General features: G+C 41.1%; 1 protein-coding gene across 1 annotated transcript; it reads right to left on the reverse strand.

The window, feature by feature from the left end:
• Positions 1–32,745: 32,745 nt before the first annotated feature.
• On the reverse strand, positions 32,746–116,642 carry LOC124606728 (UDP-glucosyltransferase 2-like). The gene is made up of 7 exons (XM_047138760.1): positions 116,567–116,642; positions 96,479–96,667; positions 93,377–93,555; positions 45,616–46,072; positions 45,315–45,537; positions 37,789–38,008; positions 32,746–34,532 (listed from the first exon to the last, which is right to left on the reverse strand). Exons 1-7 carry the CDS (start codon positions 116,570–116,572, stop codon positions 34,256–34,258), a joined length of 1,551 nt encoding a protein of 516 aa, XP_046994716.1. The 5' UTR covers positions 116,573–116,642; the 3' UTR covers positions 32,746–34,255.
• Between the last annotated feature and the right edge of the window lie 27,537 nt (positions 116,643–144,179).

Consider the following 144,179-nt stretch of genomic DNA (forward strand, 5'->3'; position numbering starts at 1 on the left):
AGCCTTCTGCTTGCATGAGCAGCGGCGTCTGTTTACGTCTGGCGGTGTGTATCTCGTGTCGCCGTTTCTCCCAGTTGACTGGAGACGCGCATCGTGCTGTGGCCCATTCAATTGTTGAGAACGAAGTCGTGAATCGGATGGTGATACCTTGGATGTGGCGTCCCAGTGTTGCTCTCTCTATGCGGCCACGTGTGAGAGTGTTGTGCGTCGGCCAGCGGAGCGGCGCGTCAGGGCAAGGCCAGTGTCCCAGACTCGAACAACGGACTGCAGCTTGTTAGTCTTCTGCTGTCAGATCTTCATCCCAGCTCACAGGTGACTGCTGATGTGAGGCCGTCTCCTTCCCGTCCTCACGAGTCGCACGGGTACGTAAAAATCTGTCTTCAAATACCTTCTAACTTCTGTCTTCTGATGAAAAGGCTGCTGCTTGCTATTCCATTACAGCGGCGGACTTGGTGCTTCTGTGTACAATGTAGTCTCTTCCTGCATGACGGTCTTCAGCACCGAAACTGAACTGAAAACTACTCCTGTCAGGCCCACTGCATCTCACGTATTTATTCACTTCAGTTCACTGGAGGTGAACTACTTCATGGTCATTGCCTCTTGTGTCACATTGAAAAGCTTCTCGAAGAATCTTCTTAACGTCGGTCATTGGCTCTTGGAATGTAGGCGAGGGCCTTTGATCACATGTGTCAACTGAGAAACACGTGTGCCGGTTCGGCGATGCCCTGACGGCTGAATCGACAGCTTCCGCTTATGTAGGGAGGGCGATGGCTTCTCTTGAACGTGCTGACTTGCAAGCGCCATAAGTTGCCAATGCTGCTCTGTCCGCTGTTTGCCAGTGTGTAATTCTTTTAAACTAAACTAAGTTTTTCATTTATTTTCTAATTTCTACTTCACTTCATATTGATTTCATTAATTTATTTACCTATCTTAAGTACCACTCAACAATTCCGAGAGTTCTGGAACCTGTACAGAAACTGTAATAGAGATCAACGCAAACATCATTTCCACTCATTTTATTGGTGTAAAGACAACACATTGCATATTGTACCACCATACAGCGAGACCTTCAGAGGTGGCAGTCCACATTGCTGTACACGCTGGTACCTGTAATACTCAGTAGCACGTCTTCTTGCATTGATGCATGCCTGTATTCGTCGTGGTGTACTATCCAAAAGTTCATCAAGGCACTGTTGGTCCAGATTGTCCCACTTCTCAATGGCGACTCGGCGTAAATCCCTCAGAGTGGTTAGTGGGTCAAGTCATCCATAAACAGCCCATTTCAATCTATCAGAGGCATGTTCGATAGGATTCATGTCTGGAGAACATGCTGGCCACTCCAGTCGAGTAATGTCGTTATCGTGAAGGAAGTCATTCACAAGATGCGCACGAAGGGGCCGTCCATGAAGACGAATGCCTCGCCAATATTCTGCCGATACGGTTGCGCTAGTGGTCAGAGGATGGCATTCACGTATCATACAGCCAACACGGCGCCTTCCATGACCACCAGCGGCGTACGTCGGCCCCACATAATGCCACCCCAAACCAGCAGGGAACCTCCACCTTGCTGCATTCACTGGACAGTGTGTCTAAGGCATTCACTCTGACTGGGTTGCCTCCAAACACGTCTCCGACGATTGTCTGGTTGAAGGCACGTACGACATTCATCGGTGAAGAGAACGTGTTGCCAATCCTGAGCGGTCCATTCGGCATGATGTTGGGCCCGTCTGTACTGCGCTGCATGGTGTCGTGGTTGCAAAGATGGATCTTGCCATGGACGCCAGGACTGAAGTTGTGCATCGTGTAACCTACTGAGCACAGTTTTGAGGCGTAACAGTACGTCCTGTGACTGCACGAAAAGCATTATTGAACACGGTGGCGCTGCTGTCAGGGTTCCTCGGAGGTAGCGGTCGTCTACTACAGTAATAGCTCTTGGGCGGCCTGAGCGAGGCATGTCATCGACAGTTCCTGCCTCTCTGTATCTCCTCCATGTCTGAACAACATCGCTTTTGTTCACTCCTAGATGCCTGGACACTTTCCTTGTTGAGAGCCCTTCCTGGCAAAAAGTAACAATGCGGACGCGATCGAACAGCGATATTGACTGTCTAGGCATGGTCGAACTACGTACAACACGAGCCATGTACCTCCTACCTGGTGGAAAGACTGGAACTTATCGGCTGTCGGACCCCCTCCGTCTAATAGGCGTTGAACATGCATGATTGTTTACGTCTTTGGGCGGGTTTAGTGACATCTCTGAATAGCCAAAGGGACTGTGTCTGTGATACGATATCCACAATCAACGTCTATCTTCAGGAGTTCTGGGAACTGTGGTGATGCAAAACTTTTTTTGACGTTTGTAATATTAAATCACTTGTATTCTGGATTTTACGCTTACCATCATACACAAAGATCCGTCAGTCTAAGTGGTTTACATGCATTAGGCGTCCAATGATAGTGATTCTATGCCCATGCTAATCTTTACCCCATTGACATGCCATGAGCAGAGGTACCTGTTCGGGACATGTATCCCATATTGTGGAAGTGGAGTTAGGCGGTGTTACTGCTGGCCAGTTGTTGTTACCTCGGATTATGATTTGCTTCACACTGACCAACTTATCAGGGGTTTCAATTCACAGTATGCGACGGAAAATATTGTTATCAGTACGCTGTTGCCCATTATGGTTATCTATTGTGGCAGGAGTTTTCCCCAAATCGGCTGAAGTGGCACTACTGCACAGGAAAATTCCATTCCTAGGCCGAGGTAGAACTTAGGTTTCCCAACTTGAGACGCTTTCCCACCAGAGAGCACAATTATTATAGTGTAAACAATTGCACCCACTAAAATTCTCACTATATTCTGGCTGATTCCCATGTCAGTCCCACTCGTTCGGTGATCACTTGCCCCCACCCGTTCTTTCACCCTGTGTTCCTTCTCAAAGCTGTGCTTCGCCAATGGCGGCTTGTAACACAAAGCACAATCCATCTTGTCAACAAAATTAATAAAAATCTTCCTTAAAATCTGCGGGTCTGTGAATCAATTCCCACTGAACAGTCTCTAGTAATTCCGACTCCTCCGTTAGTACGCCCAGAGACCCATTCAAGTGCACCAACCGACTCATCTCTGATAGGGACAGTCTTTTCATGTCACCAATTTCGCATCGATATTGAGACCGGTTGAATAATTCATTTTTCAGCTCCTGCCTACTCCACATACAAACTTTATCAAATATCATTCTCTCGGACATGTTGAAGTCACCAACTGCACTCACATTTTGGTTTGTCCGTATTTGGGTATACCGTTCTAAATTACATCTTACATATTTAATTTTTGAAGCATCAGCTATTCCCTCAACAATCAACTACATGGTATTTTCCTTCCCCGGAAAAGCACTGTACACTCCGAAGCTGAGCAACCGGGTTTCCCAACTGTATTCCTGCACATATTGCCACATTGTTTACCACGCTGCACGGCTGTGAAATTTGTTGCATGCGATCCAACTCCTCTCCCACTATTTTTTTAGAGTACATTACACCACTCCATTGCATTCGGGAAACCAATCTTTACATTTTTCTTTCAAACTTTAATCCTGTCAACCACATATGCCACAACAGATTTCACTCCTGTACGTCATCTCGCATTTCATGTTTTGCACCCCAATGCGTTTAGCCAGACCTCTCTCTCTCTCTCTCTCTCTCTCTCTCTCTCTCTCTCTCTCTCTCTCTCTCTACTGCTTCAGTTTTAACTATTAAGCTAGATCCACTCAAGCCATTTTCTATTATCTGCAAGCTCCTTTATGAATTTAATTTCATCCCAGCAATATCGTTGCTCATACCACTTTTCATGCGCCCGATTTCTTTACTTAATCCTGTGAAAGAGCTCATGACTGCTCTTGAATGTGAACAGAAGATCCTTTTCAGAACCAGCCTTAAAAAAGACTTTACTCAACTCTGAAAATTTATCAGCAGATAAAGAACTTTTACTCCCTGACATTTGCAGTGAATGCAGAAGTTATATTTAAATCTTGCAGGAAACTCATAGAGGACTCACTAGCCACAGACAAAAATCCAAAGGCATGATATTAGCTTCAAAAAGACCCCGTGAACAATACGGGAGAATGGCATGAAGAGCAGCTATGACGCATGTAGATAATACAGAAATTTTAACAATCGAATTGGGTTATTTGGGGAAAGAGACCAAACAGCGAGGTCATCGGTCTCATTGGATTATGTAAGGATGGGGAAGGAAGTCGGCCATGCCCTTTCAAAGGAACCATCCCGGCATTTGCCTGGAGCGATTCAGGGAAATCACGGAAAACCTACATTAGGATGGCTGGACGCGGGATTGAACCGTCGTCCTCCCGAACGCGAGTCCAGTGTGCTAACCACTGCGCCACCTCGCTCGGTAACAATCGAATTGAGGACCTACACAGTGACCTCCAGCTACAAGCCACCTGGGACAGATTTCATGTTTAGGGAACCAAGTACCTTTCAAAACCAGTCAGTCGAGTTTATAACCGGAGATTTCGAAATTAACAGTACAACTTGGGGCTGCCAAGGGATAGATTCCAGTGGAGAAGAATAATCCATCACATAAAGCCCTATAGTCACTCAGTTTGAATATCGTCTATCATCCACCTTACTCTGCCGAGCACGGAGCGGCCGTAGTTTTTTACCGTTGCACGCATCACCGGTCATAGCGGTGTCCCTCTGACGTCACTACTATTGTTCGAGCAGACCTTGCCCGCCGGTCGCAGACACCCGCTACCCGGCTGTTCCTTTGCGCCAGCTTCTAACGTACGAGAATTCACCTCATTTGCACAGAAAATCCGCCAACTTACAATCGTATAATAATAAAAAAAAACGCTGTGACTAAATTGAATTGAAAAACATAGGGAATTCACGTTCTGGGAAAGAGATTAAATAACGTGAGATTTTCTGATGATATTGTTCTATTAGCAAATACTACAGAAGAACTTCAGCGAATCTGCATTAGTCTGCCCTGCCACAGTCTAAAAATGAACTACGATTAAACCAAGATCATAGTGAATGAATGAAATCGGGGGGGAATATAGGTGTTGGAAACACACAATTGCAAAGAGTCATGGAGTATGTATATTTGGTTCAACTCTTAATTATAGAAGGCAACTTAAAACTTGGAATATTTCGACTTATTAAAGTGAACCGTAAGTACACGGAAGATACTCTTCAGTTTTCTAGTCTGAGATGGCGGTTGAGCTGAAGAAATCAATTTCGACCAACGTATACCATCAGTAAACGTGTGGCTGTGCGACCGACGTGGACATTAAATGTTTTCAAAGTTACTAAACCTATAGTAGCTCTATTAGCAATGGGAGATCAATGTTGGGCTACACAAAGAAAGACAGAATGGAGGCTGACATCCAATTACATCAATGATATAATGGAAGGAATAAATACCTCGAAATGGCAGTGAACAGCTCATATCTCTAGAAAAGAGGATGGTAGGTGGTCAAAACACATACTAGATTGTATTTAAAAGTACCAAACATACCGACGGGCAGAGACGGCCTCAGTTGGCAACGGGAAGCTAAGATCGGCTGAAATGGAAGAACCTGCTGGGACCCTATGTTGCGCTCCTGCTCAAAGAGCCCACATCACCATGTGACTGAACAGGTTCAAGGCGATAATGATGATGACGACGATGATACCACGATCATTATGATGATGATGATTTGTATAAAATCATAACAGAAATTCTCCTATTAAAAGAACAAAGTGGATTCTGGAAAGTCCCTTCAGGCAATGATAATGTATTTACTACGTAAAGAATTTTCGAAAACTGACGAGAGGTCAAAGCAGAGACGAATGTAGCTTTCATTCACTTAGAAAAACTTTTGAAAATGCTAACAGAAAGAACCTATGGGACGTAATGACTAATGCCGGATATCCTCTCATTGAAGCTACAACATGTTTATACAAGAATACAAAAGTTATAATAAAAGTTGGCAATAATAAATTAACGAGAAGCAAGGTTGTAGCCTGTTACCAGCGTCATTTAATGTGATTATAAATGATTTAATTAAGAACTGCTGGCAGGAATTAAATCTTACTATACAGATTAATAGATATAAATACATTAATATTCTTATCCATCCATATAATGCAACAATTTTGGAAGAATGAAGATGAACTACAAAAATCAATATTAAAGTAAACACATCAGATGAAAAATAATATAACCTTCATATATCAATAAAAATCGTAGCTCGTCATAAGAAATCCCAGACTCATCCAGTTCCCCCCCCCCCCCCAAAAGTTAATAATAGGTAATACTCCCTCCCCCGCCCCCGCTTTTGAGAACAAATGTCAAAGCATATGAATAACGATAAATAAAACATTCCAAAACAAGATACAGAATGACAAAAAAATTAAAATTTTACGAAACATTGACTACACCTGTATTGGTATATGGAAGTGATTCATGGATCACTGAGAAACGTGATGAACATAAACGACAACAGAGCAATGAGATTTCTGTGTAAATCTACGTGTGTTAACAGAGAAATCCATACAAGAAATGAAGGAGTATTAGGAATCAAGTACGTAATGATAACGTTAATGAAAAGATTGAAGAAAATAGAACATTATGGAGACATCACCTACGAAGAATGATTATAGACAGGATCTCAGGAGTAACTATGCATCCAAAAGAAAAATCATACATGAAAAAACCAGAACGAGGTGGCAGTGGAAAGTGAAGATGAAACAGGCACAAGTCCCTTAACCTTGAAGCGCAGAATAATGAGCAGCATCGTAGTCGCTGGATGAGCTGTATTTCTGGGGAAGTAGCAGGTTTTCCGGGTGGCATTGAATGTGAACTCTTTTAATATCACTTCCGATACCCAGCGCTTTTCCTGCTGCCCTTCCCACTGCAGTCTCTTGAGCTCCACCACACACTTACGATGGCTAAACAAACCCGTATCAGTCGTGTTTGGACTTCTGTATCTCTTCTCTATCACTTTCTTGGAAGCAACCTCTTCCACGCATGCAATGAACTCCCTTTATACTCTATCGTAAACCAGTGTCAGGTAACAGGTTTCCCATTCCGAGATTTTTATGTTTTATTTCGTATCAGAAGCAAACTAACACAGTATTGTATACATTACTTCATTACATTTCTTCACACACTATGGTTTATAAATTAAACCAGTCAAAGAATAAAAATGGCCACGCGGCGTAGCCGCGTGGTCTGCGCGCCTTGCCAATGTTCGCGCGGCTCCCCCCGGCGGAGGTTCGATTCCTCCCTCGGGCGTGGGTATATGTGTTGTCTTTAGCGTAAGTTCGTTTAAGTTAGATTAACTAGTGTGTAAGCCTAGGGACCGATGACCTTAGGAGTTTGGTCCCATAGAAACTTACCACAAATTTCCAAAAGAATATTATACACTCCTGGAAATGGAAAAAAGAACACATTGACACCGGTGTGTCAGACCCACCATACTTGCTCCGGACACTGCGAGAGGGCTGTACAAGCAATGATCACACACACGGCACAGCGGACACACCAGGAACCGCGGTGTTGGCCGTCGAATGGCGCTAGCTGCGCAGCATTTGTACACCGCCGCCGTCAGTGTCAGCCAGTTTGCCGTGGCATACGGAGCTCCATCGCAGTCTTTAACACTGGTAGCATGCCGCGACAGCGTGGACGTGAACCGTATGTGCAGTTGACGGACTTTGAGCGAGGGCGTATAGTGGGCATGCGGGAGGCCGGGTGGACGTACCGCCGAATTGCTCAACACGTGGGGCGTGAGGTCTCCACAGTACATCGATGTTGTCGCCAGTGGTCGGCGGAAGGTGCACGTGCCCGTCGACCTGGGACCGGACCGCAGCGACGCACGGATGCACGCCAAGACCGTAGGATCCTACGCAGTGCCGTAGGGGACCGCACCGCCACTTCCCAGCAAATTAGGGACACTGTTGCTCCTGGGTTCACGCCCCAACATCGTGCAGCTCGCCTCCAGTGGTGTCGCGACAGGCGTGAATGGAGGGACGAATGGAGACGTGTCGTCTTCAGCGATGAGAGTCGCTTCTGCCTTGGTGCCAATGATGGTCGTATGCGTGTTTGGCGCCGTGCAGGTGAGCGCCACAATCAGGACTGCATACGACCGAGGCACACAGGGCCAACACCCGGCATCATGGTGTGGGGAGCGATCTCCTACACTGGCTGTACACCACTGGTGATCGTCGAGGGGACACTGAATAGTGCACGGTACATCCAAACCGTCATCGAACCCATCGTTCTACCATTCCTAGACCGGCAAGGGAACTTGCTGTTCCAACAGGACAATGGACGTCCGCATGTATACCGTGCCGCCCAACGTGCTCTAGAAGGTGTAAGTCAACTACCCTGGCCAGCAAGATCTCCGGATCTGTCCCCCATTGAGCATGTTTGGGACTGGATGAAGCGTCGTCTCACGCGGTCTGCACGTCCAGCATGAACGCTGGTCCAACTGAGGCGCCAGGTGGAAATGGCATGGCAAGCCGTTCCACAGGACTACATCCAGCATCTCTACGATTGTCTCCATGGGAGAATAGCAGCCTGCATTGCTGCGAAAGGTGGATATACACTGTACTAGTGCCGACATTGTGCATGCTCTGTTGCCTGTGTCTATGTGCCTGTGGTTCTGTCAGTGTGATCATGTGATGTATCTGACCCCAGGAATGTGTCAATAAAGTTTCCCCTTCCTGGGACAATGAATTCACGGTGTTCTTATTTCAATTTCCAGGAGTGTATATATATATATATACTTAGATTATGTTTACAAACATTATGCCCAAAAATTAGCAACGTCCAGTGCAATTTGTGTAACATTTACAAGATCTTCCATAGTGCACACAGTTGGACGTAATGTACATTGTAGCAGATGTGATGATGTCTGCACTGCAGCTCCACAATCCCTCTTGAAAAAGTCCACCTGGAAGCCCCACCGCTGCATATTGCTCTTCGATCTAGTGACACAGGAACGCAGACGAGTAAGTGATTTCCATATGGACCATTCTTTTCTCTGTGTGGTCTGGGGGAAGAGCTTCTCGTAGAATCAGTCACTCCTCCAGATGCTGGCATCTGGCCTACCATCTCTTCTCCTGGTGTTGGTATGCAGTGCCAGCGAGTGCTTCTTTGCTGCAAAGAAAGCTCTTTCTAGTCAGAAATCTTTGATGTGCCGGTTGATGGCTGTGTAGTGGATGGGCTTTGGATGTTAATGCCTTTTTTCATTTCATTTTATGCTGCTGTATCCCGTCGTATGTCCGGAGGAGCTATGCCAGCTAAGCAGAGCAGTTTTTCCACGGGTGTGGCTCTCAGACAACTCATGAGGATAGTACATGTCTCTTTCAGAACAAGATAAACTTCCCTGGTGTGTGTGGGTCTGCACCATATTGGGCAAGTGTACTCCGCTGCAGAGTAGCATAGGGCTAATGCTGATGTCTGCACTGTATTTCGCCGTACTCCCCATGTTGTTCGTGTCAGCTTTCTAACAACATTCTTCCTGGCAGCACTTTTTGCTTTGTTTGAAGCAGTGCTCCTTTTATGTGAGATAACGGTCCAGAGTGACCCCGAGGTATTTTGGTATCTTGCAGTGTTCTAGAGATGTTCGTTCCCAATCTATCTGTAAGGTTCTGCTAGCCTGTTTGTATCTACGGTGGAAAGCGCAGGCGATTGTCCCTGTAACAGACACACAATTTTTTCAAAGCATCGGTTAGCTTCTGCTCCACACTCTCAGAGTTATATCTTTGAGCTGTGATTACACAGTCATCTGCATATATGAAGCTTTGTGTTCCTTCTGGTATCGGCTGGTCGTTAGTGTATGTATTTAACAGAGAGGGTGCCAGCACACTGCGCTGTGGCAACCCGATTTTATGCTGCCCCAATCTGCTTCTTTGTCCTTGATATTCCACAAAATATCTTCGATTCTGCAGTAGATTTCTAATCATAGAGGTTAATTGGTAATTCTCCGTGAGTTTTTATAACTTCAGGAACAAGAGTCTATGGTTGACAGTGCTGTAGGCTGTTGAGAGACCTACAAACACAGCTCCTGTGATCTACCGCCTTTCGAAGCTGTTCTTTATATGCTGTGTCAGCTTCAACACCTTTCCCGTGCAGGTCTTCCCTCGTCTAAATCCTGCTTGTTAGGGGATCAGTAATTGGTCTATCATATGTGTTACTCTTTGGAGGATCAGCATTTCCAACACCTTATACAGGTGGCGTAGAAGGGAGATAGGCCTATAGCTTTTGGGATGATTCCGGTCTTTTCCTGGCTTATGTATAGCTACGATTTTTGCTTTCCTCCAGGGTTTAGGTATCTTGCAGCTCTTGATACAATTGTTCGATAGTTCGAGCAGCCAGCACTTTGCGCCGGGACTGTTCAGTTCTTATATCACCTACCAATGATACTTTCCCGACTTTGCACTTGTTTAGAGCCGAGTCGAGTTCATTCAGACTGAAAGATCGAGACAGAAAGTTACCTTCTTGCTTGGGATCCCTTTCCAGGGTTCGTCTCCCGATTTTACTGGAACGGTCAAGTTTACCATTTTTCAAGAGCTGGTATGCAATCTGGTCTGCCTTCACATTTGTATGTGTATTAGATTGGGAGAAATCGTTGTTGAGACGTCTTAATACACTCCAGGCCTTTTGGCTGCTTCCACTCATCTCACATTCTGTCACTAGTTTAATGCACTTTTCTCTTTTCGCCTCAGAGATTGAAGAGAGAGTACTCTGTGCAGCCAGACAAGTTTCCTCGCTATAAGGATTTTCTTCATATAGCCGGTAACATTGGTCCAGCAGAGCAGGTGTTTCGAGTGTCAAGCCCTGCAGATACATTGACCTACACCCTCTCGAAATAAATTCCAGGTTGCAGTATTTCACAGTTTGAACAAAGCTTTCATACTCTTCACATATGGATGGCACAGACCTAATCTCCTTATCCAGCATGTTAGAAAATTTCGTCCAATCAGCTTTCTTGAAGTTGTATCTCCGTTTGAAACTCACCTCCTGTGGCCTTATTGCTGGGAGAACTTGACGCAGCAGTGATCTGTGTGGCGTCTTCGGTATGGGCGAGCACACTGGTTTTGAGCACAGCTGTGCGGTGTTTTCACTCACAAAGAGGTAGTCAAGGTTAAATCCAAGCTGCCACCTGCCACTGTTGAAGGAAGGGGGTAGCTTGCTGCCGTGTATAAGAGGCGAGGACTGTTTCGCCGGCCGCTGTGGTCGAGCGGCTCTAGGCGGAACCACGCGGCTGCTACGGTCGCAGGTTCGAATCCTGCCTCGGGCATGGATGTGTGTGATGTCTTTCAATTAGTTAGGTTTGAGTAGTTATAAGTCTAGGGGACTGATGACCTCAGATGTTAAGTCCCATAGTGCTTAGAGCCATCTGAACCATTTGAGGACTGCTTCCTCATTTTCATTATCTTCAGCACATCCCCACACGCGACTATGACTGTCGTTATAGACGTCTTGCTGTTGTGGACGTTCTTAGGTGGCGTAAAGGAAAATGCACAGAAGGGGGCTTATATACAGAGGTAACCACACAGTTACTCAACTCCACTGAAATAACTTCGATATTATTTTCTTCAGTGCGGTTGGCACTCATTATCTGACACCCTGGTATTACAAATATGGCGCTTCCGCACTGAGAGTGCGGTATTTCTGCAGTTAATTTGATGCCCGGTATTTTTGGTGGTCTCTGTCGCCCTTCTCTGTGGGTCTCTTGTATGCACAGGATGTCGAATTTTTTTGCCATGGCATAGGCTGGATAACAAATGTTCTTTGGCTGATCATACGCCTTCAATATTTATAGAAATCCTGATAAAGACCGTTTGTCTGCTCGCGTGTTTGCTTCTGGTGTGAGAGAACTAGCCCGCTAGGTAATACCTAAACGCCCATGAGACGGCCGGATGTGTTGAAATTAGTAGTCGGTACACACCCTTCGTGGAGGCTTCTCTCGTGTTCCCCATTCCAAGACTTATGGGTTCGTTTTTTCTTAAGCTGCTCTGGTCTGAAATTCCTAGACAGTTGGGACTGAATGCTGAATGCGTAGTCAAAGGACACTGACTCATTTTTTCTCTCTCTGTGCTGATTATTTTATATTTATTAAGGTTTAAGATTATTCACAAATCTTTGCATTCGGTGCTAATCATAAGAACGAATCATCTGCCTCATAACTTTTAATTTTCTTAAAATAAAACCATCGCTGTTAACATTCTACGTCTTTATTCTTCGTGCCTACATATTTGCAGCCGTAGAGGGCTCCTAATTCCGGCGTGTATCGTAGCGGTGTGTAATGTACTCGTAACTATGTCGGCATGTGGGAAAGAGCGTGCTGCAATCGATTTTCGAATTCGAAGAGTTTGACCACAAATGGAGCACCATCTCCTTCAGGAAGACAATGTCAGACCACACACGATCGCTTCGATATCTGCAGTAATCCAACGTCTTGGGTTCAAAGCCATCGACCATCGTCTATATAGCCCTGAGTTGGCCCCATTCGATTTTCGTCTGTTTCGAAAACTTGAAGGACACCTTCGAGAACTGATACTGATGAAAACGTGCTAGCAAACGTGAGGTTGTAGCTGCTTCAACAAAACCAGACTTTCTACAGTGACGGTATAAACAAACTGGTCTCTCGTTGGGAGAAACGTATTCGTCACTAGGGTGACTATTTTGAGAATGAAGACGTAAAACGTTAATAGTGCTTGTTTTATTGAAAAATGTGTAAGAATTTCGGCACAAGAAATTCGATGCCTTTACTTTGCAGCAAGTCCTCTGTCAGCTCCTCCGCCCTCTTTGACAAGGCCGTTGGCTGAATGAGGACGACTTCTTATGTCAGAAATCTTCGGCTGCCACTACCGACGCTTTTTTTTAAATTTTTTTTTTTTAATGTTGAGCGGTGGCCGTCTTACGAACCCGAAAACGAGGATGCTTTGGTTACTAATCGAAGACGGTACCCCTTTACCCCGCGGGTTAAGGATTGTTTTGATGAGCATTAAGACGAAATAACGTTTCCCCGGTGTTTGCTTGAATTCTGGGGAACCTTGTATGTAGGCTGTTTAGGTTTTTATGTTGGTAACGCCACGTAGCGCTCTGTATGAAAATCACTGATTGTGCTGTGTGCAATCTATGGCTGGTTTGCATTGTTGGAACATTTGCTATTATAGTGTTGGGCAGTTGGATGTGAACAGCGCGTAGCGTTGCGCAGTTGGAGGAGAGAGACAGCAGTGGTGGATGTGGGGAGAGAGATGGCAGAAGTTTGAAAGCGGACGGTCTGGACGTGTGTCCGTCAGAAAATGGAAATTCGTAAGACTGGATGTCATGAACTGATATATATATTATGACTTTTGAACACTATTAAGGTAAATACATTGTTTGTTCCCTGACAAAGTCTTTTATTTGCTAACTATGCCTATCAGTAGTTAGTTCCTTCAGTGGTTAGAATCTTTTATTTAGCTGGCAGTATTGGCGCTCGCTGTATTGCAGTAGTTCGAGTAACGAAGATTTTTGTGAGGTAAGTGATTCATAAAAGGTGTAGGTTATTGTTAGTCAGGGCCATTCTTTTGTAGGGATTATTGAAAATCAGATTTCGTTGCGCTAAAAAAAATATTGTGTGTCCGTTTAGTGATGATCAGAATAAGTAAAGAGAAAAATTTTTGAGTTCGTTCAATTTTGCTCAGCTGTTTGAAAATCAAATAACGTAAGAGGTTTATCAGCACAGTCATTCATAAATTTTTCTCAGGGGACGTTTCAACCTTTGTAGTCTCTATGGAGAAAAGAACTGTTAGAGCCCGCACTATATATTAATTAGGGTACTGACTGTCAAAGTAGAGCGTAAAATCCCGTCACTATCGTTCAGAAGTAACATGCCTGTTTCCTCATTAGGATACATTGAAGATACTATTTCCGATATCTGTAACTGAACACGATATTATACGAATTTCATATTTTGTTCTGACTTCTGCCGCTGCTACAGCCTAAGTTTCGGCTTAACGGTTCATTAAACTATATAAGTTGAGAATGAGTCACTTAATGGAAATATTGAGCTGCAAAATGACACAGTGATCATTCGGCTCAAATCCTCGCTCTGTCGCCCCATCAACCAGGTATAGACTCATCGTACAAATCAGTTGAGTCAGACAATGGATTGATTCCTTAAGTGTAACAAGTCTCCTTTATTCCCCCATCGTTCTCGAACTAACTTAGTAATTTACCAAAAATTGCCGCGACGTTGTCGGAACGTTAGTGCTTAGTTTTTCCTCATCTGCATTTTGGAAAGAAAATATTTTATTTAACGACAGTTTCAGCAGCTGTCTATACGTCGTCTGTTTCAACATGTATGCTTCTTCTCCGCACCATTTCTGTATTGCCGGTGACATTCCAAGCTTTTACATAGTAGGTTTGATAAAACGTCTTGCGATGATGTGGTCGGATGTACACCTGTGATCAGGCTTAATTAATCTACACCTCCTTTTTAGTAGTTAAATTAACGTCACTAGTTTATTTATTACGGACGAACAGGGTTAAGATTGATAGAATTGGAATTACACTCACAGAAGAAAGCCACCAAGAAATTGTATAGTAACAGCGGATTCAGTTTTTACCAACCGCCTTACGATACCTCTTTTGTCTCTCGGTATTAACAAGCCCTTTTATAGACCACACAAAACAAAAGGAATATGTGATCGTTCCCAGGCGAGACAATTGTGTATGCTGTTTCGGGTGTCCAAACGGGTGCAGTCGTTTTCGTAACGCGGTATTTCGACAGTGCACCTGACCGTAATCTTTAGGTGATACCTGTAGCATGAGCGACACAGCTACGTCCAGCCTCCTTCATACTCTTATCGTTTAACGTGCCTGAAAGCTGCGCCCCAACCTTTGCTGAGAGTGAACACAGCACTCAACCAACTAAAATTACAATCAGTCGAGAGCGACTTCCGCATCTGACACAGGCCACAGGACTCCTGATGGGGCCACAGTTCGCGCCCAGCGTACTCCGTAACCCCCCCCCCCCCCCCCGACCGTCACCACCCCACCACGCCTCACCTGTGGTGAGGGGTGGGGGGTGATAAGCGTATAAAACAGGTGAGAGGTAGCGAAGACGCTCATTCTGCAGCCATGACCTAATGGTGACGGCAAAGTACGCAGACGAAACATAGCCGGCCGGAGTGGCCGAGCGGTTCTAGGCGCTACAGTCTGGAACCGCGCGACCGCTACGGTCGCAGTTTCGAATCCTACCTCGGGCATGGATGTGTGTGATGTCCTTAGGTTAGTTAGCTTTAAGTAGTTCTAAGTTCTAGCGGACTGATGACCACAGCAGTTAAGTCCCGTAGTGCTCAGAGCCATTTGAACCATTTGAACGACACATAGTGTTACGAAAACGACTACACGCAGCTGGACACCTGGCAATAGTAGAAACTAAAGAAATATGGATTAAGCTTATTTTGGTAGCCAAAGAATCTGTAACTCCAGTTCAGGAATAAACAACAGTATTCCGTTTCATTTACATGGTTTAGAAACAACATTAACTTGTCTAAAGATAACGAAGTCTCTGGGAACGACGGAAATAAAACAATAAAAGCTGACTTTTACTCACAGGTCCAGGCTAACTTAGGACACAGATAATTTTAAAAATAGTAAATACACTGCAGGCCATTAAAATTGAAGTACTGGAAGATGGTATACAAGAAACCTTAAAGTGTCATGAAGCGTACTACATGCGGGGACAGCCAAAAGATTAGCTTGTAACGCTACTACACGAAGCAGGTAAAGTAACGCCGTCTACGTTTAGTAAACAGGGGAGCTTCTTATCTTCAAACAGCTAAATATCTCAAAAGCTGCGATACCAGTGTTGATACCCTCCCCCACTCCCAGCGACTGGGGTGGAAGGACAACTTTGAAATCTTAAATAACATCCGACTTTTATTGTATATTCAGATTCTACGGAAAAATATATAAATGTTGTATGTAACACTTTTTCCGTTGCGAGATGGATGGCGCTGTAGCGGACAAAAAGCTAAATTGAGTTCAAAAATTGTATTAGCTCGAGAAAAATTCTTTGGCTGATAAAAAACAAAATAAATGCCTGTTCAATAATTTTTAAATACGCTTGTTTTTGAGGAGGAGGAGAGCACTCCCATTTTTCTTTCATTTTTTGAGCCAATGCATCTTTCTCGAGAGAATATCGTTTCCGAACTCAAATATTTTGCCAATTACAATGCTATATACCACACAAAGAAAAAATTGTTACATACGGAAGTTACGTATTTTTATGTGTAAAATCCGAATCTAAAATAAAAATCGGATGTTCCTTTCTAAGATTTCAAAGTTGCTTCTCGCAGCATCCTCTTGGGGTGAGGCAGGGAGTCAACATTGGTATCACCAGATTGCATTTTTAAAACTACTCAACTCCTATTTTTTCCTTGTTTTAATGTGACGTGTAGTTTTTGATGTATTTCGTTGTTCCGAGATAAAAAAAAAGTCATCATCAAACATTATTTACCACGTACTCCACAGTACTCTGTGCCAACTGCTTCCATGTAGTGTGAATTAATGAATAACTTATATATAACAGTCGCCGTGTGGTGTTTACTGTTTATATACTGATGTACTGATAGGCTATGAACTGTATTCTATCTGCATACGGCTTTAATAAGCTATTCTACCCTGAGAAATATGACGCAGAAGTGTTTTGTGAAAACAGGAGAAACATTGATGTCCACAATACCACCAGCGGCACAGTCTGTCTGTCACAATTTGGCACTCTGTCACATACGAAACACGGAATTCACCGTTAAATTATTCCGCTACGTTTTCATTCGCCGCCTTTTTGTAGAATATACCACGGTTCTTCAGCGCCATGCAGCATTCATAGGAAACGGCGTGCTTTGGAAGTTCTGTATAGTTTCCTGGTGGATTGTAATGCTCGACTGAAGGTGACATCTCGCATATAATACATGTCTAGGATCATACTCGATGATAAGTCACCGGGTTGACTGTTCAACTCGTATGACCTCGAACTGTAGAGTAAAACTTGTATAATATACAGGCTGTGATGGGTGTAAGTGCAGAGATTTCTGTTGTTAATTGACGACAGTCTACTGAACAACATTACAGCAGTATTTACATCATTTACAGCCTAATAATTATAACCATTAGAAATAGTATGTTTTAGGTTGTGCCGTACATCCGGACACATGCGGCAAGAGTAAGTCATTACTGCTTATTTTCCCCTGGGCAGCAGGTCAGGTGTTAAAATGTGGACGTATGGAAGCAAAACGGTTAGTCTGTACTGACAGGTGTAGTCCACTTAGTGGTGCAAGTGTTTTCTGTTGCATCGCTGAATCACCTGCTTGGCGTCCATAGTAAGACATTGCAATACATATACTATTTCGTAATAAGTACGGAATCGATCGTAGTTAGTATGTTACACTTGAGAATCTGTATGTGTTCTTGTTCGCAAAGGGTGTCATATAAAATAGCGCTATATATTACGGTTCCTGTCCGTGTAGGCGAGGGCTTTTATGTTTTCCAATTGGAGCCTCGGTGATGCAGATGTATCGAAGTACACGAGCGCTTCATTACACACTGCCACATCGTGGCCGGAATCCAGTCGAAACGTCAAAGAGGGTTGTCAGTGAAATACAACATTTCCCACTGAAAGCACGTTTATTTCAAACTCTAATTCAGCAGTCAAAACATTTCTGAGCTGCAGGACGGAGAGTGCAGCTACTTAAATAAAAATAGAATATCCCAGAATGCTGCGAATTATGCAAGCATTGTGCATTTCAGAATGGAAAGACATTACAAACATGAGATATTTCAAGAACCTCCCAGAAATGAAAAATACTAAGCAACAATCAATTGCTGTTGATCGCATTTGAACTGACGTCCCGCAGGACACAGTCTGCTATGCTAGCCACTACGTCACTCTGTCTGCACATCACTGCGTCGCCGTATGTAAATGTTATCAGAGGTACTGTTTGCGTATGCACACACACGTGTGATGCAGGAACTGAAGATGAGGACAGCAAAGAAGTAAACATAATGAAGACTGTTTTTCAGTTAGTGTACCCATTTCTATGGGAGGAAAAGATGGACTGCACCACTTTACCTCTTGTATCACTGTAAAAATGATTGATACGGAGCCGGCCGGGGTGGCCGAGCGGTTCTAGGCGCTACAGTCTGGAACCGTGCGACCGCTACGGTCGCAGGTTCGAATCCTGCCTCGGGCATGGGTGTGTGTGATGTCCTTAGGTTAGTTAGGTTTAAGTAGTTCTAAGTTCTAGGGGACTGATGACCTCAAAAGTTAAGTCCCATAGTGCTCAGAGCCATTTGAACCATTTGAACGGATAAAGATATTACTGTGTGGCGCTCAAAAACATGTAACATCTCTAGAACTAAACACAGCCCCTATATAATATTTTCAGGTCCCATTTTAACTACAAAATAACAATGTTCTCAACAAAACACTGCGCACAGTGATTGGAGAAAAGCATAGGTCACATCTGAAAATATGGACGACGACAGAAGTGATGCACGACACTATTCTCCAATCTCATTGATATTCGTCTGCTAAAGAATCCTGGGACTTGTAGTCAGCTGCAATATAACGAATAATCTGTCTTCTCTGTGCCAGCTAGCAAGGACTCCGGGAACATCGATCATGAGAAACCCAGCCTGCGCCATCTAACTTCAGACGAGCACCTAAGCCATCTTCACCCGCTGGAGTGAAGGCCTCACAAAGAAAGTGAAGTATCCAGAAGACGCGGTCAGGTGACTCTGTAACTTCGTACACATACACACCGTCGATAGGAATATAAAAGGAAAAGAAATGATCGTGTGGCATTGTTGGCCGGGAGGTCCCACGCAGGGAAGTTCGGCAGCCGAGTTGCAAGTCTCGTTTCATGTGATGCCACATTGAGCGACTTGTACCTCGGTGATGCTGAGAACAACAGAATACCCAATCAACGAGAGGAGAAAAATCTCCAACGAGGTCGGAAATGGAACCCAGGCCCATTAAATGATAGGCAAATACGTTACCACTCCGCTAACCAGGCTGTCTGATTGATATGTAAATGATTAAAATTGCTATTCGCTGTTACATGTAGAATGACCACCAGAGTGCATTTATTTTCTTTACGTTTAGTTTTGTTAGCCAGTTCTAATATTTTCTATGGGCATAAGAGGAGTACACAGCGTCAGACGTTGATTGATCACTGTGAAGGACACGGAGATGTCGAGTACTTGCACGAGACAGTGGTATCAGCACCTGACAGAGTTTGGAAAAAAAAATTGATTTCATTGCGAGTCCCATTTGCTCAGATCGGGCAAAATCCAGTTCTCAGAGGAATTTGGATATGACAGTGCCTTAACGATGGACAGCATAGGAACGTGAGGACAGGCACATTAATCGTCAGTGCTGCAGTCGACCACGTCTGACCACAACAAAAGAGAATCGCTGTATTGTTCACCAAGACACACTGCAATGTCCACGTCTGCGCCTGCCATCCGAGAACGAGTAAAGGGCCCCATGCAACATTCTGGGTCATTCTGCACGACTGGTTGGTGACTAGCAGTAGGCAGACTAACCAGTTGCCTTTCCATGCGTACATTGTCGTTAAAACCACGACAAAGACAGCTACATTTGGAGTGATTCTATAACTTGGATGCAAGGACTGCTGATGAATGGCATTGTATTGTGTTCATCGATGAAATGCGGTTCTGCACTACCCTGGATGAACATCGTCAGCAAGCAGGCAGCCATCTGTGGAGATGTCCAATCCTTCCAGTGTTTTGAAGCAGCGCAGCGGTGATATTCCTGGCGGCTTGGTGTGGTGAGCCGTCGGGTACGATTCAGGTCACCGATGGAGCTCTACTGGCACATCGGTGTGTTACAGACATCCTGCGTCTTCAACAGTATAATATCCATCCACACATGACATGTGTTTCTATGAACCGTCTGCGTGATGTTAAGATACTCCTGTGGCCAGCAAGGTAACCAGATCTGCCGCTGACAGAACGTGTACGGCACCAGCTGTACTGTTAATGTCACCCCAGTGTCAGTATCGAGGATATCAAGGACCAGTTATAACAGTTGTGGTGGGCCAGTTTGCCTCAGGAGGGGATACAGCCGAAAATGTTCATGCATCCGGGCTAGAGTGGGTGCACAACGTCGTAGTGATAAGCAGGCTCGCACTGCCACGTCCATTGTAAATTTGAATAGATTTTGTAATAAGCTAAATAACATCACATACCCTCTCAGCCCATATAGTTTCATTTCGTTTCCTTCTCCCGATCTCGGTGATTCACTTCGTCAGGCAGTGTACGTTGTCCGTCCAAAAGGTTCCAAGAGTGATTTTATTCATCGTGTACAAGCGACATTAGCGCAGTAACTACGGCGGTTGCTTTAACTAAGAACTGTGAACAGCAGATGAGCATTAGACCATTCAGTCGTGAGTAGTGTACTAAGTAGTGGACGTCAGCCATAATGTGTTAAAGCTGTTGTGTCGCACATCGTAATGGTACAGTGAACTGAAAACCACTACTTCGTATTCAAGACATTTGACACAGGTCTAGGAAATGCTGTAATTTTTATGGTAGATTTAAAGAAAACACAGCATTATTGAAAATATTATTTAAATGAGGTGTATAGATGAGAAATGTCGCTCACATCAAATTACATGTATCATTGTAGTAAATAAATAACCAACTGCACAAACGTTGTTAAAAAAATGAAAGCAAAAGAAACTATGCTACTTTGTCACTACATAATGCATAATTGAAACAGGTTTTATTTTCCATTTCCTTGCTTTTAGTGTAGCAAACTCATTAATTATGTCATTGACATCAAATTTAGGAGCTATGTCGTATACTCAAAATTGAGTATTTTTCTATCATCATTAGTCTGCTGAAACTGCACTGAAAAGATGGAGCAGTCACTAGATTTGTTATAATTATTATCAAAATTATTGCTTTGTTTAGCTAAGCATCTCGTCACCCACTCCTGGGAAAAAGTTCAATATATCGAGGTAAGAACTAACTGAATGCTATTATTAATGGAACCCAAAGATCCATGCTACCACAAAACTGCTATAGTTAAAAAAAGGGTAACTATTGTTGCACTCGTGCTAGAATTATTATTAAGCATATTCCATAGGAATAGTACGTAACTACGAGGTACTTGCTGTTACAGACTGACAGAACTTCTAAGAGCGTATAGTGTTGTTGATTCTCTTCGCTAGTATCTCTCTGTGATTATTTCACCAGACAATCAATAACCGTCGCAAGAGATGCTGTGTTTGTTAAGCAGTCTGTGGTAGAGTCATCTACATTAAATTTAACAGTATTACTTTCTCCCCTGTGCACTTCATTTGCCGTCACTGGCAAGAGTTCTGCGTTTTTATCTATAATTTCATTGTTATCATTTCGCATGAGAACTTTTATCCTCTCCTGAGAGTGCTTGATAAGACATGCACGTACTGGTATGTCAACAATAATGTCCCTAACACACTGTTTTGAAGAATAAATTCCTGTAATATTGTATTTATTTGTATTTTGGATCTGATGAATAGATTTCTAAGAAAGTCAACTCATTTAACGTCTTTACTATAGTATTATGGATCTCTGTTTCCATTCAGTATCAAGGACACTTTGTTTGTATCAGCTGAATGTAGTGAAATCATCAGTCTTATCAGTGACATTACCATCCTTACCAACCACAACTCCTTCCAATCCCTCTCCCCTCTATCTCCAACCAATCAAAAGAAGTATGACAAATGAAAGAACCGATAAAAATTTCAAGATCCAGTTGTGTAAGTGAGAAATTAAGAACTTCCCCTGGATGCACTCAAACGAAAAATCTAAGATGGAGGATCTAGCACAACTATACTTTATGTCCTGCTCTCCTTCTCTTTCCAACCAATCACTGTCCAGTATCAAAAGTGAAAGAGCCTATCAAAAATTCTAGATATAGGAATTATTTTTATTTTATGCCCTACTATCTTACACTTCATTCTGAATGGCACATCCAATCAGAATGAAGTTTCCATGAAGATATACAAAAAGGTAAATCTAACTAGCCTAGTTGTGCCATGTGCCCCTACTCTATCTCTCACTCTTCAATCAGTCGGAGTGTAGTATAGAAATGAGTCATGAAAATAACACTAAGTCTCATTATTTACTTGCTATTTATGTAGAATGCGTAATGTACCATCTCCCTCCCCCCTTCTCTAATCAGAGCCTAGTATTTTATCAGTTATTTAAATGAAATTTCAAATTACAGAGTAACTACACTGTGCTAAAAAATGTATGAATGGCCTGAATTATTTATTTAAAAAATGTGTCCCATACTTACCAAAGTACCTGAATTGTGTAAAATGATGAAAATGTTGTCATCTATGTTTGTTATAGTAATTTCAAAAAATCACTTATTGACTGACTCACCAATCAGATTGGTAACTTCCATCAGAAGCTGTATCTCAGTCACTACGGAATGTTGGAACTCTTATGTGGGCAAACTCTCCATAAACAATTAAAATTCAGCATCTGCTCATAGGACGTAATTCGCAAATTAGTAATCTGTAGTTGCTGAATATGAGTTTTCCTTTAAATACTATTCTACAAACCCTCAAAAATGTGAAATAAAATATACTACTGATTAATACCAAGTTACTTTCTGTAAAATGTTGAAAGTTCGATCTCTGTACTACAGTTGGTGTAAGACTCAACATAGTTTCGAATTAATTATTTACCACATCTACAATGATTGTCAAATGTCATGACAGCCTAAGCTGTCTGCAAAAACGCATCAGCAAGGTAAAAAGTTCTGAAGTTAACATTAAGTGTCACAATGTTTACATGACGTTATTTTCCAAATGTATCTGTGAAGTTGGTGTTATAAAACATGACTGTGAACTCTAAAGTGTGTGTCAGCGGCAAGAGAGCGAAGACAATGTATCACTGGAAAACATAAACAGTCATAATTATTGCAAATGATAGACTCTTAGTTGAGGTTAAGTACGAATGTTGTTCCGTATTATAAAGCTCAAATTAAATGTATCACCCCTTCTATGATGGTTGTCAGATGTCACAATATTCTAAAATATCTGCAACAAAGCGTCAGCAATGCAGGAAAGTGTAATCTTTATGTTAAAACAATATCTAAATATGTAAAGTGTATTCATTGTGATGATGTGTACCGTTAGCACCCAACGTTATTAGTCAACAGTTTAGGAGACTGAAGAAAATGAGTGTTTAAAAAAAATACAATTCATGTGAATTATTACAAATGACTGAACAGACTGCAAAAATTGGTACTATGGCTCTCTAAAAAACTGTAGTCAATAACACCAACATCTAATAGACACACACAACATAAATTTAGGATGGAAAAAGATGTTTCTGTTAATTCGATATTAGGAAGGAACAAATTATTTTATTGCGATATATAGCTAAAACTGCAAGACGAGGTTCTTTGTTTATGCACACTCATGAGACAACCGCAGAAAGTCAGAGAGAGATGTGACATCTCCTTATCATTTATTGTATTACATATAAGGTTTTGTGTACTCTATATGCTCATTTAAGTTGAAAAATAAATATTCCAATACTTAAATTATCTCCAATATCGCAACTTGTATATCGGGACTATCGATAAAAAAAACACTCGTTTAAGACGAAAGTTCGATACGAGTATCACATTTTCAGAGTCCATGGAGCTTAAAATTAAACATTTCTGCTTCTAAATTGTCTTTATTATTAAAATACACGCAGCTTGCACGATTATTGTAATATGCAGGACGTCTATGAAAATTCGAGCAAAATAGAATCGTGTTATATGTAAGCTTTCACACACTTTACAAGCACAGTTGATCGTCAGATTAAATACTTTGACACCTACATTGTCTGCATTTTTTTTCGATTTTTGAGATGAGCACATTGACGTACAGGTTTTTTCAGTGACTACACGATATAATAGGTTTCAGGGTGCAAAACCCGCTATAAACAGTCGAAAATGGCTGTAGAAAATCATGATCTTTTTGCAATAGCCGCTAACTGTTAGTCCTCTTCGGGTGCAAAGTCCACTAAATGTCCAACATTTACAAAACCCACCAAGTTTAACAGACACGGAGGTCGCTGTGCTCTGTCCGGATGCAAAGCAAGCCAGCTGACATCAGACTTACCAATGTAGACATTCAAAGCTATATTTCAGTTCGTTAGAATAGTAAGGGATATTTTTCTTATTCAGACTTAGGTTGGCAGCGCTGTAGCGAACGCGTACGGAACAGTGAAGCTTTCGCTGCCAATGCGTTGTCGAAATATATGCAAGTGAGCACAGTTCAGCGGATCAGCAAGATATGTGCTGACGTATTTGCGTGAGTGTTTTGAAGAAAATGAGTGATTTTCAGACGGTTTAAATGCGAAAGATAGTAAAAAACCAAGTGGGAGTAATTGAAATAACAGGAATTCTGCAAGAAATCGAACCCGTAGCAACAGTTGAGAAATGACCAGAACGAGACCGAAGATGACGGTCCCTCCCGGAAAAGTAAGCGGGAACCTGATCGGTAAAAAAGAAATGTTTCGAAAACAGAAAAATGAATATGAAAAGCCTCAGTAAAGCAATGCTACGCAATGCAAACTATGTTGACACTAATCGTTGTGACATGCGCGGAAGGCTAAGTGGAAGTGACTGACAGCTGGCATTTCCAGATTCAAAAAACCCAAAAAAACATTTTCACAAAAAGAAAACACAAAAAGATTTGTCTGGTTCATAGAGAGCCCCTCTACAATTTTGAAGCTGGAGAGGGGAAGAGCATACAGAAGAGGGGAAAAAAATTCAGCAAAGGAAGTGGCCCAACACCAATCACAGCAAGTGTACAACTTTCAGAAGCAAAACTCGAAAATATCAAGCAGATTTTGGAACTTCACTTTGGTGAAACGTGGGTGAGCAATGACAAACTTGGAGGAGCAGAAAGGCACTCCTAGAGTCGTACCTGCCGCTACTTTGTATAATTTTTTGTCACTGTTTTAACTAAGATGCAACTTTTCGCCAATTTTATCATTTTCTAAAATTTTATCGATGTTTTACTAAGACGCAATTTGGAGATTATTTTATTTTCTTCAACATCCTGTGATGTAGAGATCACGATGGGTTAAAAAAAAGTAATGATGATCATTCATTTCTATTCTCTTTTTGATGTTAAATAAGTGAGTTTCTCCTACTAAAATAATGCCACCCTCGTGTTCTTATATGCCGAATTTGTAGAATTTCCAGATTTCTCTTTGAAAAAGGTGTTTTGTTTAAAGTCGCAATAATTAAATCCTGTCCTTCTGTCATACCTAAAATATCACTGAATAGCAGGTTTAGCAACGAAATGTTTGTTTCGTAATTGGGTCGATACGTTTTCAAAAACTGCTAACTGCATAAATCGGGTACAAAAAACGCTAAATCAGTATTTCAATAACTGCGGATTTCATCCATTAATACGGAGTAATTAATTATTTGTTTACTTAATTTTGGAGAAAGAAATCCAGTCTTCAAATTCAGTAGTTTTGATGGGATGAGTTTTTCGTGATTATCCCAGTTTCGCTTATCACGCAGTTAGCGGCTTTTGTATCTGGGCTACTCATGTGTGGGATAGATATATCGAACCTTAGTCATAAATGAATGCTGCTTAACCTAAAGTTTTCATCACTAGTGCCAACATGCAAGTTGCGTGCATTTTAATTTGTAACAGAGACAATTTATGTGCTGCAATATCTAATTCGAATCTTCACGTTGCATGCAAACTGAGCAAGATCTTACGTATAACAAAACTATAGACAAATAATTTAATCAAAAATTTTTATTTTCGAGATGACGACCCTGTTATCGTCTTTTATGATGTCACGTCTTGCAGTTACCGACTTCTGTCACCTCGTAAGTGTATGTAAGGAAAAAACGTCGTTCTGCAGTTTAAGTGATACATCGTAACGATACGCTTTCTTCCTTCCTTGAACTCGAAATGATAAGAAGGCATTTTCCTTCCTAGAATCGTATTGTGTGTGTCTATTACAGATTATTATAGTTTATTACAGTTTGTTAGAGGACCATAATTCCAATTGTTCGAACTTTTCAGTCTTTCGTAACAACTGACATCCTTCGTATTTCTTCCACTGGTGCTTTATATTTGCTCCCTCCTAAATTGCTGATAAAAAATTAGATGATGACATTGAACATCATCAGACCAACTACACTCCACGTATTTATATATTGTTGAAATGTAAATAGTGTACATTCTTCCACTGTTGACGTTTCTTGCAGACATTTTAGAATATTGTGAAATTTGATAATCATCATAGACGAGAGACAATAATTATCTTGAGCTTTAACTATGGTACACCCCTTTGTGCTTAACGTCAACAAGGTCTGAGTCATTTGCAGTAATTGTCCTGGATGATATTTTCTTAGTGATAGCTTCTCTTTGCTCTCTCTCTCTCTAGCACGTACTTCAGAGTCCACAATCAGTTTTTATAGGCACCAATTTGACAAATATGTGTGTAAAGTAACATCATGCTATTTGACATAAACATTGTAATACTTAAACGTAAATTCTGCGTTTTTTTTTCTTTGCAGCCTTGCTGATGCATTATTGCTGATATGTTAGATTATTGTTACCTTTGACAAATATTATAGATAAGCTAAACAGTTAATTCGAACTTGTCTTACACCAGGTTTGGTACCGAGATCGAACTTTTAACATTTTAGCCATTGTAGACATCTGTTGGTGGCAGTAAGTAACTGGGGCATAAATCAACAGTTGACTTTATTTCGTGTTTTCAGGGTTTGCAGAATATTATTTAAAGTAAAACTCATCTTCAACAATTCGTTAATTACATTTTGTACACCATAGTTAGTTTTTAAAAATTTATCAAGGGCGCGTTATGCACTCATTCCAATACTCCACACCTAATGGTTTATTGCTTCTGCTGAAATTGTCCAATGCGATTAGTGAGCCAGTCCATAAGCCAGTAGCACAAACGTAGTTGACAACATTTTCGTCATTTTACGCAACTCAAATACTTCGATAATTGTGGATCGTATTTTCTTTAATCAATAACCCAGGTCATTCAGATACTTTTGAGCACAGACCAATTGTTTACAAAGTGTGTCAGAATTCCCAATGTAAACAAAGCGTACCAGCGTGCTCGTAGTTACAGTATTTAGCAGATCTGCCTTCTGCAACGTGTTTGTTAGACTTGTTAAGAACCGTTTATGTGCTGCACCACTTATTCATGATGTTTATAGATCCTTTAGCGGGACTATTTGGTCAATGGTGTCAAATTCTTGTGTGCATCATGATTTGCATTTTGGACATTCGTTGGACGGCACCTTAAGTCCATAACAGGAATGTGTTTCTCTAATAGTAACTTTCCTTCTAGGACTTCAGAATTTCCCCAACTCGTTCGTGCTCCTCAATTTCATAAAGATGCTTAAACCACTTACATCTCTCGTATGAGCCCAGTTGTGAATAGCAGGTCACTTAATGCAAGATACTAGGAGGATTGAAAGACAAATATTCCACTCGTGTCACCACTCCTTGTAAAAATTGCAACGTCTTGCAGTGTTATAGGTGACATTTAAGTGATTGTAACACTTATACGTAGCGGTTGGAAATGAAATCACCGCGATGAATGCTTGAAAACAGACTCCAGCAAGCCAGCAGGTTGGACTGTTGTAGCTGACCACGAACGACAGCTGCGCTATATCATCCATAAGTGTCAAATGTCAGTCATGATCAGAACAGTGTTCTGCGTAGCAGCTCGCAGGTAAGTCGATTCGAACGTGGGGAAACTGCTGGTGTTTGTACTCTGTATGTAGCCAGAGCCTATGGTGTTTCAAAAGGTATCATATCGAAGAGTTACACAGCACACAGGAAATGCTGGAAACCATATACGCTAAGTCACAAGCTACGTCAAAATGTGTGTTGCGTGATAGTGGCAGACGGTCATTAAACAAGATGGTGACGACAATATGGGGACAACAGCTGCAAAAGTCACTGCAGAACTGAATGTCGCACTCCGAACTCTGTCAACATCAAAACGACACGAAGGCAGCTCCATAAGCTGGGAATTCCAGGGCGAGATGAAATTCAAAAACTAGTCACCAGCGACCAAACTGCTTAGTTCATCGGTCCCTAAGCTTACACACTACTTAATCTAACTTAAACTAACTTACGCTAAGGACAACACACACACCCATGCCCGAGGGAGGATTCGAACCTCCTTCGAAACTCCGACGGGGGGAGCCATGCGAACTATGATAAGGCTCCTAAGACAGCGCGGCTACTCCACGCGGCAATGCAAATGCCGGTAACAGGAAAATCTGCTGCTGAAGCCGTAAATCCTGGACTATTGAGCAATGGACGAAAGTCATTTGGTCAGATGAGTCTTGTTTCCAACATCTGGCCGAGCTTACGTCACAAGAGTGAAACATGGTGGGGGTTCGGTGACGATTTAGACACACATATCGTGATATTCCATTAGCCCAAAGGATACTTTGCAAGGTCATGTTCCTGCCAAGAATTACGTGTCCATTTCGTCGCTGAGGTCTTCCATCTTCCATGGACTGGTTTTGTGACCATGAAGTTAAATTGTCGCATCTCTCCAGGCCATATCAGTAACCAGATATCAATGTTATTGAGCCTTTATGGTCTACTTTGGAGCGAAAGGTGTGTCATTACCATCCACTTGCATCATCGTTTCATGAAATTCCCCACCGTCTTGCCGGGATAACGAAAGCTGCTTCCAATGTCAATGATTTTCGTACACCGTGTTAGGCATAGTAATGTGTTGCGTTTTTGTTGTTTCCACATTTATGTCCACTCCGTGTATATCTGAATCCCTATTCCCACTGAGAGCTTCTGTAACATTCTGTGGATTGTCAAGCGATATTCTTCTATCTGCGTATTCCATAATATGTACTCGATGGAAGTTATCGTATAAATCGAAAATTGTGTACTAGTGTAAGACAATTATTATCCGCAATTTAGTTATACTTTTGTTTATTTTGGTACTAGTGTCGTTTTATGTTGGTGACGCATGCTTTATTTATTTGTTGTTATATCTTTGCAATTTTCAAGGTGCTAGCTTAGTTTTGTTATGCTACCGTGCTGTTAATCATTGCTTTTCCGCTCTCTATTTGCACCAAAGAAGAGCAACGTTCAGTGATCCGTTTTTTGTGGTCGGAAGCAGTATCAGGGGCCGAAATTCATCGAAGACTTACAGTACAGTACGGGAACAGTGTTTTGCCAAAACGGAGTGTCTACGAATGGATTGAAAAATTCCTAAATGGTCGCACAAGTGTTACGTACGACGAAGGAGCCGGACAACCGTTTACCGCCACAAATGAAGAATCCATTGAGTGTTCAAGTGAAATGATACTCTTAAACAGACGATTAACTATTGACGAAGTGGCACATCGTCTGCAAATCAGTCAAGGTTCTGTCTACGAAATCATCCACAACAGACTTGGGTTCCATAACAGTTTGTGCAAGATGGGTCCTAAAACAACTCACACAGTTGCATAAACAAACGCGCTTAGATGTCTGCTAAAAACATTTGGATCGCTATGGTAACGAAGGGGACAACTTCTTAGACAGGATGATTACTGGTGACGAAACATGGATCCATCATTACGAGCCGGAGAGTAAACGGCAGAGTATGGAACGGAAACATCCAAATTCAGCGTGTAAGAAAAAGTTCAAGACCCAACGGTCCGCAGGAAAACTGATGCTTACGGCTTTTAGGGACGCACAAGGTCCAGTACTGGAACATTATGGGGAAGGAGGGACAACAATATACTGTGTACGTTACACTGAGAAGCTTACTGGCAGGGTAATGCCTGCAATTCGAAGCAAACACCGAGGTTTGCTGTCAAAAGGTGTTGTGCTGTTGCACGAGAATGCCTGGCCGCATACTGGCGCCCACACTGCTGAAACGCTCCAGAAACTCAAATCTGAAGTACTGGATCATCCTGCACATAGCCCCGATCTTGCCCCTTCTGACTATCACTTGTTTGTTCCGCTCAAACAGATATTAAGGGACCGTCGATTTGCCTTGGACGAAGCAGTAAAAGAAGCGGTGCATTCCTGGATCGCAGCTCAACCGAGAACCTTCTTTTATGATGGCATCAGGAAGTACAACGATGGACCAAGTGCGTTGAAACGCAAGGACACTATGTCGAAAAATGATGTTCTTTTAAGTTTCCTATTTGATTACAATAAAGTTTTATAACTACTTTGCGGATGATGATTGATTTACCCTCGTATTAATATCACTTCGAAATATAGTACTGTATTTCTAATATTCTTTACGTCGTTATCTTCTATAATCTAAGACTTAAGTTTCATTGTCAATGGCAAGGAGGTATTATTTTGATCTATCATCAGCTATTATTTGTTCAGTATTGATGCACATAAATTGTTTTTATTATCAGACGTGCTAGTCATCTAATAATAGGCTTGATGTGCGGCGTAAGCTTCTAACGCTAATTAAAAGTAATAAGTACATTTTCCGCAGCTACTGCTATTTTCGTGTAATTTATGGAAACCAATCTAGAATCGAATGACTATGAGATCAAGAAGAAAAAGGCAGCTTTTGATTTATATATAGCCAGTGTAACTGCCCCTTCCTATTTTAATTGTTTTTTTCGGCAATCGGATTATTTATTTGCTAACTCGACGAGTAGAATAGGATGGTGATTAAATTCAGAAATTGAAAGGACTTTTGAGTTCTCTCGTGTGCCTGTACCAACCTACTCACTCCTTCCTATACTTATAGGGATCTATATTTACCGATGTTTCTGGGATGATAACAAGTTATTCAATTGAAACGCAGATTATTAACCCTCGAGATAAGTAAAATCTTAAAGTATAAGTTCTCTCTAGCCACAGCTAAAAGGTATACGCTCAGAAAGATTAAACTGTATCACTAACGATGCGACTTCTTCCTGTGTCCAATTATGTCGACAGTCACTTTAATGATATTCAGACTTCCACTTGGCATCATGGCCTTTCACGTAATATTCCACGCTCAATTTTCCACTTGTAACTTTCGATGCTACATCTTCCAATTCACAAACCTTCTTACGCGTTTACGGAAATACTTCCTCTACTCAGGTAACGTCTCAAAATCTAAATCAAACAATTTCTTCAGCGGCATAAACTTTGACCCACACTTGAGCCGAATCCCGATCGTCACCATCCGTCGCTCTTTTAATTCTCAACTGTCTCTCCCACATCTGCCCGAGAGCGGGGTCTGATAGAGGCGCCCCACCTGTTGGCGCGAAACTGCTCCGTCTCGAAACCTGTTACACGACCAAAAATATAGTACCGCTGGTTATCATCAATTATTATTAATAACGGTATCCATATCGCCATCCTTGTACTAAACTACGACTGACATGTACTAAAAGACATGTGTTTATCCTTGACATTTGGCCCTTTGTATGATAGCCCTCGGAATGAATGGCAAATCGGAAAATCTTAGAAAATGATGTGTGCGTTCCGTGACGAGTGTCTTTTAGGCAATGCCTTCACACTTACACGTCCACTCGACAGATATAGTAAATCGCGTGCAAACCTACTGAAAAAATTCGAGATCCCGTCATCACAGATGAAGTTAAAACACGTTCCTCCCACCTACTGACGTGTCATACGGTACGGCATCACAATGGAGAAGTTGCAAGCCATATTACTCCAACTGTGTAATATGGATCATTTTTCAGATCTACGACCGTCAATGTGAAAGCGAGAATATCGTGCAGTATACAGCCCGCAAGTTGTCCATTAATACACTTGGCTGTTTCGTGTTACAGTGCACAATGCACAGGTACGTAGATTGCTCCAAAATTCTGCGATGGAAAGAAATGAGATGCAATAGTGATTAAAATGTCATACATGGCGGCACGTCTAAGTCTGTAGTTTATTTGTGAATGTAGGAGGGAGGGTGGGGTGGGGGGGGGTCTCAGCTGCCAGAGACTTTGGTCATGTGTGTGTGGGTTGCTGGGTTGCGTGAGTGTGTTTGTGTGTTTGACAAAGGCCTTGTTGGCTGAAAGCTTATCTTGTAACAATCTTTTTGTTGTGACTATCTGTGACTAAGCGTCTCTGCTATACAGTGAGTAGCAACTATCCTTTTCATTTATATATATATATATATATATATATATAGATGAAAAGGATAGTTGCTATTCACTATATATATATATATATATATATATATATATATATATATATATATATATATATATATATATATATATATAGAACTGTTCCCCCTAGTTTGGTATACAGACATCCACAAGAGTAATGTAAGAGGAAAGTGACACTAGGGAAAAGAAATTCGTGTTCTGGTCTCACATATACATAATATAAAGGACAAAAATTCTTAAATTTTCTGAGTTACTAGTTTTGTTAGGTCTTTACACACTGAAATAAGCATGTTCATGATGTTTCACTATGATGGAGCATGTGTCAACTGATTTTAAAAATGTGGTTGTATCATGGAAAATATATACTCATTCTGATCATCAACACTAACAGTTACATTAAAGCTGCTGCTTTATGGTAACTAGACCAGGGTACATTGAATATCATGACATTCTCCACTTTTTAACTCCGTTATTTAATCGTATTACGTTAGAATATAGTGAACTTAGAATATCGTTAATCTTTTCTAGGCTTCGCTTTATTCATTTAAACACAAGCATACATTTAAAAAATCTTACTCCATTATTAAAGTTTCATGTCAAACAGAGCATTCACTTTATCGACACAAACAGTTCAAAATTTTTATAGCTGATGAACTTGATGTTTTCTTTGACAGAGTAATATTAAGCCTTGAATAGTGGAGGCTAGATTTATTTGTTTTTTATGCTCATTATGGTAATGTCGTTTACAGATTTCAACAAATTATTCATGAACGGTGTCGTTAGGAAATCAGCATACTGTAATACCCTTTTTAGCCCTAACAGTTAAGTCTAAATACAGATCTTTCACCTGTTCACATCTTTATTTTAGACTAAAAAATAGATTTCAATAAATAAACAAGTGAGGTAAAATTCATAGGAACTAAAAAAAATGGCAAATACCTCACTTTTCAATTGAATACTTCATGTAATCTCAATGTAAGGCCACGATGTGGGTATAGAGTGTATTGGCTGGTAGAAAACTGAAGAAAGAGATTAACTCAGTTGGCGGTTTCACAGAAAAATCTGAAGAACAAACAGATCTTGTGGCGTATAACATGTATTACTTAAGTAATAAAACAAAACGATAGGGATTAACCCATTAGTTTCATGGGTTCCTGTTTATTATCACTGCTGCTTAAATGATGTATTGAAGAGGGAATGTAATAAATAATGAGAGTATTGAGAAGTGCAGAAGAGGATATAATACTAGTACTAACATTGACAAATTATACTGTCCATATGACAGATAACCAGACAGATTCTGGTGAGCAGAAGAAAAAAATAGAAAGGACCGGCTACTTAATTCAGACCTTAGAAACGAAATAAAGTAACTGAGACCAACAGAGAAGAATTAAGACAATCATAATAGCGATAATAACGAAGATTCAGTAAGGAATATAGACTATGTCAGTAATTTCAGTAATGATGGTGTAAAAAAAGAGAAAAGAAAGTAGTATATGTTTGCCAGTGTAGTGTAGTTGAAAAATTATTTTTGAAATAACAAATATATTGATGTCAAACGCAGTCCTTTAATTTCATAAACAGGCTGGAGAACTACAAGACTGTGCTGGTGTGAAACTCGAAAATTGAAAATAGTCAGATATTAAGAAACTGGAAGTATTTAAAAATGATGTTTGGTAGCACATTAAAAAGCGAGTGGAAATACACAATGTAGGATGGAAAGACAGTCAGAGCAGCCTGCAGAAAACCTTGATAAGAAAATAATGCTTACATTTCGTAACTTCAGTGAAGGCAACAAGTAGCGTAATAGGATGGTTGGATGCTGAGAAACTGGGCTGCAAAGAAGACAGTATTTTCGACAGTCAATGTTAAGGTATAGAGTATAATTTTTTTTTCAGTTTCACCTTTTGCTTCATGGAAATTACATGTCTTTATGCCAGATGTACAACAAAAAATTTGGAAATAGATTTAGGCGTGGCTGCCGAATCCCATCTACTGCACTGTGAGAGGTAACTGGCAAATTGTGGGCACATTATGCATTCATAATCTCAGTGTTTCTTTAATTTTCTGGCTGGCGTCAACAGAGATCGTAGCCACAGAGTCAGTTTGTACAGGATAAACGCAGCCACAGCCGCTACAGCCAGTATGAAGCCTATGACGTCGAGCAGCAGCAGCTGCCACCAGTGCAGGTCGAGGGCTGCGCTGCGCAGGTGAGGGGCCCCCTGGTGGCGGATCACGTACTCCACCCACCACACCGCCCTCTCCAGGGACGTGCTCTGGTGCTCCCGGTAGATGGCAGAGAAGCGCTTCATGTTCTCCTGGTAGCTGCAACAGAAAAAGAAAGTTTCACCCAGTGAAGCTGTGGGAGAAGTGTTTCTGTAATACGAGAGACAGTCCAGTTGTTATAGAAACACTGCCCATGTCAACAGCTTCTACCATTCAGGCAAGCAAACAGTACGCAAATGTGCTATGCCTTAAAAATTGACTGTTTTCCGGTAGAAGGATCTGTAGGTGCCCTTTTCAAGGAAATCGTTTATAATTGGTCAGCTGGTTATGAGTAATATTCTTCCGAGGTTTTGTTTCATTATCTCGTTGGTACAGGCAACGACCGCGTTGTAGATACATGTGGGTGCGGCATTTCACATTGAGTTTAAGGTAGCGACTGCTCATGTACAGCGCAGATCAACTAACTTAGCGCAAAGGGCCAGTGTGTAAAATTCCGAAGTATCTTGTTGAGAAATACAAAGCAGTGGTTCAGTACTTGGTTCTTAACATTCAAAGGTCCACTCGCACGTCATTCCGACTTTGAAAAGAGAAATACAATAAAGAAGTATGAAAAATATGAGGCTATCAAGAGTGGCGTTTAATTCAACGATGCTAGAAAAAGAAAATTATATCATGGATTTATTTAATTACAGGAATGGTGAAAGTACACTCATGCTCATAAATTAAGGATAATTGCAGAATGTGGTGCCACACAACGTGGCACTACACAAAACTGGCGCTAATAGCATAGGCTAATAGGGAACACACACGACACAGATCTGTAAGTCCATGGAATTGGTGATTTTGAGGAAACCGTCCCGAAACACTTGTGCTACAAATGGGTCTGAGCACCATGGGACTTAACATCTATGGTCATCAGTCCGTGTGCTGCAAAACACCACTGTTTGCTGCGCATGTATCCTGACTTCAATAGGGGATGTGATCACTATGCACTCGTACGCAGGCCGCATAATGGGTTGGCATACTCTGAATCAGGTGGTCGAGCAGCTGCTGGGGTGTAGCCTCCCATTCTTGCACCCGTGTCTGTCGGAGCTCCTGAAGTGTCGCAGGGGTTTGAAGACGAGCATAGATACGTCGACCAAGAGCATCCCAGAAGTGATCGATGGGGTTTAGGTCTGGAGAACAGGCAGGCCACTCCTTTCGCCTGTTATCTTCTGTTTCAAGGTACTCCTCCACGATAGCAGCTCTATGGGGCCGTGCGTTATCATCCATCAGGAGGAAGGTGGGACCCGCTGCCCACCTGAAAAGGCGGACATACTGGTGCAAAATGACGTCCCGATACACCTGACTTGTTACAGTTCCTCTGTCAAAGACATGCAGGGGTGTACATGCACCAATCATAATCTCACCCCACACCATCAAACCACGACCACCATACAGGTCCCTTTCAAGGACATTAAGGGGTTGGTAACTGGTTCCTGTTCACGCCAGGGGAAAACCAGGCGAGAATCACTGTTCAGACTATACCTGGACTCGTCAGTGAAAATAACCTGGGACTTCTGTTCCAATGACAATGCACTGTGTTCTTGACACAAGGCTTTATGGGCTCTCCTGTGACCAGGGGTCAGTGGAATGCACCTTGCAGGTCTCCGGGCAAATAAACCATGTCTGTTCAGTCGTCTGTAGACTGTGTGCCTGGAGACAACTGTTCCAGTGGCTGTAGTAAGGTCCCGAGCAAGGCTGCCTGCAGTACTCCATGGCCGTCTACGGGCACTGATGGTGGGATATCGGTCTCCTTGTGGTGTTTTACAATGTGGATGTCCCGTTCTGTAGCGCCTTGGCACGTTTCCTGTCTGCTGGAATCGTTGCCATAATCTTGAGATCACACTTTGTGGCACACAGAGGGCCCGTGCTACAAGCTGCTATGTTTGACCAGCCTCCAGTCGCCCTAGTATTCTGCCCTTCATAACGTCGTAAATATATGTTACTTGAGTAATTTTCAACTCACAATCACCATTAGCACGTCTGAAAACGTCTGCACACTTACTCGCTGCACTGTACTCTGACATGCACCAGCACACCTCTGCGTATGTGCACTGCTGCCTGCACCACCGTGCAACGACAGCAGGTCAAATGCACCGCATGGTCATATCCTGAGGTGATTTAAACCCCAAAACCGCCCACCAGAGCGTTGTTTCACCATTTATCAGCATTATCCTTAATTTATGAGCATGTGTGTAGTTCATCGTCAATCAATATGCTTCAAGTTAGTCACCAGCAATCAGACGTAGTTTAGAAAAAAGACATCCATGCAGGACAGGATGAAGAAGACAAACAAAACGTCCTTTGGTAACTAGAAACTATATCAGAGAAACTGTCCGTCATAACGAATAGACCACCGGACATAAGACTGGTATTTTATTTGTACAGTTATATTTTGTTATCAAATTACATTCTGTTATTTAATTTTTTTTACCTTTATGACGGTTCCCTCATTGTAGATATCATTAAGAATGACGTTACTGTTATGTTTTAATGTGTTCAGGAGTCTGAAATAAAATTTGGTGAAAGAAATATTTACTCATTCTAACCTTGGAGAATGGCCTATAAATATTTATCAATGACCTATAAATGTTTATCAGAAGTATTACTTTTCACATTAAAAACATAGGTTAAAATACCTAGTATTATGGAAACATTTACTTAATAGTAGCATACATACTATTAAAATATACTTCCATGTTTGAATCAAGTAGTTAAAATATGTTAAAAGTAATTATTTTATCTCAAATAACCATACTGTCCTATGAGCCTTTCATCAGGAGAATGCCTTTTTTTGTATCAGAAAAAAACCCAAACTCTTCAGTTCTAGCCAAGTTTTTATTTAACAATAAAACCCTGAGGCAATCAAATTCTGGATTTTCTAATGTTATATTTAGGTTTCCCTTGAGAAACTTGCTGGAACTGGATCAATCAACAATAATCAAATGAGCACTCGTGTCTGCTCCACTGCTGGCTTACCTGGTATTAGGTTGAAGACAACTAGGCTCAACAGTGGATTTGTTCCTCAGAATAGAGAAATGTCTACAAATTCAAAGGAAATAACATGCTACGTTACATGTCTCTATCAACGTTGCTCTTGATGACACATTTAACACTACATGGGACAAATTGCGTTGTTTATACCGAATCTCCTTGCTACAAGAGTGCTCAATGCTTGGTGTACATACATTATGTTGCAGCACTTCATCTAAAATTAATTACACAGCTTGTTCAATGCACAAACAAATGGAAAATATATAAAACAGAAGTAATATCACAATTTTCTTTCAGAAAAATTCATTTTGTGATTTACCTAGGATTGTCCAGAACTGTCTGCACAGCGTTCAGAACCTTCTCTTTTGTGATTGTATTGAAGTCCAATTTCACACCAATTCCTGCTTCTATCATTTTTCCTACGTTGTGTCCCTGGTCACCAAAGAAGGGTATCCCAACAAGAGGCACACCATAATAGGACGCCTCGTTGAAGCTCTGAAGACCACCTTGAGTCATGAAGAGCTGCACATTCTTGTGAGCTGCAACAAGGTCGTGATGTTAGTCACACAGACTGTACCAAATGGTGTAGGGTTTGCAGGTAATGAGTGGTATGTACTGTTGTTTTCACAGTAATAGACTTGATAAGTGGTCATTCAGCATGACATTTTTATCGCACACAGTTCATTTACGAAAATACTACTCATCAAAACTTGATTTCCTTCCTTTCCTTATAAAAATTAATCTCAGCCACTGCATACTGCTGTGAATGAGAAAATGTACAACCAAAATAATTTAACACATTAGTACTCATCGACTTCTTTATATCGTTTGAAGTGAACTTAGGATTCAACAATACTGACTGACTTTGCTTGGCAAAAATTTTTATTTACAGTTTCGTATTACTATTATTGAGGATTATTTCAGTTTTCTGTGACGTGTTAGTGGAAGTTAAGAAAAGTTAAGAACTGAAATTTCATGAAATGATTCCAGAGGAGTAGCAAAATTATGAGAATTGTACAGTAGTTATATAAAAATATCTATACTGTATATATATAACATCTTACATACATGTGATTCATCATACTTCACCAAGCATACAACAGTCTGTACAGTTTTGTAGAAATTTAGAACCAAATAAATTGGTTAGTATTGTCATTTGCTTTCAGAGTACTTGTGTTTGCACATAAAAATGTGGAAATTCAGGTCAGCGAACTATTACTCTTTTCAATGCTCAAACATGTTTAGGTGAAAAGTCAAAGAATTCTAAATAATAAAAAAGTTGTATATAATATCCAAGAACTCAAATACGTTGTAGTATCATAAAAACTAAAAATAATACAGAGACCAACATATACACAGAAGAAAAGCATGTGAAATCAAGAAAGATGCGCCATTGTTACACACTACAGCACTTATGTTTTTACACATGTTCATTTAAGCAAATTTTTGTGATATATCTGTATCTCAAACATCATAATTACATGATGATATTACAGTACGCTCTATTTGTTCTGTATGCAAAGATTACTGGCTCCTGAGACATTTTAGTTTGTACACTAGTGCTATATTTTTGTTATACTTGAATGTTAAATATCACTTTCATTGCCTAACAAAAAAGGAGGAGGAAACAAAATTAAACTTCATGCGTTCCTAATAAAGACATGAAGTTCGGCTTGGAGGTAAGTAATATCATTCCCAAACATAACATTTCCGTTGTTTTCGTGCGGTATTTTTAACTCAAGATATACTTTGACTTTTTACTTGATTACTCCTGACCAGTAGTTACATCATTTTCAGTCTAATAATTATAGTTGTTACAAATCGTATGTGTTCAGTTTTGTAATACCTTCACATATGCAAACAGAAGCAGGCCATTAATGGTTTTTCTCCATGATCAGTAGTGTTGAAGTATGGTCCCATTAATGTAAAACAGTCAATACTGAAAAGTGTAGTCCACTTAGAGGTGCAGATAAGACTGTGCAAGAAACATCAGGTCATGAAGTTTGTGAACGGTTTGTGGGAAGACTGTTTGACACAGCGAAAAAACAAAACATGTGAGTGCATGTTAAGGTACTACATATAAAAGAATCTGCACTTATATCTGTTACACCCTTTATATGATACAGTAATATACATAATGAAATCAAAAACTGAATTATTTGATGATACCCCATCAGGGAGAGTTGGATTTAGTTGCGGATGACTCTAGCGCTACAGATAATGTGGTAAGAGAGAAAGTAACAGAAGAAGTGTACAACAATTTTTAAAACAATTATTAGATGGTTTCTAAAATGAATACCCTATTCAGTAGATTTGTAAATCGTACAGAAGAACATCAGCAGTTGCTGAGCTCATGACGATGAGTTAAGAACAATGTACAATGCTCCAAATTATTTCTGCTGAGCACATACATTCTGGTTTGGAAATCGAACACATGTACATGTTAAAATATTTTGCGTAGCTCCAATGGCTATTTGCTTATGGCTTAATTTTGTAACTTGATATGTCCACAGCAACTACACTAGACAAGACAGTGATACTCAGTACTCACTATTAACATTATCAGTGACTCAAAAATGAAATGAGACTATATGATTCTTTTCAAGTCTCAGATATCTCTAATGTATATGTGTAGACTGAAGCGACAAATGAAAATTTGTACTGAAGCCTAGATTCAAACTAAGGCCTCCTGCAAATAATGTGGATGTGCTAACCACTACGACACCCCAGCACAGTGGCTCTGCAGAGCTGCATGGACAACCTTAGCACACCTCCCACCTGAATCCAAATCCCTATCCATTCCTCGGCGCACTTGGTATTCCTGTTGTTCGAATTTAGGAGAAACACCAAGTGGACTGAGGTGTGAATAGGAATTTGGATTGAAGAGGGAAGTTTCCTAGAACAGTCTGTGCAGTTGTGCAAAGCCACTGTGTCAGAGTGTTGTAGTGGTTACAGCATCTGCCTAGTGAGTAGGAGACCTGGGCTCGAATCCTGGCCTTGGTACACATTTTCATTCGTCACTTCACACGGCTTATACATCACTAGAAAGCGAATTAAATATGCTCCCAAAAATCTCTGATTATTTGTCAAGCATATTAAACGAAAAAGAGGAGTATTCCAACGAAGGCAAGAAACCATATGAAAATGGTGATAGGGAAACCAAAAAATTTCTCAGGAGAAAAAAGAGAAAATCTGTGGAAACTCTAATCAAAAGAGCAGAAGAGGATAAAACTTCAGGGTATGTAAGTGACTTTTAAAGGTCTGTTAGGTTCTTCAGAAGAGGATATATACCAATCACATATGACATTAAAGACAAAAGTGGCGGTATAATTTTGAAAAGAACAAAATATATGGAAAGTTTGGTGGAATATGTTGAAGAGGTATTGTAAAAGTCGAGGATGGAAATACATAAATGAAGAAACAACATAAATATCAGATGAGAATGAAAGATACAGCAGACACAACCATGGTACTAAAACACATCTACAGAGAATCATGAAATATCAGTTTAACTACTTCTAGGTAGGAGAAACAATTGCAAAACAAATAAGTCGTGATCAATATTTGGAATGAAGAAAGAAAGGCAGCTGAGTGGCCTGGAGCCAGTTTCTCAGTTGCACTCAACTGCAGTGACTCGCATGTCCCTGGGCTAATACATCTGATGTTCCCAGGTGGCCACGCATCCAAGTAGTCACCTGGACCGACGATGATTAAGTACAACAGTTGAGAGAGATATCACATGAGAAATGAGAAGGATACGTATTGACTCGAGCCACCACTAATATGAAATTTCTATTAAAAGAAGTCAGATGAAAATATTGGAAATAAAACAAAACATTGGCAATACTGTCTGTTGATTTTAAGGATTCCAACGGTAGCATAAACAGATGAAATTTGTGGGAGAAAATGCAGAAATTCAGAATACCAAAGAAGATTACAAATCTTATAAAAGTTATGTGGGAAGGCTTGAAGCGGTTAGTGTAAAGGGAACACCAATACTACACAGTTTTCGACATAAAAACAGGAACAATGAATTTATTTGCCTTTCCAGAAGATGCAGCATTAATCGCTGAAAATTTAGATCACGCGAAAGTACTGGCGAGAAAGATATTTTAAAAAGCAAGGGAAGGCACATTAGAGGTAAATTACGAGAAAACAACATTCACGAAGGAAGAAAGAAAGAAGGCAAAATGGTACGAAATCCTGCGGATGGATAACAAGGTGTTGGAAGCACATGAGTTTAAATACCTGAGTCTGGTAGTAAATAAGAGAAATGACAAAAAACAAGAAATGGATGTGAGACTCAAAACGACATCCAGAGCATTATCAACAATTAATGTCATCCAATTTTTTCAGGAGGAATCAAAACGACGTTTCCGAAAATAAAACCCTTCAGAAGATACTTTGGCCTATTTTTAAGGGAGGAGAATGGCGAAGAAGAAAGGAGATACGTAATGAACCAGAATTGTCTCGGAAGCCAAGAAAATGTGGCAGATCGGCCTGTTACATGTATGTTGGAAAGGGGGGATCAAAATTGAAAGAAATGCCAGAGTGAAACCCGAAAAACGGTACCTTTAGGTAGACCGGAAATAATTTAAAGACGCCAAGTGGCCAACGGTCTTCACATATTTGTTGGGGGAGGGGCGGGGGGGGGGGGGGGGGAAAGAAGATGCCAAGGACAGATCGCTGTGAATGCGAGTGCTTGAGGAAACCGAAAACCTACAGCAGTTTGTGGGGCCAGGAAAGTAAGAGTAAGAGTATTTGGCAGTTGCATGAAATGACAATAAAACATTTTTAAAACATTTGCTTTCTACAACTCCTTCTATTTCACAGGCAAATATTTCATAAAATGTCGATAGAAGGTGTAATATAGTAGAAATAAATATTTACTTGTGTTTCGCTTGTAACATTAGTAACGTGGAAAAGAATAATGTATTCATTTCTATTAAATTCTAGCAATTGTGGAACTTAGCATTCTGCAAATGGCCAGTATGCAGTCATACGTAAGTCACGTTCTCTAAGTCGTTATACTGACTCATTCTACATAATGTTCATCGGGGATAATGCTAAAGACAGGTACTGAATTTGAAATGTTGTCTACGAATGTGTTTTTTATTGGGATTGTCATACAGGTTTCTTGTTTGCTTTTTTGCAGCTTTAGTTAAGGATTTCGTCAGAGATAATTTCCTTCTTTTCAGTTTATTGCAACGGAGAGCGGTATCACGTAGAGACTGTGTTGTGATGTTGAACCTTGATAGTTAAGGGAAACATATTTTATCTTTTCCACCTATAGTGTTAAATGCCATCTCTGTTTTCCTGACTCGTTGTGAGGGACTCTTTATCTGATCCAGCAGTCCAGATCAACTTATTTAAATGTGACCAACCGTTTTACTTTTATTATTATTATTATTATTATTGGCATTCAATTTCCATTTCTTATGATTGGATTCAGTAGCCTTATGGGTGTGTATAAATCTGTTTGTCTTCCTTCTCCGAGGTGACAAAAGTCGTGGGACAGCGATATGTACATATACAGATGGAGATAGTATCGCGTACACAAGGTATAAAAGAGCATTTCACTGGTAGAGCTGTGGTCTGTACTCAGGTGATTCATGTGAGGTTTCCGACGTGGTTAGGGTCGAACGTCGGGAATCAACATACTTTGAACGTGCATTGGTAATTGGAGCTAGACACATGGAACCTTCCATTTCGGATATCGTTAACGAATCCAATGTTCTGCAATCCTCACAGTCAAGTGCGTGCCGAGAACACCAAATTTCAGGCACTATCTCTCTCCACGGACGACCCAGTGGCCGATGACCTTCATTTAATGACCGAGAGCAGCAGCGTTTGCATAGAGCTGATAGTACTAGCAGACAAGCAACACAAGCAACATTGCGTGAAATAACCGCAGAAACCAATGTCGGACGTTCAACGCACTTATGCGTTAGTACAGTGAAGCGAAATTCGGCATCAGTGGGCTACAGCAGCAGACGGCCCAAGCGAGTGCGTTTGCTAACGGCACGACATCGTCTGCAGCGCCTCTCCTGGGCTCGTGACCACATCAGTTGGATCGTAGACGAGTGGAAAACCGTGGTCTGATTAGATGAGTCCAGATTTCAATTGGTAAGAGCTGATGGTGGGGTTCGGGCATGGTGCGCAAACCCCAAGAAACCATGGACTGAAGTTGTCAACATGGCACTGTGCAAGGTGTTGGTGGCTACGTAATGGTGTTGGCTGTGTTTACGAGGAATGGACTGGGCCCTCTGATCAAAATGAACCGATCATTGACTATAAATGGCTATGTTCGGCTACTTGGAAACCAGTTGCTGCCATTCACAGAATTTCTGTTCCCAAACAACGATGCAAATTTTATAGATGGTAACGCAACATGTCACTGGGCCACATTTGTTCACGAGTGGTTTGAAGAACATTCTGGGCAAATAGAATTCTTTCTATTGGCCACCGAGATTGACCAGCTAAATTCCATCGAACATTTGTGGGACGAAATCGAGTGATCATTTCCTGAACAAATTCCTGCATCGGTGACACTTTCACAATGATGGACCGCTATAGATCGTATGTAACTAACTAGCGGGGTATGAAAAATATTCTTCCTATGTTCTGTTGCATTATCTCATTCTCAGAGGTCAGGGCAGCGTTACTGATGAGTAGGCACGCAGCATTTGTCGCTCACTGTAGCGTACCGGGTGCTCATGTCAAGGCAGCTTCAAATAATCATCGCCAAGGTACTGTGTTTGAAATTCAGAAATATTTTGTTACGAAATACAAAGCAGATGGTTCAGTACTACACCCCTAACATACAAAGGTCTATATACATCATTCCGATTTTGGAAACAGAAATACAGTACAAGAGTGCTGAAAAACCTGAGTCTATCAACAGTGGCGTTTAATCCAGTGAAGCCAGAGAAAGAAAATTTTGTCATGGATTTATTTAATTACAGGGATGATGAAAGGATGAAAGTAGCTCATGGTCACACAATATACTTCAAGTTAGTCATCTACAACAGAAATTATTTAGAAAATAGACATCCACGCAGGACAGGAAGAAGAAGAGGGACAAAAGTTTCTTCGGTAACTAGACACTATACCAGAGAAACTGTCCATCGTAATGTAAAAACTACTGAACAAAACATTACTACTTCATTTGTATAATTATATTTTGCTATCAATTTACTTTCCGTTATTTAATTTTTGTACCTTTCTAAGGGCTCTCTGGTTGAAAGTATTATTAAGACTGACATTATTCCTATGTTTTAATGTGTAGTGAAGGCCAAAGTAAAATTTGGTGGAAGAAATGTTTGCTCAGTATAACCTACTGCCACAGATTTATGGGAAAAGGGATTGTAAATGTTTATCAGAAATAGCTCAGTATTTCTCCAGCGTATTTCCAACAATCTGTCGAGTCCATTTGTCGTCTAGTTGCTGCGCTACGCGGGGCAAAAAGAAGTCCGATACGATATTAGCAGCAATCTCGTGAATTTCGTCACCTCATTATATAATTAGTGTTAAGTTGTTTGTATACTATTCACATTTTATGAAGGATGCGTGGCTGGACATTAGGCACCACATCATTGTCTTAATCTCAAATGTAAAATAAGCGCATAAATAAAACTACATAAAGGAACTTATTGTCATTGTGGAAGAGCTCGTTTTCATTGGAAATTACGCCAAATTTTAGGTGGCGTACAGCAAACGGATCTGACATAAGTCAAGTATTCCCTGATTCGTAATTTAAATAATGTAAACAGCGAAAATTATCTTACAATAATTGAACACTACAGAGGTTAAAAATTAATAATCAGCAAATAAATTAAACGTTACCTAAAACGTCCTGTTGAGGAAGCCACTTCGCAATCATGACGTTGCTCGGTTTCCCTGGAAGGTCATCATCCTCAAACTTCCAGAGCACCCTCTGAGGGAGTTCCGAGAAAGCATCCATTAGACTTTGCCTTATATTCTTTGGAAGACTGTTGCTCTTCATATTAGACCCAAGACTGAAGTATATGGCCCCTTGTTCCGCATCATCCAGGAAAGACTGTATCTCCTATTATGACAGTCACATCATTAAACGGTGATTAGCGTGTTGTGTCATCACTAAACAGAATGTTACAGCGTGACCTACCTTTGGCAGGGGATTCGGCTTTCCCTTAACATGAAGTCCTGTCATCTGTATCACAGAAGGTTGCATTGGCTTCGGATAATCAGCAGAGAAATGAGTTGTGGCCAGCAAGAGGCTGATGTTGTACTGCATATCGAGCATGCTGGGCAGGTCACTTCCTAAATGTTCTCTCATCACCTCTTCCAGTGATGTCGAAAGTCTTTCGAACCGCCTGATGGATTGCAGCATCTTGTAGGCATTGTCAGCTCTTTCCAGGAATGTCATATGGTCCATGTAGCTTGTCTCAAAGTCTGGGTAATAAGCAGGATTAATTGGGTTACCCACGATGATATGTAAAAGTGGGTATAGCTCAGCTGACCAGAAACCAATAACTGGTGGAGGACCTAGTCTATGCACGAGGCCAAAGTGACAGTCGTATAAGAACGTCTCAATTATCGCCAAATCGAACTTCTCTCCAAATCTGTAACAAGCAACAACAATGCGCAATATCCATTACAAATCAACTCTACTAGTACTATAGCCATTCACTAGGATGCATCATTGTCTAGGTATAATATTTAGATAAGCTGCGATCATAATATGAAAGATAATGTAACCAATAGATACAAGGTACAAATTTTCATAGAAAAAGAGGGTTGAATTTAGAGCGATCCCTGTAAAGATTTCCACAGTTAAACATAAGGAAAATACCTTCCAAAATTCAAGTACTGTGTAAAATCACTCACACGAGCGGAAGCTTTTATAATGCTAGTTGAGAGTCAACAAAATAATTACAATGTCTCAAATTTCGAGCTTAAAAGAACTATTATTATGGAACATCGTACTATGTTGATGCATAATGACCCTGACAAAGCTTTCAGTGGATAAGATAAAATGAAGCACGTCTTAGCTGTTAAAACGAGTAATATTATCGAGGCCAGTGTAGAGTTTCTGCCACCGTTTACAGCTACCACGCAGTTGAACTAACAACCTGTTCCAGAGAATCTATCACTATAGTCGAGCCGGCATAAAATGATTGCTGACAGCTCTCAGTGCTGCTGCCAGCTTTCAACTGTGAAGCGCTAACGGCTGAAAGCGAAAACAGTACCTGTGTCAAAGGGCTGTGACAACACTGAGGCGTTACCATTGAGGCGTTTACTAAATTGTGCTGCCGCATTGGCTGAGGTAGGCCCGTCAATCTGACGCGCCCAGCATTCTGCAGCTGTCAGGAATCAACTCCGCAACTCACATGTGAGCGAATAGATCCAGATAACTGGGAAAAAGAGATCGAATTGAAAGGAGCACATATGCCTGGAGAGAGTCATACGTCGATAAAATACGAGCCCGGCAACAACATCAAATGGATGACATAAAATAGAGAAGCTGCAAGTGTTGCAATAAATAATTCTTGATGAGACAATGAAATTTTCACTCTGCAGCAAAGTGCTCGCTGCTATGAAACTTCCTGGAAGGTTAAAACAGTGTGCCGGACCGAGACGCTAACTCAGGACCTTTGCCATTCATGGGCAAGTGCTCTACCATCTGAGCTACGCAAGCCACGACTCACGACCAGTCCTCACAGCTTTACTTCCGCCAGTACCTCGTCTCCTACCTTTCAAACTTCACAGAAGCACTCCTGCGAACCTTGCAGAACTAGCACGCATGGAAGAAAGCATACTACGGAGACATCGATTAGCCACAGCCATGGGGGATGTTTCCAGAATGACATTTTTCTCTGCAGCGGTGTATGCGATTTTATGAAACTTACTGGCAGATTAAAACTGTGAGCCGGACCGAGACTCGAAATCGGGACCTTTGCCTTTAGCGGGCAACTGCTCTACCATCTAAACTACGCAAGCACGACTCACGACCAGTCCTCACAGCTTTACTTCCGCCAGTACCTTGTCTCCCACTTTACAAAATTCACAGAAGCACTTCTGCGATACAAACAGAACTAGCACTCCTGGAAGAAAGGATATTGCAGAGACATGGCTTAGTCACAGCCTTGGGAGATGTTTGCAGAATGATATTTTCACTCTGCAGCGAAGTGTGCGCTGTTATGAAAGATCCTGGCAGATTAAAACTGTGTGCCAAACCGATAGACAAACAGAACTGGGGTATATGGCTCAAAATGGCTCTGAGCACCATGGGACTCAACTGCTGTGGTCGTCAGTCCCCTAGAACTTAGAACTACTTAAACCTAACTATCTTAAGGACATCACACACACCCATGCCCGAAGCAGGATTCGAACCTGCGACCGTAGCAGCAGCGCGGCTCTGGGGGTATATGGAAACAGTGTTCTCTTTAAAGTACAAACAAAGTTTGACCCAACAAAATAAATCACTTTATATTTTAAAGAGAACACTGTTTCCTTATACCCAAGTTCTGTTTGTATCACATTAGGAAATTTTTTCTATAAATAATAGGTGTGGTATTGCATGTTTCTACTAGGCTACCGTATTTCGGACAATTGTGTCTCTAGCCAACGTATCACTAATTCTTTACAATTTGTAACAGTAGTTCTTACTGATGTGTGCGCTAAACGATCTCTGCATCCACAATATGCTTTTATATCCTTCATCCTTTTCATAATTATGATGATCTTTGTAATTAAGCCTCAGAAATAGTTATAATTTGCTAACATGTCCCAACGTGACGATTGAGATGTGTGTATCATTATGTCGTTAAATACGATAAAAATTGTCAGTCGCACCCTAAAGATTTTTTTATAAAACATAATGTATTTCATGACATTTTGACTTGTTAAATCATGACATGTATTGCACAGCCACCACTATTTACGTATTTGCCTTCTTAGTTTCAACGTAATATATTACGTAAATTAAAAAATTTGAACCTCTGACTTCCCACGCCAGATGGCGGTTGCTGTGCCATAACAAATTCTGTTATATTTGATTTCATTTTATTTGTATACTCGGTGATCAAAAAGTCAGTATAAATTTGAAAACTGAATAAATCACGGAATAATGTAGATAGAGAGGTACAAATTGACACACATGCTTGGAATGACATGGGGTTTTATTAGAACCAAAAACATGCAAACGTTCAAAAAAAGTACGACAGATGGCGCTTCATCTGATCAGAATAGCAATAATTAGCATAACAAAGTAAGACAAAGCAAAGATTATGTTCTTTACACGAAATGCTCAATATGTCCACCATCATTCCTCAACAACAGCTGTAGTCGAGGAGTAACGTTGTGAACAGCACTGTAAAGCTCGTCCGGAGTTATGGTGAGACATTGGCGTCGGATGTTGTCTTTCAGAATCCCTAGAGATGTCGGTCGATCACGATACACTTGCGACTTCAGGTAGCCCCAAAGCCAATAATCGCACGGACTGAGGTCTGGGGACCTGGGAGGCCAAGCATGACGAAAGTGGCGGCTGAGCACACGATCGTCACCAAACGACGAGCGCAAGAGATCTTTCACGGGTCTAGTAATACTTTTTTTATTCTAATAAAACCCCATGTCATTCCAAGCATGTGTGTCAATTTTTACCTCTCTATCTACACTATTCTGTGGTTTATTAACTTTTCTAATTTATACTGACTTTTTGATCACTCGGTACATAGTATAACGGATGTATAAGTTGCTGACGTATGGAAGTTTGGGGTTGGCCATGAGCCGTGTTCGAATAGCGTAATTATAAGATTACCGCTCGCGACAATCGGAAAATCGGGGGTCGACTCCCGGTCGAGCAACAATTTTTACTGTCGTCATTTCATCGTACAGCTGACAATTGTCCATATTTGCAATTTCGAATACGTTTCACGTATTTCATAACGGCTGTAGTTTCTGTAGTGCCTGTCCCTTTGGACATACATGCATTTCCAAAGAAACATTGCAAGGACTGCAATACCGTAGTTATATCTAAGTTGGCCACTTTGAAGAGAAAGCACGTCCTCACATGATCGCTATAAGTTATGTGAAAGTGGTAACCACGTACCTGTAAGTGGGTTGGAATGCTACTTTACAGAGAAAGCACGTCGCCACATGACTATTATACGTTATAACAAATCACTAACCACAGATCTGTAGATGGGAAGGAATGTTAGGTTTGGCTACCATCTCCACTGAATGGATACCGCTATAACATTGCTGCTGGTGTTGAAACGACCAGCGTTCACATCGTATACCGCTCACATCACCGCAAGGGAGTAAAATCTCCTTAAGTAAAGTGTCGTCAGCCTCCGGCGGGAGATTGAACACTCGGACATATATGTAATCCAGTTCCGCGTTAGCAAGGACCACACTTACGGAACCATCACGTTGTTTTAAGGTAACTCGAGAACTATGACACAAAAGCAAGCTATTTACTTGTAGTGGATCGAGAAACTTCACGAAAACGACATAATTAGATAGTTATCAGAATCAAGACACTACTATGAACCTCATCAGATACTACATGAATGATATCAACGACCCACTAATGAATCTCTAAAAACCTGGGCTTCACAGACTGCGTGGGTTTGCCGAAACTAAAGCTTACATTTCTTTTCTTGGAACACCTAACGCTATAGACCAAACGATAATGTGACCCACACGAAGACACAAACAACACTGTTTGTAAGGTGTCAGGCAAATCCAACACCTTCCATGAAAACCCTGACATGATAAGCAAATCCAGAAGTATGTCACATAGCTCCGAATAAATCGTGACATTAAATTAACCAAAGTAATACGAGTAACGAGTGAGCAAATGGAATACCACAGACTAACACAAGAATGCCTAAATGCATGTCATACCTTCCCACCGTGAGACAGACGCAGTTCCGAGGGGAGGAACGAGAACAGAAGCCGAGAGCAGAACCGTGTTAAGCTGGAAGGCCCTACGATAAGGGACGGACGGACACCCACGTCGCCAGCTAACTGCTAGGACCACACCACCCGCAAGTTTTAGCGTGAGACTTTTTCGCGTCTCTGTTAAGTCAAGACCACCCCCCAGCCAATGTTAAAAGCTAGAGCCCTCCAGAAGAACAGTATAGATCTTACGATAACACAAAAAGGGCTACACCACCCGCAAGTTTTAGCGTGAGACTTTTTCGCGTCTCTGTTACGTTAGGACCACCCCCCACCCCATGTTTAAACATAGAGCCCTCCAGAAGAACAGTATAGATCTTACGATAACGCTAAAAGGACCACACCAGCTGCAAGTTTTAGCGTGAGACTTTTCGCGTCTCTGTTACGTTGCAAACTTTAAAAACATTGCCCCACCACGAAAAGTATAACGTTTCTCATTGGATAGACAGAATTTTTGTAGGCGGAGCTTAAGGTTAACATTGAGACCCTGATTGGTCAGATGAAAACACAGCCAGATAGTTTTTTTAAACCAACTTCGGTAAACTATAGTAAGGAGAAGTTAGGAGAGAGTTGCTTCAGAGTTGCTTCGGAGGCGGCGAGGTGACCGGAGCTGTGCATCTCGCCGCCCCCTGACGAACACCGACAAGGTAATGAACGCACACGATGCCGCATTTTTGAGCGCATAAGGCTTCAATCAGAACTGCAGAAGTCTCATCTGTTACATCCCCTTTTTGCGTAATACTAGTGTCGATCGTCAATTAAAGCTCATGGTGTTCATATTTGCCACTTGAAGTAAAAATCTGAAACGCGATGATTTTTCTGTTATATAGTTATTGAGAAGCCACATCAGCCACTGTAATTTACGACAAGTTAGGTAAGTAATTAAAGATAATTGAGGGTCACTGTAGACCATTTTGATAGTTTTCTCTCTTGTGAAACTTAATTTAAACCTAGATTATAGATGTGATATGGCATAGGTCATCCTTCGATCCGTTGTAGAACTTGGAAACCCACTCAGGGAATATTCGTTCACATTTTTGTTGAATGCAGTTGGTTTTTACCATCCTGTATTAAAATATTTCCTTTTATCAATAGTGCAATTTATAAACAATGTTTTGTGAGTAGAATAAAGTTTCCAATGGTAAACTTAACTGCTTTTTCGACGTTATTTTACCAGCTAACTAAAAATAGGAAAGCCTTGAACCCCTTCCACTAAATTTAGTTAGTATTAAGATTCTTTTACATGGAGTGCAGTGGAGCTGACGCTGAAATCATTAAGTATTTGGTTATATCATCGCTAGTCTCACTGAACTCTTCTGAATTCTACATGTCATGTCTGGTCTGACGTCTCCTTACCAGCAACAGGTCCCAGGTTCAAACTAGTCAATTCCCTAAAAACACACTCAGAGCGTCGTTGCGCGAAAGTGGTAGGGAGACACGATATAGAACGAACAGACACCACGCAGAATGTTTAGAAAATGGCAACCCTGCCAGGATGGTAAGATACCATGATTGAAGGTCGACCACGTGCCTAACTAGGTCAGAAAAGTATCCTGTTGAAAAATTTTCGTAGTAAAATTTTTTTTCCTAAAGTTTTAAATACTCGAAAAAAGTAGCTGCAGCCATAGATAGTAAGAAAGTGTCAGAGACAATAGCATAATTAAGTTGTGAATTTTAATGTTTTTAGAATTAAGTTTTCTCCTCAATGCAAGCGCACAGGTGGCGGATACGTCGTTGACAAGTTGGTTCTGACCCAACAAGTAAGTGAATGGATTGTCAGTCTTGGTAGTGTCAAGTAGTGTGAACAAAAAGTTTATGAAACGCGTGAGATCATATGAGCGCATGTTGACGCGAAGTAGGGCGCGTGAATTGGTTTTAAAACAGAAAATAAGGGATTCGGAAAGATTAGCAATGGCAGATCAAGACCTTGACCGAATTGAGGTAGAGACCCAGCTTGAAAATGGACGGAGAATAGAGGACAGTACAACAGACGGTGCAGTATCGCGAGAAATAGGACATATAACGCACCATAACGAGGATAATGTACGTCATGGCATAGAAAACATAAGTCAGCATACGACAGAGGAGCAGGAAAGTAGAGAGACAGTCGATGAGGATTCTAACTTGCGTCTTGAATGCGTAGAACCCATAGTACAAGTAATCAGAGCTCCCTCACCACAGAGTACAAGGAATTCGAGCAGAAACGTGTCACCGCACAGTTCAATGCAATCGGTTGCAGACCAACACTTGGGCGAAAACACAGTGCGTAGGACGTCGGAAGAAAACGCAATAGGACCCACCAATCTGGCAGAATTATTACAATTAATGACGGAAACCATGACAAGATAAATAAAAAAATTGCGAAACAAATTAAAATTCAGTATGCAGAAATGACGAAACAATATGCAGAAACCACGAGACAAATGCGTGCGATTAAGGAACAAAACAAAAAAATTCATTTACACCTTAGTCATACTGAAGACGAGGCAAAAGAATTTCGAGAAGTGATAGTAAACTTAATAACAGGTTACAATCAATTGAGAACAGACATTGACAAGGTACAAGCGGACGTACAAACATTGCGTAATGGCATTCAGGACGAGATCAAAATAATTACGTAACAACACCCAGGGAGAAGTCAAGAAACTAGAGAAACAGACAAACGTAATTACTAGACAAGCAGCAGATACAGCGCGTGAAATTGTTGAAAACAGTGTGTTACACAAACGTATCACAAAAGCAGCGCTGAAAAGATATGATAACCGCATAGTCAAAATAGAAGCGCAAACGAAGCGACAATTTCAGAAATTGCGAACAGAGTTGTTGCAAACCATTGAAGAGCGTAGTGAACAGGATCGAACAAGCACAGAGTCTGCAACCACACCCGTATCTGTAACAGCACCGGAAAAACAAGCAATTAACGAAGATATCATGCATTTGCGATTTCAATCACAGGCGGAAAGTAACATACGTGACAATGGAAACCCAGGTCGCGAAGAGTACAGCGCAATGCATTCAGCTACACGTTCACAACCGATGGAAGAAAATTATTGCGTACCACTCCAACGATACTACGCAAGGGTAGGCGAAAGTTACAGTGGACAATATCCAATGGATCTGCCACAACCGGTAAGAACGACGGGAGAAATGATCAGAAACAAAAGTGGCGAAGAATTGCGAATTTCATATGGAACTATGACAAAGGACGACAACGATCATTTCCTCACAGTCAGAAAATTTCAACACTTTCAAGAAGGAAACTCATTACATCCACGAACTTTCATTGATCAATTCCGAGTAGGATTACCAGAACACTGGACGGTAGCACACAAATTAGACTTTATATGTGCACAGATGTCAGGAACAGTCGCAGAAACCATGCAGAATGTTGCAGCGACATGCCGATCGTACGAAGATTTCAGAGAGAAGTTTCCCTCACGATATTGGTCCAGCGAAGCACAGAACAGAGTGAAGTACGAATTATTACAGAATCCATATTTTGAAAATTCTGGAGAGAAGAGTCCCGTGAAATTTTTCGAATTAATGGCAAATAAAAATCAATGCTTAGATGTACCATACAGTGATGGAGAGTTGATTAAATTATGCGCGATGAAGCTACCATTGAAATACCAGGAATCATTAGTAGGTCGCGGAGGCAATGACGTCGAAGCATTTAAAGGTATTCTAAGGGAACCAGAGTTCATATTTTCGGAAGATGACGCAAGAAAAAGACGAAGCGCACGTGAAAACGAAAGCAAAAAGCAGTGGAATCCACAAGACACAGTACGAAGAAACTATAATTACGAACCATGTGATAACTTCGCACGAAGAAACGACAATAGATTTCGGCAAAGAACCAGTTATGGATTTAGAGGAGAATATGGCAATAACTATAATTCATCCAGGAACGGCAACAACTATTACAGAGGGAATAACGACAACCGGAACGGGTACTGGAGAACCAATAGACCGACAAATTATCAACAAAGAAACCAATATCAACAAGCTGAACAAGAAAAGAGAATACACATAGAAGAGGTTGAGGTAAGACCACCAAACCCCGATAAACGTTCCAATTGACAGCTACGCGCCCATGCCAAAGAGAATGACACACCGACCCAGGACAATTGCAGCACCTTGAACAGAGAAGTAAAAATCTTATCACGAGAAGAGAAGAAGGAAGAAACAAATCCGCAGGGACCAGATGAAAACGAAGACAGGAAAATAACAATATCGTGTTGGGACGAAATTAATTGGGAGAATACTGACGAGGAAGATGAATTACCAGAGGCATGCACAGCGAATGTAGGAGGAAAGGACGAAGTAATGAGTATTGCAGAGCTATTTGAGATGGAAACCAGGGAAAGCGAATTCAATGAGGATAATGCGCAGTCGACAGAAGTTGAAAATAAGTTACGAGTGGGCACACAACCCAACGTATATTATGAAGGAAGTCATGAAGCGATAATTAGAGCATTTAGATGCGATTATGTGGAAGTAGCGACGAAGAAGGAGAAGATAGACGAGGATGAGGAAAAAGTAGAGGATGTTGAAGAAAGCGTAAATGAAGAAAGAAATAGAGAAGAGAAAATAAAAGAGAGAGAAGTAGTAGTCGAAGCTTATCCTACAGAAAGTTCGAATTCACAAGGGAAATTCCTAAAAAGGCTCATGTATGATTCAGTGGAGGATTCGTTGATGCAAGAAGAAGAAGAACAGGACCAACCCTTTCAAATTCAATCAATTGTGAAGGCTATGGTAAAGCATATCCCAGTCAATATTGTAATTGATAGCGGAAGTGAACTGACTGCGATCTCATAAAATTTATTCATGCAGTGTAATGCCAATGAGGAATTGCCAGTTCTGAAAACACGTAAGATTAAAGTAAGAGGTCCTATTAGAAACAATGCTGCGGAAGTTACGAGACAAACAAGGTTAACTCTTTCGTGTCAAGGTCAAAAGATCGAAGCCAACTTCGTGATTATACCTAAACTAACTGTAGATTTGATTATAGGTGCAGATTTTTTAAATGAGAGACGAACGATAATAGATATGGTGAAAGGTAGCGTAACATTCGGGAATGTCGCACTTCTCTTTGAGCAAAAGCTAAAATTAGAAGAAATACCAGTTATAAACAAACAATTAAGAATGATGCGAGATAAAGAGGATGAAGAATTAGAATGGTATGCACAAAAGGGGGAATCGCCTCAACTCATGTCAGAAGTCCATAAAGAAATCGACGAAAAATTGCAAGAAGTTCAAGGTATTTCGGAACACAGTGAAAGAGAATTATAGGGTAATATACGAGATAAATCAGAGGTATTTTTACCTGAGGCTGGCAGTATTAAGCACTTTCAGTACAAGTTTGAAGTAAAACAGCACAAACCATTTAGAGTTCCACCCTATACAATCCCATTAAGCTACAGGAATAAAGTATTCCAGAAGGTATCTAAAATGTTATATATATATATATATATATATATATATATATATATATATATATATATTAGCTACCTCCACATATAACAGCCCGCTCCATATTGTACAAAAGCGAGATGGGAGCATCAGGTTAGCGCTTGATTCCAGACAGATCAACACAATCGTAATCACTGAGACAGATCGCCCAGAAAAATTTGATGAATTGATACAAAACTTCCACGGTGCTAAGATATTTTCATCAATTGATTTACGGAGTAGTTTCTGGCAAATAGAATTGGCCCCAGAATGTAGAAAATTTACAGCATTTATCGTATTCGGTAGATGTTACCAGTTTAAACGATTGCCATTTGGTTTAAACGTATCATCAGCAGCGTTTATCAGGGGATTTAATACTATACTCAGTCCTGAAATTTTACAAAAAATTACTTGTTATGTTGATGATGTGATTATAGCAGAACCCTCTTGGGAACATCACAACGACACATTAAATCAGTTTTTACAGATCATGAAAGAGCATGGGGTCTCAGTAAATATAACAAAATCCAAATTTGGAAGGCGAGAGGTCAAATTTCTAGGACACATAATTTCCGAGAAAGGGGTAATGCCCGACCCATAAAAACTAACGGCAATCAAAGAATTCTGTACTCCATATAATATGAAAACTCTCAGAGGATTTCCAGGTCTCACCGGATTCTATAAAAAATTTATTTGGATCGACTCTCTCGCAACACCACGCCCATCTGATTGACTGGATAAAACACGCCATGGGTATGGGATCAACAAGCCAATGAAGAATTTTTAAAAGTGAAAAACGCACTAACAACAGCACCGATTTTAGCACATCCTGATCTAACACAAAATTTTTGTATGGCCACTGATAGCGCGAAAACAGGTTTAGGAGTTGTTTCATTCCAAGAATACGAACAGGCAGGGCTAAGATCATATAGAACAATTGCATTTGCCAGTCGGGTACTCACAAAAAGCGAGAAAAACTATTCAGTCACGGAGCTGGAAGCATTGGCCATTGTATGGGGCTTCCAACGTTTTCGATACTTCCTATTCGGAAGAAAAACAAAAATATACACTGGCCACAAAGCATTAGAATTTCTGTTATCCGCCAAACTAACTCAAGGGAGGTTAGCCAGATGGATGTTAATACTACAAGAATTTGACTTCACTATTACACACATACCAGGACCAGCGAATGTATTAGCAGATGCTTTAACACGATGTCCACAGGATGCATCCAATAACATAGGTGTGGAAGCAGCAGAAGACCAATTTACAATTTACTATATGAAACAAGTACTTTTCTAAAACTACATTACGACAGCATTGAAAAACATAGGCAAAGAACAGGACAAGGATTCCGAAATACTAGGAATCAAACACAAGTGGAGAAGTAAGGATTTTCCAGACATTCGACAGCACTATCTCGTAAAAAACTATGTTTTATTTTTAGACGAAATGTTGCAACGAATGAATGGTTAATTTATATCCCAGATGAACTAATTAATAAGTACATATGGTATACACATTTAAGTAATGGCCACTTTGGACCAAAGAAATGCTTTTTAAAAATAAAACAAAGAAGCCATTTTCCTAATATGGAAAGACGAATTAGAACAGTATTAGTCAAATGCAAAAAATGTATGAGGTCTAAACACGTCACTTTCCAAACCAAACCACCTATGTTTCCAACAATCCCTAAAAGATTAAAACAAATAGCTGCAACACGCACAAAAAATGGATATATTTTCATATCTGTCGTTTTGCAACTTACTTCTGAATATGTTACCTTGACACCATTAAAACGGGCAAGCAGGTCGAGTGGAACGAATAATTTCAGATAATGGCCCACAATACAAATCAGTGCAATGGTAAAACACGTTAAAACAACACAAAATAAAACCCATCTACATATCTAATTACAAACCTAGCGTAAATCCAGCAGAACGATCTATGAAGGACATAGGCACTTTATGCCGATTATATGCAGGCAAAAGACACAACACTTGGGATGTATACCTTAAAGATTTTCAAGAAGTAATAAATGAAATGCCACATAGCACTACACTACTACCTCCAGTTACTGTACTTAAAAATATTGAACCCCCAAACATAACCAGAGAAAATGTTAGATTTCCTATTGTACCACGTAAACAGCACAAACAAGTCATAGCAACAGCACTCTCCAACATCAGAAAGGCAGCCATTAAAAGAAAAGAAAGAGGAGATAGAACAGCAATTAAAAGAACATTTTCAGTAGGCCAGAAAGTATTTGTAAAAACACACCATCTCTCCAGCAAATAGAAACACAAAATACATAAGTTTTATGCTGCATACAAAGGCCCTGTCATAATTAGCCAAATTGCTCATGATAATGCTGTGGAACTAATGAACCCAAAAACAGGCAAAACCTTAGGCCTTCACCATGTGAGCCATATCAAAAAGTTTGAAGATTAATTTTATTACTGGTAAATAATCGGCACAATATTTTAAGATTATGTTGCAGATAAGATAGTCAGGCGAAAGAAGAATGAAATGAGAGGAAGGTGGGAAAAAGAAAGTAGTTTCAATAAAAACAAAAACAAAAATAACACCAATAGTACCATAGATTCAGGTGAAGGGATAAAGTGTAGATAGTCTAAAAGCATGAAATACTAAAATGCTATACACCACGACACTACACAGAAATAAAAAACGAATTTGAGGATTTTTGTAGAAGTTAAGACTTGAAATAGAATTGTAACATGAAAAGGGCGCCGAAATTTTCAAAGCTTTTTAAGAAGGCATAAAATAGTGTAGGTACTAGATATATGTTAGATGATAATAAGTAAAACTTTTTGTAAGTACCATTATAAAAACTCCAGCAAGGACGAGATGCAATGACCCACAAGTTGCAACGCGAGAAGTATCAAGAAAGAAAAGGACGTAATTAGCAAGACACGATTCCTACAAGGCAGAAGCGTCGAGAGAAGGGAATGGACAGCGAGCCCATCAGAAGGCCCCTGTAACTGAAGTGGGCAATAAATTTAACCGTTAGGCGGAACCCTGCTGGGACGGAACACCCTGCAGTGACGCGACGCAACGCCGAACACCGGAAGGGTCTCCAAGCGCCCCCACTCAGTGGAGTGAGCAAAAAACGGCCCGACGAGAAGACCGCTTGGGCAAGCCACCACTGGCAAAAAATATGTGTAAAAGTCACACTACCGGTATTAAACAGCACGCTGATGCACGAAACTGAAGAAAACATCCACAAAGTAGAAATGACATGTCCAAACCATTTATCAAACTGTTACTATGAGGAGAACTTCAAAGTGACTAGTTATCAATAAATATTTCCATATCCTGCCCAGAGAAGAACCAAGAGTCAAGTAAGAAGCAGAGAAAAAGCAGGAAGAACAGAAGTTGAAGATTCGCAAGATTGAGACCAAGAAAGAAGATGGGTGAAGAATAGACGACATACCTTCCCAAATCCCTATCCTATTGTAAACTAGTCGTCTGCGAAGTATCACAATGAAAAAGACCGCTTTCAGCGACACATAATGATGACTTTCGCGCATACAAAGCCAGTAAACCACGAGATTCTGCACTCACAGCTCCATTCCATTAAGGGACCTACACACCAGCAACACACACTTGCAAAGCCAACAAGGAATGACGAACGAAGCTGTACATCAAATACTTGCCCACATCAATCTCGCTCAAGTCCATCACCTTCATGCAAAAACATTCGGCAGCCTCATGCTTAAACATTCATAGGATTGTGTGAATGTGTGAAATCAAATTATGTGATGTAGGAATTGTGCAAAAGAAACGCATGAAAAACTAAATAAGTTAAGCACACCAGACAGCTAATAAACTACAAAATAACAATCATTGACTACGGACTTAAATGAAAAATAGACTATCGATAAAAATAAGTCACTAGTTCTGAAATGGACAGTATATAAAGAACAAAAGTAAGGCATAATAAACACTAAAACTATATGCCACTTAGTTTCTCCTCATAAAAATAAAAGAATAACTATATTTTACTTATTTTCTCCTTATAAAAACAAAGAATTAAAAATTGTCTTGTTGAATGTTATCCCTTTTTTTTAAGATTTGTACCATTTGTTAGGATATAATCTCAATACTTGTTTATGTATATTTTTTTGTCAAAGCAATTCTTGGAAATAATTCTTATTTGCTAGTGTAACAATGTTGAAATGAGCGTCTAGAAACAAAACCATATACGTAATCCAGTTCCGTGTTAGCAAGGACCACAATTACGGAACCATCACAATGCTTTAACGAAACTTGAGAACTATGACACAAAAGCAAGCTATTTATTTGGATCGAGAAACTTTACGAAAACGACATAATTAGATAGTTATCAGAATCAAGACACTACTATGAACCTCATCAGATACTACATGAATGATACCAACGACCCACTAATGAATCTCTAAAATCCTGGGCATCACAGAATGCGTGGATTTGCCGAAACTAAAGCTTACATTTCTTTCCTTGGAACGCCTAACGCTATAGACCAAACGATAATGTGACCCACACGAAGACACAAACAACACTGTTTGTAAGGTGTCAGGCAAATCCAACACCTTCCATGAAAACCCTGACATGATAAGCAAATCCAGAAGTATGTCACATAGCTCCGAATAAATCGTGACATTAAATTAACCAAAGTAATACGAGTAATGAGTGAGCAAATGGAATACCACAGACTAACACAAGAATGCCTAAATGCATGTCATACCTTCCCACCGTGAGACAGACGCAGTTCCGAGGGGAGAAACGAGAACAGAAGCCGAGAGCAGAACCGTGTTAAGCTGGAAGGCCCTACGATAAGGGACGGACGGACACCCACGTCGCCAGCTAACTGCTAGGACCACACCACCCGCAAGTTTTAGCGTGAGACTTTTTCGCGTCTCTGTTAAGTCAAGACCACCCCCCAGCCAATGTTAAAAGCTAGAGCCCTCCAGAAGAACAGTATAGATCTTACGATAACACAAAAAGGGCTACACCACCCGCAAGTTTTAGCGTGAGACTTTTTCGCGTCTCTGTTACGTTAGGACCACCCCCCACCCCATGTTTAAACATAGAGCCCTCCAGATGAACAGTATAGATCTTACGATAACGCTAAAAGGACCACACCAGCTGCAAGTTTTAGCGTGAGACTTTTCGCGTCTCTGTTACGTTGCAAACTTTAAAAACATTGCCCCACCACGAAAAGTATAACGTTTCTCATTGGATAGACAGAATTTTTGTAGGCGGAGCTTAAGGTTAACATTGAGACCCTGATTGGTCAGATGAAAACACAGCCAGATAGTTTTTTTAAACCAACTTCGGTAAATTATAGTAAGGAGAAGTTAGGAGAGAGTTGCTTCAGAGTTGCTTTGGAGGCGGCGAGGTGACCGGAGCTGTGCATCTCGCCGCCCCCTGACGAACACCGACAAGGTAATGAACGCACACGATGCCGCATTTTTGAGCGCATAAGGCTTCAATCAGAACTGCAGAAGTCTCATCTGTTACATCCCCTTTTTGCGTAATACTAGTGTCGATCGTCAATTAAAGCTCATGGTGTTCATATTTGCCACTTGAAGTAAAAATCTGAAACGCGATGATTTTCCTGTTATATAGTTATTGAGAAGCCACATCAGCCACTGTAATTTACGACAAGTTAGATAAGTAATTAAAGATAATTGAGGGTCACTGTAGACCATTTTGATAGTTTTCTCTCTTGTGAAACTTAATTTAAACCTAGATTATAGATGTGATATGGCATAGGTCATCCTTCGATCCGTTGTAGAACTTGGAAACCCACTCAGGGAATATTCGTTCACATTTTTGTTGAATGCAGTTGGTTTTTACCATCCTGTATTAAAATATTTCCTTTTATCAATAGTGCAATTTATAAACAATGTTTTGTGAGTAGAATAAAATTTCCAATGGTAAACTTAACTGCTTTTTCGACGTTATTTTACCAGCTAACTAAAAATAGGAAAGCCTTGAACCCCTTCCACTAAATTTAGTTAGTATTAAGATACTTTCACAGGGAGTGCAGTGGAGCTGACGCTGAAATCATTAAGTACTTGGTTATATCATCGCTAGTCTCACTGAACTCTTCTGAATTCTACATGTCATGTCTGGTCTGACGTCTCCTTACCAGCAACAGGTCCCAGGTTCAAACTAGTCAATTCCCTAAAAACACACTCAGAGCGTCGTTGCGCGAAAGTGGTAGGGAGACACGATATAGAACGAACAGACACCACGCAGAATGTTTAGAAAATGGTGACCCTGCCAGGATGGTGAGATACCATGATTGAAGGTCGACCACGTGCCTAACTAGGCCAGAAAAGTATCCTGTTGAAAAATTTTCGTAGTAAAAATTTTTTTTTCCTAAAGTTTTAAATACTCGAAAAAAGTAGCTGCAGCGATAGATAGTAAGAAAGTGTCAGAGACAATAGCATAATTAAGTTGTGAATTTTAATATTTTTAGAATTAAGTTTTCTCCTCAATGCAAGCGCACAGGTGGCGAATACATCGTTGACAAGTTGGTTCTGACCCAACAAGTAAGTGAATGGATTGTCAGTCTTGGTAGTGTAAAGTAGTGTGAACAAAAAGTTTGTGAAACGCGTGAGATCATATGAGCGCATGTTGACGCGAAATAGGGCGCTTGAATTGGTTTTGAAACAGAAAATAAGGGATTCGGAAAGACTGACCAAAGACATTTCATATGTCTGCAATAGTGTAAGTTCTACTATCACATATAAACGTACTTTCAAATACACTATTATAAACAACTGTGTATCGTGATTAGATGATTAGAGCTCCGTACAAATATAAAAGGAAAGAAAACCTTGTGACCAGGCAGTGAAGACTATGTTTATGATTACTGTTGCAATACGAGTATGTTGGAGAATAAAAAGCTGCAAACACAGATCATATACTGAATTACTTGTCTCTTTACATGTTAACATCGACTGAGCAGTTTCTTTCGATTTTTTGATCCGTTCACGGAACTACTTATGTCTGTGAAATTTGCAACTGAAAAGAGGATGGCTTTCTCCGATATGCACATTAAACGACATATCACATACATAATAATATATAATATATAACGACTGTAGAACTGTACGTGATCTCATACGTTGAAACTTTCATGTTAATGCCATAATTGTTGCAATCAGAGGCGAAAACACTAACGTAACGAAGCAAAGGTGTCCTTGATACGTTGTTAGATGTGACACACTACCTGGTTTGTTTGCGAGACCTCGATGCATGCACAGTAGTAGCTTGAGAATTCTGACGAACGATCTGCCGGTCATCTGCAACTTGTTCAATGGGAGACATGTCAGGTGCAGGTGCTAGTCGATTTGGAATACCCTTGTATATTCTTCACTACATATGGATGGGACATTTCACCTCTACGTCTACATACCGCAAACCAGTTGACGGTGTATGGCACTGCGTACTTCTAGTACCACTACGTTTTGCTCCATCCCTGTTTTGTTTACAGAAGGCACAGGCCATGAACGATTGTCGATAAATCATCGTATGAGTTCTAATTACTGTGATTTTCTCGTCGTGGTCGTCTAGCGATGCATATGTGGGAGGAAATAACGTGTTTTCTAATTCGTCTTGGAACATATGCTCTCGTAACTTCAATAGCAAGCCCCTGTCGTTTTAGAAGACGTCTGTCTTGTAACGTATGTTATTTTAGTTTATTGAGAACCTCCGTGGCGCTATCGTGCAGTAAAAGTAATTTCCTGACAAAACACGCAGTTCTTCGTCGGATCTTCTCTACTCTCTTATTAATCTTACTTCATGTGGGTCCCAGACAGATGGACAATACTCAACAACAGATCGGAGAAGTGTTTTGTAAGGCCCTTCTTCCATCGATTTATTACATTTTCTTAGTATTCTCCCAGTGAATCTCAGCCTGGCGTATGCTTTTACTACAGTTTGTGTCGTTTGGTTATTTCACTTTAGGCCACTCAGGATATTTACTCCCACGTATTTTGCAGTTGTTACTGTACCCAGTGGCTTGTCGGCAATGATGTAACCGAACAGTGATGGAGACCTCCGCCCATATGTGCGCAATCTGCTAAATTTATTTACGTTCATTGCAAAATACCAGTCTCTCCATCAGTCGTCAATACACTGCAGAGCTTCCTGGATTTCGCTACAGACTTCTGACATCGCAAGCTTTCTACAGACAGTAGCATAGTCGGTGAAAAATCTCATGGATCCAGCAACGTGCTTCATTATATCATTAACATAAATAAATCATAAACAGCTTCTGTCCAACATAACTCTCTTAAAGTATCTCTCAAATTAACTCTGTATCTGTCGATTTTCTTCCATCTCGAAATGTTGAAAAATTAATTAATGAGTTGCAAATAAAGATTTATTGGAACCCTTGATCCAGGATTCGATTATTGAAAAGTTATCTTCTTCAGAAAGTGCAATGGACCCTAAAAATGGCAACAGTGGCTACAGGAAGATCTTAACAAAACGAGGAAGTAACAATTGCATTCAAAAAATTGTCGAATAAGCGTACTCACTTGGTACATCACGTGCTGGTACAGTACACTGGATATAGCCAAATCTTGTTGGCGTATCAGACCTCTGTCTCCATGACAAAACAACAGAAACTGCAGTTAAAAACTATAGCAACGTAGCATTTTAGGTGGGAAGATGCAGGCCCCCTTTGCAATCACAAACCTCCATTCAAGTTTCTCAATTCAGCCGCGGTTCCATAAAAGCTGGTATAGGTTTCTACCGGAGACTGCGTTGGTTAAGACGACACTTTCATGGATTATCTTAATAAATCGACACGTTGGATTTACTGTTCTCTGTGGAGGTCTCGTAAACGATGTCCGCAAATAGAGCTCTTGTAGCGCACTGGATTCTTCAGAACAGCCAAACAGGCGTCGTGGGATTTTAGTTGGTGGTGTGGATAGCTTATTTATAAGAAGTATGTCCTGGAATGCATTCAAGATGCATTTATTTCCAAATACCGTAAAACAGTAACATTTTATTATCATGAAACGATTACTCTCTGAAAGTTAACAAAACCTGAGAGCGTGGTAAAGACGACAATCACATGGGAAAAGTTCCGCGCATGTTTCACTGCCAACTGTCACACATTTAGCAGGCTCCCAGAACATCCTGTGGCCAACTATTACGTATGAAGAGGCTCTAAGTACATCCAGTCACTGTATTGAAGCACAGATGACTCCTAGGTTTCTCGTAGTACAAGTTACGCCAAAGAAGAACCTCAATCAATAATATTTAATAATGTAAAATGAGCGTTTCGCACAAGCATACCAGTAGATTTACTGCGTATTTACAGCCGAGTAACATCTGTTCTCAAGGATCGCGTTCCTCTCCCCACTCTTGTGATACGCCAAAGCGCGTTATGGTCCGGTCGCTAGCTCTGCCTCCGTGCGAACCAGCTTCCCACTTGCGGCCATGTTATTAATGCAGCTCAGTGCAGCGAACTGACTTCGGCTACCTTCCGAGTTCCAGTAAACGTTATATTTGGAGGAATAAATACTGTTCAAAGCAGGAGAAACCTCACAAAGATTAAATGCCAAAGCGTAGTAACCCATTGACGTAAGACTCTTGTCGTAGTGAAAGTTGACATATGTATAGTAAAATATAATTTTGGAATCTGGATTATAAACGTATGCGTATGACATGTAGCAAGAGTCAACTGCCGAAAGCGCAAATGAAAGCTGCATGCGAGGGGCACTAAATGTGTGCACGTGAGGAATGCAGCTTTACTGTGTTGAGTAGCTAATGTACATTAAAACAGAAAAAGAAAATTGCTGCTTGTGTAAGGCCCTTGTAATCTAATTCTTTGTAAACATGAAACAGATGTTAAAGTGTGTGTCAAATGGAACGTGAAAATATTCTTATAAAACAGAAACATTTCAACGAGCTTTCGCCTTGTACCCAGTAAAAAGTTCTGCTAAAAGTAATAAATACTGTGAAGAGGTGGCGGAGAGGAAATAGGTACTAAAGTTTAAAAAAAATTACGAACATTAATGAAAAATATGTCGAAAGGTTAAGACTACAACTTCGTATATGTAAAAACTAACGAACAAAGGGGAAACGATAATGAATCATTGTACAGAGAAAGTACTTTAAGGATATGACATGCTCATCGAAGCTAGCAGGGGCTGGTAAATATGTGCTATGCGGCCGTGAGCAGCGGCTTAAAACCGTCAAGGGAGTTTTTATTTGTAAGCTGCAGCTTATCATTCAATATGTTACCATTTCTATTACCTAAATACATCAATGTTTCATATTCTTCTGACAAATCTGATTTTCAGCCTTGTACTTCTTTACATAAAATCACTATTTCTTCCAGTTTCCTCGGAGAATGATCAGAAATAAGCAAATGCTCTGCAAAACAAGAATTATATACCGTTATGCCGGAGCCAAGGTAGCCCCTGAAGGTCGACAATCCATATTACACTACAGAGAACGGCGTTGTCTATGGCCAAGGTTTACCAAACGCACCATGGTAAACACCGGCTTTTTAGATGCAAGATAATGGAAACAGACATTCCAAGAACTACTTCTTGCAGGAGGAGCTCGAGCCACGGCCTGCAGGAAGTATCACTACGCCAAAACCTAACTGGCTGGAGACAGCTATTTAGGGGCTAGAACCAGCCCCGAAGTTCAGTTCACTCCGGATGTCGACCTGGTGTTCTTCGACTGTTGAACTGGACTCTTACTAGTGTGTGTGTTACCACTAACCTCTGTGGAAAATTAGAAGTGAACTTTTGTTTTCCTCAATTAGGCGACTTTTACTGCCATCGTTATTGTCTCCAGAATGAGATTTTCGCTCTGCAGCGGAGTGTGCGCTGATATGAAACTTCCCGGCAGATAACAACTGTGTGCCGGACCGAGACTCGAACTCGGGACCGTTGCCTTTCGCAGGTAAGTGATCTACCATCTGAGCTACCGAAGCATGACTCACGCCCCGTCCTCACAGCTTTACTTCTGTCAGTACCTCGTCTTCTACCTTCCAAACTTTACAGAAGCTCTCCTGCGAACCTTGCAGAACAAACACTCCTGAAAGAAAGGATATTGCGGAGACATGGCTTAGCCACAGCCTAGGGGTTGCATGGTAGAGCACTTGCCCACGAGTGACAAAGGTCCCGAGTTCGAGTCTCGGTCCGGCACACAGTTTTAATGTGCCAGGAAGTTTCATCGTTATTGTTATCTTTTCGTTTGTTATTCTGTCATCAACCTTGTGAACTTACCTTAATAAAAGTTGTGTTTGTAAAAAATTGCGAAATGTCATTCACAACATATACATTGCCATCTTCCTTTTCCAGCAGGTTGCATATTTTTACCAGCGCCTGCTACCTTCGATGAGCATGTCGTTCACCTCAAAATACTTTCTCTGTACAGTAATTTAATATCATTTCTCATTTGTAGGCCAGTTTTTACACGTGTTAATAGGCCTCCCACTTTTCTCCTACATAATAACTATGGAAGCTGTTAGATCAGATTTTTTTCCTGCCTGGGTTTGTAAAAGAATCTCCTTCAGCTTTTGGCGCGTATACAAATTTTTTATTCAGACTGTTGTTGGTTGAGGAAGCAACCTTTTGGCCAAATGTTTTAGTCTAGAGGCAGTTAACCCCGAAATTTTTTTGTAATTTTATTACAAAGAACCTGCTCGACCACACCCTGCTCTTAGCCATTATTGCTTGCGATAGATTTAATCAGATTGATTTCTTTCTGTACATTGTCCGGGAAAGTGGCTTTTACGGAATAGAAAAATGCTACTTTGTGGGGGCCTGAGGGTGACAGCAGTCTGTTGGAATAATATTGTCAGAGTAAGATGGCTAACGATGAATATCGAAGTTAGCACTTTTATTCTTTACGGATAATTTCAAATCAAGAATATTTAAGTCAGCGTTCCCATTTTGAACGTTTTTTTTTTTTAGTAAATATAATTTTCTCATGAAATCTGTTAAAGGTGTCAAACAACAGTTCCAGCTCGTGGTAATACATCTTATAGGATCAGCCGCCTTTTGAGAAAAAATGAGGCTGTGAGGTTACTTCCTCCACCAATAATAGTTTAAAGAAAAATTTAATACACATTCTAAAAACTGAGGAAAATCCCTTTACAGACTCTGATATCTATAAAATGTTATGCAATTATGATATAGGAGAGACTTGAAGGACTTTCGATGTCCAATATAAGAAGCACTTGCCGGGAAAGAAAGGTGGCAACGTACGTAATTCTTCTTTTGCAGAGTATTTGCTTATTTGTGATCAATCTCCGAAGAAACCGGAGAAAAAGTTACTTTACGTAAAGAGGTCATTATTGGATTGATGCATGAGTTCATCGGTTTTTCGCTAAGTTTAATAAACACAACAGAGACTTCAGTCATCAATAATATATTGTCCTCCGTCTGTGGTAACGTTTCGATTCCTCGTCTGTAGAAATCACGTGGTCTTGAGGCGAAGAATTTGTCGAGCCACATTCGGAGCGCGTTTTCATCCGAAAAGAAAGCTCCTTGAAGACTGTTCGATAGAGACCGGAAAAGGTAAAAATCTGAGGTCGCAAGATCAGGTGAAAGAGGTGAGTGTGGAACGATTTCTCAACCCAACTCCTGTTTAGAGTTTTTCTGTTATGCTAGCAAAATGCGGGCGGGTGTTATCATGAATTGGAATCACTTCACTTCCTGGTCGTTCTTCACCGATCGCGTCTACAAGACGATGTTGACAACAAATGTTAGCAGTGATGGTTACACCTCGGGGAAGCAATTCGTTGTACGTAAGACCGTCGCTGTTCCACTCGATGTCTAACATTACCTTTTCTGGATGCGCGTAAGTCTTTGTACTCGGTGTTGCTACCTTGTTTGGGCATAACTACTATTGTCGTTTCTTTATGTTAGCATAAAGACACCATTTCTCGTCACCAGTAACGATAGAGGAAAAGAATGGTCGGCGTTGTTTAAGAGCCAATTGATGACGAGTGAGGAGAGATGTACATAGGGCTGATTTTTGTGATTTTGACTTAGTGCATGCGTACCCGTACATCCGATATCTGAAACTTCGCCGTAACGTGAAGATATCACGCGATGGTGAAATGATCATATTTAAACACATTCGCCAGTTCTCGAGTACACTGACCTGAATAATCGTGGATTACTGCATTTAACCGATTTGCATCAAACCCTAAGGTCTTGCTGAACAGCCGGCCGAAGTGGCCGTGCGGTTAAAGGCGCTGCAGTCTGGAACCGCAAGACCGCTACGGTCGCAGGTTCGAATCCTGCCTCGGGCATGGATGTTTGTGATGTCCTTAGGTTAGTTAGGTTTAACTAGTTCTAAGTTCTAGGGGACTAATGACCTCAGCAGTTGAGTCCCATAGTGCTCAGAGCCATTTGAACCATTTGAACCATCTTGCTGAACGTGGGCAGTCGTTAATGTAAAAACGATCCTCCTTAAAACGAGAAAATATGTTCTTGCGGCGCTCTGTCCAATGGAATTATCATCACGCATGGCGCAAATGTTTCTGGCTGTCACCCCTTTACTGAACCCAAACAGAAGAATATGCTTGAAAGGTTCCGATTTCTCCTCTTGGCACTCCATTTTCTAGTGTTCACAGCGCCACTCACTATCTCCAGGTGACTGTCTACAAATGACGAAGTGGCAGCATGCAAACTCTGATAGCAACCGTGAACAACAAATAAAAAATGACAGTCGGTAAATAAACTCATAGAAACCGAAATACCTATATGAAAACGAAAGCGCTACGAACATATGCGCCAAATTAATAGATTCCTTGGAAGAACGTAAAATGTCTAGGTGTTCAGCTAAAAGAGATGGTAACATGTTGAGTGATAAGCTGCGGCTTGGAAGTAAGAGCGAAGTTGTTAAGCCGCTCTTCAAGGCCGTGTAGCTTGTATGTACCGGCCACTGCCGTCTTCAGTGAGTGGGTCGTTTTCCTCAAAACACTTTCTCTGCAAAATGTGGAAATTTGGAAATTCGTGTGAAGTTCCTATGGGACCTAACTGCTAAGGTCATCGGTCCCAAGGCTTACACACTACTTAAGGGGCTCCGGAAAGGCTCAAAATCATGAAAAGTCCAATTTTTACTTTTTTGTGTTTTCTGAATCTGCAGACTATTTACCTTTTAATAGATATATAATTTATTCAATTCCGAAGACTACAACTATTTTTAGTTTTTTTTGAAATGTGTTCTACATGGGCGTGACCCACTGTGGCGCTGTTAAACTGCTGTCAAATGGTGTTATTATTAACGTCCGTGTGCATCAGGTACATTTTAGTGATGTGAGATAAAGTATGTGTTGTGGCTAACCTGTGATGGTTCAATATATATCGCTGGTGTGATTGTCGATTGTTTCATGTTTATTTACTCTGTCGTTATCTCGAAAATATTCGTAATTAATTCTGTTTCTTGAGTCTTTGTTTTGTTGAAGTATAATAATGAGTAAAAGTAAAGTTATTAGAAATCCTCTGAAGGCTTTTAAGAAAAGGAGAAATGTTGGAAAGCCAAAGGTATGTGTTATTACTGTAAACAATAAAGACGATAACCAAGTGAATGAACCTAACCTCTCAAGTACACCTGCCCATAGCAGTCAAAGTGGGAAAGAAAATACTTCACAGAAGAAGCTTGGTTCAATGAGTGAAAACTATGAATGTTTTATGGGCGAATCGGATGTGAATGAAATATTTGATATGTCGGTACTCAAAGGAATTTTTTCAAACTGTGTAAGATGTATTCATTGTAGTGAAACTTCCTTGCAGATTAAAACTGTGTGCCCGACCGAGACTCGAACTCGGGACCTTTGCCTTTCGCGGGCAAGTGCTCTACCAACTGAGCTACCGAAGCACGACTCACGTCCGCTACTCACAGCTGTACTTCTGCCAGTACCTCGTCTCCTACCTTCCAAACTTTACAGAAGATCTCTTGCGAACCTTGCAGAACTAGCACTCCTGAAAGAAAGGATATTGCGGAGACATGGCTTAGCCACAGCCTGGGGGATGTTTCCAGAATGAGATTTTCACTCTGCAGCGGAGTGTGCGCTGATATGAAACTTCCTGGCAGATTAAAACTGTGTGCCCGACCGAGACTCGAACTCGGGACCTTTGCCTTTCGCGGGCAAGTGCTCTACCAACTGGAGAGCTTCTGTAAAGTTTGGAAGGTAGGAGACGAGGTACTGGCAGAAGTAAAGCTGTGAGTAGCGGACGTGAGTCGTGCTTCGGTAGCTCAGTTGTTAGAGCACTTGCCCGCGAAAGGCAAAGGTCCCGAGTCCGAGTCTCGGTCGGGCACACAGTTTTAATCTGCTAGGAAGTTTCATATCAGCGCACACTCCGCTGCAGAGTGAAAATCTCATTCTGGAAGCATTGTAGTGAAGTTGGTCTGGAACTCTCCATAATAAAGCACGTAGGACTTGCTAGTGAAATACAACTGAAATGTGATAAGTGTTCATACATGACCACCTTTTGGAACAGTGTTGCAGTAACTGCAACTGAAGAAAATGGTAGCAAAATCTACGAACACAACAACGAGCGATGCCTGCTTTAGACAAGGAACGCCTTCAGGCTGCAGACAGGGCTGTAAAGAGTCTAGAAATACAAGCAAGAGTAAACAGGAGGAGGAACAAGAGGAAGCTGGAGGACGAGTTTGCAGAGGATGAAGATAATCCATCCTATGGACCTGGAATGCACTAAAAAGTTAATCCAATCTTTGTCGCTCGATTCCCAAAACTTTTATTTTCTCATACTAATTACATGTTTTCTAAGGATCTTCCAAACATATTTGTTTCAAACTTTCAGTAAATGTTACACAGTACCGTCTGCATAATTTAACACAGCCTTTTTCCAAAAAACTGTATGTTTTTGAATATATAAATAAAAAATTGCAAAAAAATGTTGTGAATTTTCATTACAATTGAAGAAAAATCATCTTTAATAACTGAACTAAAATTTTGTGAAATCCCTGTGTTAAGTTGTAGCGCATATTCCAATAAATAATCTGTAAAAAGTTCAACTTCCTACCTCAAATACTTTGTGAGGAAAGATGTTTATAAGCGTTATTTTAACATTGCAAGTATAGGGCGTTCCGGAGGCCCTTAATGTAACTTAAACTAACTTCGCTAACGACAACACACACACCCATGCCCGAATGAGGGCTCGAACCTCCGACGGGAGTAGCCGCGCAAACCGTGGCAAGGCGCCTGAGAGCACACAGCTGCCCTGGGCGGCTACTTTCTCTGTACAGCGATTTAATACCATTTCCCATATGTAGACCAATTTTTATATATACGTTGATGTATACTTAGCCTTTAGATATATTTTCGTGTTCTGTTTTGAGCCTAATCCGAATCCGGAATTTTTCGGCCATTCTATTTAATGTACTGTTTGTAAGTTTTTTAAATGTTGAGCGGAAGTTTTTTTAGATTTTAGTAATAATGTTTTAATAATATTGTATTTCAGATTCTCCTCCCTCCCCATTTAACAGTATTTATTACTTTTAACAAAGCTTTTTACTACATGCAAGGGGAAAATTCGGGACAGAGTTTCTCTGTTATGAGAATGTTTTCAGATTGCATTTGACTTGCTCTTATATATCTTTTTAACTTTTATATCAATTTAGATTAACGGTGGCCTTACACAAGACACGATTTTATTTTTCTACTTTAATTTACATAAGCTGCTCAATACAGTCAACGCGCATTTCTTAGGAGCGTAATTTTAGCGCCCGCTGCAAGCAGCTTCCCTTAGCGCTGAAGGTTAAACATTTGGGCACGTTAGTCTATGTTCCATGTGCCATATCCAAATACCATCATTGCGTAGTATAAGTCAATTTTCACTTCTACAAGAGCCTTATGTCAATGGACTACAACACTTGCCATTTCATCTTCACACTTGAAATGCTATGTTCCTACTGTCTTAAGCAATAGTTTGTGATTAAGATAAAGGTCTCATGTGACAAGAGTCGTTCGGATTTATTCAGTTATTTTATCAGCGTGTAATGCAACAGGTGAGTACACTTATCTGACACTTTTTTGGTTACAGTTATTACATCTTTGTTTTGCTTAAATATTTTTGTACCCACTGATGTAATTTTTACGGTCCATTACATCTTCAAAAGAAGATAATTTTACAACTATGGAAACCTAGATCAAGTGTTCGGGTAAACCTTTATTTGCAACTGGCTGACTGATATTTTCAGCGTCTCCTGTCTAGTGTCGACATTTGCTGAATTACAGGCCGTTATAAGATTTCAAATGATTTTGTTCGATTGATAACGACGTGTTGAGTTCTAGCTGCCAGGATGCCTGGTATGATACTGAGTACGTTCGTGTTTTGTTCCTGCTGTAGTATGGCTGTTAGAACTGCCTGAACGATATGACGCCACAAACAGGACCGAGAGGCGAGTGTCATATGTAGTAAATGACTACTGCGCTGTAATCTACATTCCATATTACCATTCCTGTCACTAAACTAACATTATTATTCAGTCATGCTATTCAATGCTCAACCTTACTCGCGGTTTTTACTAAATCCAGCACGAGACTACGGTATCGACGAACTTCAGGGTATCCACAGTACTAACGAACGCGGCTGAATCGTCAACCAGGCCACAGCCCAATGCTGCCCCACTACTGCCCTTTCCGCAAAGCCAATTCTGCTAACTCGGTAAGACTAGTGTTGTGTACATAGTTCCGCGCAGTCAGCGCGTACACAACTTTCCCAATAGAGCGCGCCCTGCTAAACACAACAGCACAGGCGCAGCGCTCGTCTGTCTCCGCACTAGGAGATGGCGCTGTCTTAGAGACGGACCAAATTCTGCTTCTGCCGATCCGCGTATTAATATGCAACACAGCCAATGCGATTGCTGCTAATGTAGAACCTTTTCTCCTCACGGATCACATTCGCGCAGTGATACCTGAACACGCGAGGTATTATAACGAGTGTACAGACCTCCGATTAGTCAGTCTGCATTGGTCTGTACCAGTCTGCATTTGTCTTTACCAGTCTGTGGCTACGTTTCAGTCTGCGCCTAATAAGATTGCCATATTCCTGTACATGGCCATGAAGATGAATGAATAGACACTTTGTCAAGTATCAGAGATATGTGAGAACAACATTAACCTACCAAGACCAAGGGAACTTCAGATTGTCAATTGTGAACAGCATCCAGAATCAAGTTATGTAGTGTCTATATTTTTTATTATTTTAATAAATGTGTGTGAAAATTAATCAAGTTCTGTTTAAAGTTGGTCACCATCAATCTGCTACTCTAAGCGTGCAAGTGGCATTTCTATCATCTGACCTAACGGCAGAAGATAAACACGCCACGATAAGACCACGAGACATATTACTGACACTCGCCTACTTCGTCAAATAATCTGATGGTGTGTGTACCGAAGGTCTTACAGTACGCACACCACAACTAGTTGCACATTTGCACATGTCTTTCGTTGCCTCCTGCCTGTATTCTTTCCCATCTCAGTTAACTCAGATGTCATATATCTGCATCAGAAGACGTATGACCAGTACAGCACTAACTGTTTAAACAAACTATCTTTCACAAATGATATAAACGGTGTTGCATACACATTATCAAGATAAAAAACCGCAACTAACTGGCAGATTCTGTGTTAACTGATACATGAGATTGACTGTCTACCGTGTTATTCACAAATGCGAAAATTTATAGTATAAAAGATATATATCATACACAGAAGCCGTTATCACCACTGAATTTTGCTTATTCATGTACCTTAAGCAGGTGTACTTGTTTCTTATGTAGCGTACCGGTAATATATGTTTACAGTGCCACTTCGTAATTTTATTCGTCTTATTCCACATACCTCTTGTGTTGACAATGGGAGGCACTGTCCACCTCAAGCTTCCAGTGTCTGTCGTATTTTCAAATGGTGTTATTGGATAACTGAACGATCGCAGACGCTCTCAGTAGAGGGGCGGTCTGACTGCACCCTGCAAGCAAGCAAACATTTTCTCCAGCAGCACCGCGTGTCGGGGGAGCGGCGGGTCCTGGCAGAATGCGTCTATGATTTGCCAAACTCACCATTTCGTCACGCAGCGAGTCCTCCAGGCTGCAAATATCACTATCTCGAAATCTAAGACCTCGATATAGGTGTCCCCAGTATGGAAGTGTCCACTTCATAGACCCCAAAATCTTTTTGTCTCATGGACCTCGTGCCAATTTCTTCCTTTTTCCACTATTCCCGAGTGTTTTATACATCGAATTTTTACAAATTCATCAATTTTAAATGTGTTCGCAACAACTGATACACTAGTACTTGCTTCGGTAGATTTAACTGTAGAACTCACGAGTGAAAAGTTAAAGAGGGAATGTTATGTTTAATGCCTTTACTATTTTAAACGAGATAAAATGTAAAACTGGTAAATGAGAGGAGTGAGTAGGATGAGTAAGTAGCACATTTTCATTATTTGGCTTCAGTTTAGTTTTGTTTAGCATTAAATCTGTTTAGTCAGTGATTTACAACATTTTAGAAGATTGAAAATCACCCTGGAAACTCTTTATACGACTTATGAAGATGAGAAAACTATCAAAAACTTTCTCATAACAGTCCATAATACAGGATAAGTACGTAACAGAATTGCTCATGTCTCTTAAGTTCTTCGTTAGCGTTAAATCCGATCACTTTTTCTTGTAACATGAAATCCATTTCTTCAATATCACGGTAAGGACTGATAATCGACAGTGGTATTTCTGTAGTTAAATTGTCGTTATATCTAGTTTCAGAGTCTGCGCGAAGGATATTTAGATGTTGACCATAAGTTGAAACATCGATGTCCTGGTAGTTTGTCTATGACAGACTAGGAAACCAGGAAAATTGTTTGCTTCATTAATTCACTTCAAGCTAGATAAGCTAAAATGATGGATTTTGTTTTTATTAAATTTAGACTGTCACCTGCAAGTTAGCCTCATTAAATTTAGTAAGCAAATCTGGCAAACAAACGACATCGGCTTTCCACCTGATCGAAATTTCTTTTAAAATTAGATGTTTAACAACCAAAAACTCTAACGTTGTCTCAAAAAACGAGACAAATCTTGTCAGACTTGAGATTTTTGGCAGTGGGCGTACTTCAGTGTAAATCAGTGATCGATCATAGTTCTCATGTTCTTCGCACATCCGCGGGAATAACCTAGACTTCAGTGCATCGCGTCGAAATTTTTTAATGCGGTTATAATAAATTTAAGACTGGTCTAATCTACCACCAAGACTTCAAACAACTAAACGTGTCGATGGATGACGAATGTACTGCAAACTTCCGAGGTAGATGATTTACAAATCAACGAAAGTGCCCATCCTGGCAGGTGCTCCATCTGCAGCGACTGATGTTATATTTGATAAAGGAAATGCTTCCATCTCGAAATAATCGTTCAAAACATTAAATAATGATTCACCATTACTATCTGTTGTCACAGTTCTCGGTAAGAGCAATTTTAAGGGATTTCATGCTCCATAACAAAACGAATGTTCACCATTAATAACGTTTAGTTTCTAGGTAAAGTTGATTGATCAAGATATGTTAAGAAATGAGACATTTACAGCTAATTACGCAAGATGCATTCAATTTCATAGCTCAATTCATGGATACGTCTTTGCACTGAGCTGTTGTTCAAAAGGAATTCTTTCAGCATATCATAATCAGGTTCGTCTCGACTAGTACATCCCAGAGTGAAGTTGGAAAAATTATAAAATCGCTGAATATTAAAACTTCCTGGCAGATTAAAACTGGGTGCCGAACAAAGGCTCGAACTCGAGACCTTTTGCCTTTCGCGGGCAAGTGCCAGGAAGTTTCATATAAAGTGCACAGTCCGCTGCAGAGTAAAAATCCCATTCTGGAAACATCTCACAGGCTGTAGCTAAGCTATGTCTCCGCAATATCTTTTCTTTCAAGAGTGCTAGTATTGCAACGTTCGCAGGAGAGCTTCTGCAAAGTTTGGAAGGTAGGAGACGAGGTACTGGCAGAAGTAAAGTTGTGAGGACGGGTCGTGAGTCGTGCTTGGGCAGCTCAGATGGTAGAGCACTTGCCCGCGAAAGGCGAAAGGTCACGAGTTTGAGTGTCAGTCCGGCACACAGTTTTAATCTGCCAGGAAGTTTCAAATCATCAACGCACACTCCGCTGCAGAGTGAAAATCTCATTCTCGCTACCGAGCGAGGTGGCGCAGTGGTTAGACACTGGACTCGCATTCGGGAGGACGACGGTTCAATCCCGCGTCCGGCCATCCTGATTTAGGTTTTCCGTGATTTCCCTAAATCGCTCCAGGCAAATGCCGGGATGGTTCCTTTCAAAGGGCACGGCCGACTTCCTTCCCTGTCCTTCCCTAATCCGATGAGACCGATGACCTCGCTGTCTGGTCTCCTTCCCCAACACAACCAACCAACCATCATTCTCGCCGAATTGTTGCAAACAGGGGGAAGGGGGGAGGGCGTGGGCAGGCGATAATGAAGAGTTGTTCCCTCTTCTCTCTTATCTGAGCAAATGAACACTCACACCCACAGCAGCAACCTTCAGCACTGTGAGACGAATTCGGAATTTTCATCGCAAACTGCCTAAATGGGATGAATTCTCGTGGACCCACGTTTACATCTGATACACCCACAAAAGTTTTATTTTTCACTGACGTGAACCCCTAGGGTTCATTATAGGCTACTTTGGGAATCACTTGTCTAGATCGCACATTGCATACAATCACACTGCAAACCATTTCAACTGGTAATTGGCAACTATGCCTCTGCACAGTACTTGCTTTTGTATTATGTTCGAAACTGTAGTATGCTTGTTCTAGGACAAGTTGAAGACTTGTTTTAATGATTCATCGTGTGTGTAAAAATGTGAATTTTGGACCATTGTATCAATTGTATTTAACAAATGAAACATATGGAGATATAAAAAGAGAAATCCAGTACAGAATTTGATTGGACATATATATCAAAGAAAGATAGGTAGGATGAAGATTTAGTGTGAGAATTTGAAGACAAGTAATATAACATGCAATCAAAAGTTATCTGAAAATTTTGAGGTGAATTTAAATATTAATTAGACAGGAATAATGTATAAAGGTATCAAAATTTATCCAAAGATTTTATGACAGAATTTCAGTGATTACCTGCAGGTTTCATAGTGGAATTTCTAGATAAAATACGTTGGGATAGCATATCATATCTACAAAAAATATGTGAAGGTTTCAAAAGAGAATTTCAGTATATAGTAAATTGACAGTATATATCAAGTGAACAAGCATTATCAGAAGATTTTATGAGAAAATTTCAAAACAAAATAAATTGGTATCAATCATCAGATAGGCAAACACTTTCTGCAATTTTTTTAAGAGTAATTTCAAAATTGAATAAATTGGGGGAACATACCACTGTTTCAGAATTTATCTGGAGATTTTATGATAGAATTTCAAGATGAAATAATTTGGGGCACTATATCAAGCGATCAAGTTTTTTCTGAAGATTTTAGATAGAATGTAAAGATTTGTCAAAACTATGTGTAGTCATATGCTTCATAAAGAATGTGTTGATAAATAGTAGATCATTCTTCTCGACCAGTTCATGGAAGTGTTGTTAAAATGTTTGCAGGATGGTATATATTTATGTCACCTAAATTTGAACGAGTGATTATATCATAATTCAATTCTTCTTGTGTGTATCCACCCAATACGTTCACTGTGCCAACGTACAGTTATTAAAATTTCTTTCATATTTTTGCACAACTTTACTGAGTTGGGATTCCAATTAAATCTGAATATTTCTTCACTGTTTCAATGCACTGTAGCGAAAAACAAACTGGTATAGGCATGTATTTCATATACAGTGATGCATAAACAGGCAGAATATGGCGCTGCAGTCGGCAACGCCTGAATAAGACAACAGTGTGACACTGTTGTTAGATCTGTTACTGCTGACAGATTATCAAGATTTAAGTGAGTTTGAATGTTGTGTTATAGGTGGTACTCGAGTGATGGGATGCAGCATCTCTGAGGTAGCGATGAAGTGGGGAATTTCCATATGACCATTTCACAAGTACACTGTGTGACTTAGGAATCCAGTAAAATATCAAATCTATGATACCTCTGCAGCTGGAGAAAGATCCTGCAAGAATGGTACCAATGATGGCTGGAGTGAATTGTTCAAGGTGAAGTGCCATCCTTCTGAAAATTGCTGCAGATTTTAACGCTGGGCCATTAACATGGGTCATTGTGTCAACCATTCAAATATGGACTTTCAGAAGCGAAGTCCCACTCATGTATCATTTCTTTGGCTCTTCAGTGTATCTATATTTAGTCGTATATATAATTACATGACAAAATGCTTTATGGCTTGCCTGGGCCTGTCAACACCTACATTATTCCCATACCAGTATCAGCTATTCCATTTAAATTTTCTGTACATTCACCCTTTACTTTGTTCACATTTTTCAAGCAAGGTATTTGACATTGATACATAGTTTTTACTTATTTTCTTATTTTTTACTTTCTGTATTTTCGAATTAAATGTTAAACTTCTTATGTTAACCATTTTTTGAATTGTTTGGCTTCTTCCTTTTGTGACTCTGAAACTAAAAAACAGAGACCTCCTTTATTAATGAAAATAGACGATTTCTCATTTTGTTTTAATTCCTCCAAGTCAGAGGGGTTTAATTTTTCTCATGTAATAATATCTTCATTATCAGAATGTTTGAACTACTCATTTGTACTCCAAATGTTTAGTTACAGGTTTATTTTGAACTACAGATTATTCTTTTGTAAATAACCATAAACACTTGCATATAATCGTATGTAACTTGCTGTTGATGATATGTATGATCGACCCCTACTAATAAAAATAATTTTATTAGAAATATACATTACCCAAAATTATATTATTTTAAGTCTGTGTAAATGAAGGTGCTTCTACTGTTGTTGTTTGCAAAAATGGTAGCTGCAGCACAGATGAAAAGAGTAAGCAAAAAGTGTATGAAGGATTTTGGTTATTTAGATTATCAGGATAATACAAATCTTACTCAAGTGAGTGAAAAAGTATTCAGAGAATAATTAATGTTATTTCAGCCATCATACAGTCTTGAGATTACTGCTGAATTTAGTGAATATGCAACACATTTTATGAACATACATAGACATCATATAAAGGAGCCATTTGATAACTATCATGGCAGTAGGTGTAAATGGAAAAATAAAAATTTAAAATGCGATTTTAAAGGTGCAAATAAAAAACTGTAATAATTAACAGATGTAGCATTTCGTCTGTAGCAAAAATATATTGTTATTCAGTTCGTTTGTGACAGTAATACTCCTGATATTTTAATTACTAGTAAAAGAAGAACACATACATATTAAATTTCTGGTCATCAAAGCTTATGGGATCTAGAAGGAAAAGGTAATGCATTACATCATTATTTTCCCCCAATATGAATAATGATCCAATAGTAATACATATGGATAAACATGAGATTGTAAATTGGTTATAATAAACCAAAATATGAAACAAATTTATTTTAAGTTTTGATCATGAGATTGGATATTAATAGTTTTGGAACACAGATATTAATGGAGCAATAATGCATCCATATGATAATGGTTCACATGTAGAATTATTTCAAGGTGATATCGATGCTATTCAAAGGTTATATGGAATAGTATCAATGTAACCAACACAAAAAACAGTACCATAAAGAATTCGAGGTGTTTCATAGAAACCATGTGAATCATTACCTCAAGTTAAGAAGTTTGACTACTTGTTATTTTTGAATGGAACTTTATACAGTTTTAAACAGGAGTGGGTGTGAATATCCATGAAACCGCAAACTGGTTAACATTTTTACTACAAAATTTACAAGAAAATAAATGGAATATATCAAAGACACATTGGTGAAGTTGTATTGCAATACATTGCAATTAATCCCAGGATTTGGCACTCCACTGTCTTAAACAGAATTAAGTCTAGATTTTAAATTAAGTGGTATAATAGGCGCATATTCAGGTAAAACATATATTTTTAATGATTTTTTCTAAGCAGAGATGAATCTATCTAATTTTAAAAATAAAACGCAAAGCAACTTAGGGAAATCATGTAATTCTTGACATGGGCTAGAATCATGGTCCTCCTGGATGCAATTTCAGCATGCTAATCACTGTGCTTCCCCATTCAGTAACAAACCCAATAAACATTTCTTCTGTGTAAATGGAGCAGGTTCATTCTAAACTATGTAAATATTGCAATAATGAAAAGACAAGTGACAATCTTGCTTAATAGAAATACACGAAGGATTGCTACAGAACAATGTGTAGCATGTGTATAAATGAATATCATGTAATTGCATTCGATATTGTAGGAATTCCTTGTGTTTGTGGAACAGATGTTTCTATATATTATTACAGAGATCATTTACAACGTATTCCAAGTGCAGGCCATGCAAAATTTTGTTTCCAATGAAAAATGATGAACAACAAATTGAGACTGATAAGACACCAAAAAACTATTGATTGTCAAGAAATTAAAGGTTAAGACTCTATTTATTCAAACCCATCTGCTAGAGATAAATATAAGAACACATGTAAGAAATATTTCATAGATGAGAGCGAAAATGGAAAGGACATGACTCAATTCTGGGAAATCTATTAAAGTTTCGTTTTATTAAACACAAGAGTAATGTGGAGCAATTCATATGCCCAACTTTGTGGTTATTGTAGAATAATTAAACTAATTACAACAGATTAAGTAAAAACAAGTTAATTAATTTAATTGTATTAACCTATTCCTACAATTAATCTCAATAATATGAGAGTAGTTGAACTCAAAGCTTTAGCTAAGAATTTTTTTATTATAGGCTACTATAAATTTTGAAATCAGAATTAATTAACTTAATTGTAGTGCTGGAGTATTCTTTTCGTCAAAATGTGTTCCAGAGGACCAGATCAAGGCGAAAACACGTCCCTAATGTAAATTATTTTTACAGATTTGATTATGAAAGTTTAGAGAAAATTCGACCACAAAGACCAGACAAAATTGTGAGACCAGATAAAATTAATCCATCACTAGTACACTATTTGAGCAAGGAAAAAAGTACAAACTGTCTAAAAAGTATTTATTTGAGATTGAAGAAAAAATCCATATTTAATGAAAAACTTAAAGCTTGGTCTGTTGACTATAAAATTTTCTTGAATGATGCTAATACCAGTTAAGTGGATACTGATAGGCAGAAATCAGATTACGTAATGAAAGCACTTAATCCTATGGCGCAAGTACCTAAAAATAGATCTAACATCAGAAAAGGATATAAATTGAATTAACAACTACAAATCAAAAACTGTTTTATCCACTTTCCACAGGACATATCAATTAAATAATACTAAACAATCAGTTCCAGTTCTAAGTAATAAAATCAGATATATATTAACTTCTAATAAGCCTAGTGATATAGCAAATACTATATTTATTATGCAGATGTTAGCACTTACAACATGCAGCAAAGGCAACAAATAATAAATTAATGATAACCTGTGTTGCCCTAGAGCGATAAGAATGGCATCAATATATCACATGGATGTTATTTTAAGGAGAGAATTAAACACAGGTGAAGTTAAGAAAATTGGAGAAGTATACAAATACAGATTACAAAAAGAGCTAACCAAGATATTAAGTAATCAGTTAGGTGAATACAACAAAGAAGGATTAACTGCAGACATTATTAAAAATCTTGAGCAACTGTTGGGCATTCTAATAAATGTTGCATGCACTGAAAATTTCAATTCAGTCATCAATTGTGGACCCAATAACGCAAAAAAAATGTATACATGAAATACCACAGCCACTGTGATGTAATTGACAGTATGTAAGCATTCTTGGTATCATCATATTTCTGTGATAAATGCAATACAGCACATAACAATAAGAATGAACATAAATGAATAGTAAAATCAAAAATATGTATATTATGCAATGATTCAAACACATACCATGGAAAATAAGATACATTGTAAAAACTGTAATACGTATTGTTACAATGAAGAAACCTTAAACAATAATCAAGAAGTTTGTGACATAGACTACAAATATAAAGAATGTAAAATGATTTGTTTGAGATGTAAGAAATATGAATGTGTGTTTGAAATATGTAGATACTGTAATCTAGAAGTAGAAATTAAATGTCATAAATGTTACATGCAATACAAATTAAATATAGGTGGCATTTTTGAAAGAAAGTTTCATGCAGAATATATTTCTGCAGGAAAATAGTTGCAGTGTAATAATGAAGGATTCCTAGTTCTTGTATCTATACTGAAAAATACGTTGAAGGTCAACAAGAAACAGGAATACATAGTCCAAATCTCATTAAGGGTAAATACTTTTAATGATGATACTGTTCACAAATTTAAAACTGAGGATGAATTCTGTAGGTGAATGGTATCTAATAAATTTTATGATTAAATATTTATAGCTCGTTATATTAGAGATTATGATTCAAAATTCGTTCTGTAGTGCTGTGTTAAAAATGCAATAAAATTATATACTATCTACACTGCAAGTCAGTTACTGTTATTGGAGATAAAACCAATAGGTCTAAAAATTGTCAGAAATTTTTTATAAAGCCATCTTCATAATTTCCCAGAAACATATGATGTGAAAGAATTAAAGAAAGGTCATTTCCCACAGTTGTTCAATACACAGAAAGATGAAAATTACATAGGGCCAAAACCTGATACTGAATATTATTATGCCAATGCTATGAAACTGAAAGATAGAGAAATATTTCTCAAATGTCATTATCAAAAGTTAAAGAAAATTATGTATCCAATGTTAAAAGGGATATTAATGAATGTTCTATTTTTGATAGAGATATATTGAGAAGAGGTTGTGCAGAACCAAGCAATCAATTCATACTAATATCTAATATAGATCCCTTTTGTTATTTAACAACTGCTGGGGTTTGTATGGCTATATACAGATCTAAACATTTACCTAATGTAACAAGTGCTATGATAGATAAAGAACAGAAGGAAAATCACAGTAAAGAATCTGTAGCTGTGTAAGTATTTTAAGCAATCATAAAATTCAACATGCTCTTAATTGGGGTGTAGCAAATATAGTTGGAGCCAGGGGAGATGGCTTCAGTAAAGGGACCAATATTCTTTATAAATACCATGACACTGCTGTAAAAATGTTTTGAAAATGAGGCAGTTAATAATCAATAATCGGTGGATGACCTATACCAGAAGACATCACCAAGACGTACATAACTATGAAATTCAGGCTATAATTTAGTAGAGATTTGGGAATGTAATTGGATTATCTCAGGAGTGTAAAAAACGTCCAAAATTGAAACAGTTACCTAAAGCTATCGAACCACTGAATCTAATACAATAAAATTACGAGCTGAAGACATGGTATTAACACAAAAGTAAAACATGTTGATGTATTTAGTCTCTGTCCAACTGTATGCTATTTTTATTATTATTATCATCATATAGGTCATCCAACAGAAATACATAAACAAAGATATTATTCTAAGAAGTGCTGTGGGACTAGAAAATGTAAAGTAGTGGCACCTAGAGGATTAGATCGTTTTATTTTACCTACACAATTAAAGACTAATGAAAACGAAAACTGTTATTTCCTTTACGTGTTTAAATGAGCTGAACAAAGAATAAATAAAAAGAATCACAAAAATGGTGGAAGTAGTTTCATTGGAAATTGGACACCTGATGAAACGAATAAAGCTATAGAAAAAGGAAATAAAATTTTAGGTATCTATGAAGTAATGGATTTTAGAAATAAAAGCCACATGTCATTTGAAAATTATGTGAAAGACTGTATGAAAATGAAATTAGGAACCAATAAACGTAATTTTGAAACCATTCAGATGTTCATACAGTATATGAAAAAAAAAGTGGGTATTGACTTAGATCTTCATAGAATTACAGTAAACCCAGGGAAATGCACTGCTGCTAAAATATATCTGAATTCATTATAGGGAACATTTGAACAATGTCTAAATATGAGTAAAACTGAGTCTGTTACAGATTTACAAAATTTTTTTTTAGATGATATTTGATGATCGATTTGATAATATACATATAAATTTCCCTATTGTAAATATGGTTTAGATGAAGAATAACTTCAAGGATTATTGCATGGAAAATAACGTGACTACAAATACTTTTACAGCAGCATTCACAACATCAAATACATGGCTTTCATGTATGATATGAAAGACAAACTAGGAAAAAATGTTATGTATTTTTATATAGACAGTGTAGAATGTGTTGATGATGGTGAAAATACTGTGGAAACAGGATGTATGGTAGGTGAACTGACTGATGAATTAAGAAATAACTGGGATTCAAATTGGGCTTCATCTGAAGCTAAAAGTTATTATTTTGAGAAAAATGATAAAAAATATTGACATAAGAACAAGGGATTTGCTTTAAACTACAAGAATATTCTAAAGCTGAATGGTGAATCTATGATAAGATTAATTGAGGATGAAGTGAAAGAAAAGAAATAATAAGAGTGCAACAAAATATATAGAACAAAAATTATATATGAATTTTTTTCTATATAAATGGAGGCTGTAGTGAAGAAGCTCATGAACGCTAGCAATATCAATTTGATTTTTCGGAGCTTTAGAAGAAAGTTAAAATTAGACATCAAAATTCGTAAAAAACATTTGTTTTCAAAATGTGCTTTTTTACCTTTGGTTTAATTTTGAATATCAATTTTTTAAATTAATTGTAGTGCACTCAGAACTGATATATATACACTACTGGCTTTTAAAATTGCTACACCAAGAAGAAAGGTAGATGATAAACGGGTGTTCATTACACAAATATCTTACACTGGAACTGACATGTGATTACATTTTCACGCAATTTGGGTGCATAGAAATTTGAGAAATCAGTACCCAGCACAATCACCTCTGGCCGTAATAACGACCTTGATACTCTGGGCATTGAGTGAAACATAGCTTGGATGGTGTGTACAGGTACAGCCGCCCATGCAGCTTCAGCACGATACCACAGTTCATCAAGAGTAGTGACTGGCGTATTGTGACGAGCCTGTTGCTCGGTCACCATTGACCAGACTTTTTCAATTGGTGAGTGATCTGGAGAATGTGCTGGCCAGGGCAGCGGTCGAACATTTTCTGTATCCAGAAAGGCCCGTACAGGACCTGCAACATGCGGTCGTGCATTATCCTGCTGAAATGTAGGGTTTCGCAGGGATCGAAGTAAGGGTAGAGTCACGGGTCGTAACACATCTGAAATGTAACGTCCACTGTTAAAAGTGCCATCAATGCGAACAAGAGGTGACCGAGACGTGTAACCAATGGCACCCCATACCATCACGCCAGGTGATACACCAGTATGGCGATGACGAATACACGCTTCCAATGTGCGTTCACCGCGAAGTCGCCAATCACGTATGCGATCATCATGATGCTGTAAACAGAACCTGGATTCATGAGAAAAAATAGCGTTTTGCCATTGATGCACCCAGGTTCGTCGTTGAGTACACCATCGCAGGTGCTCCTGCTTGTGATGCAGCTTCAAGGGTAACCGCAGCCATGGTCTCCGAGCTGATAGTCCGTGCTGCTGCAAACGTCGTCGAACTGTTCGTGCACATAGTTGCAAACGTCGCCATCTGTTGACTCAGAGATCGAGACGTGGCTGCACGATCCGTTACAGCAATGCGGATAAGATGCTTGTCTTCTCGACTGCTAATGATACGAGGCCGTTGGGATCAAGAACGGCGTTCCGTATTACCCTCCTGAGCCCACCGATTGTATATTCTTCTAACAGTAATTGGATCTCAACCAACGTGAGCAGCAATGTCGCGAAACGATAAACCGCAATCGCGACCGGCTATAATCTGACCTTTATCAAAGTCGGAAACGTGATGGTACGCATTTCTCTTCCTTACACGAGGCATCATAATAACGTTTCACCAGGCAACGTCAGTCAACTGCTGCATGTGATGAGAAATCGGTTGGAAACTTTCCTCATGTCAGTACGTTGTGGGTGTCGCCATCGGCGCCAACATCGTGTGAATGCTCTGGAAAGGTAATCATTTGCATATCACAGCATCTTCTTCCTGTCGGTTAAATTTCGCGTCTCTAGCACGTTATCTTCGTGGTGTAGCAATTTTCATGGCCAGTAATATATACAGGGTGGTCCATTGATAGTGACTGGGCCAAATATCTCACGAAATAAGCATCATACGACAAAACTACAAAGACGAAACACGTCTAGCTTGAAGGGGGAAACCAAATGGCACTATGGTTGGCCCGCTAGATAGCGCTGCCGTAGGTCAAACGGATATCAACTGCATTTTTTAAAATATGAACCCCAATTTATATTACATATTCTTGTGGTACGTAAACAAATATGAATGTTTTAGTTGGACCACTTTTTTCGCTTTGTGATAGATGGCGCTGTAATAGCCACTAACGTACAAGTACGTTGTATCACGTAACATTCAACCAGTGCGGACGGTATGTGCTTCGTGATACATTATCCGTGTTAAAATGGACCGTTTACCAATAGCGGAAAAGGTCTACATCGTGTTGAAGTATGGCTATTGTGATCAAAATGCCCAACGGCCGTGTGCTATGTAAGCTGCTCGGTATCCTGGACGACATTATCCAAGTGCCCGGACCGTTCGCCAGATAGTTACATTATTTAAGGAAACAGGAAGTGTTCAGCCACATGTGAAACCACGACCTGCAACAAACGATGATGCCCAATTAGGTATTTTAGCTGCTGTCGTGGCTAATCCGCACATCAGTAGCAGACAAATTGCGCAAGAACCGGGAATCTCAAAAACGTCAGTGTTGAGAATGCTACATCAACGTTGATTGCACCCGTACCATATTTCTATGACCAGAAATTGCATGGAGACAACTTTGAACGTCGTGTACAGATCTGCCACTGGGCACAAGAGAAATTACTGGACGATGACAGACTTTTTGCACGCGTTCTATTTAGCGACGAAGCGTCATTCATCAACAGCGGTAACGTAAATCGGCATAATATGCACTATTGGGAAACGGAAAATCCACGATGGCTGCGACAAGTGAAACATCAGCGACATTGGCGGATTTATGTTATGGTGAGGCACTATGGGAGAAAGGATAATTCGCCCCAATTTTATCGATGGCAATCTAAATGGAGCAATGAATTCTGATTTCCTCCGTAATGTTCTACCGATGTTACTACCAGATGTTTCACTGCATGACAGAATGGCGATGTAGTTCCAACATGATGGATGTCCGGCACACAGCTCGCGTGCGGTTGAAGCGGCATTGAACAGCATATTTCATGACAGGTGTATTGGTCGTCGAAGCACTATACCATGGCCCGCAAGTTCCCCGGATCTGACGTTTCCGGATTTCTTTCTGTGGGGAAAGTTGAAGGATATTTGCTATCTTGATCCACCGACAACGCCTGACAACATGCGTCACCGCATTGTCAATGCATGTGCGAACGTTATGGAAGGCGAACTACTCGCTGTTGACAGGAATGTCGTTACACGTATTGCCAAATGAATTGAGGTTGACGGACATCATTTTGAGCATTTATTGCATTAATGCGGTATTTACAGGTAACCACGCTGTAACAACACGCGTTCTCAGAAATGATAAGTTCACAAAGGTACATGTATCACATTGGAACAACCGAAATAAAATGTTCAAACATATCTACGTTCTGTATTTTATAATTTAAAAAACCTACCTGTTACCAACTGTTCGTCTAAAATTGTGAGTCATATGTTTGTGACTATTACAGCGCCATCTATCACAAAGGGAAAAAAGTGGTCCAACTAAAACATTCATATTTGTTTACGCACTACACGAATATGTAATAAAAACGCAGTTTATATCCGTTTGACCTATGGCAGCGCCATCTAGCGGGCCGACCATAGCACCATCAGGTTTCCCCCTTCAAGTTAGACAAGTTTCGTTCTTTGTAGTTTTTTCGTTTGACGCTTATTTCGTGAGATATTTGGCCCAGTCACTATCAGTGTACCACCCTTTATACAGGGTGTCACAAAAAGTTACGACCAAACTTTCAGGAAACATTCCTCACACACAAAGAAAGAAAATATGTTACGTGGACATATGTCCGGAAACGCTTACTTTCCATGTTAGGGCTCATTTTATTACTTCTCTTCAAATCACATTAATCATGGAATGGAAACACACAGCAACAGAACGTACCAGCGTGACTTGAAACACTTTGTTACAGGAAATGTTCAAAATGTCCTCCGTTAGCGAGGATACATGCATCCACCCTCCGTTGCATGGAATTCCTGATGCGCTGATGCAGTCCTGGAGAATGGCGTATTGTATCACAGCCGTCAATAATACTAGCACGAAGAGTCTCTACATTTGGTACCGGGGTTGCGTAGACAAGAGCGTTCAAATGCACCCGTAAATGAAAGTCAAGAGGGTTGAGGTCAGGAGAGCGTGGAGGCCATGGAATTGGTCCGCCTCTACCAATCCATCGGTCACCGAATCCGTTGTTGAGAAGCGTACGAACACTTGGACTGAAATGTGCAGGAGCTCCATCGTGCATGAACCAAATGTTGTGTCGTACTTGTAAAGGCACATGTTCTAGCAGCACAGATAGAGTATCCCGCGTGAAATCATGATAACGTGCTCCATTGAGCGTAGGTGGAAGAACATGGGGCCCAATCAAGACATCACCAACAATGCCTGCCCAAACGTTCACAGGAAATCTGTGTTGATGACGTGATTGTACAATTGCGTGCGGATTCTCGTCAGCCCAGACATGTTGATTGTGAAAATTTACAATTTGATCACGTTGGAATGAAGCCTCATCCGTAAAGAGAACATTTGCACTGAAATGAGGATTGACACATTGTTGGATGAACCATTCGCAGAAGTGTACCCGTGGAGGCCAATCAGCTGCTGATAGTGCCTGCACAAGCTGTACATGGTACGGAAACAACTGGTTCTCCCGCTGCACTCTCCATACAGTGACGTGGTCAACGTTACCTTGTACAGCAGCAACTTCTCTGACGCTGACATCAGGGTTATCGTCAACTGCACGAAGAATTGCCTCGTCCATTGCACGTGTCCTGGTCGGTCTAGGTCTTCCCCAGTCGAGAGTCATAGGCTGGAATGTTCCGTGCTCCCTAAGACGCCGATCAATTGCTTCGAACGTCTTCCTGTCGGGACACCTTCGTTCTGGAAATCTGTCTCGATACAAATGCACCGCGCCACGGCTATTGCCCCGTGCTAATCCATACATCAAATGGGCATCTGCCAACTCCGCAGGCCGGCCGGAGTGGCCGTGCGGTTCTAGGCGCTACAGTCTGGAACCGCGCGACCGCTACGGTCGCAGGTTTGAATCCTGCCTCGGGCATGGATGTGTGTGATGTCTTTAGGTTAGTTAGGTTTAAGTAGTTCTAAGTTCTAGGGGACTGATGACCTCAGCAGTTAAGTCCCATAGTGTTCAGAGCCATTTGAATCAACTCCGCTTTTGTAAACATTGTACTGACTGCAAAACCACGTTCGTGATGAACACTAACCAGCTGATGCTACGTACTGATGTGCTTGATGCTAGTACTGTAGAGCAATGAGTCGCATGTCAACACAAGCACAGAAGTCAACATTACCTTCTTTCAATTGGGCCAACTGGCGGTGAATCGAGGAAGTACAGTACATACTGACGAAACTAAAATGAGCTCTAACATGGAAGTTAAGCGCTTCCTGACGCATGTCCACATAACATCTTTTCATTATTTGTGTGTGAGGAATGTTTCCTGAAAGTTTGGCCGTACCTTTTTGTAACACCCTGTACAGTAGTAAGTGGGTACACAGGGTGCAGCTTGGTTTCGACAAATTAATGCAAATATTAACCAAAATATTTATGTTAACTAAAATATTTATATTAAATTGTATATTTTGATATAAATGTGTTATTTAATACAAGTATTTTAATTAATCCATCAATAAGAAGCGTGTGCATAAAAAATTTCTAACTGCTCTCAACGAACCCACTTACTACTGGAGACGGATCTGGTAATCGAGCTGGCCAAGGTAACATTTCGACACATTGTAGAGTGTGTTGGGTTACAACAGCGGCATGTGGGTGAGCTTTATCCTGCTGCATACAACCCTTAAAGGCTGTTCATGAGTGGCTGCACAACAGGTCGAATCACCAGACTGGTGTTCAAATTTCTAGTCAAGGTAGTTGCGATAACCATGAGAGTGTTCCTGCCATCATATGAAATTGCACCCCAGACCATAACTCTAAGTGTAGGTCCAATGTGTCTAACACGCAGACAAATTGGTGGCAGGCCTTCAACTGGCGTTCTTCTAACCAACACAAGATCATCACAGGCACTGGCGCAGAACCAGCTTTCATCAGAAAATGTAACAGGTTTCCACCCTGCCTTCCAGTGAGCTATCCCTTAACACCACTGAAGTCGCAAATGAAAGTGTTCTCGGGATAGAGGAATGCGTGTTTAAGGGAGTCTGGCTGTGAGCTGTTCTTGAAGTAATCAATTTGTAACAGCTCTTTACGTCACTGTGGTGTAAACGGATGCTCAGACTGCTGCTACAGATGCAGTATCTTTTGCCAGAGTCATACACCAGTCGCAATGGTCTTAGTGCCACGTAGCTGTGCAGAGCCCGGTCCTCTTGTGACATAAATTCTCTTGAATCAATGTGAAGTGGTTAAATTCCTGCCGAGTTTTTCTGCAATATCGCAAAAGGAACATCAAGTTTCTCGTACTCCTATTACATGACGTCATTCAAACTCAGTGAGGTGTTTATAATGGCGTCTTTGTCGTCTCAAAGACCTTCTTGACTAACATCAACTCATTAGGTCCGCCTCGAGTGGCGCCACTACCGTCAGTCTTATGCAACTGGCGCGAAATATGAATAGACGTCACCATTCTACATCTACATCCACATCTACATCTTAATGGTTACTCTGCAATTCACACTTAATTGGCTGGCAGAGGATTCATCGACCCATTTTCATACTACTTCTCTACCAGTCCACTCTAGAATGGCTCGTGGGAAAAAGGAACACCTAAATCTTTCCGTTCGAGCTCTCATTTCTCTTATTTTATTATGATGATCAATTCCTCCTACGTAGGTGGGTGTCGACAAAATATTTTGGCGTTTGGAAGAGAAAATTGGTGATTGATATTTCGTAAATAGATCTCGCCGCAAAGAAAACCGTCCCAACATGCGTATCATATCAGTGACACTCTCACCCCTATTGTGCGATAGCATGAAGCGAGCTGCACTTCTTTGCACTTTTCGATGTCCTCCGTCAATCCTACATGGTAAGGATCCCATACCGCGCAGCAGTGTTCCAGCAGAGGACGGACAAGTGTAGAAACAAGCCTACCAACCAACTTTCGGTTACGTCACGCAGCTCCTTCTTGCTGTTGCCTTTTCTTTTTTCTTTTCCTGTGAGTGTAGCTGTTGTTATCTAAGAGAATCTACTAAATCTAATTACCACTGAGCAAAATCCGGTGAGCTCATCCACCTCCACTTATGTTTAATACTTGATCAAGTATCTCCGCACATAATTTTGCTACATTAACAACATTTAGATCTGGAATAACACTTTCCACTTGGTTCTGATTCAAGAAAAGAGAAATTTGTTTCCACTTGTTCTGAAGTAACTTGGACATCGATTGCTCAGTGATGGAGTGAACTTATCTAGCATGCAGCCAAAGCTATAGTTCAGCCTAAAACTTCAGGTTACACTTTCAGCGAGTGAGTTCGGTACGTCAACCTTATTCACTTCAATAACTGCTGATTAAGTTTTGTTTCGTTCGCAGGCGCATGATCTTCCATTGTTCCAGACCCATAATGGTGCGAGCGATCTTCGAGTAAGCGGTGGGTCTGGGGATACTGTCATGAAATTCTTCTATCAGACGAATCTTTCAACCAAATTAGAACGAAATGATTGAAAACAGGTGATAATGATGTGCATATATTTACACTTCAGTGGTTCCCATCAGCTAATATCTTAGGCCCACCCGAGTGATGACTGGGATCCAATTCCAATAACTTCACCAATGGTAAACCTGGATGTTAGATAACAGTGTGAAATATCTTTGACATAATATTCTTACTTGCAAGCCTAAATTGTCGTGCATAGTTTAGACTCATAAAAACCCTTTCACTGATTTCTTCTGAGTTGAAATACTCTACTATGTCAACGCACTTACGTGTTGCAGGGTCCTTTGTTCGAACTGATGAAGAGTGCAGTCAGTGGAGCGTCACAAGACCATGCGTGGTAAAGAGACAATTTGTGTAAACCTAAAGCGCTTTAATTTGTACTATAAGCAACAGAAGAGGTGGTCCAGACCTGTGTTATCCATATTCATTACGAGGTGAGGAAGTTTCTTGTAAACATCTTCTGAGTATAGGATGGGAGATGTTATGAATAGTACTTACTGAAGTTCTTTCAGGCCTGGAATTTTTAGTTGGGCATCACACGCCTTCTTAACATGCTCTTCAATAATGACCATCAGTTCTGATTTGGATGAGAGAGAATTTTTTAAGAAATCGATATCTTCTTTCCACATGTCGTACATGAACGACATGTCTATCTGAGTCATGTTTGGAGGTGGGTCCTAAAACAGGTAACAGAATATATTGCCAATTTCTCCTCTCTAAAAATTGAAACATGTAATGTAAAATAAAGTTTCAGTTTAATGTTTTAAAGCATTTTCTATGGTTATTGGATTGTTTTACCTGTAAATTCAACAATGACTTTACTGGGTGTCTGTTGACATTATTAATTATGCATATTTTTATAGTTTTCAATGAGTGGTAACTATCATTTCCATTAGACATTTCTGCATCATCAGCTTCGTGGATAAGAAAAATTATGAAGATATGAATTCATCAGTTACAATACACAGGAACAGCATATTCACAAAATGTTTCTTTCAGGCTACCGCAGGGCATCCAGTTCCCCTTGAATCTGCTTCATTCCACTTCGTGGTACACCGGTTTCTGTCAGTTTCTATGTGCACAGTTAATTTTGAACTTGAACTGCATAGCTCTAAAACTCGAACGTGATGTTACCAGCCCAACCTAACAACAGTGTACTACCGAACAAGCAAACAAAACAAGCGAAGACACTAGTAAACTCTGTAATGGTGTCCTAAACGCCAGACAAGAAACGTACTGTATATACTAGCACTTGTTGCTAAAACTAGTAACTGATCCAGGGGCACAGTAAACCACAACAGTACGTAATAGTTCAGAGCAAAATCTTCTGAGTCGTTAGGCTATGTCATATTTATCTCGGACATCTTCACTGATCGACGTTTTTGTCTCTTTGCTGGCAACTTCTTTAGGATTACACTGTTTTCCCTATCGCTGAGACGGCGTAAGCTGATTATTGACAGCTGCAGTGGGTTGGGTGAGGAAGTTTCGTGATCCTACCTCAACCAATAACGTTTTTTAAACATCTCTATGGCAAACGACTCTGTGTTGTCGCAGTTATATAGACGGATAATGTTTTTACCAACAGGCGTTAGCTCTTCGTGGTTAAAACAGTGCTACGAGCTGTCTGGGACATTCTTACGGCGTCTCGACTATAGATGGCTAAACGCAGCTCATCCAGGGACACTAGCTGTATCCTGAAGTAGATCCCATCCTAGGGATGGAAACGTCAAGCAATGAAGAAGTTTGATGAGTACTACGACGAAGCCGGACGACTCAGAAGATCGTTGACGACGGGCCATGACAGCCTGCAGACTTATAGGCCCAGTATATACAGAATCAATTCGATATTTAGTCGCCTGTGAAAAGAGTCTGGAGTGTTTAAGATAATTTACAAGGAATATACTTCATTCTAACAGAGAAACAATGCTGACGTGTCCATAAAAAAAGGAGTTGCAAATCACAGACAACGTATTACGTAATTACCTGACTGTTTGGAAAACAATCACAAACATTCTAAACGTAGCGAAACACTACAATCTGCTCATAGAAGATACGCATTTTCGGATATTGACATATGCTAAACAAAAAACGTGTATGGCAACCCGTATGTGTTACTGAATGATCAGACGTACTATGGCTCCTCACCCCGTATACTGTCAAAATGGTTGGGAGGACCTGATTGACGTCTCCATTCCACCCATAAAATGAATTCAACCATATCTGCGAGAATATGCGAAGAGCCTTGAGTCCCTGCTATGAAAAATGGCTCTGAGCACTATGGGACTCAACAGCTGAGGTCATCAGTCCCCTAGAACTTAGAACTACTTAAACCTAACTAACCTAAGGACATCACACACATCCATGCCCGAGGCAGGATTCGAACCTGCGACCGTAGCGGTCGCGCGGTTCCAGGCTGAAGCGCCTAGAGCCCCTCGGCCACACTGGTCGGCCTGCTATGAAAAGAATAAAGCAAAAAGAAACCCGAGAACTAGGTCGTGTGAGAAATTGTCTTACACTGTAATGACCTTCATGTTTACAAGTCCTGGGTACTGAACACAATTTTGAATGAAATGTAACTAATGACATAAATCAGTCGTAAGAGACGTTCACCACTCTTTGGAATACTCGCCTCCGCAATAAGTGGGAAAAAACACAGTCAATGAAACTCTTTTCACTTACAGATCTCTCTTCAAATTCTGTTCTGTACCCAGAATTTTTAAAAGAAAAGTTGTTAAAACTGGAACAGATGAATAATTAAGACTGTCTTAAGCTTTTTGAGGATGAAATTACAATTGCAAAATTTATTGCACGTCGTAGGGACGATAAAAATTATGGGAAGTGAAGAGAGTCTAATAATACACGTAATAACCAAACGTCAAGATAGACGCGTTTTCTAAAAAACAGTATTTTCCTCTGTAACTTTCTTTTATAAATTTACAGAATATTAAATATATTGTACTGTTTAGTACGTTTTAAAAATATTTAAATACAAGTACTAACACACTTGTGAAGTACTACATAGCAGCTGCCATAAAATGATATTATGGAGCTAAATGAAATAGGCTACACGTTGACTGTAAAAACTGTTGACAGTTGTTGATATAATGAGTGTATCTACAGCGTGAAAATAAGAATTTACTGTAAAGCAATATGCAGAAACTGTGAAGCAGTTACTGGACGCAGGATTTTGCTTAGATTTTTAAACTTTTCATTCTAACAAGAAAAAAATATTGATGATGAAAAGAATTGCTGCAGAATACAGCAACGGTAAAAATTAATAAAAATCAGTTTCAGTGCCAAAAATGTTGAGCGATCATAGCAGCTTCTCTCGTCATTACAGCCAAAGAGTGAAAAAATTCCGCCGTGGTGAACGTTAAGTTGAAGCTGTCGGTATCAAAGTGTCTGAAAAGACTCAGCTAGACGTCCTATCTGAGTTTCCTGATGATACACGGTATCACATTGAGTTTGGTATCCAAAGAATTCGACTCTGCTGTGGGTGTTCCTCACATTGTGGTTTGCAATTGTGGCGTCATAAGCATTGTGGGAAGGCTGTAAGATGGAAGCAACACAATTTTAAACAGTAACACTGTGCATTATTACCTTGATAGGATCGGTGGTGATGATGGTGACTTGATGCCCCCTTTCTGCGAGAGCTCGCATGATTATAAGAAATGGCAGCTGGTGACTGATGGACGGTGTCGGGTTGATACCCAGAATTCTTGCGCATGCACACGAATGAACTAGAAGCAGTAGAAGCAGCAGGCTGACCGTGGCTTCCCGCACGTAGCACTAGATTCAAGAAAAAGTGGAAAAAGAAAATCCGTTCAGTTATACTTCACTTATTAAGTAGCCCAACGTCCATCCTAAATTATAAATGACACTGTTGTGGCTTTATTGATATCGGGACTGTCCGCAAAATAACATTCGCATTTATATTGACGTCAGATGCTACAAAGCACGCTAGGTGAAACGATTGCTGAAATATTCCTGTCTGTTAAGGGGCTCTGGGAAAGGCTCAAAATCATGAAAAGTTCAATTTTTACTTTTTTGCGTTTTCTGAATCTGCAGACTATTACCTTTTAATAGATATATAATTTATTCAATTCCGAAGACTACAACTATTTTTAAATTTTTTTTGAAATGTGTTCTACATGGGCGTGACCCACTGTGGCGCTGTTAAACTGCTGTCAAATGGTGTTATTATTAACGTCCGTGTTCATCAGGTACATTGTAGTGATGTGAGATAAAGTATGTGTTGTGGCTAACCTGTGATGGTTCAATATATATCGCTGGTGTGATTGTCGATTGTTTCATGTTTATTTACTCTGTCGTTATCTCGAAAATATTCGTAATTAATTCTGTTTCTTGAGTCTCTCTTTTGTTGAAGTATAATAATGAGTAAAAGTAAAGTTATTAGAAATCCTCTGAAGGCTTTTAAGAAAAGGAGAAATGTTGGAAAGCCAAAGGTATGTGTTATTACTGTAAACAATAAAGACGATAACCAAGTGAGTGAACCTAACCTCTCAAGTACACCTGCCCATAGCAGTCAAAGTGGGAAAGAAAATACTTCACAGAAGAAGCTTGGTTCAATGAGTGAAAACTATGAATGTTTTATGGGCGAATCGGATGTGAATGAAATATTTGATATGTCGGTTCTCAAAGGAATTTTTTCAAACTGTGTAAGATGTATTCATTGTAGTGAAGTTGGTCTGGAACTCTCCATAATAAAGCACGTAGGACTTGCTATGAAATACAACTGAAATGTGATAAGTGTTCATACATGACCACCTTTTGGAACAGTGTTGCAGTAACTGCAACTGAAGAAAATTGTAGCAAAATCTACGAACACAACATTAGATTTGTTTATTCCTTGCGTTCAGTTGGTAAGGATGCTACTTCAGGTGCAATTTTCTGTGGCATCATGAATCTTCCAAATCCCCCAACCAAGTTTACGACCTATAATAAATTAATAGGGTCTAAAGTAGAAGATGTCTGCATAGAATCTATGAAGAACGCTGTGGAAGAGGCAGTAATGGAAAATAATGGTAACAGAGATTTGACTGCAGCGTTCGATGGTACCTGGGATAAACGGGGACACACATCTCTTCATGGTGTAGTATCTGCCACCAGTATGTATACAGGGAAAGTTTTAGATGTAGCAGTAATATCAAAGTATTGTAGATGTCCACAAAAATATAATGGTACACATGAAAATAATTGCAAAAGTAACTATAGTGGCAGTAGTGGAGGAATGGAAGTGGCTGGTGTTGCCAGTATATTCCAGCGTTCTGAGGCGTGTGATAAAGTGCGATATGTTAGTTACCTTGGTGACGGTGATTCTAAAAGTTTCAAACATGTCCAAGGACTGAAGCCCTATGGTGATGATGTAGTGCAGAAATTTGAGTGTATTGGACACGTACAGAAGCGAATGGGAACAAGACTTCGGCGACTGAAAGCTTCGTACAAAAAACAAAAACTCAGTGATGGTAAAGGGTTGGATGGGAAGGGAAGGTTAACTGACAGTGTAATTGACAAAATACAGAACTATTATGGAATGGCTATTAGGCAAAATACACAAAGTGTCGACGAAATGAAGAAGGCTGTTTGGGCTCTTTTTTTTCATACTTCTTCAACCGATGAAAATCCCCAACATAACTTGTGTCCCAAGGAAGAAGACAGTTGGTGTAGATATAACAAAGGATTGCTAACTGGTGAAGTGTACACTCATAAGCATAGTCTGCCTCATGCAATAATGGAGGTGATAAAACCTATTTTCAGAGACTTAGCACCACCTGAACTGGTGAAAAAGTGTATTCACGGAAAAACTCAAAACCCCAATGAAAGTGTAAATAGTGTTATATGGTCGAGAATCCCCAAGACTGTATTTGTTGGAATAGAAACACTTCACTTTGGTGTGTATGATGCTGTTGCGACTTTCAATGATGGCAACATTGTAAGGTGCAAGGTATTTAGAAATATGGGAATAAAGATAGGTTCTAACATGGTACGAGCGATGCTTGCTTTAGACAAGGAACGCCTTCGGGCTGCAGACAGGGCTGTAAAGAGTCTAGAAATACAAGCAAGAGTAAACAGGAGGAGGAACAAGAGGAAGCTGGAGGAGGAGTTTGCAGAGGATGAAGATAATCCATCCTATGGACCTGGAATGCACTAAAACGTTAATCCAATCTTTGTCGCTCGATTCCCAAAACTTTTATTTTCTCATACTAATTACATGTTTTCTAAGGATCTTCCAAACATATTTGTTTCAAACTTTCAGTAAATGTTACGCAGTACCTTCTGCATAATTTAACACAGCCTTTTTCCAAAAAACTGTATATTTTTGAATATATAAATAAAAAATTGCAAAAAAATGTTGTGAATTTTCATTACAATTGAAAAAAAATCATCTTTAATAACTGAACTAAAATTTTGTAAAATCCCTGTGTTGAGTTGTAGCCCATATTCCAATAAATAATCTGTAAGAAGTTCAACTTCCTACCTCAAATACTTTGTGAGGAAAGATGTAATTTATAAGCGTTATTTTAACATTGCAAGTATAGGGCGTTCCGGAGCCCCTTAACTATCACGAGACAGTCACAGGTAGTGATACAAAAATAGAGCTCCATAAAATTCGTATATTGACCCGTGTTGCTGAGCAAATGTATTCAGTGTCAAGGAAGAGGTTGCGTGGTCATAAGTAGGTCGCAAAACTAACTACCCACTGGCTACAAAAACTTAGCTACAGACCAAAAATTCGAGTAACATCCACACACTGTTTCAGCGTAGAATGAGTTTTCATGAAGTTACCTGGGTTTTCAGTCAGTTCAGAACTGAGTAAAACTTGAAGAGGCAAGCACTTTCAAGACTTGTGGAAAGATGTGTTAATATCAGCGTGAGAAATCCGGACCGTAAGGAATTGTCGTAATAACTTCCGCTAGTAATTCCGAATTGTCTGACCGGTAGGTGACGCTGTTTGGGGACGTGCATTGCCCGAAGCCAAATTACGTAGCTGAGCCACTGATTCTGAGAGGCCCTCCTCAGTTTCAAAACTGTTTGATAATTAATTTAAGGTGTTGCTGAATTGTTTAACGGTTTCATATCCTCCAAAAGCACTCGCCTTCGTCGCCAAAGCACAGTTTCTGTGGTTTGCACGTAAGAGAGTGTTTGAAGTTATCCCTCTCAGTGAATCTCAATGTGTCGTTTCATGGCGAGCCATTGTACGAGAAAATAACTCCTCCACTAGCTCGCGTCCGTAGTGGAATACCACACGTGCACCCCGGTTAACGCTAAATGAGCTAGAATGAATGGGTAGCCAGACTAGATATTGGATTGCCTGCCTACAAACATGCAGACAAATCAAACTCAAAAGCATTAAAAATGGACCTTTCAGGACTATCTGATTAAAAGACTTATACTGACGTAGTTCTAATGCAGGAAACACATGCTCCAACTATGGAAGACCAGCGTAAAAGAGGTAGGGTCCATGGCTACGATCTTATGGGCGCTACGTATCACAGTGTGTATAGTGTTACCACCTACGTAAGGAACAATATCGAGCATGCTCGTCTCATTTCGACAAATACAGAAAATGAGATCCATTTTGTCTCTACACAAGTGGAGGAGACCATTATAAATAATATTTACAAACCACCAAATGTGCTGTGGCCACTGGATGTTCTGCCAATTACTGCTCACCAATTGATTTATGCTGGAGATTTTAATAGTCACCACAGTCACTGGAACTATGCACGTGACAATGAGTGTGGTATTGCGTTCAATGACTGGGATGAAAATTAAAATCTATACCGGGTTTAAAATGCCAAGGATTTGGGAACTTTCAGATCGGCCACTTGGCGAAGAGACTACATTCCGCATCTCTGCTTTGTATCCTGGGACTGCAGAGGGCACCCAGTGCCTATATCCAAAGAAGTAACACGTAATTTCCTACTCAGGCACCACTGGCCGGTAATCCTCGATATGGGGCCCTCTGTCCCAATAGCCAGATCTGTACCGCCACCCAGATGGAATTTCCGTAGGGCTGATTGGAGAAGTTTTACTGACCACCTAGGTAAATATATCTGTTTCATTCCAACAGAACCTAAGAACTACCATAGATTCATCGTGGTGTTCTTACTACTGCTAAGAAGTTTGTCCCTAGTGGATACGGAAAAGAATATATACCAGACTGGAATAAACATTGTGAACAACTTTATGAACAATATAGTGAAACTGGCATCAGCTATATTGCAGACGACCTCTTCCAAAGTCTTGACGCTGCTAGAAGAATACGATGATGAGAGATGATAGAAAATGTAAACTTCACACATTCAAGTAGAAAGGCATGAAGCCATCTAAGTAAACTTGGCGGAGCCTCCAATAAACCTTGGCAGAAACCCGATACTTCAGGTCACCAAATCGCTAACCACATAGTTGAAACATCTAGATCGTCTCATGAAAAACAACATACTTCAAAAATAAAACGAGAACTCACATCTCTAAAAGCTCAATGCCCCAACGAATCCAATTTCTCTTCACCATTTACACTGGCTGAATTGGATAAGATCTTGAAACAAACTAAACGTGGTAAAGTACCTGGTCTGGATAATATAAACCCGGAGTTTCTGATAAACATGGGTAACGGTGGAAGAAATGGCTGGTCCGCTTCTTCTCCAACATCCTAGATATTTTATCACTGCCCAACGAGCTAAAGAGACCCAAAATGTTGGCAATTTTGAAACAGGTAAGCCAGGTGACCGCCCTCAAAGTTTCGGACCATTTTCCCTTTTGAGCTGTACTTATGAACTCTTGGAGAGAGTCGTCTATAACAGAATTAGCAGCTTCATTCCGTAACATATCCCAGCTGAGCAAGCGGGTTTCAGGCCACAGACAAGTTGCTGCGACCAGGTACTGGCCCTAACAACTTGTATAGAGGCTGATTTTCAAGAAAACGTGAAGATATCTGTCGCGCTCGTAGACCTAACCGCGGCATATGACACAGTCTGGAGAGAATAGATGATACACAAATTACTAAAAACTGTAGCTCTTATCAACACCATGATGAACAGTAGATATTTCCGTGTTTGCTTGGGAGAAAATATGAGCAAGGAGAGGAAATTAAGTAATAGTCTACCACAGGGCTCCCCCAATTATTCAACTCATATCTCCCTAATACCAGGTCAACAAAATTCTGCTCTGCGGACGTTATCACTCTTGCTTGTAGCACGTATTTTAGAAAGTGTTGACGTAAACCTAGTACAAGTAAAACAGAAGTATGTACATTCCATCTAACAAACAAACAAGCTAATGTGGAGCTCAGAGTGAAACTTAACAGAAACATTCTTTGCCATAAGAAGCACCTTAAGTACCTTGATGTCACCCTTGACAGCACCCTTTCATTCAGAAAACATCGTGAAAATACTGCTGCAAAGATAGAAAACCGTAACCATAATATTCAAAAATTGTGTGGAATAAAATGGGGAGCTTCAACAGATACCTTGCGCACATCATCCATTACGGTGGTTTTCTCATTGGCCGGGTAATGTTCCCTGGTGTGGCTAAACAGCTGCCACACAAACTTGATCGACGTTCAGTTGAACCACACTATGCGGTCAATAGTTGGGGCAATCCGACCAACAACGATTTATTGGCTTCCTCTGCTGAGCAGCATCTATCCACCTGCAATCCGCAGAAGCGAGGCCTTGCTTAGGGAATACCGCAAGCTACAGGAGAACCTGGAATTACCCATACAGGAAGACATACCAAGTCTACGACGAAACATACTCCGCTCTGAACCAGACAATCAAATACTTTATACATGAATGTCCCTTGCGTTCCTACCAGGGGAGTTGGAGCAACCTCACGCAAGCTGATGATACGGCTCTTATATATATTATGAACTTAGATATTGATATTTAGCATATATATATATATATATATATATATATATATATATATATATAGCATTACTTATGTTATTATATACCAGTATTTTTAAAATTCATGTGAGCCATACGAGGTGCATTCAAGTTCTAAGGCCTCCGATTTTTTTTCTCCGGACTGGAAATAGAAACATGCGCATTGTTTTAAAATGAGGCCGTGTTCATTGTCAATACATCCCAGAGATTACAGCACCGTACGGCAGATGGAATTTTACCGCTAGCGGCGAGAATGAGAACTGTTTTAAATACTTAAAATGGGGACGTTTTCCTTACTTGAACAGCGTGCAATCATTCGTTTTCTGAATTTGCGTGGTGTGAAACCAATTGAAATTCATCGACAGTTGAAGGAGACATGTGGTGATGGAGTTATAGATGTGTCGAAAGTGCGTTCGTGGGTGCGACAGTTTAATGAAGGCAGAACATCGTGTGACAACAAACCGAAACAACCTCAGGCTCGAGAAAGTGGAGAGAATTGTTTTGGGGGATCACCGAATGACTTTTGAACAGATCGCCTCCAGAGTTGGCATTTCTGTGGGTTCTGTGCACACAAAACTGCATGACGACCTGAAAATGCGAAAAGTGTCATCCAGGTGGGTGCCACGAATGCTGACGGACGACCACATGGCTGCCCGTGTGGCATGTTGCCAAGCAATGTTGACGCACAACGACAGCATGAATGGGACTTTCTTTTCGTCGGTTGTGACAATGGATGAGACGTCGATGCCATTTTTCAATCCAGAAACAAAGCGCCAGTCAGCTCAATGGAAGCACACAGATTTACCGCCACCAAAAAAATTTCGGGTAACCGCCAGTGCTGAAAAAATGGTGGTGTCCATGTTCTGGGACAGCGAGGGCGTAATCCTTACCCATTGCGTTCCAAAGGGCACTACGGTAACAGGTGCATCATACGAAAATGTTTTGAAGAACAAATTCCTTCCTGCACTGCAACAAAAACGTCCGGGAAGGGCTGCGCGTGTGCTGTTTCACCAAGACAACGCACCCGCACATCGAGCTAATGTTATGCAACAGTTTCTTCGTGATAACAACTTTGAAGTGATTCCTCATGCTCCCTACTCACCTGACCTGGCTCCTAGTGGCTTTTGGCTTTTTCCAACAATGAAAGACAGCCTCCGTGGCCGCACATTCACCAGCCGTGCTGCTATTGCCTCAGCGATTTTCCAGTGGTCAAAACAGACTCCTAAAGAAGCCTTCGCCGCTGCCATGGAATCATGGCGTCAGCGTTGTGAAAAATGTGTACGTCTGCAGGGTGATTACGTCGAGAAGTAACGCTAGTTTCATCGATTTCGGGTGAGTAGTTAATTAGAAAAAATCGGAGGCTGTAGAACTTGAATGCACCTCGTATAAATAAAAATAAAACTCCTCAATACCTCTCAGTTGTAAGGAAAGTCACACTGCAGACATGTAATTTGACAGTCAGTTTCACTCACCATCAGACAAGAACGAAGCAACAATACCATGAAGAACTTGAGTACTTATGCACAGAGAACGTGTGCTTCATAATGTCGGAAATGATACCTGCAGACAGCCACTGTAACCTTTGATCCTGTAGTTGTGCAATTTCTAGAAGGTAAGACCTTTTAATGCATGCCAGAATGGTTTGTTAATTGTCTTTCAGTAAGAGATCAATCAGCTACGTTTCACAATTTTGACTCTTTCGCCATTTCCCCTTTAAACTTTAATAAAAGATTTACTTTTAGATTGGAATGCTATAAAGGCTATAGCTGTACTCACTGCAATTTCGAACGATTCCTAATAGCCAAACTACTGAAGGTTAACCATGAAACATCAGCTTTAGTAAGTTAGGCTTTGACTACACGAAGGTAACGCAGCTAATAAGGAACTACATACATTAAAGCAAACAACTAATTATTTTTTTCAATGAAGCAAGGAAATTAAACAAATACCCAGCATACATCAGTGCTTTACTATGTTGATTATGAATAGTACATTAATTATTTCATAAGGGCCTGTGACTCTAGTGTTTGATGGTATATATTTGTTTGTGTTACACGTGCCCTTCAAGCTTAGTGGGAAGATTCATTTTTTCAGCATATATTGCTGTCAATGAATCAATCATTTTCTCAGCCCTGGTGAAAAGGAAGAGTGCTACGTCCTGCTACAGGCAGCTACCACTCTACATCTATTTACATACTCGGCAAACCACTGTGAAGCACATGGTGGATGGTACACAGCACGGTATCACATTTCATAGTTTCTTCCTGTTCCAGTCGCGAAAGAGCGTGGGAAGATCAACCAATTATTATATGCTTCTGTGTGCACTGTAATTATCCTTATTTTGCCTTCATGTTCCCTCCGAGTGAGATACGTAGGGATATGAAGAATATTCTTCATCTACTACTTGCTTATCAAATTTTATAACAGTTTTCAAGGCATAATTTACATCTACCTTGAGAAGTCTGTCCATTCGGGTTTTTCAATAACTCCGCTACACTCTCCAGTGAAACAATTAAACCTCTTACCATTCGTGCCACTCTTCCGTGTATACCTCCAACACCTCCTTTCAATCCTGTCTGGTACAGGCTCCACGTATTTTGGCTGTATGCTAAAATGGGCCGCATAAATGGTTTTTAGACAGTCTCCTTTGCAGACGGGATGTATTTTAGTATGAGCCAAAGTCTGACACCTGATCCACGTACTGCTGAGCTTATGTAACCATTCCATTTCATATCCCTACAAATTGTTGCATACAAATATTGCTGTGGGTTAGGTTGCTAGTAATATTGTCTGCATCGTTGTTAATATGCAAAGTGAACAACAAGAATTTCAACACACTTTCCTGCGACACAGCTGAAGTTGCTTCCGAAAATGACTCGCTATAGAAGGCAACATCCTACCTACTAGGAAATTATCAACCCAGTCACAAACCTAGGCTGATATCACGTACAATCGTGTTTTGGTTAACCCTGTGATGGACATCCCGACTGCAGTGGACAGATGCTAATGACTGCTTCTTTGGCGTTTACCATCAGAACAAAAGTTCGCAGTGCACAGTACCAGTAGGGAGTATCCGATGGAGTGGATTGCATCAACGTTAAAGAAGTGACAATAGAAATTCCACTGCAGTGGACATGTCTACCATAGAGTTAACAACCGATATTGTGGTGCAGAGTCAAATACTTTTCGCAAGTCTAGAAATACTTTATCTGCTATGTGATTTCCTTGATAAATGGCTTTCAGGATGTTGTGTGAGAAAAGTGGAACTTGGATTCCCCATGACCATGTTTTCACTGTCCATGCTGCATGGCAGACAGGAGGCCATTCTTTCATAAATTCTTCATTATGTTTGAACACGGAATATGTTCCAGAATTCGCCAAGAAATGGACGTCAATGAGGTTGGACTTAAGTTTTGTGGATCATTTATTTTACCCTTCTTGTAGACTGGTGTGACAAGTGCTTTATTCAGTCTCCGGGCATAGTGTTTTGTTCAAGGGATCTACAGTATATTATTAGAATTGTATTAATACCTGCTAACGGGCGTTGATATATGTAAACGGGGATAGGTGAAAATGTCTGCCCCGACTGGGACTCGAACCCGGGATCTCCTGCTTACATGGCAGACGCTCTATGCATCTGAGCCACCGAGAGCACAAAGGTTAGCGCGACTGCAGGAACAATCTCGTGCACGCCTCCCGCGAGACCTACATTCTCGCCTTGTCTGTCCACATACTACGTTCGTAGTGTCTCACCCCAACACACTCATTACTCGTGGAAGACATCCTTACCAGGTCCTGTAAGAGTTCGGGGAATATGTGTGCATCCGCACAGAAGGAGAAGGTCATGGCTGGTGTTGCCAGAACTATATACTTATATGGATATGGTGTCTGTTCTTTCGGACATGGCAACACCAGCCATGACCTTCTTCTTCTGTTTGGATGCACACATATTCCCCGAACTCTTAAGGGGCTTGGTAAGGATGTCTTCCACGAGTAATGAGTGTGTTGGGGTGGGACACTACGAATGTAGTGTGTGGACATACAATGCGAGAATGTGGGTCTCGCGGCAGGCGTGCGTCTTATAGTCCCTGCTGCCGCGCTAACCTCTGTGCCCTCGGTGGCTCAGATAAGTCCGGCTTTCGCCGCCGTGCAGTGCAGACGTGTTGTTGTCTTCGACTGCGGAGCGCGCGCGCTCGCTGTTGTTTACATTTCATCGGCCGTCACTTACGTGTCGCTTACGTGTACTAGAACCATGGCCAACCGTTTTAGAAAATCAACACTACGATTCAATTTCTGCAACTACTATGCACGACCAAAGGCCTTGGAAGTGGAACTCTTCCTGCACGACGTTGCATAGATCTCAGCTTCCGACATCTTGGCCATCCATTTGTCCATATTAAGCAGTACGGTGTACGTCAAAGTCGTCAATGACGCGATATGTGAAAGAATATTTCGTGACACGAAACATGGATTACGCTTTTGCCACGCGGACGGCAATGTCGGTGGGGTCACTGTCGACCAAGAAGGGTTGGGCATGCGCACCATACGAGTTTTCGAACTCACGTTCGAGCTCTCGGTGGAAGACGTTATCGCGGCTTTCCGCCCCTATGGCACAGTAAATGGCCACACTGCCGAACGCTGGGCTCAATTCCAAACGTACCTCATTCTTAACGGTGTACGACAGGTCACTGTCGATCTCCATCGCCACGTGCCATCTTACCTGCAAATTAGCGGGTGTCGCGCGGTTGTCATATACGACGGCCAACCCCTGTTCCGGGTGTGGCAAAGAAGGCCACCTCAGATCTGAGTGTCTTCAGCGACGAATCACCCAACTGCCAGCCGCTTCCGTGGCACCTCCGGCTCCGACGACAGTTTTACCGATCACCTACGCATCGGTGCTCTCTTCTCCTCCCACCGGCCGCCGCCCGCCGGACCATGTACTGGTGACCCTTCCTGCTGCTACGGATACCGCCGGGGTCGACACGTCGTTTTCACAGTCTGACGCTACGAATTCCGATCTCCAACCTCCCGATCATATGGACGCCCCTTCACTTGTCGTTTCCGAGACGCCCTTCCTCCCTGAGCGCCGCGCCTCCCTTCCGTCTTCCGACACAACAGAGGGACGAACCCGCAAACAACGTTCACGTAAGAGGCTCAAGAGGAGGCGCCGTACGGTCTCGGAACGAGACGGTTCACCCCCCCCCCCCCCCCCCCCCCGTGATGTCCAGAGGCCGTACGACCCGACGAGGCCTCGGAGAACCTACACGACGATACGAAAGATGAAAACATGACACCGACTGTGGCTGTGTTGATGCCTACTCTACTGGCTCGCCCAGGTTCTCCTGAACCAATGGACCCCATCGTTGCGACGGCCACCGAGACGTCCTCCACCCCTACGACCGAAGTGAAACGTACGACCATCACAACGACAGCGCCTTCAATGGCGTGGAGTGAGGACATCGATGAAGGCCCGGACCACACGCTGGGGACAGAGTTACCCCAGAGAGAAGCCTCGTTACGCCGCTGGTAACGCCGTCAGGTGGCGTACGGCACGAGTCTCCGTTGCTCGCCCCTCTTCATCCTCCGCTTGTGGAGTTCCCCTCCAAACCTACCGAGTAGCGACGATCAACACTAACACCATTAGCTCACCCGTGAAACTTCAACTGCTGCGAGAGATGATACGGGCGTCGGACGTCGACATCGCAGTACTACATGAAGTACACTTGGCCACACTTCCAGACGTCGCGGGATATAACACTTATCCTTCTCCTGGTGACCACCTGGGACGCAACGTAGCCGAGAAGGCATTCCAGTGGCCAATATCACATACCTTCTATCCGCCAGAGGCATGGCCGTCACCGTCATGGGGACGCGTATTGTCAACATTTACGCTCCGTCAGGCTCCACCCGCAGACGCGACAGGGCACTCTTCTATTCAGAAGAAATCGCCCCTTTGTTTCTTGAACGCTGCGACCATTACTTGCTTGGGGGGTGATTTTAATTGTGTCTTGCACCGTAAGGATCAAGTGCCCCTCTACAACACCTGTCAAGAACTGCGTCTTGTCGTCCGAGATCTGATGCTCCACGACACTTGGGAAGTTCGGCACGGCGACGCGCCTGGACATACTTACCTGACTAGTCACTCCGCGAGCCGCCTTGATAGGATTTACGTCTCTCGGGAACTCACCCCTGCAGTCCAAGGCGCAGAACTTTGGCCCTTGGCCTTTTCGGACCACTATGCCTACATCTGCAACATTCTCCTCTCCCAGCAAGTGGTCTGGCGTAGTCGTGCACCGTGGAAGCTAAACACCTCCCATCTTCAAAAATGTGTGTGAAATCTGATGGGACTTAACTGCTAAGGTCATCAGTCCCTAAGCTTACACACTACTTAACCTAAATTATCCTAAGGACAAACACACACTCCCATGCCCAAAGGAGAACTCGAACCTCCGCCGGGATCAGCCGCACAGTCCATGACTGCAGCGCCTCAGACCGCTCGGCTAATCCCGCTCGGCTCCTCCCATCTTCCCATCTTCATGATGCCGAATGTCTTCAACGTGTTACCGAGACATGGGCCACCTGTGAACGTCGCTTACCTAAATACTGCACGACCTTGACCTGGTGGCTGGAATGTGCCATACCTGCCATTCGACGCACTTTGATTCAATATGGCAAGGAAGTTGCTACGTGGCGCCGGCACACTACCGACTATTTCTACGCCGTTCTCCGCGACCTGGACGCCCAGCCGCCCACCCCCGACACTCAGAGGGAACGCAGCAGGACTAAGGTGCAACGTTGACACGCCGTAGACTGCAGAGGGCTATGATGCGAGCCCGATGTCAAGATTCGGCGTAACAAGAACATCCCACTATGTGTCATATCGCCTCTGATAGGAAACATCGACGACAACGACTCATCACCGAGATCAACACCTATCGCGCCCAGCACGTCACCTGCCAGGCCGAAATCGTCAGTGCCTTTGTAGACCACTGCCGCACAATGTACCAGGAGGAGACTACCAACAACCACGCTGAGGAGTCTGTGTTACCACACGTAAATCGCACCCTCGCCAGCGACGAAGCGGACGAGCTGATGGAGCCAATTACACGTGACAAAGTCCACGATGCTGTCAACAAAGGTGCTCTGAATAAATCACCTGGTGTCGACGGATTGCCGATAGAATTTTATAGCGCTTTCCTCACACTAATGGCGTCACGGTGGACGACGATGTTTCATGAACTGATGACGATGGGGAACGCCGTACCTCCGTCCTTTGTCACGGGAATAACTATACCCATCCACAAACCCACACCGGGTGTGACGATAGCACATTACCATCTCCTGACTCTGCTTAACGCAGAGTATAAAATTTTTACACGCTTACTGGCGACGCGATGCCGCAAGGTCCTGCCTAGCATTCTATCCCCGAAACAGACAACTCCGGGTGGTTCAGTTAATATACAAACGGGCACAGGACAATGTCGCGATTTAATTACACTGACAGCGGCGTGCAGACTCCGCGGCGCGGTGGTTGCCATCGATTTTGACAGTGCATTCGACAAGGTGCGGCATCGTTTTCTGTTTTCAGTGATGAACCGCATGGTTTTTCCATCGATGTCATCCGGCGCCTATACGGCACCGCCGAATCGCTGATTCAGGTTAATGACCGTGTGGCGGGATCAATGGCGATCCGGCGTTCCGTAAGGCAAGGTTTCCCACTTTCGACTCTACTCTGTGCCATAAGCCTGGAGCCACTCATCGGGAGTCTGACGATCCACCTTTCTGTTCTCACTTTGCGACAGTACAGTTCTCGATGTCGTGCGTATGCGGACGACTTCCTCCTCATGGTCCGCTCTCGGAGTGAACACAAACGGTACTTGATTTGATATCAACGTACGGAACTGCAGCGGGCAGTAACATGAATGTGGCTAAATCCGCGGCGATGTCCATTGGACGCGGCCCGTCACATGACGACTTAGCACCTTTCCCGTGTGTACAAAAACAACGATACCTCGGTATCATTTTCACCTCCACCGTGCGCCACTCCGCTGCAATCAATTTTCGGCGTGCACACCAAACCATCCACACGACGGTGCGAGAAAATCTTCTCCGACGACACGATTACCTTACGTGTCCAATACCTCAATCAACATGTGGCGTCCAGAATGGTCCACATCGCACAGGTCCTCCTGCTGCCATCAACTATTGGACGCAGCCTCCAGGCTGCTTTCGGATACATTGTTACGGCCGGTACACTCTTCAAGGTCCGCTACGTCACACTCACCCTTCACCCGCGAGCTGGAGGCCTCGGCTTTGTCAATGTGCGACTCCGAGCGGCGTCGTAGTACATGTGGTTCGGGGGCACCTCCCTTACGCGCACCGAGCGAGGTGGCGCAGTGGTTAGCACGCTGGACTCGCATTCGGGAGGACGACGGTTCAATCCCGTCTCCGGCCATCCTGATTTAGGTTTTCCGTGATTTCCCTAAATCGTTTCAGGCAAATGCCGGGATGGTTCCTTTGAAAGGGCACGGCCGATTTCCTTCCCAATCCTTCCCTAACCCGAGCTTGCGCTCCGTCTCTAATGACCTCGTTGTCGACGGGACGTTAAACACCAACCACCACCACCACCTTACGCGCAGCTCACTGGAAATTCTTGTGCCCGCGACCATAACGCCACCAGTACCAGTCGGACACATGAAGCAACATCTGACGCACATTTCTGATTTCATCGTCGACTTCAGTTATACTCACACACATTTACCAACTACGCGTTCTCTTCGACCTAAAGATTTTTACACCCCACCGCTTCGTTCCATATCCAGCAACAATATCTAACTCAGACGTCCGTCCAATCGGTGCCCCACGGTTTGGATTCATATCCATCAGCCTTTCCTTCCCTCCAACGTCCGGGCAACATGGTACCACGTCGCAAGTGGAAAATTCGCCACAAATCAACGTCTTCACGCCATCGGTCTAACGGACTCTCCACTTTGTTCCATTTGCCACCTCTTGGATGACGGTGTCCACCAACTGACTTGTGCTGCCACGAGTGACGCCTGGAAACTTGGCCGACAGTTCATTGCCTGTTACCTCCGCGTTCCACCGGACTCGATTGACCCATGGACTTTTATCAATCTTGAGCATACTTATTTCCCCGCTACCAAAAATCATGCGATTGTGTGGATCAAGGGATGGATGATCACCTGCATGTGTAATGGCGGCGACAAATCACGCCTTGATTTCTTGCAGTACTTACAAACCACCCACAGTGAAGTCGAGCACCGACCGAGCTACCGCGCCTTCTTCGCCAATTACCTACCCACGATTTTTACGTCACCCCCGCTCAGTTAGATGGTGCCACACGCCGAGAGCACTCCTGCCCCCCCCCCCCCCCCCCCCGCCCGCCCTGCTCACATCTGAGACTCTCAGCGCTACGCGTAGGCGTATGGACACGCGCCTCCTTTTTTTCTATGCACTATACCAGAACACACCGATTTTTACCCCACTCCACTGTTTATTGCTTCACACCTCTTAGCTTACATCAGTATTATTAATCTTTTTTTCCTGCACCTTGTTAATAAGAAAAATTGCTCGCCCTCTACGAGTGTAATGTCTCGTGTTATTTCCGCAGGAAGGATGGCATTTCTGTTGTAATTAAGCTTGTACCAATAAAGATATTTTGTTCATTTACCCAGTACCTGGTAGAAAAATAATAAACTAAAATAGAAAGAAAATAAATCAAAAATGTACTTCAAGGGAGTGATTCAGGGATGGGAGGCATCGCGGCCAGGCCTGGGGTTCCGACCCCCGCCCGACTTGTCTCCACCTGCTCGTACCTGACCACTCTACTCCTTTTTTTTTTACACAAAAAAGATGGATACAGCGTCTGCCATGTAAGCAGGAGATCCCGGATTCGAGTCCCGGTCTGGGCACACATTTTCACCTGTCCCCGTTGATATATATCAACGCCCGTTAGCAGCTGAAGGTATTAATACAATTCTAATTTCTTTCTAGACGGCTGCAGGTCATCAATGGTGCCTGTTCTTTCGGACATATCCATATAAAAATATAGTATATTATGGTTAAAACTGGAGTTAGCTGGAAATTATGTGTCGACACTGAGAGAGATCCCACTCGCTCCAGGATTCTTGTCTAGTTTTAGCAATTTTAACAGTTTCTCAACGCCATTCATTTTCTTTGGAGCGATTCAAGATTAAACTGGGGTACTACATCTGTGTCTTCCTTAGTAAACGAACATTTGAAAAATGGAGTCCAGCGAAAATAAACGAGATGTTCGTGTGGCCTTGTTAGCCGGGAGGCTCCACCCGGGGAAGCGCGGCCGCCGGCTCCAAGTTTTGTTTCAGTCGACGCCACATAGGGAGACTTGCGCGTCGGTGAGAATGACGACTAGATGATGAGGAGGGCACAACGCCCAGTCCACGGTCGGGAAAAATCTCCAACCGGGGACCTCTCAGCAGACGGACAAGAAAATCAGTAATTATGCTTTTGTTTTGTTACTCTGACTTTTAATTACTATGCCATCCATCTACATCCACATCTATACGCACCATTGTACCAGTTATTAGGGTTTCTTCCTGTTTCTGTTCCATTCACGAATGGAGGGCTGGAAGAATAATTGTAAGCCATTGACATCCTTCACGTTCGAATAGAATTTCTTTGTTTCTGTGTTAGTTTTATAAAACGATCCTACTACGTAGTCATTGAAGCCTACACACATTGCCGCGCGGGGTAGCCGCTCGGTCTTGGGGGCCTTGGTACTGTTCGCGCGGCTTCCCCCATCGGAGGTTCGAGTCCTCCATCTGGCACAGGTGCGTGTGTTGTCCTTAGCGTAAGGTAGTTTGAGCTAGATTAAGTAGTGTGTAAGCCTAGGGACCGATGACTTCAGCAATTTGGTCGCATAGGAACTTTCCACAAATTTCCAGTTTTCTTCGCACATTGCCAGAGGGCCAGAAGTGATTTATTCAGCAACTCTCCATATGGATCTGTGTTTAGTTTTACACCCGTTATGCAAGAATGGTTCAAGTGAGACTTCAGTCTACAGTTGAAGATAACATTCTTTCCACCTTTCACAGCCATCTGACCTCTTGATATTCATATGGTTCCTGTTCATTTCTTCAAAAGTATCTTCAATTATCCCACAGACGGTATTTACCATTCCCATAGTCAAGCATGCTTCAACTGTTTTGTGTTTCTTCTCTAACCAGTCCTGCACCACCATTTTGCACTTCCTTCCAGTCTCATTTTTAGAAGTATGTACTCCCTTATCCCTGGCTGAATTGGTGAATATTTCGTCAATTGGCTCTGAGTACTATGGGACTTCTGAGGTCATCAGTTCCATAGAACTTAGAACTACGTAAACCTAACTAACCTAAGGACATCACACACATCCACACCCGAAGCAGGATTCGAACCTGCGACCGTAGCGGTCGCGCAGTTCCAGACTGTAGCGCCTAGAACCGCTCGGCGACTCCGGCCGGCTTTCATCGATTCAGTACCTCATGTTTTATCCAATGATTTTATCTTGTATCATTTGATTTTACCTATTTGATCCTCTGTTTCTTCACCACGTCATCTCCCAGCCTTCTGTCCCTTCTCCGGTTTCAGCAATCTTTGCTCAAGACTCCCTTTCAGTCTCACAACATCCAAAGTCCTTTCAACACATTCAGGTTCCATCTCCTTAATTTAACCTATCGTTAATAAACAAGAAATTATGTAAAGAGTGCTCGTCAGCCCATTAAAATATTTTGTAGTTTAAAAACGACCTTAAAGTACTCTATCGTCCCCTTATACGATCTATTTGAAAAGTTCCGGATTTTTCAGGCGTATTCCAGCTATGTAACATTGTTTCGTGGCGCTTAAACAAAGTGTTTGCAAAATTGTGGTCTGTACAAAACTACGCAAAGTGTCTTCTCATTTCATTACTGACTCATTTCTCCACGTTCTTGACTTCTCTTCCTTTTCATGTTATTGAATTCGAATCTCGCATCACAGTTAAATTTTCGTCTCCCTTAGAGATGTGAACATTTTCCTTTATCTCATCATACTTTCTTTGAATCTCTTCATCAACTACATGTAAACTTGTATTACTGTAGTGCGTGTTAACTTGGTGTCTATCTTGTCTACAGTGACGCTTTCCACTGCGCTGTTCATAATACTTCACCCGCATTTCTATTTTCTTATTCATCATTATACCTACATAAGCACTTCCACTCATGGAATTTGTGTTCGTAACGCTTATTTAATATTAAGAAATTACATAGATTAAAATACTAGGTAATCGATTAATTCGTTCCGGCACTGAAATTTTAATGATTCTCTAAATTCAAATTCGTAGTAATATAAATAAATATTGCGCTAATAACTATTTTGTAAAGGCTGGTAGCATATTAGGGACCTTTTACAGTCGCAAATTGTATTTACAACACACCTTTTGACGCATCTGGTCGTTTATTCGCACTTGCCTCACTCACCATAGAAATGCAGTCTTACAGTACTTTCTTAAACAAGTGACATGTCGATAATCGCTATTCTCGATGAAAATGATATTGAGAACAATGATTTTTTCGATGTCAGATAGGAGAACGATCATACAGAGATGAACTAAAACCCAAACACATAGAAGGTAATACTTAGTTAGTTTAGTAGTGTTATAACAAGATGCGTTTTTTGGAGTGTTGACATACCGCGTAAAGACAAGCGCACAGATTTTATACAGAAATCAGTCGAAATGCAATTCTTTGCATAGGGCCCTTACGTCAAGATACTGACAAAACATACCTGAAAAATCTATGAAATTTTGCATGTATTGTGTTACGGATTACAGACAGAAAAAAAACCAAGTTCCATGTACTTGTGACTGGAGTAACGGTTTATTACTTACATATATTTCAAAGTTTTTTTATTAGTCGATTTAACTTTTCAGATACATAACCGGTAAAGAGCTTTCGTAAAGTATGTTGTCTGTGGTATGCTATGAAGATGTCTACAGCTGAATAATTAATACAACTGAACAAATTTCGCTTGTTTCTCAAGATTACGTTAATCATTGAAATCACATTCTTAGTACTTAGTATTGTGCCGTAGCTAATCTACGATTTGTTTAGACTATTTATTTTATAAGTAGAGTGCGCTGTTCACTAACGACCAGCTGTAGAATAAAAGCGGAGAAGAGGGAGCCCCAATTGGGAATATTCGACAGAGGATTTCAAGTTCTGGCAGATGCGTTACAACCAAGGGAGGCAAACCGAATACCTTATTCACAACTAAGGGAAGGAATTTAGTTTAAAGTAATTCTGGGATTCTGAGCCCGAGAGGAAAACACTGAAAGTCTACTGCATGTGAGATTGTATTCAGTTGTTAATGAATGCCTTCAAACCGCTTTATTTATTCACGACGCTGCTTCCGTGTATGAATTCAAAAGTAGGTAAATAACTAAAATGTTTGATAAAGCTAGCGCCACATGCTAATGAGTACATTTTATATCTATCATGTCTCTAGCGTCGGTAACAATAAGACTAAACAGACCGCCGACATGGTTGCGGGGCGCACTGTGTTGTTGGCGCAGTCCCGGATAGACCATATGAGATAATGCACAATGTATTACATTCTTGAAAGAAATAACTCGAACAATGAGTCACTTTTCTGGTATTGTATTGTATACAATAGTATTGAAACGCAGATTTTCTACGAACAAATGATATGAAGTATATTATGAAACAGTAAGAAAAATTACAGTGTAATAACACAAACATACCTTCATTGCGTTTAGAATGCCCGGTTGCACACCAACACTTTTAAAGGAACAGCGTGGCCGAGCTACTGACGGCCGCTCACAGCTTCTACTGTGTTATATAATGCCTACGGCATAACCGGCGATAGCGGCTAACATTTTATCGGTCACTATGATGCAGCAAAATCCTTGTCAGATTACTACCTTATGATGTTTTGCGTCGTATAAGCTGACTATAAAAGGCACAGCGTCTATAATGTGCCATTCTGAACTTTTGAGACCGTCAAAAATTTGTGCTTCAAAGCCTTTTATCCGGCACGCGGGTGTTCCTGTGTGCTAATAGGTTTCCTGTTTCCTCTCGGCTGCTGTAAGAACGTTGTTAGCTTTCCAAAGGAAAAATTTCAAATAACTACTTTTTATTCGCTGTATTACAAACGGCGATGGTAAGAGAAGTAAACACACGACATAATGAAAAGCAAAGAATGTAAAGGTGGAAACAACTGCCACAGGGCGCGTGAACAGGGCCTCCAGCTTGTATAAGACACAACTTTCAGCCAAAATATTGCGCAATGCACAAAATAGCGAAATGTCTCTAGGCAGCTATTGTTGCTTGTTACTGTTGGCTTATAGCCAGTTTCTTGTGAATCTCCATTATTTCTATTACAGAGTTCCACCTGCAAGGAAGAATTTACTGCTGTTCAAAAAAGGCACAACGGAATTACAGGCTGCGATTAGGCGTAAGTTGAAAATTTGTTCCGCACCGGGATTCGATCCCAGGTCTCCTGCTTACGTTGCAGATGCGCTGGTCACTGCGCCATCCAGACAGACCGCTCGTCGTAGCTGCTTCCTGTGAGACACAAGTTCTCGACATGTTCACACACTACCGATGTAATGGTCCTAGCCCATTACCCTCATTACTCGCGGCTTCTCGCCGTTTCCCGTAAGATTTCGACTTTGGTGTGCCTCCGCACTGAAGAGATCATTCTCGCCCCCGCTTTAATTATACAGCGTGTCAAATAGGACTTTAAAACTTTGGAATGATATATAAATTTATTGACGTAACCTACAGAATCGGTAGATATGTCATTTTGTACCAAATAACCTCAAATATGATTCACGTATTGCATCAGTACCACATCTCAGCACCAAGAGCACCAGGGTAGCGCAGAGTTAAAATGGCTACCTTCAGTGAACATTTTAATTCCACAGATGGCTTAAGATGGCCCAGAGGGGATGGTTTACTACCAGCAGGACGGTGGAACATCTCATTTTCTCACGGAAGTTCGAAGTTTCCTCGTCAACCGCTTCCCAGGAACGGGGATTGGCAGTGAAGGACCAATCGCGTGCTCCCCAGACGCACGTATGTTCCTCCCCTATCAAACAATTCAGTCGACCTTAAAAGTGGAATCAACGCTGCCGTTGCACGAGTTACGCCCGATTTGCTGCATTGAGTGCGTGAAGAAATTGACTGCCGGTGGAATGTTTGCCGCAACTTAAATGGTACTCAAGTCGAACATTACATTTGACACTTTTATGTGAGACTTGAGGCTGTTTGCTACAAATTCACACATCTACTGATTATGTAAGTTACCTCAATAAATATTTTTGGGTCGTCAGTCATCTGATTGGTTTGATGCTACCCGCCACGAATTGCTCTTGTGTGCCAATCTCTTCATCTCAAAGAAGCAATTACAACCTACGTCCTCAAATATTTGCTGTATGTATTCGAATCTCTGTCTTCTTCCACAGTTTTTGCCCTCTACAGCTCCCTCTAGCACCATGCAAGTCATTTTCTGATGTCTTAACAGATGACCTATATCCTGTCCCTTCCGCTTGACAGTGTTTTCCACATATTTCTTTCGTCTCCGATTCTGCACAGAACCTCCTCATTCCTTAACCCATGGTCCACTTAACTTTCAACGGCCGTCTGCAGCAGAACACCTCATATGCTTTGATTCTCTTCTGTTCTGGTTGTCCCACACTCCATGTTTCACTACCATACAATGCTGTGCTCCAAACCTACATTCTCAGAAATTTCTTCCTCAGATTACGGTCTGTGTTTGATACTAGTAGATTTGTCTTGGCCAGGAATGCCCTTTTTGCAAGTGCTATTCTTCTTTTGATGTCCTCCTCAGTCCGTCCGTCATTAGTTATTTTGCTGCCTAGTTAGCAGAATTCCTCTAATTCAAATACTTCGTGACCATTAATCCTGATGTTAAGTTTCTCGCCGTTGTCATTTCTGCTACTTCTCATAATTTTCATCTTTCTTCGATTTACTCTCGGTCCACATTCTGTATTCATTATATTTTTCATTTCATTCAGCAGATCATGTAATTATTCTTCACTTTTACCCAGGATAGCAATGTCATTGGCGAATCGTATCATTGATGTCCTTTCACCATAATCGTAATTCCACCCCTGAACTTTTCTTTTATTTCCATCACTGCTTCATCGATGTACAGATTGAACAATAGGGGGGTGGGGGGAGTACATTCTAGTCTTATACTCTTTTTAATGCGAGCGCTTCACTCTTGGCCGTCCACTCGTACTACTCCCCCTTGGCTCATGTACATATTGTACATTACCCGTCTCTCCCTATAGCTTACCCCTATTTTTCTCAGAATTTCGAACATCTTGCACCATTTTACATTGTCGAACGCTTTTTCCAGGTCGACAAATCCTATGAACGTGTCTCCATTTTTCTTTAGTCTTGCTTCCACTACCAATCGAAACGTCAGAGTTGCCTCTCCGGTGTCTTTATCTTTCCTAAAACCAAACTGATGGTCGTCTAACACATCCTTAACGTTCTTTTCCATTCTTCTATATATCATCCTTGACAGCAACTTCGATGCATGAGCTGCTAACCTGATTGTGGTTTAATTCTCGCACTTGTCATCTCTTGCAGTGCACGAAATTTTGTGGATACTATTTTTCTGCAACTGAGATGGTTTGTCGCCAGACTCATACATTGTACGCACCAACGTGAATAGTCGTTGTTTTGTCACATCCCCGAATGACTTTACAAATTCTGATGCAATCTTATCTACAACTTCTCCCTTATTTGTTGTTAAGTCCTTCAAAACTCTTAAATTCTGATTCTAATGCTGGACCCCCTATCTCCTCCATTTCGACCTATATTTTTTCTTCTATCACATCAGACAAATCTTTCCCCTCATAGTGGCCTCCAGTGTACTCTTTCCACCTGCCCGCTCCCTCCTCTGTATTTAACAGTAGCATTCCCGTTGCATTCTTCATGTTACCACCCTTGCTTTCACCGAATGTTGTCTTGACTTTCCTATAAGCTGAGTCAGTCCTCCTTTTTCGATTTCTTCACATTTTTCACACAGCCATTTTGTCTTAGCCTCGATGGACTTCCTGTTTATTTTATTCGTCAGCGACTTCTATTTCTGTATTCCTGAATTTCCCTTAACATTCTTATGCTTTCTTCTTTCATCGATCAACTTAAGTTTTTCTTCTGTTACCCGTGATTTATTCGTAATTACCTTCTTTGTACCTATGTTTTTCTTTCCAACTTCTGTGAGTGCCCTTTTTAGAGATTTTAAAGGCACATTTACACGCTGAGCAGTTATTTAGGAAAACGTCGTAATTATAAGTTGAAAAAAAAAGATATATTAAAAAACCACATATAAAATCCACGGTTGTGGAGGCACTGCCTGCAGCCGCTGGAAAACAGAGGAAGAATTACGATCGTTAGATGACGAAAGTATAGGTTACTTTTTGTTTGATAGGTCCTGTACAGATCGGACGTGTGTGGCACACCGCCATTAACATTGTATTATTTCAATATTTTATTCGCGAGTTGCAATCACCTGCGCTCGTAATCGCCCGCATCTCGTGGTCGTGCGGTAGCGTTCTCGCTTCCCACGCCCGGGTTCCCGGTTTCGATACCCGGCGGGGTCAGGGATTTTCTCTGCCTCGTGCTGGCTGGGTGTTGTGTGCTGTCCTTAGGTTAGTTAGGTTTAAGTAGTTTTAAGTTCTAGGGGACTGATGACCATAGATGTTAAGTCCCATAGTGCTCAGAGCCATTTGAACCATTTGCACTCGTAATCACATGATGTAAGTGTGTTTTTAAACTATGTTTCTATCTCAGAATATAATTATTACTAATCCATGTAAGTTTTATTTTGTGTCACTAGTTATTTGTAACATTGTTGAGTGTCTTGGCTTTGCAAAAAAAGGATCCGTAAATTGAGAAGATAGTCTCGTCCAGCACGAACCATCGACGTCTTCGGGTGCTGATCTCAAATACGAAGTCATATATATATAAAAGATAAAAGGTGAATCTGCAAGAGCGCGGTTATAATTAAAATTATGGACAAAGATGCCTTGCCCAAGCACATAAAAAGAAGCAAAGTTTGTAAAATATCAAACATAATTAATATTCCATACTGTTACCTCTCTTATGTGTGTGTAAAGTTCAGATACGAATAAGACCAAAAAAAATATTTATATTTATAAGATGTCCATTACTCATCGACTGTATTGCGTACTGGCCTATTCCTTACTGCTGCATCTATATCCTAATAGAACTTCAAGCGTATCTCGTTATTCCTCAGTCCTTCTGTATGCCACTTCTTTGCGTACTGATCCTTCCTGATTAATCTGTTAAACTTAAGCCTACTCTTCATTACTACTAAATTGTGGTCTGAGTATATATCTGCTCCTGAGAACGCCTTACAATGCAATATCTGACTTCGGAATCTCTGTTTGACCATGGTGTAATCTAACTGAAATCTTCCCGTATCACCCGGACTTTTCCAAATATACCTCGTCCTCTTGTGATTGGCTGGCTGGGGTGGCCGAGCGGTTCTAGACACTACAGTCTGGAACCGCGCGACCGCTACGGTCGCAGGTTCGAATCCTGCCTCGGGGATGGATGTGCGTGATGTCCTTAGGTTAGTTAGGTTTTAGTAGTTCTAAGTTCTAGGGGACTAATGACCTTAGAAGTTAAGTCCCATAGTGCTCAGAGTCATTTGAATCATTTTTGAACCTCTTGTGATTCTAGAACAGAGTATTCGCTATTACTTGCTGAAATTTATTACAGAACTTAGTTACTCTTTCTTCTTTCTCACTGCTTGTCCCAACCCCATATCCTCCTGTAACCTTTTTTTCTATCGCTTCTCCTACAACTGCGTTCCAGCCCCTCATGAATCTCAGATTTCCATCTCCCTTTGTGTACTATATTACCCTTTCGTTACCCTCATATGCTTTCTCTACCTCTCCATCTTCATCTTCAAAATTTCTATATCATTCCAAAGTTATAAAGTCCTTCTGACTCACCCTGTATATGTCTGAAGGAACAAGCACCATTTTGATCTAGTAGTCACTACGAATTAAGACACAAGCGTTAGTCCGTGCCTTTGCGATGAGTACTGTGTCCGGATGGCACAGTGGTGAGTGCATCTGCGCAGTAAGCAGGAGACCTGGGTTCGACTCCCAGTCTGTCACAAATTTTCGACTTTCGACATTGATTTAAATCAATGTCCTTCTGCAGCTAATGTCTGTAATTCTTTCGTGTCTTCATTCGTAGTAGTTGCTGGATCAAAATGGTATCTCTTCTTTCGGACGTGTCCGACAGAAAAGACACCACATGCTGTGTATACAATTAATATAATTCCATTACTTTGAATAAGTGTGAGTAGTCGCCATGTATGTATCAATACTGATATCGCAATCAACGACGCTCAAGGCTATTCACGAACATGCAGGTTGTGTCAGTCAGCACGTCTCCGATGTTGAAACTGTAAGGCGATCTACTTCTAAATAGCAAGGTACAGTCTTCCATCTTCAGTTACTTTTGTAAAGGACTCTCTAAGTAATATTAAGCCCCCCCTCAAAAAAAAAAAAAAACTCTTTCTTTCAAGAAACCACAATAGATGAAAGAACCCACATTAACCGGAATTTTCACCACATTTTGTAACTAATGACCAGACTGATCCCACTTCGATCACAAATACTACCTGTATTCGAGAGCACAACCCTAAAATATACTTGAATGTCATTTAAACGTAAAGTTGGTGTCGAAGGAGGTATATGGTTTTTTCTGGGAGAATTCAGACTGCACCCATCTGTAAGTCTTCGGGTTACAACTTTTAAGATGATGGCAGTTAGTGATGAAAAGTTACCCAGAAAGAAGTAAAAGTTGTGCAGTCTCTTTCTGAAGAAACAGAGCACCTTTTCTTTTTTTTTTTTTAATGCGGAGAAACTTGAAACTTTTGACTTGTTGGTGGGTAGATTATTACGCAGGAGGCCCATTAATGTTTACCCTGATATCAAGATTAAACATTAACCTCTGTTTTTTGTTACAGGTCTACTAGGGAAACCCATGAAATTTCTGTACAGCTGGGTCTTATTCAACACTTTCACCACAGGGAGCGCTGTGTAAGCTATATCGTAAAAATAAGTTCCCTCCAGCAGAAAGTTCAATTGTTCAGACGCTACAACCAGATGATTGCCCAAAACGTGAACAATTGGTAATTATCGTGCTGAACCGTTTGGATGAGGACAATGATTTCTTGAAGCGTGTGTGTTTTTCCGATGAGGGTACATTTCATGTTTGTGGCTCAGTCAACCGCCATAATGTCCGGATCTGGTATCAGAAAATCCTCATGTCGTAAGAGAACACGTTCTGAACAGTCCAGTGGTTAGTGTGTTGTGCAGGTTAACGTATAATCGAGTGATTGGCCCATTTTTCTTCCTTGAAAGCACTGTAACTGAATATGTTTGCTTGTTGGTGAATTGTGCTGTTCGCCAGCTACATGATATGCAAGACACTATCATCTTTCAGCAAGATGACGCTCTTCCCTCCCTCCCCCCCCCCTCTCCCCCAACACACACACCCTAACACAAGGCTGTAGAAGTTCGCGATTTTCTTAATGAAACCTTCTCCAACGGATGGATTGGCAGAGACGTCCCAGTTCCATGGCCGCGGATCACCTGACACTATCCCCTTAGATTTCTTTCTTTTGACGTACATGAAAGATATTGCGTACAAAACAGCAATTCCTGCTGATATTGTCACATTGCAGCAACGCATCGGAAATACCATCAGCACAATGACACCAGTCATGTTGGAGAATGTGTGCAAGAGGCTGAATACTGGCTTGATATTTTGCTTGTTACCAGGGATGCACATGTTGAAGTGATTTAAATGTTGAAGTGTATTATCTGTATTAAATCTTTACGTAAGCCTCAAAACTTAATAAGCAGAGGCCTATGTGATATATCGCATGTTTCATTTACTGTATCCCATAAAGAGTTACATTGTCTTGTTATCAGGACAAACATTTATGGACACCCTGCGTAAATGAGCACAGAAGCGATTGCCGTAAACATTTGCGGCTAGAGGGATAATTGTAACTAGTTTAGGATTAGTAACAGCCTACTGTCAAGTGAGAAATCTGTATGCAGGATACCTGTATTTGAGAACACTTGTGTGGTTGTGGCTACTGTGTTTGTACCAACAAGGCCTATAAACAGTTAAGATCTCGGTCAGAACGTCTATCCTGATCACAGAAAACTATTTTGCCCACGAATATCATGCCAGGAGTTAATCCTTGCTGATCTGAATTGCTTTTCACCAAAGAAATATTTCATTCAAGTTATACTGTCTTTAGGTAACAATAAACAAGACCTGTAAACATATTTTTGAAAAATAAAGTTTAGTGTATGCTTCGCGGAATGAGAGCACTTAAAATAATTGGAACACTGTCTTCATCTACATCTACGTCCATGCTCCGCAAGCTACCTGACAGTGTGTGGCGGAGGGTATTTAGAGTTCTCCCTTCTATTCCAGTCTCGTATTGTTCGTGGAAAGAAAGACTGTCGGTATGCCTCTGTGTGGGCTCTAATCTCTCTGGTTTTATCTTCATGGTCTCTTCGCGAGATATACGTAGGAGGGAGCAATGTACTGCTTGACTCCTCGGTGACGGTATGTTCTCGAAACTTCAACAAATGCCCGTACCGAGCTACTGAGCGTCTCTCTTGCAGAGTCTTCCACTGGAGTTTATCTATCATCTCCGTAACGCTTTCGCGATTACTAAATGATCCTGTAACTAAGCGCGCTGCTCTCCGTTGGATCTTCTATATCTCTTCTATCAACCCTATCTGGTACGGATCCCACACCGGTGAGCAGTATTCAAGCAGTGGGAGAGCAAGTGTACTGTAGCTTGCTTCCTTTGTTTTCGGATTGCATTTCCTTAGGATTCTTCCAATGAATCTCAGTCTGGCATCTGCTTTACCGAAGATTTATTTTATATAGTCATTCAAAATTTTATATGGTCATTCCATTTTAAATCACTCCTAATGCGTACTCCCAAATAATTTATGGAATTAACTGCTTCCAGTTGCTGACCTGCTGTATTGTAGCTAAATGAAAAGGATCTTCCTTTATATGTATTCGCAGCACATTGCGCTTGTCTTCATTGAGATTCAATTGCCATTCCCTGCACCATGCCTCAATTCGTTGCAGATCCCCCTGCATTTCAGTACACTTTTCCATTATTACAACCTCACGATATACTACAGCATCATCCGCAAAAAGTCTCAGTGAACTTCCGATGTTATCCACAAGGTCACTTATATATATTGTGAATAGCAATGGTCCTACGACACTCCCCTCCGGCGCACCTGAAATCACTCTTACTTCGGAAGACTTCTCTCCATTCAGAATGATCTGCTGCGTTCTGTTATCTAGGAACTCTTCATTCCAACCACACAATTGGTCTGATAGTCCGAATGCTCTTACCTTGTTCATTAAACGAAAACACTGTAATGAGGTAGGTGAAAGTGAAGAATAAATATTTTTCCTTACCAAGTTTGATGTTAAGCAATAATCTGTATATATTACAAAATACACAGAATTAAGGTAATTTGAATGTTTATGTTACAACAAAATATTTTTGTAGATAATACATGGTGACATTGAACTTATGTGACATGATGTCCTTGAAACATTCCTTATCCTTGTCAAAACAAAGTAACATGCTGCGTTTCCTGCAGTTCATTCTAGATTAGGTATTACGGACAACACCCATCTCCCTTTATCAGGTCAGTGTTCTGATCAATGGCCTATACAACTGTAGTGTACAACTGGAAGAGGTGCTTTCTCTGTTCTCCTGTCCTTCATCGACTTAGGTTTGGTGAATTGGTTGGATGTCCTCCCTTTCTCGGTTCTTACTTACCCCTCTTCAAAAGACCTGCTGCAACATCGTGACAGAGTGAAGGACTAGTCTGTGTGGTACATCTTTCTGACCATGATGTCTTATACATAAGAGCCATGCATTGGCACGTGTCATCTTCACTAGATGAAATATTATTTTCAGACAGAACAGGCGTTCCGTGATATTTGTTCGGCAGAACTGGATTAGAACGTCATACATGTCAACATCTCCCACAAAACGTTTGTATTCTATTACTATCATTTAACCATCGATTCTTTAAAGAATCGAATTCCCTTGTATAATACACCTCGGTACGTTTGATTACAAATGAGGTAATACGTTAAATATTTGACGCTGAGCATGAAGCAAGATAAAGTTTGGAAAAGATTTGAAATAATGTTTTGGAAGCTGCCATGTTTTCTCACTATCAAAAATTGGATGACTATAGTTCGAGTAATTTGCGCTTCGTTTCAAGCAATAGTTAATTTTTCTCACTGTTTTTGGCGACGTTTCTCCTGCTCCGTGTATCGTAAAATGATATAATTTGCAGTTACATTCAGTGTGTATGCGCATACCGTCTGTAAAGTCTGTTGCGAATGGAGTTAGTAGTAAAATGGAAATAAATTAAAACGCCATGCCTCATGATGAAGCTTTACTGCACGAACAGCGAAAATGTAGTATTTGATAAGCTTTCTCCCTTGTATCATTTTGGGGGGTGTCAGCGAGAAAAACTTTCTTTAAGATTTGAAATGATGTGTAAAGTTTGTTGGAAGTCGCAAAGTGCTCGCATTATCAAACTCGGGAAGTATGAAGTCTGGGTAAATTTCGCGGCATGAGCTATGCCGCCTCTAGATATATACACAGTTTCTAACTGTAATCAAATTTTTGTTGCTCCTAGAACACGTTATACAGGCAACCTGAAACTTGATATCGTGCACCGTGACCCATGAACCATGAAGCGGGTTAGTCGTTTGGTGATTAAAGTGTCAGAAAGACGGTCATTCCCGTATTGCTTTGCAGCAACTGACCAGCGTCTTACATCGTTAACGTACTCCTGACTCTCATATGAAGAAACGAGTTGCGCTCCCTTGTTGTCAAACTATTTCAGCACCAAAGTGTTCTCGTTTGTCTCAGCCTTGTAATCATAAAATCCTCGATGAGTTCGCTTCAGGCAACCACATGTCTGCAAAGAGTTCCATGACGGTCGATTCTTTCTCACAGTGTTCCCAGGTTCTTTAGTTCCTCAGTCAGATCATGGGAAGCAAACTAAGAGTTAATAAATAATTTGTGGTTGTGATGTTCAGGAAAATTACCTACAAGCCTCATGAGAACACCACCAGTGATACCTAAAGGACTATCATTCACTTTTGTCCATTTCTCTACATAAATTTCAAGATAACACAGAAAGCCACATGTACTTTAGTTGTTGTTCTCTTCGAACCATGTTATCAGTATTGCTTACATATAAATAAGTCTTAACCAACAAAAACGATCATGTAACATTTCACAACGGCTAGAAGTAATCCTTTATATATTGTACAGGGTGTCCCATTGAAACCTCCCTGATTTCAAAGACCCAGGAAAGAAAAACCGCAGTAGATACGACAATGAAAAATGCACCACATTGTAGAGCATCTCAAAGAATTTATATATTTATCAGCAATATACCTCTACATGTGAACCATTTGTGGCTATCTATATCTGTAGCGAGTCTGTATTCAATTTCTTGCCAAGTTCTTTGTAACATTTCCTCTGTTATCGTTGCAAAAAAATGGTCAAATGGCTTTGATCACTATGAGACTTAACATCTGAGGTCATCAGTCCCCTATAACTTAGAACTACTTAAAGCTAACTAACCTAAGGACATCACACACATGCATGCCCGAGGCAGGATTTGAACCTGCGACCGTAGCGGTCATGCGGTTGTGGACTGTAGCGCCTAGAACCGCTCGGCAACATCGGGCGGCTGTTATTGTTGCAATTGCATTAGTGATACGATGTCGCAGCGTAGGAATATCGTCCACTTTGGTCGCATACACGCCGTCCTTCACGAATCCCCACATGAAGAGATCAAGTGGCATAATGTCAGGTGAACGTGGTGGCCAGGCAATGGGTCCTCCGCGTCCGACACAACGACTGGGAAATTTCCTATCCAGGAACTTGCGAACAGCTGTTGACTAATGTGGTGGAGCTCCATCTTGTTGAATAATGATGTTGGGCTGCAAGTCTTGTATCTGAGGGTATACAAACTTCTCCAATATGTACCTATACACTGAGCTATTCACTGTTTGTTCCGCATAAAAGAACGGGCCACCAATCCCCTCGTGCGTTAGCCCACAGCATATGTTTAGTTTAGGGCTATCACGAACATGTTCAAGTGACGATGTGCGAATTTTGCTATCCCCAATTCCGAACATTATGCCTATTAACCGTTCCTGATAGATGAAATATTGCCTCATCTAAAGAATAAACGTCTTTCCAGGAAGCTGGCATCCATACCAATACACTACAGCATATCCACAGTGGTTCGGCATCAGATGTTGCGGAATTTGCACTTTGTAAGCACACATATGAAGACCCTGGTGAACTAGAATGCAATGTTGATTGAGGTACATCAAGTTGCCTAGATGCTTGACAAATTGAGTCACGTGGGCTTCTGAGAAACGTTTGTCTGATGTCGTCCATTGTCTCTTGTGAAGCTCCGTCATGTTCACTGCCAGAATGTTTCAGAACACTTTCTGTTGCCAGAAACTTCCTATACCATTCCTTAATTATTTTCACATCAGATGGATCACATTCATACAGAAGGACGATATTTATTTGCATAGTAATCAGCGATTTTGTTTCTGCAAACCACACTACTGCCTGTGCTCGCTGCTGTGGAGTCGCCATTTTCACTTTATTCGACCATGCTGCACTCTGGCGACGATACTTGGCATTTGTGACGCAGGAATATAAATTCTTGGAGATGTTCTGCAATGTGGTGTATTTCTCATTGTCGAATCTACTGTAGTTTTTCTCTCCTGGGTCCTTGAAGTCAGGGAGGTTTGAGTGGGACACCCTGTACTTTGGCAATGCAATAACTCCACGTAATATCTCAGTTACAAAAAGTCTGCGACGCTTCAATTGTACGTGTGCCGATGGACTTGGCTGTTTTTTTTTTTTTTTTTTCAGAATGATGCTGCTGTCAATAACTTTTTCATAGCAATTCAATAGGCTTAACTCATCAACTGAAAAATCAAAAATGTGTCATTGTAGGTCACATCTATTGGTTCCACATTTTCGTGTCTTAACGTCCGCTCCTTACCTGATGCATAGCTATCTCACCTGGAACTTGTGTTTCAAGACTTATACACTCCTGGAAATTGAAATAAGAACACCGTGAATTCATTGTCCCAGGAAGGGGAAACATTATTGACACATTCCTGGGGTCAGATACAGCACATGATCACACTGACAGAACCACAGGCACATAGACACAGGCAACAGAGCATGCACAATGTCGGCACTAGTACAGTGTATATCCACCTTTCGCAGCAATGCAGGCTGCTATTCTCCCATGGAGACGATCGTAGAGATGCTGGATGTAGTCCTGTGGAACGGCTTGCCATGCCATTTCCACCTGGCGCCTCAGTTTGACCAGCGTTCGTGCTGGACGTGCAGACCGCGTGAGACGACGCTTCATCCAGTCCCAAACATGCTCAATGGGGGACAGATCCGGAGATCTTGCTGGCCAGGGTAGTTGACTTACACCTTCTAGAGCACGTTGGGTGGCACGGGATACATGCGGACGTGCATTGTCCTGTTGGAACAGCAAGTTCCCTTGCCGGTCTAGGAATGGTAGAACGATGGGTTCGATGACGGTTTGGATGTACAGTGCACTATTCAGTGTCCCCTCGACGATCACCAGTGGTGTACGGCCAGTGTAGGAGATCGCTCCCCACACCATGATGCCGGGTGTTGGCCCTGTGTGCCTCGGTCGTATGCAGTCCTGATTGTGGCGCTCACCTGCACGGCGCCAAACACGCATACGACCATCATTGGCACCAAGGCAGAAGCGACTCTCATCGCTGAAGACGACACGTCTCCATTCGTCCCTCCATTCACGCCTGTCGCGACACCACTGGAGGCGGGCTGCACGATGTTGGGGCGTGAGCGGAAGACGGCCTAACGGTGTGCGGGACCGTAGCCCAGCTTCATGGAGACGGTTGCGAATGGTCCTCGCCGATACCCCAGGAGCAACAGTGTCCCTAATTTGCTGGGAAGTGGCGGTGCGGTCCCCTAAGGCACTGCGTAGGATCCTACGGTCTTGGCGTGCATCCGTGCGTCGCTGCGGTCTGGTCCCAGATCGACGGACACGTGCACCTTCCGCCGACCACTGGCGACAACATCGATGTACTGTGGAGACCTCACGCCCCACGTGTTGAGCAATTCGGCGGTACGTCAACCCGGCCTCCCGCATGTCCACTATACGCCCTCGTTCAAAGTCCGTCAACTGCACATACGGTTCACGTCCACGCTGTCGCGGCATGCTACCAGTGTTAAAGACTACGATGGAGCTCCGTATGCCACGGCAAACTGGCTGACACTGACGGCGGCGGTGCACAAATGCTGCGCAGCTAGCGCCATTCGACGGCCAACACCGCGGTTCCTGGTGTGTCCGCTGTGCCGTGCGTGTGATCATTGCTTGTACAGCCCTCTCGCAGTGTCCGGAGCAAGTATGGTGGGTCTGACACACCGGTGTCAACGTGTTCTTTTTTCCATTTCCAGGAGTGTAGTTAGGGATGTCTCATCTAATTCTTTCTCTACATCGTCATTTTAAGTGTGAATTTCCGCAGGAAAATCTAAACGGTCTGTATTCAATATTTCACTAACAAGATGTTCTGGACCAAATCTTCTTCGTCGAAAAGCTGCTACCTAAATAGATTCCTCCTCATCACCTTCGAAGACAGCACTTTCAAAATCAGATACATGACTTTCTTAAATTGCAACAATTTCGTCTGTCAGTGACCACCGTATATCTGTAAATAAATGCTATCTAAATATTAATTATGTTGTGGCTGGTAACCTGAAAAGTGTAATATAACACGACGAATAATTAACTGCTGGTAGCATTATATATAACTTATACCATATTTTCATTGTCAAAAGTTGAAAACGGGGATAATAAGTATTAAAGAAGTTACTAAATAATCGAGTACTGAGCGAGGTGGCGCAGTGGTTAGCACACTGAACTCGCTTTCTAAAAGACGACGGTTCAAACTCGCGTCCGGCCATCCTGATTTACGTTCTCCGTGATTTCTCTGAATCGCTTCAGGCAAATGTGGGGATGATTCCTTTGTAAAGTCACAGCCGACCTTCGTTCCCCATCCTTCCTTAATACAATATGACCGATGACCTCGCTGGTTGGTCCCCTCACCCCCCACCCCCACCCCCTTATTCTGAATTAACCAACCAATAATCGAGTAATCATTAGCAAAGCAAACCATTCATTATACGCTAAAATATGTAAATCGTGATGATCTACTGATTCTAAATGGAATTACTATTTTCTCACGACATAAATTTTCATCTCTGGCATACATGCTCTTTATTCTCCAATTCCGTGCGCAATATAGAAACTGCTAAAAGAAAGATTTATATTATACTATATTATATTACATAACATATATATTATCATGAAAGTTCTAAGTGTAAGACTGAAACAGGAACGCCAAGCACACGTCAACAAACTACAGAAGATTGAGACCTAATAGCTGATCAACCAACAACATGCTGTAATCTGTCGACGGAATTCAGACTATATGGCAAGATTCCATTTGGAAACATTCGCTGCGTAATAAGAGCCCCGAAAGGCGAATTAGTTAATGACACCAATAGGAAACACACTGTCAGTAAAGGCAGTTCCCCGGACACTGCGAGTTTGCGCACCACTGCTCGCTCCCCCTGCAGTGCTGAAATCATATCCTTTACTGATATCGGATCAATTGTTTTCCTCCCTCTGCAACACTGCGCTTCATAAGAACCAGGCTTTTCTAATTTGGTAATCATTTTTTTCCATACCCTTAGCAGACATCAGACGAACGCCGTTTTTTCATAGCCTTGAGTGTGTGGACTTCTGCCGAGCTACTCGCAAACAGTCACCCTTTTTATTAAAGAACTTTAACAATAGCACAAGATTCTGCATTGAGATGGTCATGCCGAACGTATCAGTCACAAACTTTGGGCCGGCCATCGTGTTCGAGCGGTTCTAGGCGCTTCAGTCCCGAACTGCGGTGCTGCTACGGTCGAAGGTTCGAATTCTGCCTCAGGCATGGATGTGTGTGAGTCCTTAGGTTAGTTAGGTTTAGGTAGTTCTAAGTCTAGGAGACTGATGACCTTAGATGTTAAGTCCCATAGAGCTTAGAGCGATTTGAACAAACTTTGGAACAGCCGTGTACCCTGGTACTGTCGACAAATGGTATCAGAGGAAGCTCTGATAGTCCCTGAATTTACTTGGCGCCCTTTATGAGACCACAGAAACAAGTGTTGTCACAAGTGTTTCATTTTGGACAAGTTATGTGATGAAGTGGAGGGAGTATTACACACTAAATTACAGAACGCATTTCATTAATCTCTTATTTCTTTCACTATCTTAAAACAAGAGGTGCTAACAAGGGTGAAGTAGCGTTGCTGTGAAACACATCAAAGTCGTGTTTTCTTATGTGTGAAAAAGTTTTCAAAACTATCTCGTTTGGACAGCTTCGTTTAAAGGTCTGTTGAAGTTCCGTCCTATCTGACAACTACCTTCTGTAGAACGCTGGATGTCTACTGTACGTAGCTCATCGACGTTCAAGGTTCCTTGTAGTTCAATGACAGTGTAGTGGAGGAAATGTATTAGGTCTACAACTTTGCTTCCACCGTTTTGCAATAGACGGCAGTACTGGAAAGTAGTGGTGCAAGTCGTTCGCCATGTCATACAGTAAGCTCAGGCATTTTAGGACATAACGCCATCAAAATTTCAGTCTATTTTTGATTGCATCATAAAGTTATTCTCGACTGAATACGTCAACTTAAAGCCCAATTCTCGTTTTAATTTTCTGCTTTGATATGCAGAAATTTGCGGGCGAGGCTCATAAAAAGCTGGGTATGTCCTATGATGAGACGCCTCTTAGTGACAGAACTTCGCAGAAAATGATGTCCATGTTTCAAGAATGGTGATTTTGACGTTGAAGACCGGCATGATTGTGAAAGTGAGAAAGCTTTCGATGCTACAGCAACCGACGGGAACAATAACAGGAGATCGTTATCGAAAGCAATTGATGTGTTTGAGCCGAGCACTGAAAGACAAACGGCCACACTGCAGCGATAGACATCAAAAAATGATTTTACAGCATGACAGTGCACGACCCCATGTCGAAAATCCCGCCAAAACATACTTTGAAACGTTGAAATAGGAAGTTCTACCCCACCAGCTGTGTTCTCCAGATATTCCTCCCTTTGAGTGCCACCTTTCTCGATGTATGACACACGACCTAGCTGACAAGCACTTGCGGTCATTTGAACAAGTGCAAAATTGGATCGATTCATGTCTCCCCTCGAAAGATGCCCAGTTTATACACTGCGGCATTCGTATGCTGCCCATAATCTAGGAGAAAGCAGTGGCCAAAGATGGCCAATACTTTGAATCGTAAATTTTTTGTACGTTTTTCACAATTAAGTCTCAAACTTCGAGGAAAAACGGCGGAATCAAAGTTGTAGACCTAGTACATTTCGCAGTATCGTAAGAAAATTCTGGTGAAGTTTCAGTGGGCTTCCAAAATATGCTCCATTTAGCGCTTATTACTCGGAAAGCACATTCTGTTAATCACTGTAGTATGGAAAAGTGTTTGTTGAAATATTTATTCCATGGATCTAAAACACATCGACTGTAATATTTGATAAAATGCCTGAGCAATCGTATGCTTAATCTCCAATGAATACAAAAGGCAATCCAATTGATGTACTTAGTAGTGGAGAGTATGGCGGTTTGTTAAGCTCCTCTTCCTGCACCAAGTGAAATACACTTGGAGAATAAAATCTACCACCTTCCCTTTCCTTCCCACAACCCCCAACATCAGTCATAATGAATTTCCCCCGAGGATCTGTGACTGCTTAATGTATGACTGAACGAAAATTTTTATAACCATAAAATATAGTACCAAAATTTTCTGGACATTTTAGACGAAAGTGTTTTCTGTCAACATCACCGACTGTGGCTGGGACCTTCTGTATGGTGTACAAGTCATTTGCAGTATTTAGAAAAACGTGTGGCTGGAAGCAGTCCCACAACATTTTGGTAGTTACTCCACAATACTTACAATGGCTTTGAGTCCTGTTGTGAATATCAGATCCATGTCTCGAAAATTTCTTCTCACTTTTAGGAACCTATAATAATTCTTGTTTTTCAGCTATCTATGGTCCTTGAAAATGATGTTTTTTCATTGGGTGTATTAGCTTGAATATCAGTTATATATATCGAAGATTCGCCTATTAATCATGCAGTAACATATTGTCCTCTTCGCGTACTATCATTTGCCAAAACCTTTAGCCGCATGGTGTAGCCGAGCAGTCTGAGGCAGAAGTCTTGTCATCACGGTCCGCGCGGCTTCCCCCTCGGAGGTTCGAGTCCTCCCTCGGGCATGGGTGTGTGTGTCGTCCTTAGGGTAAGTTAGTTTAAGTTAGATTATGTAGTGTGTAAGATGAGGGACCGATGACCTCAGTAGTTTGGTCCCATAAGACCTTACCACCAATTTCCAGTTTTCCAAACTCTTGTTTCGATATCTTAAACCGTTTATGAGAAATTTCATTGTGCCTTTTTTGCTGGCACATGAGATCGGGACGAAGCATTTTACATACGATCAATTTTCTCTACACTGGCGATAGCGATATCCTTCTGAGTTTAAAAGATAATTTATTACGTTAGCTACATTTCATATGCAGGAACATGTGATCTAAAATGAACTAAACACAAATTCACAGTGAACCCAAATTTTCGATGCAGAATTTCCGACATTCTTTCTCTAGATTAGTTAATTTCGAAGTACCGCAATAACTATGACTGTTAACGAAATGGTACGCAGTTTATAATGAAGCTGCAGAGGAAAGCTATGAGATACGCGAGAATCAATTTTTTCACCCAGTAGTTTCTTTAACATCGTTTGAGAAAGACTGCAGATCGGCCGGCTTGCGCTTCTGCCGTCCACGCAGTGAAGCGAGACAGGCGTGTGCACAGCTGCCTCCTGCCCCATCCACCCACTGTAAGCGGGCGCGGAGGGGCAGCTGCCCGATGCGCACTTCCTCTCTGCGTCGTCGGCGCAGCCCCTCTATGATCGGGGACTAATGTTCGCCTTTTGTAGCACATCTGAACCCTAGATAACGAAGCCACTAGCGAAAAAGACGTAAGTACATACACAGCTGGCCGTTAAAATTGCTACACCAAGAAGAAATGCAAATGATAAACGGGTATTCATCGGACAAATATATTATACTAGAACTGACATGTGATTACATTTTCACGCAATTTGGGTGCATAGATCCTGAGAAATCAGTACCCAGAACAACCACCTCTGGCCGTAATAACGGCCTTGATACGCCTTGGCATTGAGTCAAACAGAGCTTGGATGGCGTGAACAGACAGCTTCAACACGATACCACAGTTCATCAAGAGTAGTGACTGGCGTATTGTGACGAGCCAGTTGCTTGGCCACCATTGACCAGACGTTTTCAATTGGTGAGAGATCTGGAGAATGTGCTGGCCAGGGCAGCAGTCGAACATTTTATGTATCGAGAAAGGCCCGTACAGGACCTTGTAATGTCCACACAGAAAATACCTTCTACCACGCACCAATTAATCATTGTCAATCAAACCATCCACATTCATTCACTTTGGAAAAGTATCTGATCTGATTTTCTCGTAATATATGCGGCGACAGCTCGACGACGCCAAAGTATTTTCTAGTGTGTGTATTCTTTGAAATAACAGAGATGCATATATGCATTCTCCATGGTTGTTAGAGTGGTAACTAGGACAGCTTCTGGAGTATCTGTTGAGGGATTGACGTGTTTCTGAGAGATACATATTCTGCTTTTCTTCTCGCTAAAGCGAGCCAATTAACATTTGTGCCGCTAGCGGTTTGTTTGAAGAGAAAGAGACTGTAAAAGGAAAATAATTAAGACGTGGAATCACCGGAGATCTGGACATGTAATGGAGATGGATTTAATACACAATTTCCTTCATACATAGGGTTTGTGACTTTTTGTTCTGGAGTAAATGAACGAATGAGTTTTTCTGAATCAATTGATGATCACGTTGGCCCTGTAATTAGTGGGGAAGTTTCAGCTGTGTCGAAGAGAGCCTGCAATCACTGAGTCTGTGTTAAATCGTCCAAAAAGGCTTCGTACACATCTGGAATTCTCAATCTTTCGTAAAAGGAACAAATTGTCTACACGATGGATTCTCCCGACTGAATACAGTGTTTAACAATAATAATAAATGTAAAGATCTCTTACAGCAAGTCAGTCAACAAATGGGAGGTCCTTATTTTACTGTATAGATTTATGTGTGAAGGTGAAGGGATCTTAAAGGCAACAGATACACGTCTGTACAGACAAGACATTACACAAAGTTAGCGGCTAGCTGCATTCATCATCTGTTCTTAGATGAAGAGACGACAACTTATTATCCTTAACATTTAATAATAAAATGTTAAAATGTCCAATACGTGACAGGACACGTTTTTGGACGTTGTTAAAATAATTTTGTTCTCTGTTTCATGTCAACTACGGCGAGCTAACCTAACTGACGCTTGGAAAAGAGAGGAAAGACTCGCAGACAAATAAAGCCAAAAGACAGCACGCTGGGCGCAGAGAAAAGGCCAAATCTAAATTTTTAATATTAGAACTTGCTAGAATAGTGGAAGTATACGCTATCCTGTTTAGCGTTATTGATATTTGAACACTGATTAATTCTGTTCATGTTAGATGTATTTTGATTGGCCTGTCCCAGTTGCATTTATCTGTTTATGTACATTTAGAAAGTAGACACAGAAGTACTCTTGTGTGAACGGAGTTACATATAGTGACAGTAGAAGGTAGTTATATACAGTGACAGTAGAACATTTATATGGTTTTAACTAGGGCAATGTTTAGGATGAGTCAAGCAGAGCATAGCAGCACGCAACAGCCTTCAGCTGTTAGCACTGATAATAATGATGCAGTAAGAAGTGTTGTAGGACCGATGGCTACAGATAGCGCAATAGATCGCCCTGTAGACACGGCTGTAGGTGTAACAGCAAGTACGCAGCAGGGATTAGATCCATTGGTAATTATCATGAGACAGATGCAGATGATAACCGAGAGCATGAATACTTTGAAAACCGACATTAACGCGAAATTAGCCTCAGTTACTGAAGGGCAGGAAAATCTGAAAACCGATATTAAAGCACAATTAGTGACAGTCACTCAAACTCAAGAAGAAATGAAATTAGTCCAGACTGAGATTAAGCAGCAGTTACAAGACAGTTTTTCCGAATTAGAGCAGCGGATAGAGGCGAAGACCAAGGAACTCAAAGATCAGGCCGAAGAGACGGAACGAAAATTAACTGCACAAATAGAATTGGTGAAAGCGCAATGTGTGGAATCTACTCACTGCGTACGTGTCGAAATGAAGGAGTATGTGGCTATTAAGATAGATACTGTACGGGAACAAGTGGAAATGGTTCCGCAATTAGTACAAAAGCAAGACGCCATGTCATGTGCAATTGCGCAACTTCCTGAATTGGCACGTACACGGACTAACATAAAGGAAAGCGTTGAACATCTGACAGAGCGTCAAGGCGTTATAGACCACCAAATTAACGTATTAACGGGTAAATTATCCGAAATCACATTAGAAAACAAAAGGCTAATGTGTGAAAACGTTGAGCAAAATGAGGCAGCATTCCAGAGTTTATCTGGCAAACAGGAAGAGAATTTGTTTGCGAAAGGACTTGAGGAGGTGCGACAGCAGTTAGGTGCTGATTTGGAGCATTGGAAACAAACGATAGAAGAGTCTATGCGCGCTTCACAACAAAGCTCAGAACAAATGAATGCAGGGCAGCAGCAGAAGTTGGCAGCGACTATAGAGCCAGTTACTGCCCATTCGCACACAATACCGACTTGTGCAAGCAATTCAAACATTAAATTGTCACAAGCTGGTTGTTCGCGTGAATTCTTATCTAACGGAGATTACGAAAGCCTTTGCCATGCCGAAGAAAAAATGATAAAGCATCGGCAATTCCAGATTTTTAACCCTGACAAAAGGGGGGTCCATCCAATTGTTTTTATTCAAAGTTTCAGAGGAGTGCTACCCAGAAACTGGTCGGAGTGGCAGAAGATCAGTTTTGTTACAGGATATATACAAGGTTCGGGGGCGATCTGGGCCTCGGACATGACTTCTGTTTGCCCGACATATGACGATTTTGAGAAGGCGTTTTTAGCAAAGTTCTGGTCAGAAGGGGTACAGGAACGCCTAAGGCAGGAGGTGCTCTACCCAGAGCCTTTCTCCTTTTCGAAAGGGAGCCTTAGAAAGTATTTCGAAAAATATATAAATAAAACGAGATACTGGGACAGACCTATGCCCTTGCCAGACATAATAAACATACTTAAGGCAAGACTACCAACTAGCATCCGGAATCAATTGATTTACGGCAACGACAAAGACTTGGAGTCGTTCCTCACGACGGTAGACCATACAGATATTATCGAAGAGGACAACCAGAAAGCACGTAATAACAGATTACAATACAGGGTGATAGAACCTCCGCCAAACGGTAGGCAAGGTGGAAGTATGTGTTATACCAATGGCGATCAATCGACACTTAGAAGCAATGAACAGAGATCGTTAAATAATGGAGGAACCCCTCAAAATCTCAATTGTAATCCCGGCAATCGTCCTGCGAGGGGCTATTCAAGGAACAACAGGAACGGGAAAAGATACAATCCCGTGTGGGGGAACGAAAGAAATTTCAGACCCCAGGCCTGGAATAATAACAATAATAGAAAGTGGAATCAACCGGGAGGAATGAATTCAAATAGCCAACATCAGTGGGGACGGACATCTCCGAATCAACCGGTAATTACCGAAGTGACGGGTGATGTCAACCAGCAGACAAATCAAAATCCAACAAACTTGTAAGGACCCACTCGTGCCCCGGAGGAGTGGTCAACAATTGGTTGAGGGGCAACAGGATATTTGTACCCATGCCAACGTATAATGATGGACGATTACTGGTAGATGAACTGACCGAGGACTTAGAACCACAAGATGAGGATAAGGAACAGGTGGCAGTAGCCGAAGTGCAAGTCATTATGGAGACCATACCTATAGTGGCAGTTTTAGACACAGCTGCAACCACAAATGTTATTTCTGAGGCACTATTTAACAGGATCAGAAATATAAGACGAGTACCAATTTTTCCAGTTCAAAATTGCAGAATAATAGGCGCCGTTGGGGCTCGATCGGCTAATGTAAAGGTGCAGTCACTACTTGGTGTGGAATTCGGAAATGTAGCAATATTAAGCACATTCCTTGTTGTGAAAAATTTGGTGGTAGATTGCATTATCGGAGTCGTCAGCCTACGTCAATACGGATGCAGAATAGATTTTAAAACAGGAAAATTTTGGTTGAATGTTAATAAACAAGAAATTGAGTTGGAGATGTTGAAAAATAAAACCTTATGAGAAAATATAATTGTCGGATCAGTGTGCAAGTAATCAGGACGGCCCAAAATTCGAAAGAGCGCGTAATTAATGAGTTCCAAGTCAAAGAAGATTTCGGTCAATTAGTGTTTGAAAAGTTAAATGAATCCGACTGCTTTATTGAATATCAGAAGAGGCAGCTCAATGAGTTATTATTCACGTATGAAAAGGTTTTTGATGAAAGGCCAGGAGTTATTAAGGGATACATATGCCATCTCTACGTTAAGCCGCACGAAACGTATTGTAGAACTTTCTATCCTGTTCCCTGGAGGTTAAAGGCTCAAGTTCAAAAGGAAATAGATCGCATGTTGAAATGGGGTTTGATCGAACCCTCTACAAGCCCATACTGCTCCCCATTGTTAGTCGTGCCAAAAGCAAATGGGACTGTTAGACTGGTACTCGACGCCAGAGAAATAAATAAAATCATAATTCCAGGGAGAACACATCCGGAAAACATAGACGAACTTATACAACGGTTCCAGGATGTCCAATATTTGACGAGCATTGATTTGCGGAGCTCTTATTGGCAAGTCAAGCTGGATGAGTCATCAAGGAAGTATACGGCTTTCATTTATTCCGGAAGAAGTTACCAATTTACTGTAGTTCCTTTCAGACTCAACATTAGTGCCGGAATTTTTATAGCAGCTCTAGATTATGCACTAGGCCCAGAACTCAGAAGCAGGATAACAGTGTTTGTTGATGATTTGCTTATTGGGTCGAAAACTTGGGAGGAGCATATTACCTTACTGAACCGAGTGTTGGACGTGTTCAAAAGCATGGGAATAACTGCTAACCTACAGAAATCCCATTTTGCAGTAAACAGAATCAAGTTCCTGGGGCATATAATTGACGCAAAGGGAATTTTACCAACCAAGGAGAAGCTAATTGCGATTAGTAAGTTTCCAACACCCAGGAATAGGAGGCAATTAAAAGGGTTTATGGGCCTTGCCTCATGTTTTAGAAGATTCGTAACAAATCAGGCGATGAACGCAGCAGCTCTAAATAGTCTGCTGAAGAAGGATGTGCCCTGGCTCTGGACATTAGAGTGTCAAGAAGCATTCGAAGAGATAAAGAAGCAATTAGTAAATGCGCCGCTTTTGTACCATCCGGACATGCAAGAAGAATTTTACTTGTCAACAGATTCTTCGAATGTGGGTATTGGAGCGTGCCTTTTCCAAGTACGCAAGATAAATGGACAACTCACCTTCTGTCCTATTGCGTTTGCTAGTCGTGTTTTGTCCAACTGTGAACGAACTTACACGACGACAGAATTAGAGGCTCTTGCGGTCATCTGGGGATTTAAAAAATTTCATTATTATCTATATGGGTCAAAGACTATCGTATATTGCGATCATCAATCATTAACGTTTTTACAAACGTGTAAACTGTTACACCCCAGACTAGCTAGGTGGACTCTAGCTCTGCAACAATACCAATTCAAGATCGTGCATGTCTCAGGACAGCAAAACATTATTGCTGACGCTCTATTTTCAAGGTCACCACAGGGTTTGACCAAAGAGATTTAAGTAAATAATAACGCAGAATTCCCTGTATTGCTGCTGCAGGAAAATCCATATAAGACGTACTACGTCAATTTGTGTGCGCATATGGCACAGTTACAGAAAAGAGATGCTCAATGGGGAAGTGTCATTCAAAGGTTACAACAGCAACCTTCGGATCAGATGGCAAATTATTACAAGCTGGCAAATGGCGTATTATTTTTCCGCTGTGGAAGGCCAGACAAAGTCCGTTGGTGTGTTTGTATACCTGAGGCGCAAACAGAGAAACTCGTATGGTTCACCCATTTAACCTGGGAACATTTCGGTGCGACAAAATGTACAGACAAGATAAGTGTGTACCGTTATTTTCCCAACATAAAGCGCAGAGTGCATGAGGTCTTGAAGAAATGCATAATCTGTCAAAAAACAAAGCCGGATTCAAAAGGGAGTAAGCATCCATTATGCTCTATATTAGTCCAAGAGCCAAAAGAATTAATTTCGTGCGATCTGTGTGGACCGTTACCTACTTCAAGAGGTGGTGTTAGATATGTATTGGCATTTCTCGATGTGTGTACGAAATATGTAAAACTATACCCGATAAAGGCGGCTACAGCCAAAGTAATTGTATTAAGATTGACAAGGCATTATCTTCCACATGTTGGTATACCTAAGGCGATAATAACAGACAATGCTAAGATATTCACGGGACTCCGATGGAAACAGGCTTTGTCTCAAGTCGGTGTGAAACACATACTAACATCATTTTACCACCCACAAGGCAATTTGGTTGAGAGAATTTTTAGAGAGTTCAATCGATTTATGAGGACCTATTGCCATAATAAGCAGACTGCGTGGGCAAATTATGTGGAAGAATTTGAGCAGATATACAACAACATGCCCCACTCCTCCACTGGATATACACCTCATGAACTGATGTTCGAGGCAAAAGAAGAAACCTTCTGGACTGAACATATACCCAAAACTCAGGAAACTGAGATGCCTTGGGAAGAAAAAATAAGACAAGCCATCATAAATACGACTCAAAAGGCTGATCAGAGAAAACAACAATATGACAAATTAATCAAGAGGGTACAGGCGTACGACGTCGGAGAGTCAAAAGACATACCAAATCATCCTTAATAAAGAAGAGTATGAAGAAATGGGAGTTATTATATACTGGCCCATACATCATTCTACAAATTCCGAACCCTGGGGCTTATCTGTTAGCATACCCGGGATCTAACAAAATTAAAGGGTTATTTTCCCATAACGACTTGAAAAAATTTAATGAAGATTAGAAGATAGGGAGGAATGGTGTTGCGAGTGACAGAGATGAACGCTCGTAAAAACATAACAATAAACTGTGTGTGTTTAGTGTTAGAAAACTTTAAACTGAAATAATTAATCAGTGACACAGATTGTAGAAATAGTGACTAACTATTACTATCGAGTGCTGCAAAAAAGATAATGGAGATAGGCTTCCCCTGTGTTTGGGTAAACATGGAACTTTAGCATTGCTAATGTCATCAACATTTATAAAGGATCTGAATGACCTTCAAGAAGAAAGAAATGTTTCCCGAAAATGACGCTGCATAATCAAAAGGGGTTCCCAGTGAATGTTCATATATAATTTCAAGTGCACGCTTAGATGTGTAAACGTGTGAAGTGATGCGTTTAAGTAGTGAATCATGGGTGACGGTTAAACCCGCAAAGATAATTTTCCGCGCAAAACAATTGACGTCGGAACGAGAGTTAGAATCGATATAGACGACACAGATATGCTTTGTAAGAGACTCGCATCAAGCGCGAGGGGAAACTGATTGATAATGAACTTCAAAAAAGTATCATAAATAGACGTTAAGAGTTTTTGATTTATTGTTGAATGTCAAAAGAAACTAAGATTCATAGAATTAGTAATTATTTAATGGGCCTTGTTCACTTTGGAATTTTGTTTGAATATCCATTTCCATATATGTGCATGTATGAATGCCGGATGAATCAGAGAATAAATGAAAGAAGTGAATCCACATTCCTCACCACTAATAACTTTTACATTACAGGAATCAAGCGGAGCAATATATGTATTTAGGATAAAACTTTTATGAGTATAGATAAATGATATGACTTTTCAAGGAAATGATGGATTATGTCTTTGTATAAAATGAACCACACTTTCCATTATTGGATGATTTGAATTCAAAATCTACTGAAAGTTGCATGAATCCTTTAAATTACGAAGAATAAATCATTGACAGAAAATGTGTCAGAATTTTTGGACTTACAAGCACAAGTGGTGATGCGAAGTCCAAAAGAAAATTCAAACTAGAGTAAATATTATGATGTTTTCGGAAACAGCATTAATCAATGGATAAATGGAAACTTTAAGTCAATGGTTAAATTCCTTGCAGTACATCGTAAGAAAAAGGATGCATGAAGCCATAGGGATTTTGTTTTCAAAAAGGAGAATCTTGGACGGTGCAACCTAACCAGTTCTTTTACAGGAAGAGTTTCCCTTTCGACCATTGGTAATTCTTTTGGAATGAATGTTGCCTGTGAAATCTGGTATTCCTGTCTCTTCTACTCTTCCCATTGTGGGCCGCGTAGTAGACCGACTACAAATGTGGACGTCGGGGACGTGAAAGATCCGGGGGAGTTTCAGCACCGCAAGATATTGTCCGGGGAACAAGATTGTAAACAAAAAACTCGATTTATTGACTGTAAAATATTTTTTAGCTAGAGGCACAAATCACTCTTCTCCAAATCGTTATATAAATCGATCCCTACCTTTCCTTGAGAGATCAATTTCAAAATTATTTTTTCTCTTCTGTAGGCTTTCCTATCTTCTACGTACCGTAGGCTGGGGGTCTAGGCTTAAGAGGTTTTCCAAGGTTTCCCTGCTTAAGAAAGTTCCCGAATGGGTAGACCCTGATAACAGTTTCATGAAAGATCATCTTCCTTGGTTGTGCACAGCAGACATAACACCTTGATGCACGTAAAAGCAATACAGCCGCGGTACCTGTCTCTTCATTTCTTCTGTTTTCAATGTTTCTTTTCTTCGTCTGTCTTAAACATAATTTTTTTTTTAGTCGGAGGACTGACACTCATCACTTCCGGGTTACCGGGTTACCCACACTAATAGATAGCTCGCGAAGTGTGTTCGGAAAATCAAAATTAGGCTCACAAACTTCGCTCGCTGCG

The sequence above is a fragment of the Schistocerca americana genome, chromosome 3, assembly GCF_021461395.2.
Source record: "Schistocerca americana isolate TAMUIC-IGC-003095 chromosome 3, iqSchAmer2.1, whole genome shotgun sequence".
In the NCBI taxonomy this organism is placed as follows: Eukaryota; Metazoa; Arthropoda; class Insecta; order Orthoptera; family Acrididae; genus Schistocerca; species Schistocerca americana.

Bases quoted from the DNA above. Each gene is read 5' to 3' on its own strand.
- LOC124606728 (XM_047138760.1), bottom strand. The intron at 46,073-93,376 runs GTAAGTACTATT...TGCTTGTTACAG, and splicing joins CCAGGCCTGAAAGAACTTCA to ATTTGGAGAGAAGTTCGATT. The intron at 45,538-45,615 runs GTAGGTCACGCT...CTGTCATAATAG, and splicing joins AGCCGAATCCCCTGCCAAAG to GAGATACAGTCTTTCCTGGA.